Here is a 124,694-nt window from a genome sequence, read left to right on the forward strand (position 1 = left end):
AACTACTGAAGCCCGCGCACCTAGTGCCTGTGCTCCACAACAAGAGAAGCCACTGCAATGAGAAGCCCACGCACCACGATAAAGAGTAGCCTCGGGCTTCCCTGGTGGCACAGTGGTTGAGAGTCCGCCTGCCGATGCAGGGGACACGGGTTCGTGCCCCGGTCCGGGAAGATCCCACATGCCGCGGAGCGGCTGGGCCCGTGAGCCATGGCCGCTGAGCCTGCGCGTCCCGAGCCTGTGCTCTGCAATGGGAGAGGCCACAACAGTGAGAGGCCCGCATACCGCAAAAAAAAAAAGAGTAGCCTCCGCTCACCACAACTAAAGAAAGTCCGTATGCAGCAATGAAGATCCAACACAGCCAAAAATAAATAAAAAAAATAAAAAATAAATTTATTTTAAAAATACACTATTAGGTGTAGTATAGACAAGCCTTAGGTTGTGAGAAAATATTTGCAAAATATATCTGACAGGGACTTCCCTGGTGGTGCAGTGGTTAAGAATCCATCTGCCAATGCAAGGGACACGGGTTCGAGCCCTGGTTCAGGAAGATCTCGCATGCTGTGGAGCAACTAAGCCCGTGCGCCACAACTACTGAGCCTGAGTGCCACAACTACTGAGCCTGCGTGCCTAGAGCCCGTGCTCCACAGCAAGAGAAGCTACCACAATGAGAAGCCCATGCACCGCAACGAAGAGTAGCCCCAGCTCGCCGCAACTAGAGAAAGCCTGTGCGCAGCAACGAAGACCCAACGCAGCCAAAAATAAATAAATAAATTTTAAATATATATATATATATATCTGACAAAGGACTTGTATGCAGAATATATAAGGAATCCCTACAACTCAATAATAATAAATAAGAAGAACCCAATGTTTTAAATAGACAAAAGATTTAAATAAAAACTTCACAAAGGAAAATATACAGATGGCCAAGAAGCACATGAAAAACTGCTTAACGTCATTAATCATCAGGAAAATACAAAATAAAACCCACAACAAGACACCAATATACACCTACCAGAACAACTAAAATTAAAGAATGACAACATCAAATGTTGGCAAAGATGTGGAGCAATCAGAACTCTCATACATTGTTGGTAAGAATGTAAAACGGTACAACCACTTTGGATAAAGATCTGGTAGTTTCTTAAAACAAAAGCTACCTATGATTCCACTTCTAGCAATTCCACTTCTAGCTATTTACCTAAGAGAAAGGACAGTATATGTCCTCAAAAAGACTCATACAAGAATGTTCATAGCCACTTTATTCATAATCTCTAAAAACTAGAAACAGCTCCAGTGACTATCAACAGAAGAATAAATAATTCTTCTGGTATAATCATACAATGGGACATTACTTAGCAATAAAAAGGAATTAACTACCAATACATGCAACATCATGAATGAATCACCCATTATGCCAAGAGAAAAAAATTAGACACAGAAGAGTACATGTAGTATGATTTGATTTCTATGAAGTCCTAGAACAGGCAAAACTAATCTATGGTGAAAATATCGGAATAGTGGCTGCCTGGGTCGGGGGAGGAAGGGACTGACTAGGAAGGAGCATGGGGGACTTCCTGAGGTGATGGTAATGTACTATATCTTGATGGAGGTTTGAATTATATAGGTACAGGCACCTGTCAAAATTCACCTAATGTATAACTAAGATCCGTGCCTTTCTTGTATGTAAATTGTACCTGAACAAGATGAACAAATGTTGAACTTTAGTTAATTATATACCTCCTGAAGTGTTTAGGGGTAAAATATGTTAATGTCTGCAATTTTCTTTGAAATGGTTCAAAAATTCTTTTTGTTTTTTGTTTTTTTAGTTTTTAGTTTTTGTTTTTGTTTTGCCACACTGTGTGGCTTACAGGATCTTAGTTCCCTGACCAGGGATTGAACCCAGGCCTTTGGCAGTGAAAGCACTAACCACTGGACCTCCAGGGAATTTCCTCAAAGATTTTTTTAAATGGAGGTATAGGTGAATGGATGGGTGGGTAGGTGGCTGGATGGATGGATGGGGAAAGAAAGAGAGATGCATAGACATGTGATTAAGCAGAACAAAATCTTAATTGTAGAACCTCAGTGGTATGTATGTGAGTGCTCAAATGCAATTCTTTTTTGAATTTTCTGTATGTTTGAAATTTTTCATAATAAAACGTTTTGGAAAAAAGGGCAAAACAAACAAATCTTCATCAACACAGTCTGGGCTAATTTCTCTCCTTCTATGAGACCACTGAGACTATCCCATCAGGCCCCACACCCTTGTTCATATCACTCGCTGCAAGTCATTGTTGATCCATCATCACTCAGACGCTCATTCCAAGCTACCGGATCCCTCTCCTCCCCTTTCCAAAACCTCCCCCTGGGCTCTCTGGAGCTCCCACTCTACCTTTTCTGGAAATTTCCCCTACCTCCTGGCCCTAATGGAAACCAAGCTCTCCCCTGAGACACTGCCTCCCGCTCAAGAGGAAGCTATTTTTTCTCTCATATTCCAAGTACCTTAGAGCCGGGGGTGGGGCAGGTGTTTGTCTTACTCTCCACAGCTCCTTCAAAGTCATTTCTCTTCCTTCCTCCCTTAAAAACTCTAGTTCCGGGCTTCCCTGGTGGCGCAGTGGTTGAGAGTCCGCCTGCCGATGCAGGGGACACGGGTTCGTGCCCCGGTCCGGGAAGATTCCACATGCCGCGGAGCGGCTGGGCCCGTGAGCCATGGCCGCTGAGCCTGCGCGTCCGGAGCCTGTGCTCCGCAACGGGAGAGGCCACAACAGTGAGAGGCCCGCATACCGCAAAAAAAAAAAAAAAAAACCCTCTAGATCCTTCGAAGTCTGCACCAACTGGCTAAACCTCTGTTCTTCTCCCCAGTGCGTCCACTTGCCTCCTGACCAACCTCCTAATTCACTGGGAACTTTCGCTCCAGGCACGGTCCACACGTCACTCCCACACCCCGTCGATATTCTTGTGACCTCGCCGTCCACAGGGATGACTTTTCAAGACGCTGGCCTCTCAGTTACTTGACCTCCGCACCTCCAAAGCTATTTGCCTTCACACCATCTCAGCCACCCATTGCCCTAGAACATGCTAGACTTTGTCCCACCCTCAGATAATATCCCCCTTCCCTCCAGCTCTCTCTCTCACTGCACCAGTGCTCCAACATCTCCGATCCAATCACCCCAACATTCTTCCCCACAGCCTCCTTTCTTATTTCCTTCCTTTCTTCCCACCAAAATATCCTGTCTCCTTTTCCTGCTTTAGTTTTCCCTGTAGCATTTACTACCTTCTAACATCAATAAAACCTACGTATTCATTTTATTAGTTGACTCCACCCAGGAGAATGTATGCTCCATGAGGTGGTGGTGTCTGTTTAATCACTGCTGTAACCTAGAACAGTGCTACGGCATGCAGTAGGTGCTCAACAAATGCTTGTAAAAAGAAAGGAAAAAATAAAGAAATAAAGAGGGCCAAGGGGGAGACAGCTTCAATTAGAAAATAGAAGCGATCCCTCAGGAGCACCCTCACCTTCCCACGTCCCCATCCGTACCATGTTCTCCTACTCCTCGTGACAAGTGGAAGAGGGTCCCTGCTCCTCTCCAAGACCATTCGCTCCACATGGGCTCCAGATGCCGTCTCTTCTCACCTTCTCAAGAACTGGACTCCTGAGCTATTCTACCCCCTCTGCCACCTGTAAATTCTCCTTCTGAATGAGATTATTTCACTTGCCTCTACTGTCTCCCATCTTTTCAAATTCATCTCTTGACCTCATATGCGCATCCAACTACTGTGCCATTCATCTCTTTGCTCCTTCTGCCTCAGTCCCCATTCATTCTCAACCTGCTTCAGCAGCCATCTCAGCCCAGGAAGTGAAGCTTGGGATGGGAAATCATGTGCCAGGACAAAACGGAAAAACATAAAAGAGCCTGGGTTCCCAGTGACGCTGAGGAAAGATGGTACCAACCCTGGACTACCCACCTCCAGGCTTCTTTTTTTTTTGGCTGTGTTGGGGTTCATTGCTGCCCATGGGCTTTCTCTAGTAGCGGCGAGCGGGGGCTACTCTTCATTGCAGTGCGCGGGCTTCTCATTGCGGTGGCTTCTCTTGTTGCGGAGCACGGGCTGTAGGCACGCGGGCTTCAGTAGTTGCAGCACGCAACCTCAGTAGCTGTGGCTCACGGGCTTAGTTTCTCTGCAGCATGTGGGATCTTCCCGGACCAGGGCTCGAACCCATGTCCCCTGCATTGGCAGGCGGATTCTTAACCACTGCGCCACCAGGGAAGTCCCTCCAGGCTTCTATTTAGCGTGAGTGAAATAAATTCTGTCTTGTTTAAGCCATTGGTATTTTGGGTTTTTATCTTGTATCAACAAAGTGAATCCTAAATGATAGGTCTTATCTCTCCTATGATTCTGCGAAAAATGGAAGGCAATATTTCTTTTCTTCAAAGTGCTTTGCAGAACATAGATTCTAAATAAATGCTTCCTGGGGTAAATGAGATCTGGAAAATTAGGCAGAGGCATCAAAACAGAGGACCACGTGGAGCACCAGCCTAGGGTTTGCAACCAGGTTTCCTCTGCTAGGTCCACAAGTTTGTGGTCAAGGAGGGGTTGAGCGAGGCAAGGGAAAACATACTGAGGAAGTGAGAGAGGCTGAAGGTAATGAATGATTCATACTTGGTTTCGTTCTGTTTGTGTCTAAGCTGATGAACTTTATCAGTCAGAGGGTGCGATGAAGTTCCACTTCTAGGTTTCTTTTCTTTCTGTAACAGCTTTATTGAGAAATAATTCGCATACCGTCCTCTTCACGTGTTTAGAGTGTACAACTCAGTGGATTTCAGTATATTCACAGACTTGTGCAACCATCACCACAGTCCATTTTAGGACATCTTCATCACCTCAAAAAGAAACCCCATACCCTTTAGCAGTTGTTCCCCATTCCTCCACCCCACCCCAACCCTAAGCAACAACGAATCTATTTTCTGTCTCTATAGATGTGTTTATTCTGGAAATTTCATGTAAATGGGATCATACAACATGTGACATTTTGTGTCTGGTCCCTTCCCTTAGCATAATGTTTTCAAGGTTCATCCACCTTGTAGCATCAATCAGGACTTCATTCCTTTTTATTGCTGAATAATATTCCATTGTAAAGTCCATTGCATGGATATGCCACATTTTATTTATTCATTCATTAGTTGACGGACATTGGGTTGTTTCCACTTTGGGGTTATTATGAATAATACTTCTATGAACATTCATTCGAGTTTTTGTGTGAATGTATGTTTTTAATTCTCTCGGGTACATACCTAGAAGTGGAATTGCTGGATCATATGGTAACCCTGTGTTTAACCTTTTGAGGAACTCACCCCTCTGGCCTACAGCTGCTTGTGCTTGTACTGCCCCCAGTCAGAGGTCTGTCGGGGCCTCCATTAGGGTTAGATGAGTTTTCAGTTGTTTTCCAAAGTGTCTGTGCCACCTATGTTCCCACCAGAAGTGTATTTCTCCACACCCTCACCAATAGTTGTTATTATCTATTGTTGTTGTTGTTAGTATCCTAATGGGTGAGAAGTAGCATCTCATTATGGCTTTGATTTGCATTTATTTCCCTTAAGACTATGATGTGAGCAGATTTTCATGTGTTTACTGACCATTTGTATATCTTTTGGGGGGAAATGTCTATTCAGATCATTTGCCTATTTTTTTCTCCCATTCTATGGGTTGTCTTTCACTTTCTTGATGGTATTTTTTAAAGCACAAAAGTTTTTAATTTTGATGAAGTCCAATTTATCTATTTTTTTCTTTTGTTGCTCGTGCTTTTGTGCCATATTTAAGAAACCAGTGCCTAAGCTGGGGTCACGAAGATTTAACCCTGTACAATGTTCTAAGAGTTTTACAGTGTTAGCTCTTACATTTAGGCCTTTGATCCATTTTTAATTCATTCTTATATATTGTGTGAGGTAGGGATCCAACTTCATTCTTTTATATGTGGATATCCATTTGTTCCAGCACCACTTATTGAAATTCTTTCCCCATTGAATTGCTTTATCCATGCCAGAAATCAATTGACCATAAATGAGAGGGTTTATTTCTGGACTCTCGATTCTATTCCATTGATCTCTATATCTATCTTTATGCCAGTACCACACTGTCTTTATTATGTAGCTTTGTAGTAAGTTTTGAAATTCGGAAGGGCAAGTTCTTCAACATTGTTCTTTTTCTAAATAGTTTTGACTTCGGAATCCCTTGAATATTCATATGAATTTTAGACTCAATTTCTGGAAATAAGACAGCTGAGACTTCAATAAGAACTGCATTGAATCTAAAAAGTAAATTTATCATCTCAACAGTATTAAGTCTTCTACTCCACAAATGTGGGATATCTTTTCATTTATTAAAGAAGCTAGATCTTCTTTAACATCTTTCAGCAATGTTTTGTAGTTTTCAGGAGTATAAAGTTTCACTTCTTTTGTTAAATTTATTCCTAAGTATTTTATTCTTTTTTATGCTATTGTAAATGGAATTATTTTCTTTATTTTCCCATTGTTCGTTACAAGTGTATAGAAGTACAACTGATTTTTGTATTCTGAAATCTTTTTGTACTTGCTTATTAGTTCTAATAGTTATTTAGTGGATTCCTTAGGATTTTCTATATAAAAGATCACGGTATCTGAGAATATAGATATTTTACTCCTTCTTTTCCAACATGGATGCCTTTTATTTCATTTTCTTCCCTAATTGCCCTGGCTAGAACCTCCAATTCTATGGGGTGTTTTTTTTTCAAATATAGTTAATTTATCTATTTATTTTATTGATGGATTTTATTTTTGGCTGCGTTGGGTCTTTGTTGCTGCGTGAGGGCTTTCTCTAGTTGCGGCTAGCGGGCTCTACTCTTCATTGCAGTGTGCAGGCTTCTCATTGCGGTGGCTTCTCTTGTTGCGGAGCACGGGCTTTAGGCGCACGAGCTTCAGTAGTTGCAGCACGCAGCCCCAGTAGTTGTGACTCTAGGGTTTAGTTGCTTTGTGGCATGTGGGATCCTCCCAGACCAGGGCTCAAACCCCTGTCCCCTGTATTGGCAGGCTATTCTTAACCACTGCGCCACCAGGGAAGTACCTCTCTGGGGGTTTTTTTAAACAGCTTTATTGAGGTATAATTGATATACAAAAAACGGCAGATATTTAATGCATACAATTTGGACACATTTGATGAATTCCATACACCCATGAAACCATCACTACAGTCAAGGTAATAAATCTCCAAAAAGTTCCCTCTTGTCCCCTTGTTTTGTCTTGTTTTTTGTGGTGAGGACACTGAACATGAAAGAAATCTACCTTCTTAACAAAGATTTTAAGTGCACAATACAGTATTGTTAACTGTAGTCACCACGTTGTACAGCAGATCTCTAGAAATTAGTCATCTTGCATAACTGAAACTTTATGCTCATTGAACAACAGCTCCCTATTTTCCCCTCCCTCAGCCCCCTGGCAACCACCATTCTACACTTTGCTGAGTACAGTATTGAATAGAAAAGGCAAGAGTGATCATCCTTGTTTTGTTCCTAATCTTAGAGGGGAACCATTCAGTCTTTCACCGTTAAAAAACCTACTGTGGAGTTTTTGTAGGTGCCTTTTATCAAGTTGAGGAAGTTCTTTACTATTCCTAGCTTGAGTGTTTTTATCACAAAGAGGTGTTGGATTTTGTCAAATGCTTTTTCTGTATGCTTTGAGATAATCATATGGTTTAGGTCTTTAATTCTGTTGATGTGATATAGTATAAATAGATTTGGGGATGTTCAACCAACCTTGCACTTCTGGGGTAAATCCCACTTGGTCATGGTGTGTAATCCTTTTGATACATTGCTGGATTTGGTTTGCTAGTACTTGGTTGAGGATTTTTTCATGTATATTCATGATATATATGGGTCTGCAGTTTTCTCTTCTTGTGGTGTCTTTGCCTGGTTTTGTTAATAGGGCAATACTAGCCTCATAGAATGAGTTGGAAGTGTCTAGGTTTCTTTTTCACTCATGTTTTGGTCAAGCTTATCTCTTGATCTTTACAACATTCTGAGAAAAAAGCCAAGGCCTGGGAAGGTTTATCTGGGGTTCTCAGGTTGAGCATGCATCACGATCAACGGAGCTCGTTCAAAGCAGGGTCCTGGGTCCCGGCTCCATACACTCTTGACTCAGAAACTTTGCAGCGAGACTGGCGACCCTGTATTTCTAACAAGCGCTCCCCAAGAGATTCTGAGATGTCTCTCTCATTTCACTTTAAAAAACATTGGTAGACTTGCCCAAGCTGACCCAGTTAAGTAGCCTCAGAGGATGGCCTAAGAAAGTATTGTTTCTTCATATAGGAGTCTCAGAGGCTTCAGTGTGTTCATGTCCCTCATGAATATCTAAAGGGGAAGCTAAACTAAGCACTGTTTCCCAGACTTATTTGTCCACAAAATCTTTTATTTGTGGAGGACTGATGTTCCACAGAGCATACTCTGGGAAACACTGCCCCCAGAATCATTCAAACGTCCCTCTGAACTTTCATGGGGCTTTGTTCTAAGCACTCACCCCTTTGGCCTGCAGCTGCTTATATATGTGTGGCTGTGTCAGACATCTGTCCAGGCCTCAGTTAGGGTTGGATAAGTTAGGCATTTGCCTCAAGAGCAAAATTTCAGGAAGTGCCAAGGAACTCAATTATCGAGATAAATTATTATTTGGAGGATGGGTCAACCAGATAGCCCATCAGGCAGCCAGTGGGATAAAGGAGGGCATAATAGTGTAAAGGGAGCTTAATAATTACTGTGTGGGGGACCAAGAACCACGGTCTGTCCAGGTGGGGTCAAGCCCTGGAGCAGCGGGATGGTTGAGCCGGGTCTGTTGTTTGTCTCCCCCATGGACTGGGACCCTCTCCAGAGTAGGGGCGGGTCTTTCTCACCTCTGAACCCCCAGTCTGAATCCACAGTGCCTGGAGCACAGAGGGGTTCCACGCCCTCACAGGAATAATGCCACATTTTCTTACCTCCCAGCTCCTACTTGAGCCTCAAACCCAGTGCTGGACACAAGGAGACTCAGCTAATTCTTATTTTGAAGTGACTGAATGGATTTCCTCTAGAAAGCTTCCCCAGAGTATCTGAGCCGACTGCATGATGGCGCCTTGCTTTGGATGTGCTCCCAAATCTGAATTGGGAAGAGGGGGTGCTGGGTGCCAGAGCATTTCTGGGAAAAGTCTGTCCTTTCCCAAATACCCTTCCTCTCTGTGTCCAACAGCGCTTGACCTCAAATGTGAAAGCTCTAACATTCATAAAAGTTGGGCTGTTGGGCTGCCGCTAGATATTGGTGATTTGTGCAGTCATCATGGCCTGATTGGGCTCTGTGACTAGGAGGCCCTCAGCCCTGACCTTGGAAAAAAATCTGAAAGCCAAGAGTGGTTGCCCAGGGGTACCTTCCTGGGCCCACCCTTCAGGCTGGTTCCAGGGCATTTCCGTGCCTCAACCCTACCCATTCTTTGCCTCATTAAAACTGCTTTAGGGCCTTCTCTGGTGGCGCAGTGGTTAAGAATCTTCCTGCCAATGCAGGAGACACGGGCTTGAGGCCTGGTCTGGGAAGATCCCACATGCCGCGGAGCAGCTAAGCCGTGCGCCACAACTACTGAGCCTGCGCTCTAGAGCCTGCGAGCCACAACTACTGAAGCCCGTGTGCCACAACTACTGAAGCCCGCACACCTAGAGCCCACGCAGCAGCCCCCACAATGTGAAGCCCCTACACCGCAACGAACAGCTGCCCCCGCTAGCTGCAACTAGAGAAAAGCCCACGCGTAGCAACGAAGACCCAACGCAAGTAAAAATTAATTAATTTTTTAAAAAACAAAAAGCTGCTTTATAGGCCTAAAATCTCATCAATTAATTGGACAACAAGGAATAAGAACAGGGTTCCCTTTAAATAACTTATGTAAAAATTATTACGGTGGCTCCATATTGACCTGCTCAAGAGAGGAAACAGGTTCACTCTCTTAGGCAGCATCTAACTGTAAATAAGCCTCCAGCTGATTCTAGAAGATTCTCCTCTATGCCATAAAAAGCTGATTCCCCATGACCTCTACTTATCAACACCTCATAAGTTTACTATGGGTTGCTTCATAACCTCAAGGGTACAGTGATGTCTTCTGGGAACTAAGCTTTATAGTAACTCTATTGTGTTAAATAAGCTTCAGGGAGACTTCCCTAGTGGTGCAGTGGTTGGGAGTCCTCCTGCGAATGCAGGGAACACGGGTTCAAGCCCTGGTCCAGGAAGATCCCACATGCCGCGGAGCAACTAAGCCTGTGAGCCACAACTACTGAGCCCATGTGCCACAACTACTGAAGCCCACGTGCCTAGAGCCCGTGCTCCACAAGAAGAGAAGCCACCACAATGAGAATCCTGTGCACTGCGATGAAGAGTAGCCCCCCCAACGCAACTAGAGAAAGTCCATGTGCAGCAACGAAGACCCAACGCAGGCAAAAGTAAATAAATTTTAAAAATAAAATAAAATAAGAAATAATAATAATAAATAAATAAAAATTTCAGGAAGCAGGGCAAGCTAGAGTCCAGGGAATCTGTGTGGATGAGCAGGGTTTAGGATGGCTGGAAAGCTGGTTCTTAGGGATTGTGGAATTGGCCCTGGCTCTAGGATGATGGCTTTCAAAGGAATGTCATCTCAGAGAGGAGTTACTGAGACCCAGGTTGGGGGAAAGGGGGTGACTTGTCTATATTTACATGGTGGCAAAGCTGAGGTTAAGACGTGGGTCTCCAGACACCAGACCCTCTCTCTCCTTTCCCTTCCAACTCCCAGGGCCCAGCCGCTCTGCTCTAATCCCCTTCCTGCTAAGAAAGCAGAAAAGAATCTGACAGCTGACTGAGAGCATGTGTAGGAAAGAAATTCAGCCATTTTCTCTCCTCAATTCGTCCTCCGCATTTTAAGCCATTACTTTTTATTGTGCCATGAAAGTCTTTGCGCTGTGTCAAATACAAACTTCAGGCAGGTGGGAAGAAGGCAGTGTAGAGGTAGGAGGCCACCGAAGTCACACGTGGGGTATGGCAGCAGGTCTCACCCTTGGCTGCGTGATAGAATCGCCTGGGGCCATAGCAAAAGTCCCAATGTCCAGGCCACGCCCCAGATCAATTACATCAGAATCCTCTGGAGCTGAGCTCAGGCATTAGGATTTTTTTTTTAACTCCCCTTTGATTCCAACATACAGCCAAGTTTGGGAACCACAGCAGTAACGCCATTCTAAATCAGATGAAGCCAACGTCGGAGTGGAACAGCTGTGGTGGATGTTCACCATTGATGTAGACAAAGTCAGTGTGTCCTGGGCCCTCACCCTCACCCACCCCTGTCTCCAGAGAATCCCCATCATAGCAGCCTGCTCCGCTTGCATTTGTTCAGTGCGCGCTCTGCCCCAACAGGCGTTCTGCTAAGTGCTTTATGGGCGTTGCCTCACTTTCCCCACAGTTGCCCGGTGATCCGGATGCAATTATTACCCACACTTTGAAGATGATGAACCTGAGGCTGGCTGAGACGGCACCTGAGCCCAAGTCTGTGTGACTCCTAAGCTTATCTTCCCGTAAATAGTGGTTGAAGTCATTATTCTATGGATTAATACTATATGCTTAGACATAATAATGGCGTCAAGAAATATGTCCCGTGTGCCTCTTGAGGGCTGGGCACCGAGCTAGCGCTGGGCGTAGAGTGGCGAGCGGCACCGAACAAGTCCTGGCCCTCGGGGAGTTTATGGGCCAGCGGGGCAGATGCCCTCAATTTAAAGACTCCACGCCAACACTTATGCCCATAAACAGGTCATTCCAGATGCTGAAGGCTGTGAAGAAGGCCACCGGGAGGCTGGAACGGGGAGTAATGATGGGCCTGTGTCAACCGGAGGGACAGGAAGTGAGATGTGGAGAAGGGACCAGCTGGTTCCAGCGGGCAGGGGCACGGTCCTGCTGGGCTGGGGCAGGGTACAAGCCAGAGGGGCCCCTCAGGGTTTCAGGTAGAACAGTGGCAGGATCAGATCTGGGTCATTAAGAGACCACCCCCAGCAAATGGATTCCCCTTCCATTTCAAAACCGATCGGCTGGGTGACCTGTCCTCCCCACCCCTACCCTCTGCCTCCTCTGGCAAAGGAGGGGCAAGACCAGTGGTACCTCAGGCCACCAAGCCACGGAGTCCACGGGTAAAGGGCTGAGGAGCACATTTGTCATCCGGCCCCAGCTCAGATTCTTAGGAAATACCAAAATAACGAGAGACCAACGTGGCCTAATTCAGCTAGAAGAGCTGGGAGGCTTTAATTAGAAACATCACAGAAATAAAAACCTTAATCCAAACCAGCCCCACCAGATGGAAATTCAGTCTCTCTTTCAAGGTCTTTAAAAAGAGTTTGCTTTACACTACACAGTGATCAGTTTTTATACTTAAACAATATTTATGAACTGGGAGTTCTTCTTCATCCTGGGGCTAAGACTTCTTTACTGAAATCTAACATGAATACCAGCTTTTCAGTATATTTCTATTTGTGAAATTATGTATATTTGAAGATAAGAAATTATTGTCCAATAAAAAGTTAAAAAATTAAAGATGACTCTGGAGCTCTAACATAAAATAGTGGCCGTTTGGGCTTCCCTGGTGGCGCAGTGGTTGAGAGTCCGCCTGCCGATGCAGGCGACGCGGGTTCGTGCCCCGGTGTGGGAAGATCCCATGTGCCGCGGAGTGGCTGGGCCCGTGAACCATGGCCACTGAGCCTGCGCGTCCGGAGCCCGTGCTCCGCAACGGGAGAGGCCACAACAGTGAGAGGCTCGCGTACCGAAAAAAAAAAAAAAAAAAGTGGCCGTTCTCTTAAGCCACTTTCTCCCCTGGGTTCTGTATCCAGTAGGTGCCTAACTATGTTGCTACTAAGGACACAGTGCGTGAAGAGCAGCGGGAGCACAGAAAGGAGGGGGGAGGGGTGCGTCTGCAGCAGCACAGCAAGAAGCTGGTCCCGGCCCAGGCCCTGAGCAGGGCAAAGACAAAAGTCCAGATCCTCAGGGACCCCGTGGGGGACAGCAAGAGACATGTTACATCTATGAACCCCCTGTCAACACATCCCAGCAAGGTCCTGAGCCCTTCCACAGTCACTCCAATCCTTGACACCTCCTTGGTCACAAGAACCAACACACACACATACACACACTGGTTGCCGTGAACACCTTGGGGTGTCAGGTTTAACAGAGTCAACTGAGGTCAGGGTTGACAGATCTAAACTCTTGTCCCAGCTCTGTCCCTGCCAGCTGTGTGACCTTAGACAAGGTACCTAACCTCTCTGTTGGTCAGTATCATCTCTGGGGAAATGGGAGGAATAAACACATAAGACATTCTTCGTGGGGTTGTTGTGAAGACTGATGGGGTTATGGGGTGAAGGTTTGTGAGCTGGACCCACACGATTCATTAGATTCATTGTTACCTTGGGTCTGACTCTGAAGCAGAGGTCAAAGAGGGACAGACAAGAAAGGAGGGAGAAGTTAAAGAGGTTGGAACTCTGGGACTGTCCGCCAATCCCAAGGCCAGGCACCTTGCAGCTGCTGTGGTCTCCCCCTGGGCTCTGAAATTCACAGACACTGTGAAAACAGCAGGGGGGGGCCCTCTGAGCAGGTCCTGGGCAGACACTTTTCACAAGATCAGATGTTCTCATGGCCCCATTCTACAGAAGAGAAAACTGAGGCTCAGCGAGGTTCTATTTCTAGGCTGAGCCAGGCATTCCCCTCTAATGCCTGAGTGCTAATCCCTGTGTCATGGGGCCATGTGTGGGGAGCACAGCTTCTGCAGAACAGGAAAGCACAAGAAGCTTCCCCCAGGGAGCTGCCTTATCTTTTAGGCACGGGGCCCACAATACTTTCAGGGGCCCGTGCAAATGTTTTCATTTTAATTTACTTTAAAATCAAAAGATAAGTTGAATAAAATAATGAACATATAATCATGAATCCAGCTTGGATTCTATTCGTCTTTATACCGAGGCAGTTGTATCATATACTGTTTAGTATTTTTAATGAAGGAAGGGGCCCACAAAGGCAAAAGTCATAAGCGGCCCGGGTGCCCCATAATTATGTCCCCACCTGGGAGAGGAAGGTCAGGAGCTCCTCCTCCTGACACCCCACCTTCCCGCATGCTCCTGGTCCCTGGGGGCGCTCAGCAAGGCCAGGCCAGAGCAAGTCCAGCCTATTAAGCCCAGCCCCTCAGCGAGGCGGCGGGGTCCAAGCCACCCTGGCTCGTGCTGCCGAGTGCCAACCCCACACGCTGTCCCGCGTCCTGTCCCCAACACCATCACAGTGTCCTCCAGCCCAGGGCTGAGGAAGGGTGTGTTCCAATTCCTGGCAGAGCCCAGCTTCCTGTTTTTCTTCAAGTAGACGAGGTCAGGCTGCTGCTGGAAAGGGACACGGGGACCAGTTACGGGCCAGCAGATCCCGGCCGCGCTGATGGGCTCGGCAGCTGAGGGAGGAGGGGCCGGCAGGCAGGCACACTGGGCTCCAGGACCCAGAGGGGCCCTCTCTTCCTGACACCCCCTCGGACCCCCCACAGACCTCTGCGAGGCCTCCTCGTCCTCTCTGACTTCCTGGGCTTCAATTTGTTCATCTGCGAAACAGACAGGGAGGTTCTACAGTGCCTGCCCGCCTGCTAAGAGGATCCAAGTCAGGCTGAGATGGGAGCAGAAAGGGCTTTGTCAACCGTAAAGACCCCATTGGCCACCCTCACAGTAGGGCTAGTGACCAGGAGCTGCAGTGTAACAGCGTCTATTTATTGCCTCTCTGCCCCTTGTGGGGTCTGTCCCTGTGCAATTTCAGCTCCACAAAGACCCTATGAGGACGGACCAACTATTCCTATTTTCTGATGGAGGAAAGTGAGCCTAAGTGCCTCAACTCTGGCCCCAGGGGCAGGAAATGACCGACGTCAAGCCGTGCCCACACCACAGCCTCCCCACTCCTCACACAGCCGGCGTGGGCTGTGGGAGCTGAGAACTGGTAAATCCAGGTCTCCTTCTGGCTGGTAGATTTCAGGGCCCTGATCAAGGTGGCTGAGGAATTACGGGGTGGGGAAGCTAAGATGCTTCACTAGCCGGTGCCGACAGACACCAGGGATTTATATAGTCAGTTCAGCCTCAACCCGCCTGAATCCCCATCCATTCAACACTATTCATCGAGTGCCAGCTGTATGCCAGGTGCACGCCCTCCTCCTCACGGTGCCCTGTTGGGACTTCTGCACCCTCCCACCTCCAGGGAGTGGAGACAGACTCTGAGTTCAAATTCCAGCACTGCCACTTACAAGCCATAAGGCTTTGGGCAAGTTTCATAACCCATCTTTGCCTCCTCCCCTGTAAAATGGGGATGATAATCGTACTGACCTCACAGGGCTATTATGTGGATTAAGGAAGGCATCAATGTGTTAAATTCATGTCACATGTTGCATCAGCATCCTCCCTCCCTCCTTCCGTTTCAGCCTCCTTTCCTCGCTTGGCCTCACTTCTTTCTTCCACTTGCTCTGCCCACTGCTCTCTCTGGTTTACCCCTCCCTCATCTCTTCCAGGGCCTTTCCTGACATCAGGAGAGACATCCAGGAAAAGAAAACACAGGCCAAGAGTACACAAGGCCAAGGACAAGGTAGGATGCGGTCACATGAAAGAGCAGGGCTCCATGCTGCAAAGGGCCTTCCCTCCCACTGAGCCCTCTGGGGTCCAAGAGGAAGGATCCGTGGGATCGTTCGTGATGCTCTCAGCCAGCAGCTGAAGGTCTAGAAGGGAGGACAAGAGGTAGTTGGGTCACATGGAGACTGGCTTTACATCTGGGTGACCCTGAGTGTGTACAAGAAATGGGAGTGGAGGGGACAGGGCCTCCCATCTCCAGCAAAAGCAAACCCAAGGCAGGACTTGTTGGATGCTCAAGGATTTGTGAGATGCAGAAGACTAAAACAAGAGTTTAGTGGCCAGTACCATGGGTAGGCACTCAAGAAATATTTGTTGAATGGATAAATGACTCCATGTGGGAGTGGGGTAGGGTGTGTTGGAAACAGGAGCAGAAGGAAGGTGGGGACCAATAAGGGTACCAACAGCCACATCTGCCATGCAGAACGTGGACCAAGATGGCAGCTCACAGGGTAATACCAGTAGCTGACCCTGGAGAAGCACTTCCTGTGTGCCCCAAGCACTGTTTTAAATGTCTTACCCATAGTTCTATTATCATCACCTCTGTCTTACAGACAAGGTAACTGAGGCACAGAGAAATCAAGAAGCTGGTACTCTGACCTCAGTGGCCGTGTCGCTAACCATTGTGCTCTCCTGCCTCTCAATTTACTCTGGAGAGGGAATAGCCTCAAGTTTCAGGTAATGTGCTGACTTTCCAGATCAAGCATCGTGTTTGTGGCTTTCCTAGTTTGTTTAGTTCATATACTCTACTTGAGGCTCCTTCAGTTGTCTTATTTTTTTTGTTGTTCACATTGTTACCTGTCTTTTCAGCAGCTCCATACTGTTGGCCATTTTGGCTCAAAATCAGAACACTGTCAGCAGTTAGGAAAGAAGTGGAGATGGAGAGAGGGAATAGTCTGGAGCTCTGTTCTGGAGGTCACAGTCGAAGGACTTCCTGATAATTTGGATGCGGGGGTGAGAATAAAAATGACACCTTTCTCGCTGCAAGTCAAGTGATACAATGCATGTGAAGTGAATGATATAGTGCATGCAAACGCCACCAATGATCCCCTAAAGCAAAGGAAACAGATGAAGGAAAGGAGGAGAGCTAGCAATGAAGAGGTTGCAGACTGAACCAGCCCTGATGCTGTTCCTGTTGCCTGGAGCTTCACGCCATCCCGCACTGATACAGGGTTCCAGCTGAAACATCCAGCAGGCGCTCCTGGGTTACACCTATTGCCTGGACATGGTCGTCATCATGCCCCTGCGGCAGATGCTGTGAGGCACCATCCAAATCCCCAGCTGTTGGGCTGGCTACCCAAGCTGCCTTCAGCTGTCAGCCCTCTTTGGGCGTTGCCTCGGCTAACGAAAACAAACAGCCTCCCCGAGGTCACACCTCCTTCCAGAGGCCACAAGTATCCAGGGACTGCTCATTGTTATACAGGATGTTATACAAGCCAGGCCCCCCACCCCCGGCCCCAGCTGGAGATGCTACTGAAGGACCATCTTAGCTCTGGGCTCCCTGTGGGCTTAGCTGAGACCTTCACTCAGACTGTGTCACATCTCAACTTCTCCCTCTGCCCCGTCTGGCTTCTGTCCCTTCCTTTCCACATGTATTGACCCCAAAAGCACTCCTAATAATCTTTCTGCATGCAAATCCCACTCCCACCTCCCGTCGTCATCTTAAAATCTGCTTCCTGGGGAACTTAACCTGCAACAATCACTTTTACTCTCAATAGTGTCCTAGTTAGAATACTAAACGGCACGGTCACCCTAGCTCCATGAGACCTACCAGGTCACAGCACTTGGCACAGCTCATTGCAATGACTCATTTAGTGACACTAGACTGGGAGCCCCCTGAGGCAGGCAACGTGGAGGTCTCATTCCCAATCATGCAGAACCCAGTGCTTGTCACAGCAGTGCTGAATAAATATTGGTTGAATGGATGGATTAAGCACCTTATCTGAGAGTTTAGAGCCCAGGTGAGCTGGAGGGCCGGGGGGGAGGAGGAGGAGGAGGCTGCTCTGAGCCCCTAAAATGCCAAGTAGCAGAAAGACACAGGCGTCTACAACCATCCTCCCCAGTCTGCCTTTGCTTGTAGCTCCTCCTGGCTTTATTGCCTCCTCCCAACAACATCCCATCCCTGACTATAGTTCTTCTTGTTTATGGCTTCATTCATTTGTTCATTCATTCATGGAGGACCTGCGGAGCCCTCCCTGTGTGCCAGGCCCAGGGCAGGACACTGGGATATAGAGGTGAATGCAACCAGCCCTCTGTCTTCCAGGAGCTCACAGGTCAGAGGAAGAGACAGATGTGGGAAGGGCTCTTGTGATATAGTATGAGAAGGCGATAGTACACCAAGGCTACCCTTGATTTTTATTTTAGCAAGATTTCACTTGCACTAATGTTGGGCGGAGGGAGGAAAAAGGATCCTTGGGTTTGTCTGCAACCCCAGGAATGGCTCTGATCCCAGTTGTACCCATATCCCTAAGAACTGCCCCCGACCCCGACCCCGACACCACTGCTGCTCCACTCCCTCCCCCTCCCGCCTCCTCCTGAAATCCATCAGTCCTGCGGCCCAGGCCAGGTTAGGTGCCTTCCAAGATGACAAGTACCGAATCCTAAAAATGGCCCTGGGGTCATATCTCCCTTCCTGGGTAGAGGTCATGTTGTAAAGCTGGCCTTCTAGAGACAGTGGCCTCAGATTGGTGGCCTGCTCCAGACCAGGTGGGCAGAGAGCTAGATCCTGGGTGGGAAGAGAACCTGACTTGTAGACTTGCCCCACACCTTACACAGCAGGCAGCCACCCACCCTCATGGGTGAGGTTCTTGGGAGACCCAGGTCAGCTCCTGGAGGAAACCTGGAGCCGGTCTGCAGAGCGGGCAGTGCCCAGGAGAGCCGCCAGGCCAAGCTACCTCTCCACCCGCCCTCTCGCTTCCCATTCTCATCTCTTGTTAGTCAGAGGAGCGTTGGCAGCTGAGGGAAACACACACAAAGCAGAATTCCAGAAACTCCAGGCTGAGCAGACTCCTGGCTGTTTTCTCAGTTCCTTGTTGCTTTTCTTAAAGGTCTCTGGTGCCGGAGCTCAGCCCCATGACCTTCCAGGCAGAATCCTGGTTGATGGTCTCCGTGCCGCCTCCCTCCTTCCCCCACAATTACACTTCTCTTCAGAGGCTTCTGAGAATCCTAGAAGGTCACACTGCTGGAAAGGACCGTATATAGATAGCGAAAGAGGAAGCTGAGAGGCTCCAGCCTAAGGAGGCGGCCTCCATCTAGCTGGTTCCCACCTGCCAGGCTGCATCTCCCCAGGGTCCCCAGCCTCCAGAAATGCAGCCACTAATTAGGTACCAAGAGGTATGGAGCACTGGAACAATAACGCCTTCACACTTGAATGCCTGACCCTTTCCACAGGTGATGAAATAAAAAGGTGGAACAGAAAAGGGTACGGGGGTTGCTGATAACATACAAAGGCTGCGATGTGAAAGGAAAAGGCAGAGAGCTCCCCATCCCACCAAGCAGAACAGGGGGAGATGCAGAATTTTTCCAGAAGGATGAAGACTAGCTGGAAGGACTGCTAAATGGAATGTCTGAGAGCCAAGGGATGGGAAGATTGAGTAGAGGTAACTCCAGGCAAAACAGGATGATCTGAATTGCTTTGGAGTTTTTAGGAAGAGACGTTTCTAGCCTGTGATTCATCCTGTGATTCTGGTGATGCAACAGTTTTGGATAAGTGTATATAAGTGCATTAGAACCCCCTTCCCCTCCCCTATCCTCACTCCTCCCTCTTTGGGGCCACAGAGGGGAATTCTGGGTAGGAGGGACTCATCCTGCCTTCACATAAAATGTCTATGCATTTATTTATTCATTTCTTTCTTCAGCAAAGATTTTCAAGCACCTGGTCCAGACCCTGATAAAACCATTGTAATCAAGGTAGATGCAGTGTCTGCCCTCATGGAGTGTACAGTCCAAAGGGACAATTAAATGATTCCACAATAGTGTGGGGTAAAGTGCTATGTGGGCAGAAAAAAGTGAGAAAGCTAAAGAAGCACAGATGAGGGACCCCTCAGTGAGACCTGTGTGTGGGAGGAAGTCGTCTCCTCCCTCATGACAACGGCTTAATCAAATGACAATGCCTCAGACTCAGACTAATTGTCTCCGAGATCACACATCTAGTGACAGTCACCAACTGAATCTCATCTCTATAAACTGACTTTGAATCCTAACTCTGCCACTTTCTAGCGAAGTGTCCTTGGGTAAGTTACTCAACTTCTCTGTGCCTCAGTTTCCCCATTTGTTAAATCGGGATAATAAGAAACCTGCCTCATTGGGCTGTTTGGAAAAAGTAAACGTATTAGTACAGCAATTCTTGTTTTTTGAGGGTTTTTTTTTGTGGTATGCGGACCTCTCACTGTTGTGGCCTCTCCCACTGCGGAGCACAGGCTCTGGACACGCAGGCTCAGCGGCCATGGCTCACGGGCCCAGCCGCTCTGCGGCATGTGGGACACTACCGGACCGGGGCATGAACCCGTGTCCCCTGCATTGGCAGGCAGGCTCTCAACAACTGTGCCACCAGGGAAGCCCATTTCTTGTTTTTTTTTAATTTATTTTTTATTGAAGTATAGTTGAATTACAATGTGGTGTTAATTATTGCTGTACTGCAGGTGACTCGGTTATATATATTATATATATATTATATATAATATATATATATTCTTTTTCATATTCTTTTCCATTATGCCTTATCACAGGATATTGAATATAGTTCCCTGTGCTATACAGTAGGACCTTGTTGTTGTTTTTTAATTAATTTATTTTATTTTTGGCTGCGTTGGGTCTTTGCTGCTGCACGTGGGCTTTCTCCAGTTGCAGCGAGCAGGGGCTACTCTTCATTGCAGTGCGCGGGCTTCTCATTGCGGTGGCTTCTCTTGTTGCGGAGCACGGGCTCTAGGCGCACGAGCTTCAGTAGCTGTGGCACATGGGCTTAGTTGTTCCGTGGCATGTGGGATCTTTCCGGACCGGGGCTTGAACTCGTGTCCCCTGCAATGGCAGGCAGATTCTTAACCACTGCTCCACCAGGGAAGCCTGACCTTGTTGTTTATCCATTCTACATATACCAGTTTGCATCTGCTAACCCCAAACTCCCACTCCAACACTCTCCCACCCCCCTCCCCCTTGGCAACCACCAGTTTAATCACTATGTCCCTGATTCAGTACATGCTTTTAAAGTGTGGTCCAGGGACCCTTGGATGTCCTCAGGATTTTGTCTGGGGGTCCAAACTATTTTCATAGTAATAGTAAAATATTATTTACCTTCATCGCTCTCCAGTGTTTTCCAGAGACCATATGATGTATGACATCACAACAGATTGAATGCAGAAGATGTGTGAATCAAACTGTCTTTGATTGAACTAGATGTTACAGGGAATTGTAAAAATATTTTTTAAAAAAATGTCACCCTCTTCACTAAATATTTTTTATTTTGGAAAATAACAGTTATTTTTGCAAAAAATGTTATTTATACTGACATGCAATGGGTTTGTGATTAGTATTTCTAATGGATGCATAGTTTAACTTGTTCTCAATTTTAATTTCTAATACCTTAGATATTGATAAACATCCCAGCAGGGTGCTGGAGTCAGCTTGCCCTGGCTTGGGAGAGTTGATTGTGCACATCTCTCCCCATTTCACATTCAGTTATGTCAGGGGGAATCTTAAAATGGGTCACAGTGGAAGTATTTACACCATGGGAACTGGCAAATGTTACACATCAGAATTTTTCTCCCAGAGAACCAGTTATTAAGCATCACACCACCAGATATAATCCACAGAAATAAAAGCTCTTTGGGGGTTTTCAAGAATTTTTGAGGCAGCCAAAAAAGTTTGAGAACCACTGAGTTAAGTACTCACAAAATACTTAAATCAATGCCTAGTATGAGGTAGTTCCTCAGTAATTTTCAATAATTAATCTCCACCACATTTCAAAGTTCAAGGATTTAGTCATTAATGGAGGGCCTTATTTTTTGTTTTTCATTTTCCAAGTCCCCAGATGCTCCTTGCTCTCACCTGCAACCTCACCCCTGCATTCGACGGCGGCCCCTCTTAGCTCCCACCAGAAAGTTTCTCTGCTCCAGGGCCTTGAGGCACCATCCACCCTCTGACCATAGCCAGCAACCTCTGCCAGAGGCTTTCTACCACCTACTGGGCATAAAGAGCCCATTTGTGAAAGGTACTCTTGTTTACATTGGCAACAACCCAGCTAATTGTGTCTTTAGCTAACAAGCTGTGGGGATTGTCCAGAAGGTTCTGGCTTTGAGATCTCCTCAAAGGCCTACTTGGGTTTGGTTGTTTCATCATCTTATATTTGAAGAGCATTATTGAGCAAGCCTCAACCAGATTAAGAAAATCTGACTAAGGGTGCTGCATGAACGCCCCTGGCAGAGGCGTTTCCAAATATCTCCAGGGGCGGCAATAGAGGCTAGGGCGTCTGGGGAACCCAAGTGGAAGAGATTTTGTGAGAGAATGCAAATTGGAACAGTTCAACCAAAAAACAAAACAAAACAAAACCAAAAAACCCTTTCATGACCAGAAGCTCAGTGCAATTTAAGCATAAGAATTACCAAGCAAATAGTAAATGATAAACAAATAAGCTGCCTATGAAGAAATACGGATGCAAGTCCATTTCAACACCAAAGATGAGTGAGGATACAAAAATAAACACCAAATACAGTAGAAAGAGCCTCACCTTTTCTCCTTGCTTCGTTTCCATCAGTGATTTCCCCACCTCAGTCATTTGAATAACACCTTCGCGGGTTTTGCGGGTTTTTTCCACCTCTGAATTCCCACCTATGTTATTATTTACTCAGCATTCTTCTCTAAATTGACTCACCTAGTTTTTTAACTTAAATTATTTTGGAAGGAACCTTCATATTTTGATTGTAGATGGAAAATCTATGTAAAGCTATATCCAATAAAAACCAAACATTGTTATGAAACTCTAGCTAGGCTCTGGCCAAAGACTCTAATCGGAGACCAACACTCTGTCTTGAAGAGATTAGCAAGTATTAGAGAAAGATAATATTAAAGACATTTTGGCACTAGTGAGACTTTCTTACCCAAGTGAGATTCTTCCTGACATCATTAGAAGGATTGAAAGCAAGTGTGACCCACTTCTAGGAATCTATCCTGTAGCTTTCTCCACTATAGATTGTCAGCTCCATGATGCAAGGACTGGGCCTGTTGTGCTCACTACTCTGCACACACACACACACACACATACGCACACACACACACCGTGCCTAGAGCTGGCCTGGTGCATAGCAAGTGCTCAATAACATTTGTGGAATGCATGGATGAATTAATATGCAAAATGAAATAGGTACAAAGATATTTACTGCAACAATTCTTATAGTAGGAAATGGGTTGGAAACAGGTAACTCCATCAATAGGGGACCAGGTAAATTACATACCAGACACACAATGGGGTAGAATGAAGCATGTACGATGTGGAACTCACTGATATGTAAAGTGAAATAAAGTACAGAGCTGTTGTGTATAGCATGCTTCCGTTACTTTTTTTTTATATATATAAATTTATTTATTTTTGGCTGTGTTGGGTCTTTGTTGATGCGCACGGGTTTTCTCTAGTTGCAGCGAGCGGGGGCCACTCTTTGTTGCGGCGGGCAGGCTTCTCATTGCGGTGGCTTCTCTTGTTGCGGAGCACGGGCTCTAGGCACGTGGGCTTCAGTAGTTCTGGCACGCAGGCTCATTGGTTGTGGCTCGCGGGCTCTAAAGCACAGGCTCAGTAGCTGTGATGCACGGGCTTAGCTGCGTCTTAGCTGGATCTTCCCGGACAAGGGCTCAAACCCGTGTCCCCTGCATTGGCAGGCGGATTCTTAACCACTGCACCACCAGGGAAGTCCACTTGCGTTACTTTTTAAAAAAGAGGCTACCTGAATTTATGTGTTTGTAGATGCACGAAACACGTCTGGAAAAATACACAAGAAACTATATTTTTGAATGGTTGCTTCAAAAGAGGGAAACCTGGGGCCAGAGGTGGGAGAAGCACACTCTTGAAATTTGTACAAAGTGCACACATCCACTATTCAAGGAATAGACAAACCTGGAGGACTGGAGGTTTGAAAAATGAACTGGAGGACTTCCCCAGTGGCACAGTGGTTAAGAATCTGCCTGCCAATGCAGGGGACACGGGTTCAAGCCCTGGTCCAGGAAAATCCCACATGGCGAGGAGCAACTAAGCCCACGAGCCACAACTACTGAGCCTGCGCTCTAAAGCCCTCTAGCCGCAGCTACTGAGTCCACGTGCCGCAACTACTGAAGGAACCGTCAGGGACTCAAAGCCCATCTAGCTTTCTGCTCTGCCATCAGAGGATGAAGTTTCCATGCTTATGCTCAAATACTGGCTGCTATACCTCCTGGCAGTGGGTCTACATTCTAGACTAAAGAAGGATAATAAGACAAAGGACAAAAGACAAAGGGTGTGTGCCAGCTGGGTTGGTCCCCTTTAGGAAGTTTTCCCAGAAGCCCCACCCAGAGACTTCCACGTACTTCTCACTGGCCAGAATTTTGTCACATAGCCATCCTAGCTTCAAGGGAGTCCAGGAAGCATTTAAAAAGGAGCAGGTCACCAATACGAACAAAATTAGAATTTCAATCTTAAAGAAGGAGAGGCAGGATAACTCAGGAGTGAAAGATATTATTTTAAACTGATAGTAGTTATTAGTAGGCATAGTTTATCCACCCTGGTAGATATGGGAAGGGAAGGCAGGGAAGGTGTATTTTATTCATTTTTCTATCTTTCACACTTCTAGCATAGAGTTGAAATTGAACAAGGGACATATTTGGGGGAACCGTGGGGGAATAAGGTTAGATACCTAAGACGGAGCCTGGGAAGCCACTAGGAACAGGTTTGAAGTGGTGGACAATATGAGGAACCACAACAGGTTCCTGATCTGAGGAATGTTTTTTGAGCCAATTCAGTTCAACACACATTTAGTGAATACTAACTCCTCATACGGTGATGAAAAGCTGCCCTTAAGGTGCTGTCTGTTAAGAGAGATGAGGCAGACAATCACCTGGGAAATATGGTGTGTGGAGAGGAAGCATTTCATCGGGGCCTTGAGGGATGGGTGTGATTTGACAGGCAGAGGCAGGAGAAGACGCATTGCAGTCTGCAGGACGGCCTGTGGTCTGGACGCACAAGACGTGGCGTGGTTTGGGGCGATGGTAAGGGTGTCTGCCAGGAAGTTGTGAAAATTAAGAGCCAAAAAGGTAAGTGGGGGCTGGACTGTGAGGACCTTGAGAGCCAGAGAACAAGCATGTACTTTACCAGTAGGCAATGGGCAGGCACTGAAAATTTTGAGCAAGGGAGTGTCAGACAGACAGTAGGAAGGATCGGAATGGAAATGACAGAAGCAAGAGGAAACGGTGGAACATCACAGGGGCACTGGCAGAAAGAGGAGCCAAAGAGAGGCCACAGACTCAAAGGGCGTTATGCAGGCAGAATCTGTGTGGCTCGGGGTGAGTCGGCGAGAGAAGGCGATGACACTCCCGGGGACGGTGGTGACGTCACTAACAGAAGGAGATGGGCGAGGCACAGGTTTGGGGGACTACGTAGAGGTAGAGATGACAGGCGACTGGCTAGAAGGTGGAAATGCTCTACGGGCCCCTGGAAATTCCGGTCTGGAGCTCAGGATCGAGGTCAGAGCTGAAGGTGTTAATTTGGAAGTGAACAGTCAAGAAGGACAATTGATGGGACCAGATGTACCTCAGCTACAATATGTCCAAAGCCGATACTCCTCTTCTTCCCAGAACCTGTCTCCTCCTATGGGTCCTGACCTCAGCAGTATCAGCCCAGACTCACCGCTCCCACCCTTGGTCCACACCCTACCAGCTGACTTCTTTTCTCAATTCTGAATCTCTCCATATTCTGCTAGACTGTCCTGGCTCCCCATCCCCTTGCACTGCCCGAGTCCAGCCCCCACTGTCTCTCACCTGGTTTACTACAAAGCCCTCCGACTAGCCTCCTAGTTTGTAACGTGTTCCACCACCACCCCGACCCTTTCACACTGCAGACAGAGAAGCGTCTCTAAAAATGTGCTCTACGGACTTGAGGACACGGGGTGGGGGGGGTGGGGGCGGGGGGGGGGAGGGAAGCTGGGACGAAGTGAGAGAGTAGCAACAACACATTTACACTACCAAGTGTAAAATGGATGGCTCGTGGGAAGCTGCTGCATTGCACAGGGAGATCAGCTCGGTGCTCTGTGACCACCTAGAGGGGTGGGATAGGGAGGGTGGGAGGGAGGCTCAAGAGGGAGGAGATATGGGGATATATGTATACACATAGCTGATTCACTTTGTTGTACAGCAGAAACTAACACATCATTGTAAAGCAATTATACTCCAATAAAGATGAAAAAAGAAAAAAAAATTTTAAATCAAATTGTGTTCTAGAAATGTTGTCTTTTCCCCAGCCCAGCCTACTAAGTATATAAGGCCCTCTGCAATCCAGATCAAAGCCTGCGGGGCCAGCCTGAGGCTCTCTCTCTCCCCGCATCCCTTGCATTCCACACCCAAGTCCACAATGTGCCTTGACAGGCCCCTTGTCTGCCTGTGCACATGTTATTCCTTCCACCTGAATGTTCTTCCCGCCTCATTCACCTGGCTCACTGCTAGCGTACCTGGCAGCAATCGGCTCAAGGGTCACCTCCTCCAGGAAGCCTTCTTTGATCTCTTCTATGTGTTCTTACCTCACCCAGGACTTCCTACTACCGTCCACATTGTATTGCAACATTGTCCATCTCCTCTTGGAGGGCGGGCCTCATGACTCATTCATCTCTCACTGTCACCAGGGGCCAACTCAAGTGTCTGGCACACACCAGGTGCTCAATTAATGTTTGTGGAATGATTAAGTGAAGTTAGGAATGGATGAGAACTCCAAAGGAGAAAGTGCAGAGAAGTGGGGGGCTTGGGACTGAAACTTGGGATGTGCCTCAGTCTTTAAGAATGGGAGAAAGAGGAAATGCCAGGGAACTAAGATCCCACAAGCCGCGCAGCACGGCCGAAAAAACAAAAAAAAAGAACTGGAGAAAGAAACAGAGACAGAAAGTACAGTATCCATGAAGCCTCAGGAAGAGAATGGGCAAAAAAAATACCACTGACCTTCTTACTGTCTCCATACTTTTGCCTTTTCCAGAATGTCATATAGTTGGAATCATACAGTATGGAATCTTTTCATATTGTCCTCTTTCCCTTAGTAATACGCATAGAAGTCTTTTAAGTAATATGCATTTAAGTCATTTCATGTCGGATAGCTCATTCCGTTTTAGCGCTGAATAGTATTTCATTGGTTGGATGTATCACAATTTATTTATTTATTACTATGGAGATAGTAAAAATATCAGTGGCTGCCAGGGTTTGGGGTGGTGGGGTGGGAGGAGGGAGGAATGAACATGCAGAGCACAGAGGATTTTTAGGGCAGTGAAAATACTCTGTATGGTATTATAATAATGAATACATGTCATCATACACTTGTCCAAACCCATAGACTGTATTATAGACCATACAACAGCAAAAGTGAACCCTAATATAAACAGTGGACTTTGGGTGATTACAACGTGTCAGTGTAGGTTCATCGACTGTAACAAAGGTACCACTCTGGTGTGTGATGCTGATAGTGGGGAGGCTGTGCGTGTGCGGGGGCAGGGGGTAGATAGCAAATCTCTGCACCTTCTGCTCAATTTTGCTGGGAACCTCATGCTCTAAAAAAATTAGTCTTTTTAAAATGTCAGTTATTGCTCGGAACGTTTTCTCCTCCAATTCCCCTTCACCTTGCAGGTCTCAGCTTAGTTCCTCAGGGAAGCCTTCTCTGAGCCCCCTCCACTAAGTCAGTCGCCCCCTCATCCTCTCCCATCCCATCCTGGTGGTGGTCCTGGGCTGTTGCCCTCCCATCTGGTCCTCACCTTCTTTGCTCTGCACTGCAGGTGACTGACCCCTGCAGGCTCCGGACCAATGAGAGGCTCTGGCAGGAGACCAGAGGGTGGAACGTGGAAGGAGAGGAGAATCTTCATCCCGCTCAGTCCTGAGTGGTATCTATGGAAGTGGATTGTATCTCCTCTGTGGTTCCAACTTCTTCCAAGTGACCCTGGCCCCCCCGCCACTGATTACACTGTTTTCCCCCCAACCCAGGACTAATAGTGGATTCCTGGTTACCTTGCCATCTCCTCCTGGGTTTCTCAGCTCTTCCAACCTCTGTGTAACCAATTCCTTGTGTGAAATTCCATGTTTAAAAACTCGGAATGAGTTCTGTTTCCCTGGTTGGGCCCTGCATGATACAGTACACTCTGTCCATCCTCTCAACATCCTCATCACCTGGAATGATTTCGGTCCTCATCTGTAGTCACCTTTCAAGGTCTGTCCACCCTTGGGAAGGGTGTTCCCTAAGGGCAGGGCAGGGACTGGTCTGGAGGTCCCGCACTCCCTCCCCAGGGCCTGACACAGTAGGTGCCCGGAGCATCACATCTGTAGCTGGCTGCATATGGGAGCTAAGACAAGGTCATCTGACTCAGAGGCGGTTAGTGGGGTATCCATGGAGAGAAGGGATAGTGGGCAAAAAACAGACCGCCGGGGTTACACACAAGTGGGAGATGAAGCAGACACCAGGAGTACCAAGAAGTTTGGGAGTTGAGAGGGGAAAGTCGAGACAGGGGAAGGGTTTTTTTTTCTTTACCCGTCTGTTTTTTGGCTGGGGAGACTCGATAATATTTGGAGGTTGAGAAGAAAAAGGTAAAGGTGAGGAATTGAAAGGCAAGAGATGTGGAGACACTGGGGCTAGAACACATGACCTAAGTGGTCTCTTAGGAGGATGAAATCCACCAGAAGGGTTGAGAATGACGTTGAGAGGAGACTGGAGGCAGGGAGGTGAGCTAGCAGGGGATAACCCATCAGGAAGTGAGAAGAATTTGAGTCAAGCCTTAACCCAGGGCTCCCTAAGAAGCCTAAGAGGGCTCCAAGGTCAGGAGGGGTCTCAGGTACGCCCAGGAGATGACCTCTTGGTAAGGTCAATTTTGCCCAGTGTTCCAGAGACCCCCACCCAGGCAGCTCCGTCCTTTGTGGAGATGAACACGTCTCTCCTCAGCCACGTCACCGGGGCTCCTCCTCTTGTCCCATAGCTCTGTGGCTCGCCATGCCCCCTTCCATCTCCTCCTGTTAAGCAGAATTAGTGAGAGTCAATCAGGATCTAGAACCTGCATGCAATGGTGCGCTGGTAAATGCTGAACAACCAGCTGGCGGGTAGGTAGGCCTGGTTTATATTGTTTGCTAATTTCTATGGTGTAAATACTCCCAACATGTCTGATTTCAAGCAACATGAGTTCCTGGCGGCAGGATAGGAAGAGAGCCCCAGCACACCACTGCCTGAACCCATTCCCTCTCCTGCCTCCCTAGTCCCACCAATACCTCTGGACTGGGTGGCAGCAACGGGGCAGGTCCAAGCCCGGGAGGGCAGCAACAGCACTACAGCTGCAGCCTCGGCCAGGTCCCTGATGGAGAAAGAAAGCTGCTTCTCCTTCAGGAACATCCATTCCCACCCCCCAGTCGTCTCTGATCTCAGCCTCACATCCGAGTTCTTTTCAAGCATAACTTCAGGATCTCCCAGGAAAGTGGGGCCTAAGACCCACGGACACAGAGATGATTCACTAGCTACTTTCCCACTAGACATTGCTGGACACCATGAACTGCGCTGACCAAGGCAATAAAAACCAGAATATAATTGCCTTTCTTCCAAAGCAAACAGAAAAGGAGAAATGATCCAAGAATGGCATTCTCTCACTGATGCACAGAATTCACTCACTCTTCATCACTCTTCTACAGAAGTGATTGGGCAATTTGCTCCTTGAAGCCCACAGTCTCTTTGCAGAGTCCTGCATGCAGGAGAGCAGGGGCTCTGGGTCACACCTGGTTTAAATCCCAGATCTTCTATTACAGTGAAGTGACCTTGGGCAAGTCACTTTTCTCTGAGTCTCAGTTTCCTCATCTGTGAAGTGGGGATGACAATAATAGTTATTATTCTGTGAGGTTAGACTGCAAAGGTTCTCAACTGGGGGCACTTTTGCTCCCTTTGGGACACCTGTCAATGTCTGAAGACATTTTTTTTCTTGTCACAACTGGGTGTAGGAGGGTGGTGTTACTGGCATCAAGTGGGCAGAGGGCAGGAATGCTCTTAAACATCGTATAATATATATGATAGCCTCCCCACAACAAAGAACTATCCAATCCAAAATGTCAGTGGTGCCAGGTTGGGAAACCCTAGACAGGAGTGAATATTTAGCGAGGTTATTATGCATACAAAGCACTTAGAAACATCTGGTTTATTTTTTATAAGCTCTCAAAAAACAGAAGCTACTATTCTTTGTGGAAGAGCATAGTCTTGCCCTTCCATTGCCGGACTTCAACCATGGGAGTGGGATGCAGAAATCCTTGAGTGCTGAGAACCCAGCTCACTGCTCCAGGTGTGAGTCATCCCATAAATACCAACTTATTTTATTTAAAGCAGAGCTGAGGCTGCACAACTGACTCAGGGCTAGAAGCCTTCCCAGGTTGTCGTGACTCAACTAGCTGGGCTGGAAGGAACTAATTTTACCCTGAAGCTCTCCTTCCAGAAGATGCCAGCATTTCAAGGCTCAGAAGTGCTCAGTGCTCACTTGCAGTGAGTATCATGTTGTTTCTTATCTCACCTCACACACAGTTGGGCTTGGAAAGGCCTGGGGAAAGTAGCTGAAACCAGGAGTCCCAAATCTTGTCCTCACTAGTCTGTAGAGGTTTGTTCCTCTCCTGCAACCTGATGTGAAATTCCTTCTTGGGAGTTGCAACTTTGGGTCAACAGGTTCACTCTCTCCCAGTAATACACATTAGTATTAGTGGATAGATTTAAAGACAGATAATATTGATAGGGTGGGTGGGTCATCGCAGGGACCGAGAGAAGTGTCGAGGGAAGCTGGGTAAAGTACATGGGCACTGGGTGTCGTAAAGAAGGAATGGTGAAAGAGGGAGAAGGCAAAGGCAGGCCAGGGAATGTCTGCAGACTCTGGCCCTGTGCCCACATCTTTCCTGAGAAGCGGTGTGCCCAGAGGCAAACAGGTGGTGGAAGAGGCAAGCCCTGCATCCAGGCTTGCTGATACTGACCTGTAACCCACCATCTGGCCAAGCTCTACCTCTCCCTGAGTCACAGAAATGAAAACCCTGTGGTTGGAAGCAGCTTTAAGGGCCCCCAGCTTCTTTCTTACCCATCATTTCCCACGTCAGTCAGTAGCAGAGCCAGTTTATGCAACAGAGACTGTCCAGCTCCAAAGTATGGGCTCTATCTGGACCATGACCGCAAACACTTTAGTGGCCAGGCAAATGACATAGGTTAAGTGGTTGGGTGTAAGACAACGGGGGCTGGGGCTGTGAGGAACTGCAGGCTCTGCTCGAAGGCATTCAAATTCAATTGAAAAAAAACATTGGGCCAGCCAAACAAAACTTATCTATAGCCTGAGTGAGTGGGTGAGGCCTCTAGATGGTTGTTTTCTGCCTAAATGGTCTTCCGTATCCCCTGACAACCAAGATGTCTGTTGGATGCAGATCTCCAGAAACAGACTTCAAGCTATGAACCACTGTCTGCAAAGTGGTCCTGAGCAGGTCTTTGCTCCAACACTTCCAGAGATTGGGTGATCCTTACTTCCCCAGACAGCCTTGAATGGGGCCTGCTTACCCGTACCATTAGAGCCACTTACCACACCTGCCTGTTGTAGACCACTTATTGGGGTGGGGTGCCCAGGTAGGGGCATATCTTTTATTTTGCAAACTTTTTTTAAGCGTGGAAATATTTTCTTTATTATGAATAAAATACAAGCTCACTGTGGTAACGCTGGAAAATATGGAAAAGCAAAAGTTAGAAAAGAAAAAATATCCATACCTCCCTTAAGCACCTCCCCTACCCCTTCCCCAACGCCCACCCCCACCCACCATTCAGAGAAAAGCATTGTTGACACCTTGGTGCATATCCAGACTCCAAGTCCTTTTTTTAAATAAGTAAAGCTCTAATCTTCTTTCTGGCTCCATAACCTGTAAACCCAGCGAGGAGATGCTTCACGCAGCGCTCACACCACGTTGCTTCTCTGGCTGTGGAAAGGGATTGCACCACGCCAGCCGCACGCTCTCACCAGACCTGGGTTTCAACACACAGGTCTGACCTGCGTAGGCCTTTAGCCCCCCAACCTCCTCGAGGGCAGGCACTAGAACCTATCTTATCCTCAGAGCCTCTACAGCACCAGGCTCACAGCCAGTGCTCAATATAAGTGTTTCTAAATACACACCCCTGCCCCGCCCCGCTCCCTCCACAACCAACACACCTGCCTCAGCCGCTACGGCCCGGAGCAAAGAGGAAACACAACCAAAGCCTGGAGAGAGAGCACGCCTCGCCGTCTCCTAGGTAACCAGGTCCTAGGTTGGGGAGGGGGGCCCACGCATGCGCACGCTCACCCTTCCTTCCCGTAACCTCCAGAAGAAAGCAACCCTGAAGACTGCCAGAAGCCGAGCGCGCATGTGTAGTTACACCAACACCCCTACCGCCTCCGCCTTCTGTCGATCCGTCAGCCCAGCAATCTGTTCTCTATAAACACTGTCCGGAAATAGTGCCCATTCCTGGAAACGAGGCCTTGTTAACCAATCGTTGCTTGGGGCAGTAGGACCGAACTGGCTGGGACGCGCTGTCTCATTGGTTAGATTGGAGGAGTGGGCGGGGCCAAGGGTCTAGGTGAGGCCAAAGCAAGGAGGCGCGAAGCGAGGCAAATTTGCTGCCGCCGGCGGAGGCGTGGCCCCGGGGATGGCCGGGAAGGCGGTGAGGGGGCGGGGTCCGAGGCGGGGCGGGGCGGGGCGACCGTGGGCCCTGAGAGCAGCGGTCGGCGACCGGCGGCGGGAGATCGTGGACGAGCGGAGCGTGACACTCGCTGGTGGGGGAGATCGGCGCTTGGCCGGTAGGTGACCTGAGCGAGTCCCGGGGCGAGGGGCAGAGGGGATGGGTCGCTTCTCAACCCGGGGCCGGGCTGCGGCCTGGCCCGCCGCCCCGGAATGGTGGGGGTCAGCGACGCGGCCGGGGGACCCACTCGCGCGGGGGCCCTCGGCCCTGGCGGCCGGCCGCCGGCGCTCCCTCACGCACGCTGCCGGGGCCACGGTCTCACGCCGTGCTCAACCAGCACACCCGCAGGCCACACGCTCGGCCGAAGCGCGCGCAGGGACGCCTTGCTTCCCCTTCTCCAACATCCTTGTTCCTCCGCGCCAAGCTGCCCCACCGCCGGGCCTGCCCCTCCTGCTCTGTTCCCTGGATGCCCCCCAGGATGAGGGCTCACCTCGGCACCGGGCGGAAGGTGCCTAACGCCCAGGTGCGCCGGGTCCGTGAGCCCTACCACCTGTCCGGGCAGTGAAAACCTCAGGCCTTTCCTGGGAAGTTCTGGGGTCACACCCCGAGCCTGGGAGAAGAGGCAGAACCTGCCCTTGCCACCCAGCGGGGCAGTGCAGGCTACTCGCAGCATATCCTCTTTCTCTCCCTGACCCCTCTGTAGTTCTTCTGTCCACTCCACTCAGGACTTTATCTGTCGGCTCAGATAAAATATCCCATCTTGGAAGCCCATCGTGGCCCTGGCATCCTGCAGCCACCGGGCACCAGGCAGAAGGAGGCCACTTGTGAGGCACAGAGAGCCCCACCTGCCCGGGAACCTCCTCGGTGCTGGGTAACTTCAGAAAAAGCCGATTTTTCCTAATTGAAGTTAAAATATTGCTCTCAGTCCTAAGGGTGGACTAGGGGATGAATGGAGAAAAGAGACAAATCAGTGCTGTAAATGGTAAAATTATTATTTTTTAACTGGGGGACAGTGAGTACCTGTCCCTTGATTAAGAACTTGAAAAGCAGATGAAGCTAAATGATGAGAGGTGGGGCCTAATACAAAATAGAAGTCTGAAGTTTATTCCAGGAAAAATGTTGAAAACCCCTTGACTAGAAACATGGTCTTTCTGAAAGATGAGAGGGAGATAGTATCTTAACATTAATGATGTGTTTTTTACTTAGTATCTTCATACCTGTAACCTCCTTTTTCCTTCAGATGTCTGTGTGATAAGATAGTATTGTCCTGCTTTAGAGGTGAGGCACCTGAGGCAGGTGTGTGTTTATTGGGGGCGGGGGTGTAAATAGATATTGCCTAATGCCTCATAGCTAGGACTCAGGGTGAAGACTTGAACCTGAGCCACTGGGGTCTTTCCCAGGCTCCTTGCCCTGGACCAGGACCACATTATGGGACTTAAGATGCAGGACAGAGGGAGAAGTGTTCGCTGGGGTATTTATGCTTTTAACATGAGAGAACAGGTGCTTGTCTTACAAAGTGTTTGGATTTACTCTTGCTGTTGTTTAAGTGATGTCAAAGTCAGTTCCTTTGGTGCAGCAATGCCAGACATGTGAGATTTTGAGACACCTTGAGGACATCCTCGTTTATTTTGAAGGGTGTGGTGAACTTCTCAGAAGGCCTCAAAGTAAAAGTACTAGTCTCTGACTTTAATTTTAGAAATATATACCCAGGTATATGTTCCAGCACTTTTGTGAAATCAGACAGCGGTAAGCCGCCAAGCTTTAGGTCGCCTTCTGACTGTTTTCAGAGTATAAGGAGCAGTTAGCTCTGAAGGGGGTTTTTCGCCCCTGGTATTGTCAGTTAGAGTTTGTGGGAGCGGCACCACAGAGACCCTGCCAAATGAGCCTTCATCTATTAAACAAAAATGTCTGGTTGGCCATTTCGCCTCAACAGACGGAGGTTTGGTTCCTCATTTTGGTTCTCCTGTTGAACACTGACTCCATTGTGATCTGCTTGGAGTGTTTGTATATCACTTAATGTTGAGAAGCAGGCCTGCCCTGATTGGTTGTCCAACTCCAGGCAGCTGTTGTGATTTTGTTTGGTGCGTGGTAACAGTTCACCCGGACCAGGGTCTGGTGAGAGACCTGTAGATACGTGAAAGAGGTAAAGCCCGATCCAGGGCTGTTTTCCTCATTGTTGGCACCCTCTTAAGAGTGTCCTATCACTTTGGCCTGCAAAGTCACTTTTAATTTCCTATTTTTTTCCTGTCTCTATGGGCAGCACATGAGCTTTCCTAACAGGCCTGCCTGCCTTGATGAAGAGCTGAGAGATTCATGTTGGTTGACCTGATACATGTTTTTTTCTGGGAGAGTAATTAAGAAATCTTAAAACCAAATTCAGTCCTAAATCAAAAGTGTAAGTCAGCTTGATACACACATAGGCAGCATCTTTTGTACCAATGGCTTCCATCATCTCAGAGGTGTTTTTTTTTTTTTCCTGGCAAAAGGTTAAAATGCAACTAAAATTCTGCTTTCATGATTAATAAGTCACTACCGCAGTTGTGTCTGATGCTTCCTGTTTGCCCCATTTTAGTATTTCAGTTAAACTGGAAACATCTGAGCCTTATGGGCACTTTTGATGGCACCAGCGTGAAATTGGCGGGAAGGGGGACAGTTCCCTGTCAGTGGATTTAGGGAGCTTTAAGGATAAGCCAGCCTCTCTGGCCGCCGCATGCCTGAGATCCTTCAGCAGGGAAAGGAACGGGGGTTGAGCACCTTCAAGGACTAGGTGAGCGTTTAGAGTGATGCACGTGTGAAGGCTTTGCATTTGCTTGGTGATGCTGACTGAAATGTTGCAAGCAGTAGATTAGAAATGGAAGGCCAAACATAGGGCAGATCGTGCGGTAGAACACTTCAGTTGAGCTGAGCGAGACACTGAAGTATGTTGCATTTGAGGTCTTCAGTTCTGGCCTTGTCTTACTGCCTGAGTGACAATGCAGAGAAAAGTCACTTTTTCTCAGAAGCCTGTGCACCCTTCTTTGTACTCTATCAGTAGTTTAAAAGATCCCCTTCCTGTGGTTGCCAAGGTGGGGGGGCGGGATCGGATTGGGAGTTTGGGGTGAGCAGATGCAAGCTATTACATATAGAATGGATAAACAACAAGGTCCCATTGTATAGCACAGGGAACTATATTCAATATCCTGTGATAAACCATAATGGAAAAGAATATGAAAAAGAATATATATATGTATAACTGAATCGCTTTTCTATACACCAGAAATTAACACATTGTAAATCAACTACACTTGAATTAAAAAAAAAAACTAAGATCCCCTGCTATTTTATACCCTTTAATCTCTTATCCTCCTGACATAAATCCCTTGAAATTGTATGGCATCCAGAGTAATGGTACTTAGTGGCTATTTTCTGTATTTTCTCACAATACTCCCGTAAAGAGAGGCAGAGACAAAGATCAGGAATGTGAGGCCTAGTAAGGAAATAAAGGGGATGAGATTACTCAGGAAATCAGTGTCATGCCTAGAAGCTAAACCCACGTTTCTTGATATCTAGTTCACTGCCTCTTCTACTAACTTACTCATGAAAGGGTAAGTTGTTTTCTTTTTTTTTTTTTTTCCAAAACAGGTCAGTTTTGAATATAACTAAACCAGGGTAGCTGCTTTATTTATCTATTTATGTTAACAAGTATTAATTAATAAGTGTTAACAATTAATTATTAGTTGATATTGATTGTCCATAATAATTATTATTAACAAAAGTCTAAAAGATGAATAGAGCATCCTCTGGGCGAGTCTGCTTATCCCCATTTTACAGATACAGAAATTAAAGCAGAGTGGTCAAGTGATTTGCCAGGAGCGGTAGAGCAAGTCCACGGCATCTTCGTATCCAACTTGGGGGTTTAGGCTGTTGGGTCAGGTCCAGGTCTGCCACTGTCTGCCTGTGTGACCTCAGGCAAATCACTTCTCTTCTCTAAGCATTGGGTGCCTCGTCTGTAAATACTTCGTGGTGTTGTTTTCAGTAGAAAAGGAGAGAATGTATGTAAAGTGCTGAGCTTGGTGCCTGGCACAGAATAAGTCATAGGACACAATGGCTATAACTGCTGATGGTGGTTGTAGTAGTAATCGCAGTACTAGTAGTTGCCGATTAACACTTTGACTAGACCTGTTTTCTGTAAGATGACGTCAGGAAGGGTCACACTGCCTGATAAGGGCAGTCATTTTCTCAGCAGGACCTCCTGGGGGACATTTCTTCTGTCTAGAGGGTTAAGCTGTCAGGTTTTCCTGCCCTTACCACCCTCCAAACGAGTTTAAAAAAGCTCTGGCTCTGCCTGGTCAGAGTTGGCGAACCTAACCCTTGGCCACCCTCAGCCCTCCCAGGACTCTGAGCAAGAGGCAGAGCTGAGCCTCTCTAGGGCCGTCCTGTGTCCCCGTGCAGCGAAGTCCTAGCCTTAACTCTGGAGGGGAACAAAAGGAAAACACTGTGTAGAATATAAGTCAGCAAGGACTCATTCTTCTCTGTTTGGGAGACCAGGAGGGAAACCTGGGTTCTGTGGGGCAAGGTTCCCACCACCATGTGGCAGCCTCAGCTCACTACGCTTTGTCGACTTATTGCCAGTCTGGGGGCCCTGGATCCGCAGTCAGGGACTTGCAGATTTCCCTTTAAATCACCCAAGAAAAAACCAGTTTCACATTATATTTTAAATTCTTTTTTTTCCCCTTCTTAATACAAAACAAAAATACAGGCTCCCACCAGACTGACGTTGCCTTTAAATAACATTTTGTTTTCTCTTGGGGAAGCTGCCTTCGTGGCCAAAGAGTCATTTCTAAAGTGAACTTAGTTTTTAGAAAAAATAGATTACCGGATGTCAAGCCTCGTGTGGAGCTCAGTTCAGATGAAAATGAAACCAGCAGATCTGGAGTGGCAGCTCCACACTTCACTTCAGGCTGGAGGTGAGAGGCAGAGTGTGTCTGGGCCCAGCTCGGTAACTGGTCGGCCCCACAGGGTGCATTTGATAGGCGCCTTAGTCATTTTCCAGGCAGCTTTGCTTAGGTGAGCAGAGCACTTTCTCTGGAAGGTGAGTCACCCTTGCAGGGGTGTAGGTGACAGGCGATTTATTCCCCAGCTCAGTCGCAGAGGAAGTCTTGAACAGACCTTGTTGAGAAGCCCTCTGCCAAAGATCATGTTCATTTCGGTCCAAGGGCTTTGGAGGCAGGGGTAAGGAAGCAAACCGAAGGCTCCCAGGGCTTGTGGACTGACAGAGAGATGGATCCCCCGGCAGGAGGCTCATGTGGACCCGGCACAGAGCCCAGATCAGCAGTGTCACTGCACTCTTGAGTCCAGCCACCTTGAGGGTGGAAAATAGCCCACTTGCAGTGAGAGTCAACAAAGAAGCAGGAGGGGAGCTTTGGCTCTAGGGAGCTGGGAAACCCCTTGGCAAAAAGCAGAGAGATACATACCATACTTTGGTGTAAAAGGCCTTTTGGGGAACCCTTTTCTACCTGCTTTCCTTTTCGCCACCTGAGTTGGAGGCTCTGAAGAGTTCCAGTGATTAGGAAGGCTAGATTCAACCCTGGCTTTCAGGAGACTTTGGAATTCTGAGCCTGCCATACTTCTGGAGCCAGTGTTTGGACTCAGAAAGAAGGCACAGGGCTTCCCTGGTGGCACAGCGGTTTAGAATCCACCTGCCAATGCAGGGAACACGGGTTCGAGCCCTGGTCTGGGAAGATCCCACATGCCACGGAGCAACTAAGCCCGTGTGCCACAACTACTGAGCCTGTGCTCTAGAGTCTGCGAGCCACAACTACTGAGCCCATGTGCCACAACTACTGAAGCCCACACGCCTAAAGCCCGTGCTCCGCAACAAGAGAAGCCACTGCAATGAGAAGCCCCGCGCACCACAACGAAGAGTAGCCCCCACTCACCACAACTAGAGAAAAGCCTACGCGCAGCAATGAAGACCCAACACAGCCAAAAATAAAATAAATATATTTATTTAAAAAGAAAAGAAAGAGGGCTTCCCTGGTGGCGCAGTGGTTGAGAGTCCGCCTGCCGATGCAGGGGACATGGGTTCGTGCCCCGGTCCGGGAAGATCGCACATGCCGCGGAGCGGCTGGGCCCTTGAGCCATGGCCGCTGAGCCTGCGCGTCCGGAGCCTGTGCTCCGCAACGGGAGAGGCCACAACAGTGAGAGGCCCGCGTACTGCAAAAAAAAAAAGAAAAGAAAAGAAAAGAAAAGAAAGAAGCGGCAGAGGGAACTCCTGAGCCATCTCTTCCACCTGGTTTCTGGGTGCTGTGCCTTCTGACCCTCTTACCACTAAAGCCGTGACCAGGTATCCTTCAAGGCAAAGAGTTTGTTCGGACTCTGTGTTCTAGACCAGTGCAGTTGGTGTTGAACTTGACTGCTGAGGGTCAAGGACCTCTCTAAGCAATGTCCAGATCACCCCACCAGGTGGGCTTGACTTCACTGAAGCCACAGGGAAGAGCTAGTATTACCTTGTTTCCTTTACCTGTTGCAGGCTCCCCTCCAGGCCCCCCTACCCACACCTCATCCATCTGGACTAGCCAGCAGTCACTTTGGGTGGGCATGGCTAAGTGACCTTAGGCCTGAACCACTCTGTCAAGAAAGAGCTCTTTGAGTTATAGCCTGGAAATGATCATAACCGTTTGTGTGCTCTGTTTTACAAACGAGAAAATGGTGACCCCAAGAAGCTGAGTTGCCCAAGGCCACACTGCTAGTTAATTGCAGAATCTGAACTAAAGTCCAGGCTCTTTGCATTGTGCTGTGCTGCTCCTTGAACAAAAGAACTACTCCTGGAGTAGGAATTGTATTTTTTAACTAGCTTCTATATATCCACACCCAATCCCATCACTCCCGGCCTTTCTTCAAGCTTTGCCAAACCTGGGGAGGGTGGAGCCAAAGCGGCAGCTGCTCTGAGTCTAAGAAAAAGTAAACGGAAATCTATTTGACACTCTCTTGTACCATGAGGTTCGTGTAACCAAAAGGAGGTGAAGGTTGATAAGAAAATACAATTCTGGGCAGGGTTACCCGGAAGTCTCAAAGGTTGCCTACACCTGTAGGTCACTGTCCTACCTCACCAGGCAGTATCGTACCCAAAGTGGGTCTTTAGTAGCTATGAATGATTGTTTGTAAGGCTACAAACCCACTGGGCACCAAGAAGCTCCTCTGCATCTTTCTCCTGTTGTGTTACCTGTGGTGTGCAGGTAGCCAGAAGACCCAGAATAGTTGGGCATCATTCCCTCGGGATCCGTCCAGCTCCTCTCAGTGAAGAGGCTCTTTCTTGTGGGCAAAGCTTGATGTTACATCTAGATGGTGGCCCCCATAAGTGCAAAGAGCTGTTGTATCTGAGATCCACCACCCACCTTCTGCTGACTGCGACATTTCCTTTTATCAGAACGGAATTAGTCCTGGTCAATACTAGGGATAGGTGGGAGGCTTGGGAGGAAGGGGGCTTTGCCAGCCTCAAATGAGGATGCTATTGCCAATTAAGATTAGAAATGGAGGTACTTCCCTGGTGGCACAGTGGTTAAGAATCCTCCTGCCAATGCAGGAGACACGGGTTCGAGCCCTAGTCCGGGAAGATCCCACATGCCGTGGAGCAACTAAGCCCATGCACCACAACTACTGAGCCTGCGCTCTAGAGCCCACGAGCCACAACTACTGAGCCCACGTGCCACAACTACTGAGCCCACGTGCCACAACTACTGAAGCCCGCACGCCTAGAGCCCGTGCTCCGCAACAAGAGAAGCCACCGCAATGAGAAGCCCGCCCACCGCAACGAAGAGTAGCCCCCGCTCACCACGACTAGAGAAAGCCCGCACACAGCAATGAAGACCCAGCGCAGCCAAAAATAAAACTTTTTAAAAATAATAATAAAAATATAAATAAAGAGTCTGCCTTCCAGAGATCATCTGCGAACATTCCCTGTCATACCACAGGTCCCAAACCTTTTCCTCCCTTCCTGGGGGAGGACAAGAATGTGACCCTGTGTTGAAAGGGACATGTCCTCAAGCTGCTCACTCAGGCCAGTCTGTCAAAGGATGTGTAGGGCAGCATCTGAAACGAGGCCATGATCAGGGTGCCACTGCTAAAGGGCAGAGCTGGACTGTGTACTTCCTTCCATTTACCCCTATATGTTGGAAGCCTTCTGTGGAAAGCCAAGTTGTTTGGGTTTCTTGTTTATTCTGAAGTTCCTCAAACTAGTTCCTCAATTTCAGGACCTGTCACTAATAACTACAATGAACTTGAAGCCTCTTCCCTTCCAAAGAGGCTGAGCCCGTCTTTCTCCATCTCCGAAAACAGGTAGACCCTGCTTGAAGCCAGTCCCACCTGTGAAAAGCAGAGTTACCAACCAACAGAGGAGGGAAGTGGTTGTGTTGCAGCAGGATTGACTATAGCCCAGGGAACTGCTCCTTGCTCAGAATCCAATCCGAAAAGTTAAATAAGGAAAAGTTTTTCACAAGCAGACCTTGCTTGCAATGATGACCTCAAGACTTGGCAAGATCCAGAAGTACATTTTGACTCATCAAAGAAAGCTGGTTGTGTTTGGCACGATTTTAGCGTTGAGGGCAGTGTTAACTGCACTATAATCTTTGGAAACTGATCGTTATTGAGCGGTACATGCTGCAGCCCCCACTTAATCAGAATATTCAGTTACACAAAATACCCCAACCTACAGATTTCAGTGATCCTGTGAAACTTTTGTATATAACATACATTAAAAATTCCTTGCTGTGTATTGTAGAAAATGAAGTGGTTGAGGTTTTTCTCAATACTACCCCGCCCCCCATTCTCCTGCGTAACTGCCTCTGTGGATCAGTGATGCCCCAGTGGCATCTTTTCTATATACTGTTGGCTCTCCTCATGCAAAGGATTTGAAAGTTGAATTGAAAATGTCGTTGTAATACTTTACTTTTAAAGTGTATACAATACCCTATATCAGGGCCTGGAGACAAAGTAATAACCGTGTTTATGAATTTAGTAACTGATGCTTGAGGCTTTGCTATTAAAAACAAAAACAAAAAACAGTAAAATAGGCTCAAGAAGCCTGGAGCCAGGCTTTATATATAAAATGAATGGTGAATTTGAACGTTTTCATACTGTTGGTCCCTGGGATGGGTCCAGCTGTGCTGGGCATGGGTGGGCTAAGGAACACAGGCCTGCCACATGCTTGGAGTCTCTGATCCCCATTGCCATTTTAAAGTTGCTTTTTCCAAAACAGAGGCTGGCTGTGTTTATGCTTCCTAACTGAGATGCTTCCTCCTGGGTCAGTCCCTGGGTTTCTCATTAACAAACCTTTGGCTTGTGGCAGCTTCTGCATTTGGGTCCCAATTTTTAAAGCTTGAATCGTTTGAAAGTGGATTCACTGTCATGGTTAAGAGTATGGACTTTGACATAAAAGAGTCCCACATGCAAATCCTGCTTTTCTGCCACTTCCTTGCAGTGTGACCATGGGAAAATTACTTGACCTACTGAGCGTCAATTTATTCCTCCATCTAAGGGGAATGATACTAGAGTTATTGTGAGGATTCAAGAAGTAATACACATGTAATACATAGCAAGCATTGCCTAATGTACCTAATACATAGCAAACAATAATAGCCGTCATTATTATTTTTATTATTATTGACAACCGGCATGTAATTCTGTGTATACATATAGCAGCAGGTTGTTGAAAACACCCAAAGATGTCCACAGGACAACTGATTTCGGCTCTAGGTGCCGAGGAGTTCTGGGTCCTTGTTAATTGTGCACTGGTGGGTCACTCTTGAGTCCATTCAGAGCTGAGGCACTGCCAGGAGAGAGAGGCTGGATGGCGTGTGCAGAATGCTCTTCAAAGAACAACCCCCTCAGGAATTCCCTGGCAGTCCAGTGGTTAGGGCTCTGTGCTTCCACTGCAGGGGACACAGGTTCAAGCCCTGGTCAGGGAACTAAGATCCCGCATGCAAGGCGAAGCCAAAAAAAACCCAAACAAACAAACAACACCCCTGTCATGGGTGGTCCTTTTCCTGCTGGCCGCTCCTGCCTCCCTGCTCTTGGGATGCTCCCCTCCTCCTTTGACTGTGCCCGTTCCAGACTTTCCTTCTAACGCTAGGGCTGCTGGCTGGTGGTTTCAACTCTGCACAGGCAAGGACTGTCAAACAACTGGCACTTCCAGTCCCGGAAAGGACTGCTCATCTTGTAACAGCTTCCCTCTCACTGGAGGTTCTGCTAATGTTTCTAGAGCATCCCCTGTGTGCCAGGCACCCTGCTGGGCATTTAAACATTGTTTCTTGTGTTTAATTGTCCTGTAAAATCCTGTTATGTACGTTTGAGGATCCTTATTTAACAGATGAGATACCTGAGTCTCAGATTAAGTTATCTGCCCATGGTTATACACCAGATTCAAACTCAGATCTTTTTTTTCCTTTTTTTGCTGTACGTGGGCCTCTCACTGTTGTGGCCTCTCCCGTTGCGGAGCACAGGCTCCGGACGCACAGGCTCAGCGGCCATGGCTCACGGGCCTAGCCGCTCCGCGGCATGTGAGATCCTCCCGGACCGGGGCACGAACCCGCGTCCCCTGCATCGGCAGGCGGACTCTCAACCACTGCGCCACCAGGGAAGCCCCCAAACTCAGATCTTTTGATGGCAAGACCATCCTGTTAAGTAGCTGGATGGCCATCCCTCAGGATCATTGAGTGCTATGTTGGAATAAATGACGTCCAGGGCCCTTCTGATCTCAAGGTCATTTTGAGATTCCTTGATCATCTATTTATCCATCCACCCATTTGCACCGACTAGATAAGCACCTTGAGGGCAAGGATAGTCTTTCTAGCAAATAACTAGTGTAGTGTTTGGTAACCACCTGTGCTTAAGTGATGGATGCTGCCTACTTCCCTGACACATAGAAACAGGAGAGAAGAAAGGGCCACTAACCCACTAAGAAAAGGGTTACCCAGGAATTCTGATCCCAGCAATTTACCACCTAGAGTTACTTGTAAGAGTGCACAAAGAGGGAATTCCCTGGTGGTCCAGTGTTTAGGACTCTGCATTTTCACTGCCGAGGGCATGGGTTCAGTCCCTGGTCAGGGAACTAAGATCCCACAAGCCGCAAGCTGTGCGGCACGGCTGAAAAAAAAAAAGAAAGAAAAGCGCACAAAGAAGTGAATAAAGGTGTTGTTTTGCAATATTACTTACAAGAATAAAAAATGGAAACAATTTGAAAATCCACCCATAGAAGAAAAAGTGAGAAAATGATAGTACATCTGTACCATAAAATCTTATGGAACCATTAAAAAGAATGAGATAGATCTACATACACTGAAATGGAACAGTATTCATAATTCATTGTTAAGTGAAAGAAGCACCGTATAGAATATTATGTATGTATAATCCTATGTTTATTTTAAAAATGGTCCCAGGGCTTCCCTGGTGGCGCAGTGGTTGAGAGTCCGCCTGCCGATGCAGGGGACGCGGGTTCGTGCCCCGGTCCGGGAAGATCCCACATGCCGCGGGGCGGCTGGGCCCGTGAGCCATGGCCGCTGAGCCTGCGCGTCCAGAGCCTGTGCTCCGCAACGGGAGAGGCCACAACAGTGAGAGGCCCGCGCGTACCGCAAAAAAAAAAAAAAAAAAGTCCCAAACTCTATGTTCGTATATGTACAGTAATGGAACTAGAGGGGTTTACACCAAACCTGTTTCTAACATTGCAGGGAGAAGGGAATGGTGCAGGGATTTTTTTTTAATATATACACTTTTTGTATTGTTTAATTTTTTATAATGAACAAGTATTATATTTGTACTTGAAAACAAAATAATTTTTTTTCTTTTTTTTTAAAAGAAAGAGCAGTGTCAGATATACAAGGAAGCAGTGTCAGATATACTAGCCTGAAACCCTTGCCTCTTTCAGGTTCCCCAGGTTGGGACCAGCCCTCAGATCCTACCCCTTGACATCAGCAGCCACCGAGGGGCCAGTGGTTTTCTCTCAGGTCCAGTTCTGCTGTTTCCCACTCTTTATGGGGCCACTTGTGCCCACGAGCATGTCTTACCCAACATCTTCACTGCTGCATACACTTGTCATTGGATGGTTATAAAGTAAAAGCAGGGAAGCACTGGCCATCAGAGTTGAGGACGGCTGGCACAGCGATCGCTGAGCACCTTCCTGCTTCTTGAGTCCCAACGGATGAAACTCACAGTCCCCCAGGGAAAACTAGAAAGAGAGTGAAAAGAAAACCAAAACCAGGAGGGACAAGCTTACCCATCTCCAGCTTCTGTTTTAGCGGCCCTGCTGCCAGAACTCACTGAACAGCCCCCAAGTTTCTGGCAAGGTTTCCTGTGTGTGTGGTGTGTGTGTGCGGGGTGAGGAAGCAGTCATCACGTATTTATGAAGCCCCAGTCACAGATGTGGACCAGACGCCTCCTAAGTTCTCATCCCATACCAAGAGACCTTATTTTAGTTATAGCTTGTTTTCACTGTAAAAGTAATACCTCGCAGAGAACATCTCTGGAGGGATATGTAAGAAACTGGTAATGGGGATCCCCTCAGAAGAATGAGGGAGTGGTGGGAGGGACTTATATTTCTCATTGTTTATCCTTTCTGTATTTTATTTTTACCATTTGGAAACATCTGTTGAAAAATGAAGACTGGGAAAAGTAGTACTTCCTCACTGTAAAAAATGTGGAAAAATTAGAAAAGTATAAAGAATATTACCACCACCAAGGGAGAACCATTGCTGCATGTCTGTGCTAGGTGTCTGCATTTTTATAAATGTTGATAAAATATACAGACACATGCTAGGTGGGATCATACCTTAGATATAATTCTGTATCCTTTTTCTGTTAACTTTGTATCCCATAAGCATTTTTCCATATAGTTAAATATTATTTGTAAGCATTTTTAATGGATGTACTATGACTTATTTAATAATTATCCTCCCCGTGTAATGAGACATTTTTGTTTCCGTGTTTTACTATTATAAAAATACACTGAACGTCTTTGTACATCTTTTCCCATATTTCTATCTGCTCCACACCTCCTAGGTTGCAATTATGGAGCTGTGCGCACAGGAAATGGCTGCCTTCCCTTGGTGTATGATTTATCACGTTTAGAGTTCTTTCACCTACATTATTTTATTTAACGAGTCAAGGGAGTGAGGGTGAGGAGAGTAAGGAGACCAGGTGCTATCAGCGGGGACTTCCTGGAGGTGGAAGGCCTGAGCTTCGCCTGGGAAGGACAAGCAGGATGTGCAGCACGGCCCACACAAGGACGAAGCACACACGGAGACCTGTAGATCTGAGTAGCCAGCGGGGTGTTGAGAGATCAGACTGGCCAGAGCCAAACCCTGTGTTTAGGGAAACAGTGGTAAGACAGATTATGGACCACAGAGTTGGGACCAGACCCATAAGCAGTGCACAGCCAACAGATGTCTTTGAGCTTGAGGTTATCTTAAGGACATCATGATTTAAGATTAGCGTGGCCTCATTGTGAGATGGGAGGGGTCAGGGAGAAGCTGGAAGTGGGTAAGGCCTGTGCTAATAGAATAGTGAGGTGACTTCGTGTCTTAAACATTTGAAAGGGCCTGTAGACAGCGGTGTTCCTGCACATGTGGGGCTGGTTAACCTTTTTTTTTTTTAATGTCTTTATTGGAGTATAATTGCTTTACAATGTTGTGTTAGTTTCTGCTGTATAACAAAGTGAATCAGCTATACATATACATGTATCCCCATATCTCCTCCCTCTTGTGTCTCCCTCCCACCCTCCCTATCCCACCCCTCTAGATGGTCACAGAGCATCGAGCTGATCTCCCTGTGCTGTGCGGCTGCTTCCCACTAGCTATCTGTTTTACATTTGGTAGTGTATATATGTCCATGCCACTCTCTCACTTCGTCCCAGCTTACCCTTCCCCCTCCCCGTGTCCTCAAGTCCATTCTCTACATCTGCGTCTTTATCCCTGTCCTGCCCCTAAGTTCATCAGAACCATTTTTTTTTTTTTTTTTTTTTTTTTTTTTGTGGTACGCGGGCCTCTCACTGTTGTGGTCTCTCCCGTTGAGGAGCACAGGCTCCAGACGCGCAGGCTCAGCGGCCATGGCTCACGGGCCCAGCCGCTCCGCGGCATGTGAGATCCTCCCGGACCGGGGCACGAACCCGTGTCCCCTGCATCGGCAGGCGGACTCTCAACCACTGCGCCAACAGGGAAGCCCCATTTTTTTTTTTTAGATTCCATATATATGTGTTAGCATATGATATTTGTTTTTCTCTTTCTGACTTACTTCACTCTGTATGACAGACAGAGCTGGTTACCCTTGATGTGTGGTGGGAATTAGGGATGGTCATAAATTTTATTCCATACATTTCATCTACCTGGCAGTTTGACCTATGGAACTGGCAGTGAGATTGAGTTTTGTGGGCGTGACAGGTTTCTTTTTTATAACTGACCTGTAAGATTTTAATGATTAATGTATTACATTCACATTTCATATCCTCTTTAATGGGAAATGCTTATGCAGAACTTGCTCTCCTGGGAAGCAGGCCTCAAGCTGGCGAGGAGGCAGGTGTTGAGATTCCTCCAGCTGCGTTTCACTCAGGGTGCTCCTTCTTCCGATGTCTGTTTCTAGGTCCCAGTGCTCACTCCCTTTCTCTGCCGAAGGGGAAATTAGCAAGCCTTCCAGAGGCCTGTAACTTGTGATTTTATCAGCCCAGGCTGGGCAGGTGGTGGAGAGTTCTGTCCCAATGGCAGGATTTTCATTTAATGCCCAGCATCCACCATCTGTCCTTACGCTGTAGGTTCCTCCATCTAGAACTCTGCCCCTGAATTAGACGCCTCTCGCTCTTCTGAGAATTTCACCCCTGGGGGTGTATCAGGACCAAGCACAATTCCATGATCTGGTACCTGAACTCCACAGGCAACCTCATCTCCTGCAGCTCTCGACAAGCTTTGCTCACCAACAACTTCAAGCTGTTTGTGATTCCTACATAGATTCACCCCTGTTCCTTAACTTTTGCCATCCCCTCTACTTGGAATACCCTCTCCTTTTTTCTTGGGAACTTCTCACTCACCCCTTGAGACTCAGCCCAGGTGTCACCTGCTTTAAGAAGCCTTTCCTGATCCCCACCAGGCTGGGCTAGCTGTCCCTCCATGTGTTCCCACTGCATCTGCTATGTGTCTGTGCTGTCATTTCATCTCTGTGTGGTAAGAGACTACTTGTCTCTTTCCCCAGTAGACTGTAAGCTCTTCAATGGGCTGCTGCATCTTCTCCCTCAGCGTACACCCAGTGCTCAGCAAAGCCCCTATACCCAGCAGACCAATACATGTTCAAAGAATTCTGTGTTATAAGATCCTGCAGTTCCCTGCAGTGTGACAGGACACTCCGAAGGCAAGACCTTACTCATCCAGAAAGCCTCAACCTGCCACAAGTCTCTGGATTTAGAGGCTCCTTGTTGCATGCATATAAGTGATTGTTATATCTTTTTGTCTTAAGTATTTGGTCTGATATTAACATTAAATGTTTTTGGTTAGTATTGGCCTGGCATATCTCTTTGCATCCTTTGTTCTCAATCTTTCTGTATAATTTTGTTTTGTCTCTTTTAGTTAGCATCCAGAGGGATCTTTTAAAATCCTGATTGTCTGACTTGAAAACTTAATGTTTTAAAGCGCTTTAAACTAATTTTTTTTTTTTTTTTTTTTTTTTTTTTTTTTTTTTGCGGTACGCGGGCCTCTCACTGTTGTGGCCTCTCCCATTGCGGAGCACAGGCTCCGGACGCACAGGCGCAGTGGCCATGGCTCACGGGCCCAGCTGCTCCGCGGCATGTGGGATCTTCCCGGACCGGGGCACAAACCCGTGTCCCCTGCATCGGCAGGCGGACTCTCAACCACTGCGCCACCAGGGAAGCCCTAAACTAATTTTTTTTTGAGATTTTAAAATTTCTTTATTTTTGCTATTTTCCCAAAGGCTTGTATAATGTAGAAACCATCCTATATATTTGATAGAAAAATATAAAACTACTGGATTGTTTACTATTTTTGACTTATAAAAATGATGACTTCATATTGTTCAATCTAAAAGTTTCCTCATTTAATCACATATAATTTTAGTCTGTTTGAGAAATACTTTCCATTGATTTGTTTGTTTCATCTATCTGTTCTTGGACATTTTCTATTTGGCGAAATGTTCATGGCTATCAAATGTAGTTTTTGTTTTTAGTGGTAAAATGAGCAAGTTATTTCTGTTTCTCTTTTACATTATAAAATAATTTTTTTAATGTAGACCATATGTGCTTATGTAGATTAAATTCTTTTTTTTTAATAGATCTTTATTGGAGTATAATTGCTTCACAATACTGTGTTAGTTTCTGTTTTACACCAAAGTGGATCAGCCATATGCATACATATGTCCCCATATCCCCTCCCTCTTGAGCCTCCCTCCCATCCTCCCTATCCCCCCCCTCTAGGTCATTGCAAAGCACCAAACTTATCTCCCTGTGCTGTGCTGCTGCTTCCCACTAGCTAACTATTTTACATTCGGCCGTGTATATATGTTGATGCTATTCTCACTTCGCTCCAGCTTCCCCCTTCCACGCCCTGTCCTCAGGTCCATTCTCTATGTCTACATCTTTATTCCTGCCCTGCAACTAGGTTCATCAGTTCATCACCATTTTCCTTTTTTTTTTAGACTCCACATATATGCGTTAGCATATGGTATTTGTTTTTCTCTTTCTGACTAACTTCACTCTGTGTGACAGACTCTAGGTCCATCCACCTCACTACAAATAACTCAATTTCGTTCCTTTTTATGGCTGAGTAATATTCCATTGTATGTATGTGCCACATCTTCTTTATGCATTCATCTGTCAGTGGACATTTAGGTTGGTTCCATGTCTAGGCTATTGTAAATAGTGCTGCAGTGAACATTGTTGTACATGTCTCTTTTTGAATTATGTTTTTCTCAGGGTGAAACTAATTTTTTTTACATTCAATTGTTAATTAAATTGACCAACATATCGTATCGATCCCTATGCCTACCGTTGTTTCTTGCATCCCATTTCTTCTCTGGTTTACTTTTCTGCTTGCCAAGGCACAGCCTTCAGTGCTTCTTTCCCTGAAGATAGTACCATCTTTCCTGGAACTCTTGTTGCTGTGTTTGTGTATTGTGTGGATTTTTTTTTAATTGTATTAAGAAAATGAAATGACCTGTTAAAACTAATCAAGTGAAAACTGGTAACATCCCAGGAACACGTACTGGAGTAACTCCACTAGAAGTCTGACCAATTTATTGGTGATCCAGCCCTTACTGATGAGACCCCTCATTTTTAGTTCTTGTCCTTCCTGCCTACACAGGCTAAGAAATTATTACCAACAGTGGGCAGATCCTGCGGGTAAAATAGGGGTAGTAATGTGCACATGGGTAGTAATATTGCTCAGTTCCCGAAGTTCCAGGTACCCTTGCCAACAACTTTTATCCTAGAAAGGAACTAAGGATCCTTGGGTCCCAGGGGAAAGGGCCAGGAGTGTCCTGCCTTTAGCCCTAACCCCATGTTAGATGTTCTAGTTGTATAAATTGGGCCTTATTAGTTTCTGCAGGCAGTTTACCTCTCAGAGCCTTAGTTTCTTCATCTGTAAAAATATTACCAACCTTGCAGTGTTGCTGTGAGGTTCATCAATAACATGGATAAAGCCCCTAGCACATGCCCAACACACAGAAGATGTTTAATGAATGGTAGTGACTGTGACAGTCCCTGGCACTTAGGAGACTGTCATTTAATACCTGTTGGGTGAATGCGGGAGCCTACCGGAAACGGTTTCATTGAGGAGATAGGTTATAAAGGATAGGTGAGATCTGGACAGATAGTAATAAAGGAAGAAGACACTCTTTACAGGGAACGGGATGAGCAGAGGAAAAGAATCAGGCTCACCCGTTGCTGCCCTGCTCAGGGAAGTGAAAGGAGCAGTGTGGCTGGAACAGAGGCTGAGGGTAGGGGCTTGGGGAGGATAGGCAGGGCAGAAAAGGGAGCTGGGATTGAGAACACATGGGGATCTCTGGGTCTGCCTGGCCAGATAGCCGTTTTGCCTGGCCAGGTTACTCTGCCCAGCGCTTGCCCTTGGTTCCCCTTCCTGCACGCCCCTTGTTCTTGATAGGCAGAGGCTGGCCCAATGTGGCCTAGTAGCCGGGCAAGCTGAAGGCTTAAAAGAGGAAGCGTCAGAATGAGATTGGTTTTCAACTAGTATCTTATTAAGGAAGTTGAGTTCCTCTACTTCTGTTATTTGTCCCCTCTGGGCATTCAGAGAAGGACAAGTTTTTATTTCCAGATGAAATATCATGAGAGGGATTTGCCCTGGTCTGCCCTGGCCCCTCAGTGGACATTTTCAAGATGGCCCTATATTTCTCTTTGATATACAGAGAATCAGGGCTGAAGGTGTTGAGTGCCTTAGGTAAGGCTTGACACCTTGGCTGTATGATGCTGAAACAAAGAAGTCCCATTGTCTCAGTGAGGGCGTTTATGAGCTTCTGTTGGCCAGGCAAGGTGATTGGCATTTCATGTACTCTACCTCCTTCAGCCCTCAATGCAGCTCTGAAGAAGCTATGAGAAGAAACTCAGTGGCCTGCTCAAGGTTTAGCATGAAGGCTGGGGAGGCAGCAGTGCACGTTCAGCCCCACTTCTGCAACTTGTCCCTGTGTGACTGTTCTGACAGGCTACTGAACTTCTCTAAAGCCTCCGTTTTCACATCTGAAATTGACATTAATAATGGCCGTGCTTAGTAGATATTGACAATTATCATTCTGAATTGGAGTCATCCAGCCCTCAAGTAATCCTGACAAATCAGTGGCATTTGGGAAACTAGAAGGAACCTCAAAAGGTTTCCTAGGCCACTAGTTTTCAGACTCTTTTTCTTGGAGACTAGGATTCTGGGGAGGTCTGTGGTGGATGAAGGGAAGCTGAGTATGTGTGGCCCTTGCCCACCTTCTTCAGCAGAGCAGCTGTTTCTAATGTGAATTACGTAGCAGTTGCACATTTCTTGCTCTTTTATATTGTGGGGGTTGAGGTGGATTTCATTTAATAAAAATGGTCCTGCTGCTTTTTAAAAATAGCTTCCAAGGCTTGACCTCATATCTCGTGGTTCCTAATCTAGTGTTTTTACTGACCTTACTAAAACAGGGAACTGAAATATGATACATTTTAGAAAGGTTGTCATCAAAATTTTAAACATTATTCTCGTACCTTCCAGTTAATCAAGCACTCATTTAGTCTAAACCCCATTCCTGTCCCAGAATCCTAGGAGCAGAAATTTTGCTGTCAGAGAAAGCATTGCTATCATAGCCTCAGACGAGAACTGTCTAATAGAACCTTCTGCGGTGATGGAAATGTCCTCTCTGTGCCCTGTCATATACGGTAGCTAGTGTAACTGAGGAACTGACTTTTAAATTTTATTTTAAATGAATTGATTTAAATGTAAATAACCATGTGGCTAGTGGCTGCCATGTTGGACAGCACAGCCTTACAGTATAGAGCGGGGGTCAGATGGCAGTCCCTGGCCTCTGGGCATGGGAATCATCCAGAGAACTTGTCAAAAGCACAGATCCTGGGCCTAGTGCCCAGTGGCTGATTCAGTAGACCTAGGGCGAGTGCATCTGAGGTGGTCATTCTAACTTGCACTCAGGTAGGAAGGCACTACATTAGTGAGCTTTCCCTCGGCGTAAAAATGTGGAGGCAGAGCAAGCATTTTGCCCTGGCCTTGATCTTCTGGGGAGACTAGAGCAACTTTCTGAGGAATGTCAGACCCTTGGAGGATATGATGAAAGCTATGGACCTCTTCCCTGGAAAAAAACAAAAATAGTGTCTAGGGCTCCCAGACCTCCTTGAACCCACATTAAGAACACCTCAACTTGGACAGAATATCTTTACTAGCTGGTGAGGGAGTTGAGCTTGAGCCCAGGGTTAATCTGGTACCATCCCGCTCATTCCTACCCCCGGATCCCTCCAGGGGGTCATAGAGGCACCACAGAAGAGAGAATAGGCAGTGTATGTGGATCAGGCCCTGAAAGAATACTGAATGAGTTCTGCCCCTTTCCTTTCCCCTTGTGTTTTCATAGCCTTGTGGGTGAGCTGAGAGGGTGTGGCTATTGTCACTGCTCATGTCCTCGGCTCTGATACAGAGAGCAGAGGGAAGAATGCATCTGGGGCCCGAGTGGAGCTGTGGAGAGAGTCCAGCTGAGTAATGGATCAGGATTTTGACTTGCCTTCAGAGGCAGAGACACAACGGGCTCCCACTTAGTCCTCACTTCCCACAAGCTGCAGGAGTGAGAGAGAAGGGGCAAAGCTGCGGGGCTCTGGGCTGGGGCAACGAGCCAGGGACCGAAGCCCAGAGCTGGGCAGGCCACCCAATCAGCAGCCCCAGGCTTAGTGCAGAACCCCATTTTTTGTAGATCAGAACCCATGTAGAAGTGGGGAAGAGTGAGGAAGCAAGCGTGTGTATGTGTCGGAGAGCTGCTGTCAGGCCAAAGTGTCCTGAAAATAGCCTCTTGAACTTGGAGACTGTCGGTGAGGGTCTGAGTCATGGTCATGTGGCACAGGAAAGCCAGACACAGGAGAAGCTGTACAGCTCCCGGGCCGAGATTTCGTGCCCCTGGGAGGTGAGGGTCAGCCCTGTTTTCCCCGTGCCCTTCACAGATTCAGCTGCCAGCTGCTGGGTTAGCTTCTCAGGCCGCCTTGTTCCTCTCTCTGCCTGATAGGCTGCCGGATGAGTCATCAGGGAACTACAGAGGAGGAGGCCCCAAGCTCAGCTGCCTCAGCCTCGGCTTCTCTGGGACAAGGGAGCCTGGAGTGCTCCTGGAAGGAGGATCAGGAGCCTACCTAGCCACCAAGGTGAAAGGGCAGCTTCTGGGGGAGGGGGTGCCCCACAGCCTGTCTGGAGGAGCTCCAGCTCAGGATGAGCCGTGTCAGGCAGGACAGGCCACTTGAGCCTGAGTGCAGCTCTGTAGACCTCTAAACATCTGGGTTTAAGATCTTGCCCTCGGAGCAAGATTGACTGCTGGCCTCATTTCTCTCACCGTCAGATGAAACTCTCTCTTCCTCCCCGGTGCTCAGCATCACCCTTTGATTCCGCCATGCAGCTGGCACTGGCTGTTTCGTCTATGCCCCACTCTGCTCTACACCGGCAACACCACCTCTCACCCTCAGAAGCCTTCTGCCTGGGGAGGACCACGACTTTCCTCCTTGTGTTTGCCTGCAGCCCAGGGGACTGGGGAGTGGGCAGCACAGCCCACTAGGTCTGGCCCCGCACTGCCCCACACAGGCTGGGTGATCTGGGGCAAGTCTCTGCCTAATTAAGCCTGCAATTCTTCAAATAAAAGTGAGAAGAGGGACTTCCCTGGTGGTCCAGCGGTTAAGTCTCCATGCTCTCAATGCAGGGTCAGGGAACTAGATCCCACATGCATGCCACAACTAAAGGAGCCCGCATGCTGCAACTAAGACCCAGTGCAGCCAAATAAACAAAAAAAATTTTTTTAATGAGGAGATTAAAGCAATGTCCCTATAGGCGCGCTTCTAATACTATTAGGTTTGAAGGCCTTGGGGTCTGTTTTTAAGATCTCATTTCCCTTATAAAGAGGCTGAGAGAGGTGGGCCCTACTCTAGGCCCTGGATCAAGTCCTTTTTGGAGATGGAAGGGGCTGTGGAGGTATGGGCTGGGATGACAGTATGGTTACAAGTGATACAGCCTGCCTTGCAGGGCTTTCACCTAATTGAAGTCAGAACACCCCTTAGACTTCTTAAGGTCATCAAGAAACAATGAGGCCACCCATTCAGCCTCCTGAGCATCGGGCCTGCAGGACCACACCCAGGCATCCAGGCTGAAAGCTGGAGCTGCTGAGTTCAAAGCTAGAAGGCCCTTGAAGACACCCGCCACACCCACACCCCAGTCAAGCTGACTCAGCCTTTCGTAGCCACTGTGGTGAGGCAGACGCAGTAGAAAGGAGGTTTCAGCCTAGTGTTTCCCAGCATCCCACTGTCTCTTGTAAGCTTCCAGCCTGATCCGGCAGAAGGTCAGAGGTGTTGGAGGGTCGGCTTCCCACGGTCTGCCTTTCTCGCGCAAGAGCAGATGGAGGAGTGATCCGGGATGAATGGCTACCGCAGGGAAGACCGCATCTGTTAGTAACAGCCTTAGGACCAGGCTGCCATCAGAGAGCACTTATTAAAGGCCTGTCTGCAGCTGATGCCTTCTCAGGCTTTGTCTCAAGCAAGTCACGATCCAGAAGGGCCCTGCCCTTGGGAGTCCACGCCCCAGTCTTTAAAAAGGCTCCCAAATGGTAACAACCTCAGGGTGGTGCCATTCTCTTCCGTGACAACCGTAGCCCACGTGCTGCTTGCACAGATTGTCACAACAGTGGGCTCTCTCTCCCCTCTGGCTCTACGGGAACGCAGAGCTGGTAGAGATGGAGCCCAGAGAGAGGTGACGTCTTGCGCTTTGTCCTCATATTTCTAGAGGTGTCGGTTGGTGTCCAGGGCTCTAATATAAATTCCACTACTAATGTTGCCTGAAAGAAAACTGATACTTAGGAGAGGTTTTCAGCAAATGAGTTTGGACATTACAGAAGGAAGCATGTCAGTTCCTTCTGGAGAGCCGCAAACAGATGCATCTCGTGAAAGGAGCCAAGTGCTGGTACTGCCATTTGCTTGCTGGTTTTTCAATTTACAAGATTTCATTTATGTGTATGCATGTAATGTTTATATAAATATACACACAAATCTCTCTCTATATATATACAAACACACACATCTGGATGCCTATGTACACACACGTGTGCACACACACGTATACATACATGTATCTACCTCTAGCTAGGGAACAAAACAAAACCTTGGTTCTCTCCACTTGGAGAAGAGCCATCATGGATGGTGCAGGCATGTCCTCTACGAAGCAAGGCTTCTGCGGAATCAGTGATGTGACTGATGGTTTTGGAGTATAGGATCCACCACCCTGTTCTGGGGAAGCAAAGTTCACCACAAAACAAACAACAGAAAAAGATTCAGAAAGAACCAACCCAGATGTTGGTCCACATCTCTCCTGGAGGAGGCGGGCTGGAGTTCCCCTTGTGGGGTGGAGAGAGGGGCCATTTACTGTGGAGGGGCCAGTAGGACTGGGGGGCTCACCCCACGTGGAACAATGGTGAGGTTGCCATTTGGAACATTTGGAGGGATAGCTATGTGTGGCATGAGGAAGTAGAGACCCTTTGCCCCCTGCTTTTCTCCTCCCACCCAAGCCTGACACCTGGGCGCCTCGGGGTCTGGGGGTGACCTGCTCTGTGTGTGGTCTCTCACAGGGTGAGCGTGAGCCTGGGAGATGGCAGTGATGGAAATGGCCTGCCCAGGCGCCCCCGGCTCCGCAGTCGGACAGCAGAAGGAGTTCGCCAAAGCCAAGGAGAAGACACAGGCAACGGAGACGAAGCAGAGCTCCGTCCACAAGCTCGAGGCCGTGGAGAAGAGCCCCATGTTCTGCGGGAAGTGGGAGATCCTGAACGACGTGATCACCAAAGGCACAGCCAAGGAAGGCTCCGAGGGCGGGCCGGCTGCCATCTCCATCATCGCCCAGGCCGAATGTAAGGGGCCCTGGGCTGGGAGTGTTGGCAGAGAGGGCAGGTGGGGAGCCTGCAGTGGGTGCAGCGCTTGTGCAAGGGTGGTTGGGCACCGATGGGGCTGGACTCGGGGTCCCCCTGTGGAAGAGGGAAGTCAAGGTGACCACCATAGAAGACTTGCAAGACACACCTGGGAATTAAGCCAAGGATCAGTGTGAAGTGGGAGCTCGAACAGTGCAGGGGAGTGAAGCCCAAGAAGGGAGAAGTGGCAGACAGAGGCCTTGCTCATGACCAGAGCAGGGGAAGGGAGCTGGGAGACAGGAATGCTTGGGCTCCAAGGTCCTGGGCCCTCTCTGCAGGGCCATCAGGCAGGCCTTCTGCTGGGACCTTGGGCAGCCTGAGCATCTCTGGAGAGGCCCAGGCAGGAAAGGCCAGGTGTCCCGGAAAGCCTCTCTGGGCCCTGGGCCCTGGGCCCTTCACCTCCTTCACGCCGGTGCTTGCCGCCCCCCAACCCCCGCAAAGAATGAACGCCTGCCCTTGGGCCTGCAAGGCCGATGCAGGGTCTGCGGGGCTTCCCGGGCTGATCCTTTCTGCTTCCACTCACAATACCTCAAGATGGCTTGGAGCAGTGGCTGCCACCGGAGCCTGAGAAACTCCCAGGGGCGTGGGGAGGGCCAGGAATCCCCTCTCTACCCGACACCTACTCTCCACCCCAGGAGGTTTCCTTGGGTGGAGCCTGGCGAGACCTACAGCTCATAATGGTATTTTCTCACATACACACATCCTTCCCCTCATCTTCCGCTTCCTTCTGGCTGGCCTTTGACGAGAGATGAGAGAATAAAAATTAAAGTGGAGTGAGTGACATGGTAATGGTAGTACTGCACACGCGTGCGCGCACACACGCGTTATTTGTAATAGTGTATATTTGTTGAGCTGTTACCGTGTGCCAGGCACTGAGTTGAGTGTTTTATATAGATCATCTCACACCTCACAGTACGTGAAGTGAGGTGGGCACCCTGTGATCCCATATTGTAGGCACGCCCTGTGCCTTTGACCCTCAGGCTGGGAGGGAGGGGTGAGGCTGCCAGTGAGAGGAGGTGAGCCGCCAGGCAGAAGGGGTCTGGGAAGGAGGAGTGGCCGGGAGGGTATCTGCAAAGTGCCTCTCCTCTAAGTGCCTCTCCCCTGTTCTTTCTCTCTCCTTTCTGCTCATCCAACCCCTTTGCCTTTACTTAAAAGGTGAGAATAGCCAAGAGTTCAGCCCCACCTTCTCAGAACGGATCTTCATCGCTGGCTCGAAACAGTACAGGTAAGGTCAGCTTGAGTGGGGTGGCAGGGAGCTGCCGCGGGGGCGTCCCCACCCCAGCTGCTTGCCCAGGCCGCTCGCAAGTGACCCCTGGCTCCTTCCTTCAGCACCTGTGGTTTGGCTCCTGGAACCCACCCAGGCTTCCTCGCTGAGCTGCTCTCGCAGCCAAATAAGCTTTTCAAAAGCTTTTCCCAGCATGTGGGTGACTGCCTCTGGGTCACATCAGGGTCACATCAGCTTGACGTTTTATTTTTATTCTCCTCCTCGGAGTCCTTGCTGCTCCCCTTCGGTTCCCATCAGTAGGGAGGATGCTGGGAACAGGAGGCACTTTGCCGCTGGTGCGTGACCACGAGTGCAGGCCCAGAGAAGCCGCTCTAACTCGGGGAGAAACCTGCTGTGTCTTTCCTTCTGTGAGACACACCCAAGGAGGGATGAGGGCTTGGAAACAGGCAGGGACAGACTTGCAGCTCGGTGGCCCTGTAGAAAGGAGGCCAAGTGAGGCTCGGCCTGTTCCCAGCCTCCCCAGCCCCAAAGAAGGTTTTTGGCAGCTGGAGGTTGAACCTGGAAACAGTTCCTCCCCTACCACCAGGTGGACTTCTTTATCGTTGGAATTTGGGAACTGCTAGCAGGAAAGTGACCAACCTCAGCTGCCCCTGCTTTGGAGGCAACAGAAGCCAACTCAGAGCCGAGAATGCCTGCCATGGGCTGTGGCCCTCTGAGCCACATGCCCCGCTGCCGGGACCTCTCAAGGGCAAGCCCCCCTTGGAGAGCAGGGAGAGAACCATGTCTCCCCCTCCACCCAGAAGAGCGGTGTGCACTCTCACTTTAGTAAAACCACTGTTGATCGGAAGCTTGCTGTGGGGCCCGACACCGAGGCAGGCTTTTTAAATGAGCTATTTCATTTAAACCCCATCTTCGCCCTGCCCGGCAGGAAATGCCACCTCCATTTTATCAGTGAGGAGCCTAAAGGTCTTTGGGGCTTAGGAACTTTCCCACGTTCACACAAGTCCTGACCAAGCTGGGATTTGACCTCGGGTCTGTATGACTCCAGCCGCAGCTACCTGAGCCGTTCTGTCTCCCTGCCCCCTCACACTCAGAATGCGTGTCTGTGTCCCCTTGCTGACAGCCAGTCCGAGAGTCTTGATCAAATCCCCAACAATGTGGCCCACTCGACCGAGGGCAAAATGGCCCGCGTGTGTTGGAAGGGGAAGCGTCGCAGCAAAGCCCGGAGGAAACGCAAGAAGAAGAGCTCCAAGTCCCTGGCTCAGGCAGGAGTGGCCTTGGCCAGACCCCTCCCTAGAACCCCTGAGCAGGAGAGCTGCACGGTCCCGGTTCAGGTGAGACCCGCCCCTAAGCCCAGACCCCTGTGCCGGGTGCCCCCTGGGCTCATGGGCCTTCGGAACAGCACCTGTGCCTTGGCCCCAGCCCCATGTCCTAACAGCTGTGTTTCCCCCGCAGGAGGATGAGTCTCCGCTAGGCACCCCGTATGTTAGAAACACCCCCCAGTTCTCGAAGCCTCTGAAGGAGCCAGGCCTTGGCCATCTCTGGTTTAAGAAACTCGGGGAGGGCCTGCGGCCAGCGCTGCCTCGACCGGAACTCCACAAACTGATCAGCCCCCTGCAGTGCCTAAACCACGTGTGGAAACTCCACCACCCCCAGGACGTAGGCCCCCTGCCCCAGCCCGCGCACCCCTTCCCCTACAGCAGACGGCCCCACCCCTTCCCGTTCCACCCTCTCCAGCCCTGGAAACCTCACCCCTTAGAGTCCTTCTTCCTAGGCAAACTGGCAAACTGTGTAGACAGGCAGCAGCCCCTGCCCGGCCCTCCCCTGGGCAGACTGGCCTGTGTAGACGGCCAGAAGCCCCTGCCTGGCCCACATGTGAAGCCCAGCTGCCCGTCGCATGGCTCGAGTGACAAGCTGTCCATGGAGGAGTACCTCGTGCACGCTCTGCAAGGCAGCGTGAGCTCCGGCCAGGCCCGCAGCCTGGCCAGCCTGGCCAAGACCTGGTTGGTGGGGGGCTCCAAGCCTCGGGAGCCCAGCCCTGAAACCGAGGACAGTGAGGGGGTCCTGCTTATTGAGGCGAGTAGTCCCCAAACACACGTACACCTACCACCGCCTCCACCTCCAGGGCCGTCCACCTTCACTACCCCCCTTCCCTTCCCCTTTTCCTCTAGTTCTCTTCCTGGGTCACTGTGTAATGTTATGTGATTTTCCCAAACTTAGATTTCTGGGTGTTATCCCGTCCATCTCTGACACACTGTCCCTTGTCCCCCGCCCCTCTTCACTTCCTTCCCTTTCCTCTACCACTTAGCTCCTGAGGCACTTTTTCTCATGGTCAAGGCGGTTGACAATTCCGTTCCTGTCCCACAATCACAAGTCTGGGGAGGAGGTTTCCTCATCGCAAGGGTCGGCTTGCCTCCGCCCGTGAAGCTCCCCCTTGCCTTCGCCTGACTCCTGCAACCCCCTCTCTGGGTCCGTCCCCACACCCCGACCCCGAGCCCTGCCTCAGACCTGCTGGTGTTCTTGGATGCGAGGGCTCAGCCCAGCAGCCTGGCAAGGGCCACCAGTTGGAGAGCCTTCCTCACTGTAACCCTTCGTCCCTCCACTGCCCTGGCCACTGAAACCGGCCTCTGTCTCCCGCCAACCCCAGAAACTCAAGCCGGTGGATTATGAGTACCGAGAGGACATCCACTGGGCCACGCGCCAGCCCTGCCTGGGCAGAGGCTCCTTCGGAGAGGTCCACAGGATGGAGGACAAGCAAACCGGCTTCCAGTGTGCCGTCAAAAAGGTATGCCGGGCTCCGGGGCTGAGGAGGGAAGGCGGACAGGAGGCCTGTCGCGTTCCCTCTGCTTCCTTTCAGGGTTAGCACAGGGAGGCCGTGGGTCTGACTCTTTAACGGCGTCTGGCTATCCTGGCTGCCCTGGGTCAGCTGGAGCTGGAAGGGGACAGTCCAGGTCATGTGTCCCCGCCTGGGTGCCACACTTGGTGTGCGTGTATGTGAGGGAGCATGAGAGTGTGCGCACAGCCTGGGCCACTCCTGATGCCAGGCCCCTAGAGCACATCAAAACCTGGAAGATGGTTGGATTGTCATGAAATTCATGTTGAGCTGAAACCCCTCAACTACATAGTGGACCAGAAGGTAATAGCAAGAGCATAGCCTCCACCTAACAGGTGCTTCCCGACGGAGGCCGTGCACCTTGGGAGTCAGATCTGACTTGAGTTTGGGCTCTGCCTCCTGTCGGCCGGAGGTACTAGGTCCTGCGAGATGGACATGAGGAAACGAGACTTAGCAAGAAGCCCCAGGCTTGTCCGACTGTAGAGTTTGGCTTTGAACCTCTCTTCGGGAAGGGACGGGGAGGAAGACTCATGCTTCTAGGATTTTGATTAGAGGCAGAGGCCTGAGTCACCTCTCCCACTCCCTCGTCTCACTGATGTTAGAACTGGAGACCAGAGAGGGTCTGCACCTTGCCCACAGCTGCACAGCTGGGCCTGGAACTGAGGCCTCCTTCTGTCAGATCACACTGCCCAGGCCTAGCAGTCCTTGAGGGTGTCAGTCGTGCTCTCCTTCAGATACCATTTCTCCTCCTCTCCTCTCCTCTCACCTTGACTAGAAGCCACCTTGTCCTTGACCCCAACTCAGCCTGAGGGCTAGCACCAAGGACTTCCTAAGGTAGAAATCAGAAACATTTCCATGGGCCATTTCCTTGGCCCTTGGGCAGCGTGAAATAAGCTAATTCAAAGATGGACCTTGCTTTCAAATGGCTTTTGTCAAGGACACTCTGATCCCCAAAAGGAAAGGGACCAAACAGCCAGCCCAGGCAGGTGCATCCCACTCAGGCCCCACGCAGAGTAGGCACTGCTGCCGCCACTGTCTTGGGTGCCTGTGACTTTAAGGGGCGATGGTACAGATTGTGTTGTGAGTAAACCTGGCTTCCCTGGCTTGTGTGTGACCAGGTGTTAGAGTTCTAAAGTTTGGGCCTCGGGGTGATGGGATGAGAGAGGGGACTATCCGTAGGTATTACCCCAAGCTTCAGACCTACTGTGTCAAATAAGCCAGCTCCACCCCTGCCCACCCCCACCGGCCAAAACACGTGCTTAGTTCTTGCCAGCACGGGTCATCATCTTTCGCTGGGATGCCAAGGCCACGTGCCTGACCTCCTCAGCTGCAGTCCCCTCCCCAGGCCACCGGAGAAGGCTCAGCTGTTCCTCCTGAGAGGCGGGTGGGAGGAGGGCAAGAGAGTGTGAAGTGTCCTGGAGAGGAGCGCCCATGCTGGGGAGCTTAGTCACCAGGCTCCTCAGCTGTTCCCCTGCTGAGGTTCTCAGAGTCCCAGGCAACAAGGTAAACAACCCTAATATAGTAGAAGAGGACAGAGACTCCATTTCTCACCTCCCCAAGGCAGTCGGACAAGCTCCAGGCACAAGGCACGGACTTGCCACCCCCAGAGCTGCTGCCCCAGGCCCCCAGAGCCAGCCCTTCTCAGAGCTCCGCCTCCCCCATCCAGGATCTTAGCGGGGCTGGCTTTTGGCAGCTCACACAGCTGCCTTTGGTCGGGCAGACCACCCCTCCTTTCTCTCCAGGGCAGCGGGGTAGGGGAGGCAGTAGTGTCCTTTAGCGATTTCAGCTGGAAGATCTCAGAAACAGTTCCCTGCTAGCGGGTAGGGGTGGAGGGTGGGGACCAAGGATCAGAGGTCAAGCCGCACAGGGGGTCAGAGCAAGTCTGCACACCCTCTGACGCTCCCTAGGGAGGATCCAGCATGTGGAGTATCCTGTGGTGACATCAGCACCCCATTGGCCCTCCTTCTAGAACATTCATGGCCCCAGGTCAGATGTTGATTGGTCACAAGTCCAGGGCTTAATGTAGGGTTTGGGGGTGGGGGTGGGGGTGGGGTTAGGGTTTTGTTTGAGCTTACTTTTAATTTCAAATTAATTGAGGCTCATTGTAAAAGAATGATACCGAAAAAGCAGAAGTCCCTCTGTTGCCCAGTCCCCTTCTGAGGTAACCAGCCTTTGACATAAATCTTTTTTAGACTTGTTGCGCATATATAAACATGTAGTTTTTCTTTGATTGAAATGAGATGGCACTCATTTGTTGTTCTGTACCATGTTTTCTCATGTAATAGTGTATCATGGATAGATTTCCTTATCGGTACATATACATCTGTCCAGTGCTTTGTTGTTTTTTTTTTTTTGCGGTACGCGGGCCTCTCACCGTTGTGGCCTCTCCCGTTGCGGAGCACAGGCTCCGGACGCGCAGGCTCAGCGGCCATGGCTCACGGGCCCAGCCGCTTCGCAGCATGTGGGATCCTCCGGGACCGGGGCATGAACCCGCGTCCCCTGCATCGGCAGGCAGACTCTCAACCACTACGCCACCAGGGAAGCCCTGTCCAGTGCTTTTTAACAGCCAGTGTGTAAGTTCTTAACCTAGTCAGTGAAGTCTTAAGACTTATGAAGTCATAAGATCCATGAATTCCTGGAACTTTATTCTAAAGTGTGTATGTGTGTGGCAAGTGTGGACACACACACATTTTTTATTTATTAGATTTTCAAAGGGGTCTGTGGCTCAAAGAGGGTTAAGAACTGTGCGTTTGAGAACATCTGGCTCGAGCATGGAGTTCTGGGAGCCTCCTTTTGCCTCTGCCCTGATCTGGGGTAGTGTGGCCTTGGCCAAGTCCAGCCAGCTGTTGGTACCAAGCACCTGTTCTGTGCCAGACGCTGTGCCAGGGAGACAGAGGTGTGGAGTCCACACGCCTGACCTGAAGGAGCTCAGATTGTAATGGGGGGTGGACACTTACATGGTGTAACGGTGGTAGAAGCAGCCATCAGCCGGGGACATGGTAAAGTCAGCCGGGACAAGTGTTGAGAAGGAAATCAGAACAAGGACCGAGGGGAGAATATCTCGATGGTGATGGCGAAATAAGGCGGAAAGCTAGGTGCCAAATACTGTGTGAGTCACCTTCACATATTTATGTTCCTGGGATCTTTAAAAGAACTTATTAGAGTTGCTGTTACTCCCTTTTTTACCGATGAAATAAAATGGATACGAATACTAAAGAAAACAAGAGGGAAAGTTTCAAGAAGGAAAAAGCGATCCGCAGTGTAAAGCGTGCAGGCAGTTAAGCAGAGGGAAGGGGCTTGTGGATTTGGCAGTTAGGTGATTGCTGACCATGTTTCCACCTGGGTAGGCGCGTGCCTGAACGTAGGTAAAAACGTCCCAGATGTAAAAGCTAATATACCTGGAAGGGCCTTCAGCGAGGTGGGGTAGCTGGGAGCTCTGGAGTCAGGCTTCCCCCACCAAAATCCCAGCTTTGCTACTTTATATCCAGTGACCTTGAGCAGATTACTGGTCCAGTCTTCAGCTTCCTTGTCTGTAAAATGAGATGATATCACCGCCTAAGCTATCGTAAGATGTAAACGACTAATGCTTATGAAGTGCTGAGCACAGTACCTGGCACGTGTTAAGTGGGCATTAAATATTAGTCCTCATTAATTAACATCCTCATCAGAGTCCAGCCTTCACTTGACAGACACAGACACTGAAGTCCAGGGAGGAGAGGTGGCCGGACGGGCAGCTGGCCTGGACCAGGAGGCCGTCATTTCTCCCTTGGGACCGCCCTTTCAGCCTGCTCTCCCTGGGGCTGGCCCAGACTTCTAACGCGCCTTGTGTTTTGAAGTGTCCCTTCCAACCCCCTCTGATCTGGGTGGTTGGGAAGGGTTTTAATATTCCTGGGACACTCCAGAGGACTTACGGATTTCTTCACAGTTAAAGCCGAGGCTCCCAGACTTCCTTGGTTCACAACCCTTAATGTCTCAGTCATTTTTTCAAGGTGCTCCAGGCCAAAACAAGTACTGACCAGTTCCATTTATTAAATAATTGGGTCAAATAATAAGTCTTTATCCTAATAACCTAGTAGCCATTTGAATAACAACACACATAAACTGAGAGATAAATTTTGCTCTTAAACAAGCGTTATTTACTAACGGGATGCATGCCTTGTTGGGCAGGCACAGCTTCTCCAACTCAGAAATCACTGGACACTGTCACTTTCATCTCCTGCTCCACATTATCCCCCTGAAGTACCTTTCTGTCACAACAGCCTCCAAAAACCTAGCTTCATAAAGATATATCATCAAAAGAATGCAGTTCGATCGTTGAAACTGAACTGTCTCACGCTAGTAGTTTGTGTGGTGTCCCCAGATGTCATTCGTTGCTGTTTCCCTCAAATGCAGAATACCCTGTAGCCCCCTTCCAAGTTCTCTGCGGTGCCCCAGGGCGCTTCACCCCACAGTTCGGGAACAGTAGGGTTAAAGACGTTTGCTAATACCAGTCCGGTTGGTGAATTAGTTCCAACTCAGGTTCAGAGCTGGAAACACTGACAGGGAGTCAAAGTTCATGTGAGTTGATTAACCAAACCAGATATTCTGCAAGTAACCAGAAGAGGGACATTTTCCACTGATAGGCTAAAGTCCAAAAGCTGCACAAGTCCGCAGGTCTCGGAAGAAAACTGCCAGAGGCCCTGACTGACGGCTTCCAGGCTGGTTTTGTTACCACTCGTGCCCCCTGGTGGCGCTTCTCAGGGCTGACATGAGAACCAGCTGCAGCCGGAAAGGACAAGTCTGTGTTAGCAAGTGTAAGCATTTAGTAAGCTGCTCTTATTTGAGCTGGAGGGAGGAGGCGGGGAACTGGCATTTCCTGAGCACCCACTAGTTGCCAGGCCTGGTGCTGGTTATCACCCCTCCAGACCCCCACTCGACCCTGGAGCAGATGCCACTGTCCCCACCGTTCACATTTGGAGGCACATAGCTTGGGGGAAGTGATCTACCTCTGGAAATGGCCGGGCCAGGGTCTCAGCCCAGGATGTTTGTATCCAAGGCCTATTTCTTCCCTCCATGTCATGCTGGTCCCTGCAGAAAGGAGTGGGTGGTCCCTGGCCTGCCAGGCCCCTGTAAGAGGGGCCTTGGCCAAACCCCTCCCCACAGGAGAATCCTCTCCTATGCCCAGATTCTGGGGAAACAGCTGCAAACAGAGTAAACAAGCACTACCCCATCCACATGGACATTTTAGCCCTCAGGGGAAAAGGCAAATAATTATGAGCAAATAATAAGTGCTGAGAAGGATGCTGAGGGTCCAGGGGCACTGACAGAGGCAGAATCTTGGCCGCATCAACTCTGGCTACAGAAGCCCAGCATCTTAGGAGTAGAAGTGGATGTTGATACAGAAAATGTCCCATGACCTAGAAACTGTCCAGACATTTGGGCTGGGGAAAAGAAAGTTCTGTGTTTGGCAGATCTCTGAGGGTGGGCAGCATGCCAGGGGCCTGGATAAGGATTGTAGTTTTTGTGACTATATTTCCATAGGCATCAGCACTGAAGAACTTTAATCAAGTGCTAGGCGTTGACTCCGACCCCCAGGGGGCACAGTTTAGTCTCTAAGGGTCCAGTAGGCCCACTAGGGCCCCTGCCTGGCCTCAGAATCGTCACCGGGAACATCAGCGGCCTCTGTGCAGGGAGCTTCAAGGGTCCTGACAGGATGCCAGGGAAACAGCCCTGGTCCGTCACCCTGATTCACACCCACCTCTGGGCCCTTCCAGGTGCGAGTTGAAGTGTTTCGGGCTGAGGAGTTGATGGCATGTGCGGGATTGACCTCACCCAGAATCGTCCCTTTGTATGGAGCTGTGAAGGAAGGTCCTTGGGTCAACATCTTCATGGAGCTTCTAGAAGGTAAGGAGCCAGCCGCCGCTCCTTCTCCCTCCACATTCAGAGCCAAGGGTTTCCCCGAGTCTTGCCCAGGTTGACCCTCGTCCCCAGTCAGTCCGGTTTTTTGTTTTGTTTTTTTGCGGTACGTGAGCCTCTCACTGTCGTGGCCTCTCCCGCTGCGGAGCACAGGCTCCGGATGCGCAGGCTTAGCGGCCATGGCTCATGGGCCCAGCCGCTCCGCGGCATGTGGGATCCTCCCGGACCGGGGCACGAACCCGCGTCCCCTGCATCGGCAGGCGGACTCCCAACCACTGCGCCACCAGGGAAGCCCAGTCAATCCGTTTTTACTCTCTTGACCCTGTGACATGAGCAAGAAAGGCCTGCTTTCTACCACCTGCCCTTCGGAGGCCCTTGCCCTTGGCTGGCTTGCAGGCCTGGAAAAGCCCCATGTAAAGACTAGCCATTGGTCTCCTAGGTGGCTCGCTGGGCCAGCTCATAAAGCAGAGGGGCTGCCTGCCGGAGGACCGGGCCCTTTATTACCTGGGCCAGGCTCTGGAAGGGCTGGAATACCTCCATACCCGAAGGATTCTACACGGAGATGTGAAAGGTAAGGCTCAGGGCGCCTGTGGCCCTGGTCCCCGTGGGGCTCCTTCCTCACCCCACCCTGCCTGGTTTCCTCCCAGGTCTTCTGGGCCTGCTCCAGTAGGAAGGGGAAGTGTGTTCTCCCAGCCCTCAGCCTGGCACTGTAGTTTCCAGTGGGCGATGCCCACAGAGAACAGCAGATCAAGCTCCTACCGCACTGGTGACCACTGGGGAAGGGTGGGGACAGCAGAGCTGAGTGGCACTGTCCCCTCACCCTCAGAGATCCTGCCTGCTGCCTGCCTCCAGGCTGAACTGATTCCCTCCTCCCTCCCTCCATGACTAATGAAACTAATCAGAAGCAGCAGGTGCCATGCAGGGTCAGCCAGAAAGTCGCCTCGCCGGAGGCGCAGATTGGGCTGGGGCCCTTGGTGACTCACCTGTTCCTCTTCTTCCCGGGGGTGGCCTGGCAGCCGACAATGTGCTCCTGTCCAGCGATGGGAGCCACGCAGCCCTCTGCGACTTTGGCCATGCTGTGTGCCTTCAACCCGATGGCCTGGGGAAGTCTTTGCTCACAGGTACGCCCCTCCCCGCCACCGCTCCCCACAATGATAATAGCCAGTAGCCTTTACTATGCATTAGCCATGTGCCTTCTGTACTTCCTTAATGGCAATCAGAGATGTGAGCACTTTAGGTCCACCAGGATGCTTCAGCCCCACAGCAGCCCTAGGTTATGAGGCTTTTGTTGTTAGGCTTAAATGCAATGATGCACATCAGGTGCGTGTTTCTGCTGTTCCTGTTATACAGGGAGGGGAACAGAAAGGCTGGGTGCCTCGCCCGAGGTCCCCAGGTCTCCTACCTCAGAGCCCCCAGAGCTCCACCCCTCTCGTCCAGCCTTTCCTGGGGAGCTGTGCTCCCAGCCTGCGACCTCAGCCCTCCTGTGTCTCTGAGAGCACAGTTTCTGAAAGCAAAATGGGAAGGCTGACCAAGGGGCTGGGGCTCAGTAGCTGAAGAAATCCCTGTTTTTAACTTACATTCTTCTGGTTATCAAAATAATCCATACCCACTGTAAAATATTTGGTGACTACAGTGTTAAGTGGTATGGAAGGGGAGGAAAAAAGAATTCTCACCATTCCTCTTGCCCAGAGAGATAATCATGAATATTTTAGATAATTCCCTCCAGGTCTTTTTTTTTCCGTACATAGTTATGGCCATTATAACACGATTTTGTGCCCTGCTTTTTTATTTATAGCATTAGCATAAAATTATTTCATTTTGACCAAAGGAAAAACAGTCTTTTAGAAGTGATTCTTTGTTGTTAAAGGACTGTTGGTAATTCTGAAGATGTAAATTGCACATGGACACCTGCCCTCCACTTTGAAATAACTCTACTGTTTTCTTCTTATTACAAAAATATCTTTTCTAATATCTTTTGCAGAAAGTCAAGCTAAGCAAAACTACAAACCGCTGGAAAAAAATACTGTTCACATCTGGCATCAATCTTTCTAGTCTTTTATGCATATAAGTTTTCTTTTTCCTTTTTGTTTTTTTTTTAACCTACATTTTAGGAACATCATACCACTAATCAGTCTCCTACAACCGAATTTCCAGTGTCTAGGCCCCTCCCCGCTTTTGGGAAAGCACTTTAAGGGTTTGGTCCACGGGCAGAGCCCGTGTTTTGGATGATATATTCTTTGTCCTAGTCCCCAGCACAATCCCCGACTTGGCCCAGCCCCAGCAAGTTTGATCTGGAGGCTCTATCTCTGTTGAAAGTACTCTGAGACAGTCAGGGTGTTTCAGGAATTGACTCGGGTGGTCATTGCCGAGGCTTCTGCCCGTCAGAGTTCACAGTTGCCTCTTGTGTCTCTCCTCACCTTCTCAGGGGACTACATCCCCGGGACAGAGACCCACATGGCGCCAGAGGTGGTGATGGGCAAGCCCTGTGACGCCAAGGTGGACGTCTGGAGCAGCTGCTGCATGATGCTGCACATGCTCAATGGCTGCCACCCTTGGACCCAGTACTTCCGAGGGCCGCTGTGCCTCAAGGTCCGTGACAGCGCCTGGGGCCGCCAGCAGGGCCGCGGGGCCCGGGCTGCAGGCTTGATGTGGCCTCCCGTTTGGGCCGCTCTTCAGTGGCAGATGGGAGCAAGCAGAGGCCTCATCATAAGTGTGGGATCCTGACTAAAATACTTGGCTACTGGAATCTGAGGGTCCAAGGGCAGATCCTAGGTGAGGGGTCTTCTTGGGTCCATGGTTCAGGGCTCTCTTGCGTGCACACCCCGGGCCACCTCTGCCTGCCTCCTGACAGGCTGGGCCTGGGGGTCATGGGTGCCTCACCCCCCGGCTCTGTGCTGTCCTACCTTTTCTTGGAACAGTTCCAGCCCTCACTCTAGACCAGGCCACTCTGGTCCTTGTGACCGACCCCAGCACAGCAGGGCAGGGGAGAGTGGGGAGGAGCAAGAACAGAAAGCCGGGGGCCAGGAAGTGACGGGGAGGCGGGCCTCATATGTTGCCTTTTGACCCCCAGATTGCCAGCGAGCCTCCGCCTGTGAGGGAGATCCCGCCCTCCTGTGCCCCCCTCACAGCCCAGGCCATCCAGGAAGGGCTCAGGAAAGAGCCTGTCCACCGAGCGTCTGCCGCAGAGCTGGGGGGGAAGGTCAGCCTGGCGCTGCAGCATGGTAAGAGCCCCATGCTGGCTGCAGGGGGCGAGAGAGGCGGCGGGGTCGTGTAGTGGCCAAGAGCAAGGTACTCAGCCTCTCAGAGCCTTGGTTCCCCCGTCTAGAGCATGGGCCTGACACCAACCTCAGGCTTGTTAGGGAGACTGAGGTCACGTGAGTCGAAGTGCTTAGTACTGTGCCTTGTACTGTGCTTAGTACTGTGTCTTGATGCAGAGGCTGTGCTCAGAGATGGGGCAAGGGGTTACAACGTATAAAGGGAGGCTTGAACTCAGTATCAGAGAATGTGAAATAAAGCCAGGTATCACTTTCTAGCCATTTGTGTGGGGAAAATCAGGAAGTTGGTGTCACGCCAAGTGTTGGTGGGGATGAGGGACCATCTCTCTGCTGGAGAGCACCTGGCAGCACTCCGGCAGACGTCTGCAGACCCGGGACCCAGCACCCCACTCCAGGGCGCACCGCCAAAGAAACTCTGCCCAGATCCATAAGGGGACACGCCTGCGGATGCACGCTGCAGTGTCGTTTGTGGGAGGGGAGTCGGGTGTCCCTCCCTGGGAGCTTGGAGAGGCCAAAGGTGGGGGTGGGGGGTGGAGGATGCTCCACGCAGCGCTCACAGCAATTAAAGCAACTCTGCTCACGGGGCAACCTGGCTGGATCTTCAAGCCGCAGTGCTGGCTGCAAAGAGGACCAACAGAGCAAGGCCTAGAACACAGTGCCTTTTCTGGAAATTAAAAATTGATAAATAGGGCTTCCCTGGTGGCGCAGTGGTTAAGAATCCGCCTGCCAATGCGGGGGACGTGGGTTTGAGCCCTGGTCCGGGAAGATCCCACATGCCGCGGAGCATCTAAGCCCGTGCGCCACAACTACTGAGCCCGCACTCTAGAGCCCGCGTGCCACAACTACTGAGCCTGCGCTCTAGAGCCTGCGAGCCACAACGGCTGAGCCCGCATGCCACACCTACTGAAGCCCACACGCCTAGAGCCCGTGCTCCGCAACAAGAGAAGCCACCGCAATGAGAAGCCCGCACACCGCAACGGAGCGTAGCCCCCGCTCGCCACAACTAGAGAAAAGGCCCACGCGCAGCAACAAAGACCCAATGCAGCCAAAAATAAAATAAATGTATTAAAAAAAATTGATAAATAAAAATAACACATGCTTTGCAAGAATTCGATCAAACTGAAAATGACATGTTGAACATAAGAGAACATCAGCCGGGGGCGGGGTAGGGGGTGGCAAGGGAGAGACAGTGGTTATGGGAACAAAAGGGAATAAGTAAAACAGAAGAGAGACCTTGCAGAGCCCCCTGACGCCAAACCTAGATGGTAGTTGTAATGGCCCCAGGGCTGAATTGCCTTCCACTCCAGAGGAATGGTGTCTTCAGGAAGCACTGACTATCGGGAAGGGAGGGGTAAGAGAGACGGAGGGTCAGCGAGGCCCATTCGCCTGGGAACTGTGAGTTGGCATTACCCCAGAGCTATTTTTAAATCTTCTCTTTACTATTAATATTAACAAAGTCCTTCTCTGGAGCCAATTCTGTAATTTTTAAATTTGCAGTTGTTACCTAGGAGGAAAATGGAATAAAAGAAATACTGTCGTAGTCCCATCATCAGGGCCATCTTACGGAAGAGGCCTCCTCTGGAGACCACACACTGCCCTCCGAAGTCATGTCCTGGCCGGGCAAAAGGCCACTCTCACTGCCCGCTTCTGGCCCTCTTCTGCTCAGGAAAGGCCACCTGGCCTGGCCCATTTCCACCTCACCACGTGTGCTCTCTGTTTTGTAGTGGGAGGTCTGAGGAGCCCTTGGAGGGGAGAGTACAAAGAACCAAGACATCCGCCGCCACTCCAAGCCCACCCACCGTCAAGCCAAGGGCACCCTCACCAGACCCTACGTGCCCCGCCAGTGGAGCTGTCGCCAGGGGAGCTCTCACCAGGGGACCCGGGGCCCCAGCCAGCTGAGGATGCAGCAGGCGGGGCCCCTAAGCTCCAGCCTCCTCCACCCCCAGAGCCCCCAGAGCAGAACAAGTCTCCCAGCCTGCACTGGGGCAAAGAAGAGTCCAGGACGTGGGAACCACTGGCTCTGTCCTCCCTGGATCCGGCCCCAGCCAAGAACTCCAGCTCACCAGAGCGGAAGGCAACCTTCCCCGAGCAAGAGCTGCAACAGCTGGAAATAGGTACGGGCAGCCACGGCACCCAGGTCCCTGAGCACTGGCCTGGGCCCTGCACCAAGGCCTGGGCTTCGTCCTCTTCCCCAGGGTCAGCAGTCTGTGCAGAAGAACGCCGACGGCACAGCCGGACCCTCCCAGTCTTTCACAAGCTCTTCTGCCTTTCTCTGCAGAATTATTTCTGAACAGCCTGTCGCAGCCGTTTTCTTTGGAGGAACAGGAGCAAATCCTGTCATGCCTCAGCGTCGACAGCCTCTCCCTGTCAGATGACAGTGAGAAGGTGAGTCGGCCGTGGGCCAGGAGCCGGGGCACAGGGCAGGTGGCTCTGTGTCCGGCCAGTGAAGGGGCCATGTGCAAGTAGTGGGTAAAGGGCAGGTGACAGGGGTGCCCGTTCCTTCTGGGAGGGGTCCTCACTGGGGCAGGGGTCCTGGTTTCTCAGAATGAGACGGTCCATCTCCAACACACCCGGGAATTAGGGACTGGTTTGGCTACTAGGATAGTGAGGGGAAAGGCTTGGCTTTGGTGCCCATAGAATTACTGTTCACCCTCCTCCAGCCCAAGGGCCCCTCAGGAGCTCAGCCCTGTGCTGAGCCCCAATGCTCAGGAGAGCCACGCTCCAGCCTAGGACATGGGCACTTCCTCGCCAAATCAGACCAAGGCCAGAGATGGTTCCCTGAGCCCGGGGGCCTGAGTCTGTGCCCACTTCTGTTTCAGAACCCGTCCAAGGCCTCTCAGAGCTCGCGGGACACCCTGAGTTCCGGCGTGCACTCGTGGGGCAGCCAGGCGGAGGCCCGCAGCTCCAGCTGGAACATGGTGCTGGCCCGGGGGCGGCCCACCGACACGCCGAGCTATTTCAACGGTACAGTCCCCTGATCCGCCTGGGACTGGGGAGTCTGAGAGTGGGGCACAGTGGGGAAGGGAGAGGAAGGCACCTGGCACCCAGAATCTGAGGTACCTGGCCATTAAGTTGGTTTAGAGTAAAGGCTCTGATCACCCAGAGCCTTTCCTCATGGGGCAGTCAAGGACCATTGCCCCTTGTGAGCAGTTGATAGAGTCCCAGAAGGCCTCTAGCTTGGGGCAGAGAGCAGTCTTTCCTGGCCTGGAGTCCCAAAGCTGAGCGATTAATGTCTTCTAAAGGGAAAAGGAAGAATGGGACCCCATGAGCGTTTTAATCAAGAGGTCAGCAATAGGGGCTTCCTTCGTGGTACAGTGGTTAAGAATCCGCCTGCCAGTGCAGGGGACACGGGTTTGAGCCCTGGTCCGGGAAGATCCCACATGCCACAGAGCAACAAAGCCCGTGCGCCACAACTACTGAGTCTGAGCTCTAGAGCCCGTGAGCCACAACTACTGAAGCCCATGCACCAAGAGCCCGTGCTCCGCAGCAAGAGAAGCCACCGCAATGAGAAGCCTGCGCACTGCAACGAAGAGTAGCCGCTGCTCTCCGCAACTAGAGAAAGCCCGTGCACAGCTACAAAGACCCAACGCAGCCAAAAATAAATAAATATTAAAAAAAAAAAACTCAGTAGTAGGTTTGCTGAGATCCTCCTCTGACATTTGAAGTCAGAAGATGAGAAGGACAACATATGTAGAACTCTGTTTTCAAGCATGGTTGCAGAGGTCATGTTGTGATTTTGATAGAATGAGGGTTTCATCAGCTTACGGTTCCCTGGGGACAGTGAGACTCATGGCATCAAGCCCCCATGCCTGGCCACAGGCCGCTCCACCTCAGGGACTTAAAATCTAATTTGCCCACAATCTAAGAGTCTTTGTTTCCAGTTCCTTTCTGCTTTCTAAGTTGAAATACTACTTCCCCACAGGAGCCAACCCTAGATATTTGCACTGTGCAGGCCAAATTCCTGGTGTTGACAGGAAATGGCCAGTAAGAGCTAGCAGGGGTATAACATTGCAGCCACTCCATCCTCCATGTCATCTCTGCAGCTTCCCCACAGCCACCCTGCTTCCCCCTACACAGGGCGCCTTAGGGAGCTAGCAGCCACTCCCCTGACGGTCACCTTACCTGCCTTCTAGGTGTGAAAGTCCAAATACAGTCTCTCAATGGCGAACACCTGCACATCCGGGAATTCCACCGGGTCAAGGTGGGAGACATCGCAACCGGCATCAGCAGCCAGGTAAGGGGGCAGGTACACGCTTAGGGGCAGAGCCCCAGAGCCCAGTGCACCTAGCCCAGTCCTCCAGGAAGGAGGCTTTTGAATAAGTAGAAATGGCACCAGAGGAAACAGCTGGCCCCAGATGTCTCCTGGGGCCCCAGGGCAAGGCTGGCCGTGGTGATTGAAGGGTCCTCAGGATCCACACTTGGGCCAGGAGAGGTTCTGCAAGTGTTCCAGAAGGAAAGGCAGCTGATACCTCAGGGCTGCCTACTCGGCTGGAGGGAGGTGTCTGCCAGCACGGCAGGAGGCCGTCAGCACCGCACTTCTAGGAACCTTCGGTGCCCCTTGCCACTCTCAGACCCATTCGTTTGCTCTGCCCGCAGATCCCAGCCTCAGCCTTCAGCTTGGTGACCAAGGACGGGCAGCCCGTGCGCTACGACATGGAGGTGCCGGACTCGGGCATCGACCTGCAGTGCACCCTGGCCCCTGACGGCAGCTTCGCCTGGAGCTGGAGGGTCAAGCATGGCCAGCTGGAGAACAGGCCCTAACCAGCCTTCCACCACTGGCTCCACTTGGCCAGAAGTGACCTTCCTTCTCGGTGCTCAGCGCTGCCCCCGAGACACAGGCTCAGCCTGCCTGCTCCCAGGGGCCTGCCAGCTTGTGGCTCAGCGGTGGGACCAGGGGCTGGCAGCAGTGAGGTGGGGCTAGCAGAACACCTCCCAGGATCTCCCACCTGTGTCCTTCCTGAGCCCACATGAGGAGGAGGAGGAGGAAGACAGGAGGCCTCTTCCCATGGGGAACAAAGAGGGTCTTCTCTGCCTGGGTCCTGACAAGCTGGCCTGACCCATTAGGATCAGTGACCACTTGCTGGCAGTCAGGGGAGAGTGGCTTCCGGCCCAGGTCCCAGAGAGGTGGGTGAGCCCCTCCCTCGGGTTCCAGGCAGGTATGAGCATCTAATGACCTACCCCCAGGCCCAGTACAGGACTGGGGCAGCAGGTGTGCCTACCCTTGGGTTAATGGAGGGGGCCCTCTGACGCCCTTGGCCGGCCTTGCCTGGCCATCAGGCCCCCTTCTATCTCTAGGTGTTTTTCAGACCAGGTCAGGGAGGGAGGAATGCCTGACACTGGGGGTCTCCCTGGGAGAAAACACCACACTTCTCAGGGAGCCGCAACCCAGGCCCTGAGCTGAGCTCAGCTTCAGCAAGGACCAGAGAAGGCGTTCGAGTGACGTGGTTCTCAGTCCCTAAGCACATGCCCCTTCGCTGCTGGCCACGAGTCTTCCCCGGAGCAGCAGGCCCCGAGCCCCAACCGCAGGCCCAGCACCGCCCCTGCGCAGCTGGCACTCAGCTCCCTCATCTGTAGTAGCGAAGGGCGACATGAGACCTACCTGACGGGAACCGTCTGAGGACAGAGCACGATAGACTCGAGAGAAGGCGGCAGATGCAGGTGCTACTGTTACCCAGGCCACGGCTCTCAACAGCCTCACGTGAGCTTCCCGAGACACTCACTGGTCCTGCTGCCCCTGGTCTTGGGGGCACTGCCAGCTGCACTTTGCACTCTGATGACCTCAAGCACTTTCATGGCTGCCCTCCAGGAGGGCAGGCCAGCGGTTCTGCATGAGCACAAGCAGGCCAGGAGATGGGGTGAAGGGACTCAGCTCTTGACCCTTCTCCATGCATGTGACCCCTCAAACCTCCTTCAGGTTTCTTTAAGGTGAGCACCCCCTACCATCACCCCAACCCAGCCTCTTCTTTCCGGGGGAGCTGATCAGCACTCATGTAGCATTAATCAACTGTGAATTGTTGTGGGGTGAAGGGATGTCCCCTGAGGTTCCATCTGGGGAGAAGCTCATCCCCACATTTTGCCAAGGTGGCCTCTGCCCAGCTCTCCACATTGAGCCATGCTGCTCCCCAGGGAGAGACCCCCGGCCCCCCCATGCATGAAGAACTGCAGCCTTGGTCCTGCAGAGTTGAGACGGTAGAGAACTCCTCGTGGGCAATAAAGTTTGAGGTAATAAGTGTGTTTGGGCCACGGTTGTCTCCACTCGCGCCTGCCTGTGTGCTGAACCTCACATCCTGACAGCAGCCTCCTTGCGCCTTCTTGCTGGGACCTTGTCCAGTCTTGCCCCGTAGGCAAGGACTGTTCTCAGCCCTTGAATGGGGCTGCTTTTCCCACCACTCCTCCCGGTTGGTGCTTCCAGTTCCGCCTCTGAGCTATCCATTCAGACCAGTTAGGCAAGATGCCCCACCCGGTGACAGCAGGGAAGTCCCTGGCAGAACACTGCCAGGCTGAGGGGAGGAGGAGGAGGGTGTCGAGCCTGGGCACTGACCCAGCAGGGTTAGGTGGGGGCAGACCACATGCCCAGAACAAAGACATCCCCCCCCCCCGCCACTCCTCTGTCCCTGAGGCCTGGCTTCCTGGGAACTGAACTGGGAGTGAGCCTGCACTCCCAGCCCTTCCAGCCACCCAAGTGTCTGCAGGTGATCAGAGATGACTTTCCCAAAGTCGGTTCCCTGGTGATGGGAGAGGACCTGTCTGAGGATGGATGCCACCAGCGCACAGGGTGCCTTATCTAATCTGGCTCTGCACCCCAAAGCTGTGTCCCTGTGTGTGTGCACTGGACACACGTGCACAACTTGGGGTAAAGGTGGCAGGTTCAGCAGGTTCTTGGAGGGTCCTGGGCGCACAGAAGGGGCAGCGGCCTTGTGCCAGTGTGCCCAGGGCAGGTGCAAAGTTCAGCCTAGCAGACCCCAGGCTTACAGGTCGCCGCCCTCCACCAATCTGGGCCTGCTGCAGAGAGCAGGGCCGCCCCATGTCTCCAGGAGAGGGGCATCCGGCTGGCTGCGGGGCGAGGTGGGGCAGCCCACTCCGGAAGATGCCCCCCAACCGCCAAGCCCACCCACTCGCCGGGATCGTGAGCGCTGTTCCCTGCCCGCAGCGGTCGCGGCAGGGATGTCACAGAGGCGGCGACATCACAGACGCCGGCGCCCCCGGCATCTCCACCGCCCTCCACAGCCCGCCACCAAGGAGCGCACTGGAGGCGGAGGCGTTAGCAGCCACCAGCCCGCTCCCCGCCTCTCAGACAGAGCCTCGGTCAGCATGGGGGTGACAGGTGGGAGCGGGCGGGCGCGCGGCGAGGCGGGGCCGGGCGCGGAGGGACGGCCGGGGCGGGGCCGGGCGGGAAAAGTTAAAGTGAGGGGCGGGGCGCCGGGGGCGGGGATTGGCCGGGGCCCCTGCCTGGCGCCTGAAAGGAAGGTCGACCCCAGCCAAAACCCTCACGATCCCAGCGAGGATGAGGGGCGGTGCTACCCTGACCACCACACCCACCCAGCGTTGGCCCTGCGCGGTGCACAAGCGTGTGTGTACACACGTGCACACCGAGGGGTGGAGGCTGCAGACCCGGCGGGTTCTTGGAGGGCTTCAGGGTACCCAGAAAGAGCAGTGGCCCTGTGCCCAGAAACGACACATGAATTATCCCAAACTGCCGAGAACCACCCCCAAATCAAATCAAGTTGTTCCTGGTTGATGCTTGGAGCTTGTGCAAGGAAAAGCAATCTGCTTCAACAGATGTTTACTGAGCGCATCCGTTGTGCTTTGCACTCTTCTCCGTACCAACAAGCAAAGATGTTTGCCCCTCAGGGCCCTGGATCTCCCAGGTTTCTAATAATGGGGGCTCAGATCCCCCCCTCCCCCGAAATGGAAGATTTCTTCTCAAGACCTTCTCTCCCAGGAGGACATAGGCCAGCCTTCAAAATGTGCCAAGAACCAACTACCAGAGAGCAGCTTCCCCCCCACCCCCCACCCCACCCCACCCCCACCACCCCCCCCCCCCCGTCCCAAATGCCTAAGGCAAACAAATTGATGCAAACAACTTAAATCACTCCTGCAACATTTACTGCAACCCCTTCAGGACTTACTCTTTTTTTCTTTTTTCGTTCTTTTTTTAATCTCAGCAGAGAACAGTATTTTATTTTATAAATTTATTTATAAATCTACTTATAAATTTATTTATTTATTTATGGCTACGTTGGATCTTCATTGCTGTGCGCGGGCTTTCAGCGAGCAGGAGCTACTCTTCGTTGGGGCGCGCGGGCTTCTCATTGCGGTGGCTTCTCTTTGTTGTGGAGCACGGGCTCTAGATGCGTGGGCTTCAGTAGTTGTGGCACGCGAGCTCAGTAGTTATGGCTCACGGTCTCAGTTGCTCCGCGGCATGTGGGATCTTCCCAGACCAGGGCTCAAACCCGTGTCCCCTGCACTGGCAGGCAGATTCTTAACCACTGCACCACCAAGGAAGTCCTATTTTAGTTTTTAATTGTATAGTTGATTTACAATGTCATATTAGTTTCAGGTGTACAGCACAGTAATTGTTATATATTTTTTTTCAGGTCCTTTTCCCTTATAGGCTATTACAAAATGTTGAGTATACTTCCCTGTGCTATACAGTGAGTCCTTGTTGGTTATCTATTTTAATATATAGTAGTGTGTATATGTTATCCCTACCCCCCGCCCCCGCTTTCCCTTTGGTAACCATAAGTTTGTTTTCCGTGCCTGTGAGTCTCTTTCTAGTTTGTAAATAAGTTTGTTTGTATCTTTTTTTTTTTAGATTCTACATATAAGCAATATCATATGATATTTGTCTTTCTTTGTCTCTCTTATTTCACTTAGTATGATAATCTCTAGGTCCATCCATGTTGCGCAAGTGGCATTATTTCAGCATTTTTAATGGCTGAGTAATATTCCATTGTGTGTGTGTGTATATATATATATATATATATATATATATATACACCACATCTTCTTTATCCATTCATCTGTCCATGGATATTTAGGTTGCTTCCATGCGTTGGCTATTGTAAATAGTGCTGCAATGAACATTGAGGTGCATGTATCTTTTTGAATTAGAGTTTTCTCCAGATATATGCCCAGGAGTGGGATTGCAGGATCATATGGTAACTCTATTTTTAGTTTTTTAAGGGACCTCCATACTGTTCTCCATAGTGAGAACATTCCCACCAACAGTATAGGACAGTTTCTTTTTCTCCACACCCTCGCTAGCATTTATTATTTGTAAGGGCTTAGCATTGTGCTAGGCCCTGAGTCTGATGAGTTAACTAAAAATTAAAAGGTAGGTTGGATAGCTAGGATTATCACTGAGACGACGACAATGGAGATTTGGGCTGTCAGGCATGAGCAGGATTTTGTCAGGAGAGAGACTTTCTGAGTATCAGAAATAGCATGTGCAAAGGCACTGGGACACAAAAGACCCTGCCATGCTCCAGGGTGTCTTGGGCTTGGGGCAAGGCAAGGAACTGGATGCCAGGAGATGAAAAAAGAAGGCAGAGGTCAGACCATGCAGGATCTTTGAGGCCACCCTAGAGTCTAGACGTGAGCAGAGGCAGGGGTGATGCAGCAGGCTCACTCTGCAGTCATTGAGATGCCCAGTGGGGATGGGGGTGGGGGCACATGGTTCAGTGGTCCATCTAGAGGCCTAAAGAAATTTCAGACAGCACAATGGTTAGCACCACAGGGTTTGGAGCCAGTCCGACTTGTGTTCAGGTCATGGTACTGCTCTTAAGAGCTGTGTGACTTGTGCAAGCTTCCTCATCTGTAAGAGGAGAGTCGCGGCCACCTGTGCATAGAGTGGCTCTGAGGATCGAATGTGTGCAAAGCACTCAGAGCTGAGTTTTGAGGGGTAGTGAGTCCTGGGTTTGTGTTGACTTTGGTGTCAGAAGAGAAGGTCAGCAACAGCGGTGGTGGGAAGGCCAGAAGCTGGGGAAGTGAGAGGGTCACAAATGACCCAGGTCTCTAATTGGGGTGATAGGATGAAGGATGAATCAGGCAGAGGTTATCGAGAGATGAGAGATTGGAGAGGAAGACAGGTCAGACATGCAGAACCGTGTTGGCCAGGCTAGAGTCTGGACACCAGGGTGTGAAGTTGAGGTCAGAAATGGGGGATACACCGCAGGGTTTGGCAGGGTGAGAGGGATAAGGAAACCGTATTTTTGCACAGACCTTTGCTAAGCATCCACATTATATCTGACTCTCTGTGTAGAGGATCAGAGATTCAAAGTGAGAAACCCACGCACCCGACCCACCTCTAACTGAGGGTCAGAAAGAAGCTGTGTGCTTAGATAGAAGTCTGCAGGGGTGAGGTGGGGTGGGGGCAACTGGACGAGGAGTCCCTAGCTCAGCACCTCGAGGTAGAATCTGGAAGGTCTTCACGAAGAGGCGAATCCTGAGCAACGTCACAATAGGAAACAGGGGAATTCCAGGCTTTGACAAGGAATCCGTAGTGTTTTGGACAAGGTGAAGTTGAGGGCCCCTGAAGGAGAAATGTGTAATCAGTGATTGCAGTTTGAGTCTAGAACTCAGGAGAAGTGAGAGTAAGAAATAGAGACTGGAGGGTCTCCTGCAGTCACAGCCACAGGCTTGAAAGCTCCAAGGGGGCAGGGACTGTGTATGTTCATCACTATCTCCTCCGCCCATAGCACAGTGCCTGGCCAGTACCTGGGGCTCAACATTTTCTTTTAACTTTATCATAGAAATATATGCATGTGGTTAAATAGGACTGAAGAGCTTATTCAGTGATGAGAAACAAGAATCCCCTATACCACACACCCCCAGCCTCACTCCTCAGAGCAACCACTCTTGTTTCACGTGAACAGTTTTTCTGCCTAGTTACCTTCTTATCTCTCTACAAGCTCACAGGCTTTTTCTTGGTTTATCAGCTCTAGACATTACCACTTTCTTGCTCTAATGGCGCCACCCTCCCCCATCCTCCCAACTTCAATTGTTTTTAGATATGCTGATAACTTTTGTAAATTTAATATACTTATATCTTTATTTTTTTCATCAACTTTAGAGAATATCTTTTGACACCACACATAGTAAGATGAAGTTTGTAGTGACCCTACCTTTCCCTTCAGCTTTCCTCCCTGCCTTACACCTCCCAAAGCCTCTAACCTGTATTTCTGGTTTTTTTAATATCAAGGTTGGTAACATTCATATTGTCCCATAACCATAATTATGTTTTCCAAATTTTGTTTATATATTGATTCTAAAAGTTGAAAGTTAATAAACAGGATTTACCTTATTGTGACTACATAACAACTGTTCACTGCAGGGCCAGAAAAGTTACCACAACTACCTTTTCTTTCTCATACAGCTTTTTGTTTTTCCTGGAGTTTTTAGTGGCCTTTTCCTTGTACTCTTTGCTTTTATTATAGTCTTTGTTTTCTTCAACCTCTACATCTAGCCAACTACCTTGTCAGGTCTTCTTTATTTCAGAGACCTACTGCCCAGGATCCTCTATTCTCCTGCACAAATGTGTACTGGTTGTAGGCCTCTATACAGTTAACATCTGGGACTTAGCTTCTTTCTGGGGGTGGACACACTATTTCATTCCTGACTCTGTTGTTTTACACCTTTATTTTGCTTTAGCACATCCTCAAATAACTTCCCCCCCCCAAAAAAAAAAAGAGGAGGTAAATTTTCTGAGTTTTCCATGACTGAATTGATAGTTGGGCTGGATATAGAATTCTAGGTTAAAAACCATTTTCCTCAGAAATTTTAAAGACAAGCTTTGTTGCTAACTCTGCTGCCAGTATGATTCTCCTCCCCTTGTAGGTGACTTGTTTTTCCACTTAGAAACATTTAGGAATCCTTTGTTCTTGGTGCAATGAACTTTTACAACAAAGATCTTTTGACATCTGTAGTGCTGGGCATTCAGTAAACACTTTTAAGCCAATGACATCCTTCAGCTCAGGGAAATATTGATTTCTCTTTTCTTCTCCATGTTCTCCATTCTTTCTGAATCCCCTTTCTATAACCCAGAATTAGATTTCCTTTTAACTTTATTTTATTTATTTATTTTTGGCTGCATTGGGTCTTCATTGCTGCACGTGGGCTTTCTCTAGGTGCGATCAGTGGGGGGCTGCTCTTCATTGTGGTGTGCGGGCTTCTCATTGCAGTGGCTTCTCTTGTGGTGAAGCACAGGCTCTAGGTGCGTGGGCTTCAGTAGTTGTGGCTCACAGGCTCTAGAGCGCAGGCTCAGTAGTTGTGGCACACGGGCTTAGTTGCTCTGCAGCATGTGGGATCTTCCCAGACCAGGGCTCAAGCCCGTGTCCCCTGCATTTGCAGGCAGATTCCTAACCATTGCACCACCAGGGAAGCCCCAGATTTCCTTTTGATCCTTTTTTCTCACATTGTCTTGATATTTTGGTTCTACTTTCTAGGAATATTCTCTGTATTTTATTTTCCAATTCTATTTGCCAAAAAGCTCTTTCTTTTCTGAATTCTTTTTAAATAGTATCCTGTTCTTGTTTTCTGGATGCAATATATATTGTTGAATATCTTCATTTCTGAATCTCTGAAGATGATCAGAATTTTTCAGTTTCCTTCAGTTTCTCAAATTACCTCTCGTACTCTGGAGTGCTTTTTTCTCTTGGTCTGTCACTCCTATGTTAGCAGTTTTCTCAAATGCCTGGTGATGCTTGGTTGTTCATGTGTAATAGTGAAATCATAAAAAGCTGATTGGGAACCTATGACTTCAGGAGCCTATTACCTGGCAGATGTCACTTTAGGGTGACCAGACAGGGATCCGACATATCTCTGGCTGGTTCAAGAAGACCAACAGGGCTTCCCTGGTGGCTCAGTGGTTGAGAGTCTGCCTGCCGATGCAGGGGACACGGGTTCGTGCCCCAGTCCAGGAAGATCCCACATGCCGCGGAGCAGCTAGGCCCGTGAGCCATGGCCGCTAAGCCTGCACATCCGGAGCCTGTACTCCGCAACGGGAGAGGCCACAACAGTGAGAGGCCTGCGTACCACAAAAAAAAAAAAAAAAAAAAAAGAAAACCAACAAAATTGATAAATCTCCAGACAAAATGAACAAGAAAAAAAGAAAGACAAAAATTACTAGCATGAGGGATGAAAGAGGTGACATCACTACAGATTCTTTAGATATGAAAAAGATAACAAGGGAATATTAGGAAAAAATTGTGCCAATAAATTTGACAACTTAGGTGAAATGGATAAATTCCTTTAAAAAAACGTTACAAACTCCAAAAGCTGACTCAAGAAGAATAGATATTCTGGGGATGGATAGTGTTGGTTGCATAACAATGTGAATGTACTTAATGCCACTGAACTGTAAACTTAAAAATAGTTTTAAAAGGGCAATTTATGCTATGTATATTTTACCACAATAAAAAAGAAGAAATAGATAGGCTAAATAGCCCTGTATCTATTTTTGAAAGTTGAATTTGTAATTAAAAATCTTCACACAAGGAAACTCCAAGCCCAGGTCCACAAGCTTCATTTGTGATTTCTACCAAAAATAAGAAGAAATAATATCAATTTTACACAATCTGTTTCAGAAAATTGAAGAGGGGATACTTCTCAACTCATTCTATGAGGCCAGCGTATCAAAACCTAACAAAGACATAATAAGAAAAGAAAATTACACACCAATATACCTCGTGAACATGTATGTGAAAATCCTTTTTGAAAGCTAGCAAATCAAATTCAACGATGTATAAAAAGATAATACATCATGATCAAATGAGATTTGTCCCAGGAATGCAAGATTGAGTTAACATCTAAAAAAATCAATTTAGGGCTTCCCTGGTGGCACAGTGGTTAAGAATCCGCCTGCCAATGCAGGGGACATGGATTTGAGCCCTGGTCCGGGAAGACCCCACATGCCGCGGAGCAACTCAGCCCATGCGCCACAACTACTGAGCCCACGTGCCACAACTACTGAAGCCCGCACGCCTAGAGCCTGTGCTCCGCAACAAGAGAAGCCACTGCAATGAGAAGCCCACGCACCACAACGAAGAGTAGCCCCCACTCACCGCAACTAGAGAAAGCCCACATGCGGCAATGAAGACCCAACACAGCCATAAATAAATAAATAAATAAATAAATGTTTTAATCTATTTATTTCACCATAAACAAATTATAAAAGAATTATTAACAGAATAATATGTAACATATGTTAACATAATATATGCTATATATAACTTACATAATATATTAACAGAATATAAAAGAAAAACCATATGATAATCTCAATAAATTCAGAAAAAGCATCAGATAAAATCCAACATCCCTTCCTATTTAAAAATTAAGTAAACTAGGAATAGAAGGGAACTTCCTCAACCTGATAAAGGGCATCTATGAGAAAAATTATAACATTGTACTTCATGGTGAAATACTGAATGCTTTCCCCCTAAGCTCAGGAGCAAAGCAAGGATGTCCACTCTCAATTCTCTTCAACATTTTACTGGAGATTATTCTCAGTGCAATAAGGCAAGAGAAGGAAATTAGAGACATCCAGGTTGGGAATGAAGAAGTAAGACTGTTGAGTCACGAACATTATTGTTTACATAGAAAACCCTATGGAATCTAAAAAAAGTTACTAGAACTAATAAGATTTTAGGATGGTTACAGGATACGAGATCAATACATTTCTATATAATAGCAACCCAAAATTGGACATTGAAATGATTTCACGCACTACAGAATGTCACTTGAATCCCTAATAGAACATCCCCAAGTTGGGTACAGAGGCCCCAAGTTGAATCAACCTCAGACTTTTGCTTCCATCCCCCAGTGCTGCAATGAGGTTTACACCATAATAATTTCTCCCCTTCTATCCATATCCAGTTGCTGTTTATGGAAGGGTTAAGGCTGAAGGTGTTGATTAAATTTCCCAGGGAAACTTTGTAAAGCAAGCAAAAGAAGGCTCTGACGTCAGAAGCCTGAGGAACAGCAGCATTTGGGGCAGGTAGAATTGCAGAGGAAGCGAGACGTGGGGAGAAAGCCAAGGGATGGTCGAAGGAAGCATGGTGGTCAAGGAGGTGATGGGTTCCGAAGAGACCACTGAGCCCACCACTGTGAGCCTGTCCCTGGTGTACTCTTAGCCCAGCACTCTGGATCCCAGGCCCAGGCTGAACATGGAGGAAGCCAAATCCCAGGAACAACACCAGCCATTCAAGGACACTCTCCAGCCTCTACATCTCTAGGGAGAGGCCACAGCACATTCTAATCCTTCTGGTCTAATCCTGGGAGCAATTCTTCTCAGCCAGAGCCAAGGCTGTCACTTCCTGCCACACTCCAGGCTCGTAGGGATTCAGCTTGCCCATTGCCATGATGGCCCCACCAACAACTTCTATCCAGTACGCTAGGGAGCAGAGAATGGGACAGCCTGGTGGCTCCTATCCCCAAAAGGTGAAAAAGAAGCTTCTGCAATAAAAGATACAAGCTTCCAGGAAGGGGACTGGGGCGGGGTGGGGGGGCTCCCCCAGGGAGTCAGTCTCTCCTGCAGAGGATGACTGGAGCTCATAAATAACCAGATGGGTGTCAGCATCACCTCAAATTAAGCACCTGGGGTGAGAACTCTGGCCCAGAGTTGGAGATGGATGACCCCAGGGTGTGATGGTGTGAGAAGCCAGGGGAAGAGAGGACAGATTTCAGGGCAGGAGAGGCCAGGGTTAGAGTGAGTGGCAAATCTGAAGCCTGGCCAGAGAGAGTGGAGAAAGGAGGCAGAGGGGCAGGAATGGAGAAAGGTGAAGTTCATCTGGGGTGTGATGAGGAACCCCACACAGTTGTAGGCTCCAGGGTAGGACGGCATGCGGGACAGGGGAGTAAAGAGTTTCTTGAGTGAAATCTGCATCAGGTCCTGACTTCCTGAATGATCAGCTGAGGGACTTTGGGCAAATGAACCTCTTCTCATTTTTTGTGTTGATTCAATGAACTGAAGCATATAAAGTGCTCCTCACAATACCTGGGCTAGAAGCCCTCAATGAACGGGAAGTGACCGCGGTTAGTATTCGCCCTAATGGAGGACAGTGATGGATCACGGAAGGTGGAGGGAGCAGACGTGGAGGAGGGGACGGCACATGGGCTTAGGTGAGGGACAGGGAGGGAGGGGGTGGCTGGAGCAGCACCTTCAGTCCGGACTCCAGAACCCCTCAGGGACTGTCCCCGCCTGCAGCTCCCCTGCCCTCACCTCCTTCTCCCTGCCAGGTGCCAACGGATTTCCCTGCTGTGACAAGGAGTCGGTGGACATTGTGGATACACAGTGAGAACTAGTCCCCCCCATCATCGTAGGACCTCTCCCCAACCCTCCAAGATCACCAGCCCTCACCAGCTGCCATGGCTGTGAGGTTTTCATGTGTACCCACCCAAGATCTTCCTCTATCTTGCCCGTTTCCAAAATCTCCCCAAGGGCAGTATCCAGGCCAAAAGGCAGCAGGGGGTGGGGGTCATATCCTCCTCTGCTTCTGCCCCCAGCCCCTGATGTTGGAGGAGGACTGAGGGGTGGTGGGGCGCACCCAAGACATGGATGGGACCTGACCCCTTAGAGCTGCCTTTCTCTGAGGACAGCTGTCCAAGGGAAGGGTGGGCAGTTGCCTAAGGAAGGAGAGGGGTCACAGTGGCTGAGCACTGAAGGGGACGGCCAAGATGATGGCAAAATACCAACAGGAACCAAGGGCACCCTCCATACGCACCCCTGCATTTCAGATCTGCCAAGCTGAGAGCGGGCAGGTCCCGGAGAGGGCGTTGCTCTGGGCTTTTCTTTCTGTGGGGAGCCGCTTTCAAGGGCACTGGCTCACTGGGATGCTGGATTAAAATGAAGATTCCTGGGCCTCACCTCCAACCAACTGTATCCCTCTTTTGCGGGTGGCAGGGGGCAACTTGGCCAGCTCTCTAGGCACTTCCAGAACTCACTGAAGTTTGAGAGTGAGTCTGGAATTTTTGGTGGGAGTGGGCACAGACAGGGGAGTGAGCTGAGGGCATCTTGCCAGCTCGGGTCTTAAGGGCTCCAGACACCGTCCCCTGAAGCCACCCCACGGAGCCCTGTCACCCACTCTGTCTCCTTCTGTCTTAGGGGTGGCATAAACCAAAACCAGTTCCAGTCAGTACAAGAGGAAGATGACATGGAGGTAACAATGGGCAGCGTCACATCTTATGGGGAGGTGGGGGTCCAGGGGCAGGGCTCTTTGGGGCATGTCTTCTCTAAAGCCCGACCAGCCCCTACCCTGGACAATTCTGGGACCCTGGCACCAATGTCAGCACGAGCACGCACACCCGCCCTCACCAGCTGCCCACACCGCCTCCCTGCCCTAGGCAGGTCACTTGGAAGAGGCAAGTGTGGGAAAGGAAGTGAGAAGAAGCACGAGGGGGGCAGGGCAGGGAATGGGTGTCGGGGAGGACTTTGGGGGGCAGGCGCCTCCTCAGCTTTCTGTTGAAACCTTTCAGCTGGAGAAAGAATTGCTAGAGCTGGAGTCCCTAGACAAAGAGGTCCCGCGCCTAGACCCAGAACTGGAGCCGGAACGGAAGCCCAAGCCTTTCCCGCAGCCAGAGATGCGCCCGGTTGTCATGCTCCAGCCCGAGGCCAAGCTGGACACAGAGCCCAAGATGAAGGTGGTTAACTTGGAACCCTTCAGTGAAGACCCTGAGCCGCAGGGGTATAAGACAGAGTCACTCCACCCCTACATGGAGGGGCTAATGCAGCAGGACATCAGCCAATGGAGTATGAGGTCAATCTCCAGCTACCCGAGTACCACAGAGGAGGACCCGCTATCCACCGACCACCGCTCCATCTGTGTGCAGACCTCCAAACACTTCTTCTGGGCAGACAAGTTCGTCCAGGCCTCAGAACACAGCCTGCAACAGGCGATCAGCATGCAGCCCATCAAGGAGAGCACAAAAGAGACCGCCTGCCACCCAGACCAGCCGTCGGCCCCCAAGGACACTGTGTGCTCCGAGAAGCAGAGCCAGGCCCCCAGTGCCCAGCCAGCTCTTCCAGACGAAGTCTCCCAGCAGCCTCCAAGCCCCCAGCCGTCCGCCTCCACACAAACCATCGGCCTGGCAGAGCTGATCGACTTCGCATCTTCCCTGGCCATGGCCTCCTCCAGCAGGATGGACTTGCCCAATTTGGGGCATGTGATCAAAGCCCCACTCCAGATGGACATGACGCTTTCCACAGAGCCCACTGTGGATCACACTGCCCAGCCCACTGTGGACGAGCCAGAGCAGGAAAACCTCCCTCAGGATGCGCTGGAGAAGCCACCAGAGGAACCACGAGAAACCAGGGAGCCGCACGATGCTTCGAAGCAGGAAGACAAGCACTTCCCTCACCCTTACCTTGATTTCAGCAAGCTAGGGTTCAAGAAGGCCACCATTGAAGGGGAGGTGAAGTTTCTCCAGCCCCCAAACATGTCCCCTCAGCCGCAAGGAGCCGGGAAAGAGTAAGTGAGGCTGGCCCAAAGCTCCCCCGGGAGGGGGCTGTGCTATGATGTGCAGGTGGCCCCATTCCTCACACAGCCAGGTGGGGGTGGGGACAGTGGAATGAGGGACTGGCTGGGGGATGGGTGGGCTGTGATGTCTCAACCTCAAGACCTCAACCTGCTTCAGGGCAGGGACAAGGACCTGGGTTCAAAGAGGGAACTAGAATGTCGTCCTAGCGTTAGGGGGCTTCTCACCCAGAGCACAGACAGCCTCACCCTCACTGGAAATGCTCAGGCTAGTATCTTCCCTACTGAGAACCCGATGGCCCCAGCTCTGGGCCCAGGACACCTCCATCAAGCCAGGAATGAGGAAACGGGGTTCCCCAGCACCCCGTGCTTCCTGGTGTTGAATGAACACCACAGAACACCAGCCGCCCACCCGCATGGCAGGAGGAGGCCCTCTTAGCCCCAGGGCCTTCCTCCGAGAGGCCTCTGGGCTCACCCCTCTCTTTTGACCTTCCCACCAAGGCCCAAGTGACCCTCTCTCTCTCTCTTTTGCGTTGCAGTTCGGGAGGGGGTCCATTATTGCTGAAAATCCATTTTAAGCTGTCGTCCCCCACTTCCCCAGAGAAGACTAGACAAAACCAGTAAAGCCTACGGTGCTGGCCCCCGGCTCAGACATTTTGTGCAAATGCTCCTGGACCAGTGAACTCCTCTGGCTGCGGCATCCTGGTCTCGAGTTTTTTAGGGACGCCACCCCCACTGTAGCTACCCCAGCAGCCCCTGCCCCCTGGGGGCTCTGCCAGCCCTGTTTTGTGCCTGCTCACTCCCCATGGGTGGTCCCACTTCCCCTGCACCCAGCCGGACCTCCCAGCCAGCAGCAGACTCGTGACTAGGGGAGGCCTCAGTGGTGCCCTTTCTGAGGCTTCTGTTTCTTAGATGTAAAAGGGGGGCACGTTGGGATCGCCTGAGGCGAGAGCCTGCTGGGGGTGGGGCTGGGCAGGTGAGACGGCTTCTGGAAGGAGTTCTTCCTGCTTCTCTCCATGGGGAAGGCCTGGCATGGGAAAGGGGTGGTGTCCAGGGCTTGAAGGAGGGCAAGAATGAAGCTAAAGGATTGGTCCTCCAGGGGCCGCCGCCTTGAGTCCGAGGTACCTCCAGCGTAGGGGAGAGCCCATGTGTAATGATGCACTTCTGCATGCAACCCAGACACACACACACACACACACACACACACACACACACCCCAGCAGCTGACCAGCATGTTACACACATGGTCAGCATGACACAGCCACATGCAGATCGAGGAAGCATGTTCCACACGTGCTGTGCACACAGGCACACACACAGGACCTGTGACTCACACACATGCACACAAACGCACAAGCCTCCCCACGGCAGGGGAGGACAGGCAATGTGGAGAAGCTTCTGGAAGAGGAGAGGGCAGCAAAGGAGGGAAGAGAACTTGGAGTGCGGGGATGGACATGGGCAGGAAGAGGGAAGTTGGGGAGGAAGAGAAGGGGAGGCAGCATCGAGGCTTGGGACCTGGTGAGCCTGAGACCTACCCTGGGCCAAGGCTCCCGATGCAGTGAAATCTCCACCTTGCAGGTCCTCAGAATCCTGCCCCACCTTGAGACGGGGCTGAGGAGGGAGGTGCCCAGGGCCTGGGAGAATGGGATTAGGAAGGGGTGAGCAGTTAAGAATGGGCCAGGGCCAGAGAAGGGGGCAGGAGGCTGGAAGGAAGGATGAAGAGACCCAGAGGTGAGTGTCTGGCTGTTGGGATGCATCTTCCCAAAGTATTTTGTTAATGTGGTTTGTGGGTTTGCGTCGTTTGGAGGAAGGGTCCCTGCCCTCCCGGGGGTCCTGGGGTAAGGTGGGCCACAGCCCCAACTTGGCTAGATCCCACCCTCCCACGCCTTGACTTGGGGCCTCTGGGGCCTGCTTCTCCCCTGGGCCTCAGCCATCCTGTTAGCTTCCAAGTGGAGTCACAAATTTACGTGCCTTAAGGGAGGCAGAAACACAAAAGACGAAAACTGCAGGTTCCCCAGCAGAGAGGCGCAGGCCAGTGGGAGGGAGAAGGGCACCCCTGCCAAAAGTTGTTAAGATCCACCCGGAAGCCAGCTTGGGGACTGTGGACCTGGGACACTGGACCGGCCTCCGAGCCTGTGACTGCCCTTCAGGCAGCAGAGCATGGAAGACCAAGATATCACCATCGGCAAAGAGAACGTCCAGGTGACGTGGGCAGGGGGAAGGTCCGCCACTCCTCCAAGCTACTGCCCCCGGAATCCCCCAGGGAGAGGACTGTGGCTGCAGGCTGGCGGGGGCGGCGCGGGTCCTGGGAGGGGAAGCTGTGCACCCACAGGTCTGGTCTCAGGTCCCCTGGAGTCGGGCACTCAAGTGGGCTGGGCCCTTCGGCCCTGTCTTCTCCCCGCCTCCAAGGCCTCCACAGAAGCCTCAAAGACTGCTCACGTGAGACCCAGGAGAGGAGCAGGCCGGGAGGACGCAGGGGAGGAGGCTGCAGCAGCGCGTACCCTGCTGACCCAGACAGAAGCAGCAGCGGCCACAGCCACGGGCTGAGCAGCCCTCCCAGGCGGCGAGGGAGTTCAAGGGCCTTGCGGCCACCCGTACAATACAGACAGGCCCAAGCGCTGGGTCTGAGAAGTGAGAACAGGGACTGAGGCCAGGCCTGGGGTGCTGGGTTTGGGGAAAGGCCTGCCTGGCCCTGGCATCTCTCTGCAGCAGGTACAAAAGCCTTTCCAGCCTCCTTCCCACGAGGCAGCTTTGCAGACAAGAATCTGCTACCCCTGACACCCGGGCAGCTGGCAGGTGAGGGCCTCAGGGCTGGGAGCAGGGAGGAAAACTAGGGGGTGCTCGGAGCAGAATACAATGGAGTTGCCTGCCCAGAGGCTGGGGACACAGTGAGAAACCAGTGATTGTATTGTAACCTCTCCATGCCGGCCTAATTTGCTCATTTCTGCAATCCCAGGGCTTGTTGCTCTGTGTGTGTGTGTGTGTGTGTGTGAAGGAGGGAAGGAGGGATGGGATTGGTGGATAGCAAGGTATTTGGATGGTGGATGGATGGATGGATGGTGGATGGACGAACAGGATGAAAGGAAGAAGGGAAACTGGGAGAAAGGATGGAAAACAAGAATCTGAGGTCCCTGCCCCGCTGGGGTTTGGAGCTGTGGGAGTAGGGGTAGAAGGAATCATTTCTACATTTGGGGGACCCAATGTCCCTGCAAAGATCATGCCCTGATACTGGCAGGGGCCCCTCAAAGCAGAATCATTCTATTCATCATCAATAATTTGCAGTGCCTCTAGGTCTATCCACCTCATTACAAATAGCTCAATTTCGTTTCTTTTTATGGCTGAGTAATATTCCATTGTAGACCCAGAGTCTGTCATACAGAGTGAAGTAAGTCAGAACGAGAAAGACAAATACCGTATGCTAACACATATATATGGAATTTAAGAAAAAAAATGTCATGAAGAACCTAGGGGTAAGACAGGAATAAAGACACAGACCTACTGGAGAAAGGACTTGAGGATATGGGGAGGGGGAAGGGTGAGCTGTGACAGGGCGAGAGAGAGGCATGGACATATATACACTAACAAACGTAAGATAGATAGCTAGTGGGAAGCAGCCGCATGGCACAGGGATATCGGTTAGGTGCTTTGTGACCGCCTGGAGGGGTGGGATAGGGAGGGAGGGAGGGAGACGCAAGAGGGAAGAGATATGGGAACATATGTATACGTATAACTGATTCACTTTGTTATAAAGCAGAAACTAACACACCATTGTAAAGCAATTATACCCCAATAAAGATGTTAAAATAATAATAATAATAATTTGCAGTGCCTACTACAGGCCAGGTGCCAGCAGGGCTCCTGGAGCCTCTCGGCATCGTAGCTCCAGAGCCAGACTGCCCGAGTCCAAAGCCCAGCAGTGCCCCTACTGGTGGTGTGGCCTTGGACATGAGTTATTTTGTTGTTTGTTTCTGTTGTTGTTTGGGTTTTTTTTCATAGGATCACTAGAATGATTTAATATTTATAGATCCTTAGAATTGCAACAGATATACAGTAACATAGGGGTTAGCAAGCTACAAGTCTTGGACCAGGTCCAGCATTTGGCCTCTTTTTGTACTGCCTGTGAACTGAGAATGGTCATTACATGTTTTTTATGTTACATATATTTTATCTATTTATTTTTTAACATCTTTATTGGAGTATAATTGCTTTACAATGTTGTGTTAGTTTCTGCTGTACAACAAAGTGAATCAGCTATATATATGTACATATAAAAAATATGGAACGCTTCATGAATTTGCGTGTCATCCTTGCACAGGGGCCATGCTAATCTTCTCTGTATCATTCCAATTTTAGTATATGTGCTGCCGAAGTGAGCATGTTGTCGTTGTTTTTAAAATATTTATTTATTTATCTGGCTGCACCGGGTCTTAGTCGCGGCACGCGGGATCTTCGTTGCCACGTACGGGAATCTTCATTGCAGCATGCGGGATCTTTAGCTGCGGCATGCAGGATCTAGTTCCCTGACCAGAGATCGAACCTGGGCCCTGAGTTCAATTTTTGGACATGAGAATTGAATGGACACTTAACAAGTGCCAACACACAGCAGCCACTGTTCTCCATTAAGTTACAATGCACAGGGGGTTGGTGAACCCAAGTCCTCAGTCCCATCTGAGCTAGAGTGGGTGAATCTCAGGGTTCCTGTGCCTGTGGTTCACCTTGCCCACCTGCCCCCCTCCCCACCCTCAGCATTCCAGGATGTCTTCAAACTGTTCAGCTCCAGCCCGACAGGCACCACGGACACGCGCAGCAGAAAGCTGCCCAGTGCCATGTGGGTGTCCAGCTAAGCCCGCAGGAGATGTGTGAGGTTCTACGGCAGGCAGACTTGGATGGTGGGTGACCCTGTCCCTGCCCGCCTGTCCTCTCCCACCTCTAGCCCTGAAGAACGCCTCCCTTGCCCACAAAATCCTGGGCCTGGTCCTATTCTAAATTTCCCTCTTCCAGGAAGCCTGCCCTGATCAACATGCCTATCCCGGAGCCCCTAAACATTCCTGTTGTGATAATCATCCTGACTTGGGGCTCCCAAGGGCAAGGGCTATTTCTCCCCCACTCAACCTGGGACAACGCTTGGCCAGAGGCAGGACTGGATGCTCTATGCCTCGAACTGCTGGCAAGCCCCTAACGCGTACGCAGAGTAGGGCTTTGGCGGGGTGGGCACCTTCGGCACCCCCTCCTCTCTCTCTTCCCAGGTGATGGAACCGTAAGCTTCAAAGACTTCCTGGTTGTCCTCACTGACAGCCACCGACTCGCTCAGTGCTTGGGTGAGGGGCAAGGCTGGTGGGGCAGGAGTGGACCTGGCCAGGGGGAGGCTCTTCCTTACCTGTCCGCATGTTCTCTGGCCCTAGGCAAGGTGAGGAACAGCGGGGTCTGTGATCCCCAGGGCTTGCAAACGCTCTTCTTAGAGATGCTGTTCAAGCTGAGTCTGGGCTTTGTGCCCTTCAAGTCGGTACAGGAGGTGATGAGGTGGGCACAACTGGACCCAGCTTCAGGGCCCAAGATGGGGGGAGCAGACTCTGCCCCTGCAGGAGTCCCCAGATGTCCCTGGCCCAGAGACGGGAGCCCTGAATTCTGGGTCAGTTTCCTGGGTCCCAACTTGCCCCCAGACCAAAGTGGCTTTCTGTCCTGCTTTGGTTTCCCCACCGGTGAGATGGAGAGGACTGGGGGAGGCGCTGTCTGAGGCGGCTACCCACTTTCCTCCTTCAAGCCACTACTCCAAGAAGCAGCGGTCTCTGCGGCTGAGCTCGAACGGGAAGGGCGGGTCCGGCGGCCACGGCCGCACCTCGCGCTCTCAGGCGGGCCTCGCGATCTTCCGCCAGGCCGCGCACCTTAGCGGCCTTTCCAGTGCCGAGCTGGCGTGCTCGCTGCACGGACTGCACAAAGCGGGTGCGCCCCAGGCTGGGCGGGGACCTGCGGGACTGGGGACTCTTTCTCGGGACCCGCTCTCAGAACTGGCCGCTCCTTTTCCTCCTACCGGCTTCCTCGCCCCAGGTGCGCGCAGCGCCTACTCCCAGATACCTAACCTGAACGGGCGGACGCAGTCAGAATTCCACACGCGGAACCGAACCCGGCGCCCAGACGTCCGACTTCCCAAGTCCTACCAGCCCAGCCAACCCAAGCACCGCCCCAACCGTGGGCGGCTCGGCCAAGGTGAAAGACGAAAGAGGCAGGGCCAGCGGGCGGGGCCGGGTCCTGCAGATAAGGGGCGGGCCGTGTGAGGGGCGGGGCAGACAGACGGGGAGGGGCGGGGCAGGCGAAGAGTGGAAGAACTCCAAGAAATTGGGACCTGACTGGCGGAGATGCAATAAATCACTCAAGGGCGCGACTAAGGATACGGCGGGGCATAAGAAAACGAGGCCGGGGACCCAGGTAGGAGGCGGGACTGACGGAAATGGGGCGGGGCCGGCAGAAAGGTGGACTGAGGTGGCGCTAACCCTGCGTCTCTAACCCGAGCAGCAGGCTTGACCCTCTGCACGCCCCCTCCGAGCTTCCGCAGGGTTCGTGGGCCAGACGCTAGGGTATACGCGCCCTTCGAAGCTGGCTCCCTCCCCCCCAACTCTAGTGCAGAAGCAGCCCTTCTCCCCCTCTCCAGCCTGTTTGCAGAGACCTGCTATGAAGAACTTGTACAAGTAAAGCGTTTGCTGAGCGAAAACACATTGCGCCTGGTGGGGGCGGGCACGGAGCGGACGCGGATCTTTTGCAAACGTCTTTATTAATCTTGTATAAAAATAAGGTCCACGGGGAGTCCCCGGAGTTGGGGCGGGGTGGGGGGGGTGGAGGGGGCGCGAGGTTGCACTTAATAAGTTACAGGCCAGGCTCCGGCTGAGGCTAAGTACGGCTATTGGGGGAAAAGGGGTGCTGCAAGCAGCATTTGGGGGGAGGGGCCAGAGATGCTGCCCCCAGTGGCCAGATGAGGGTGCACCCGCCTATCTGAGGTGGGCGCATGGTGTGGACCTCGGCGGAGGAGACTGCCCCGCCCAGCAGAGCTGAGGACCACCTTCCTTGAGTCCTGGCTTGCCACCCTCCCTGCACCCCCTCCCAGCCTCCCGGTCCATCTGCAGAAATAGTGGCTACAGGGAGAGGTCGGAGGTGACCTGAACGGGGGGTCCGGGGGGGCGCCGACGAGCGCTGCGACGGCCTGTGTCTGTGCGGATGTAGGGCTGGTTCCGCAGATCTGGTGGCGGAGAGGAGAGACATTTACCTTTTCAGGAGTCTGCCCAGGGTTGGGACACCACTCCAGGGCACAGGCCTCACCCCTCTAGGGACACAGGTTGTGTGCACGTGGGAGGGAGCCTGTTTGTTTATCAGACCTCCCTCCAACACAGCCCAGCCATGCATGGTCCAGGGGAGGGCAGCATGACTCAGTCCCCCCAAGGACCCCCAGGGCTGTGGGCAGCCACTGGGATCAGAGGCCAGGCCGCTGGGTACCTGGGGGCTAGAGGGGGATCTCCTCTCCCAGGCTGGCCTCACAGAGGAGCCTGGACGTCCTCTTGCCGGTGCGAGCAGTGAAGGGCACCGTCTTGAGCACTGAGGGTTGGAAGGGAGGAGGGAAGAGAAAGGGAAAAGGAAAAAAAGAAAAGTAGCAAAGAGGCAGTGAGGCAGCCAGACCCCCAGGGTTGGGCGGCAGATGGAGGACAGCATAGGACAGACCAAGGACGGGACAGGCCCCACCAAGTCCTCACCTGTGATGATATCTTCAATGGCCCCATCACGGTCACTCTCGTAGATGAGTGGCTCCTTCTGCTGCTTCCGTTTCAGCTCAGAGATGAGGTCCATCTGTTGCCGCCGGATCTTGGGTGGGGACTGGGGAGGAGGGCGAGGGTATATAGCTCCAACTCCAGGATCCCCTTCCCCCACTGTGCCACTAAACCCTAGACCATCTGCCTGGTCCCCCATGGTAAGAGGAGCTGGCTTGAGGAAAAGGAACCCATTTCCACCCCAGGCTACTGGGGCATCCTAGCCTTGGGCAGAGTCAGTCCATAAAAATAAGGGTGTGCAGGAGGGCCAGATCTTTGGGGTGAGGATACCAAGCATCATTGGATCCCAGTACCAAGCGCAGGGGCAGCTGCCTACCTTGGGTGCAGGGGGCTCCCCTTTTTCCGGGGTGTCGGTGCCCGCCTCCTGGGCGGCTGCTGCTTTCTTCCACTGTTCCACCTCCTGCTCGGCTCTCTGAGGGGCCAAGGCAGGTCTGCGTAAGGGGAGTCCTCCCTTCCCTATCCCGCCCCCCAGCAGAAATAACCCCTACCACTCCCACTGCCCAGGTGGAGAGGCTGCAATGCCCTGCCGGGGTCCCAGCCTGCCCACCAAACACACATACCTTGTAGGCTTTGATGAAGCGACTGAAGAGGGAAAAGAACGTGGAGGGGGACGTGGTCTTGGGGTTCTCTCCGAAGTACTCCACCACAGACTCGTAGGCTTCCTGCGGGCACAGCCTGTCAGCCCCACCAGCACAGACCCCTCGGAGCCTGACCACTGCTCTGTACCCCCTTAAGACACTGGCCACTTCGTCTCTCCTCCTCCAGGCAGACGGATGCTCCCTCCTGCCCCATCCCCCCAAGGCGTCCCTGCTGTGGTCACAGCGCTCCAAGCCTTGGCTACACAACCCCACCTAGGTAGTCCTTCACCCCCCACCCCAGCTTCCCCACCTCCCGGGCCGGGTCAGCCCCAGCCCACCTGAGCCGTCTTGCTGTCTGCCAGCAGCTTATCCATGATGGGCGAGTTGGCCCTCAGGAACTCCTTGAGCACTGCGCAGTCATCCTGCCGCACAAACTCCCGCTGGGTCAACTCCAGGCCTCGCTGCAGGGAGCGCACGTCGGCCAGCACGCTGTCCAGGGACACTGAGTGGGAGGTGGGGCAGTAGAGAAGCAGGGACTCAGAGAGGCAGCATTCCCGTCCAGTTACCTCCTGTGGTCCCGTTGCTTTCTCCCAACCTGTATCCGTCCCCAGGGCTGAGCCCCTCCCCCCACCCATACCTGAGCCTGCCTTGTCCAGAAAGTGCAGGTCGCTGTGGAAACCTGTGAGCTGTGGGTACTTCTCAGCAATGACCTTCACCAGGTAGTGCAGCAGCGTCTGCTTGCGGTCAGTCGACTTCATCTCCAGCAGCTGCAGCGAGGACCTTCTGTAAGCCCCAGGCCACCAGCCATCCCCCAGCCCCCGGGCCAGGGGAACCCCTCCTTGCCCCGCCCCCTCACCGCATCCAGACTCTGGAGCCGGAAGCCATAGGCTGCCCCACGCCTGCTGCTGTTCATGTAGTTGCCGAAAGCCAGGACGATCTGCAAGAGGCGGGGTGGGGGTGGCAGGGAGAGCTCAGCCAGGTGCTGGGGCTGAGGAAACCCCCTGAAGTGTAAATTGCACAAGGAGAAAAGGTGGTAAAGAGCAAGCCCTGCACTCAGCATGGATGCCTCAGGTCCATGACGCACGCATATGCGTGTCTGACACGTGTGCACAGCCAACACCATGGCACACCCAATTTTGTCACCTGTCACCTTACCCCAAACTGTGCTGCCAACACCTCCTCCAAGGCTGTGGGGTCACCATCCCCCTCACAGCCATATCTGTTGGTTCCCCGACAACACGATGCTCTGCTAATGAACCCTCAGGCAGGGTGTGAGGTGCGCTGTTGTAACATGGCCCCCATCCCCACCTTAGCTTTGCCCTTCTGAGCCTGGATGTTAGAAGTGGGAACCTTATAGTTGTTGCATCCCAGGGACTTAGGGCAGGGCCTGGGTCTCCCTCTCACACAACCCAGAACAGGCAAGGCATCATGGGTTGGCCCCGCCTCCTAGACCCTTGCCCTAGGCTCTCACCTCCAGGATCTGGCGGAGTTTGTCCGAGGACTTGATGGACATTGAGGCTGCAATGATGGCATTCAGTTGCTGGGGGTGGGATGGGGGAGGCATGGTAAGTTGGGGCGAGAGTGGGGGGAAGCCTATAGGAGGCTCAAGTACTCCCAGATGCCCTCTTGGAGACCAGGCTGCAAGCTGCCTCCTCCCCAATCCCAGCCCAGGCCGCATCGCCCTGCTAGCCCGCGCACACCGGCATGAGCAGCTGGGCAGTGTCTGGGAAGTTGCCCAGGAAGGTGAGCGTGTTCATGCGCTCGGGCAGGCGGGGGATGCGGCTGAAGCGCAGCATGAAACGGTCCTCCTCTGACAGCTCCTCTATGGGTCGCTGCTCCCGCTCGAAACGGGCAATGAGGCTATGTTCATACTCTGTGGGCAGGAAGCGGGTCAGCAACTCCAGGAAGTCCAGGCCAAGGGTCTGTAGGTCGTACCTGTGAGGGGAGGGGCCGGTATCACTCCACACTCACCAGTTCTTGAGAGCAGGACCACTCCTACCCCCTTACTTGATTGAATAAATGAACTTAACTATTTGCTATTGCCAACAGCTTCAGGGAATAAGAGGTAACAGTCAAGGGATGCTGGGACCTAGGAAGCCCGGAGTCCCAATCATACATCAGTGGCGGCGTCCAGGCTGTAAATGCTTGGGCCTCAGTGTAAGGAGGCAAGAAGGCAAAAGGAACATCTCCATCCGGGCACGGACTCACAGTATGACCTCAGTTTTCTTAACTGAAAATGGGAACACAGTTCCCTGCCCTACTCTCCGACCAGCCCTGGTATGAAACTCGATGGACTCTGTTCCATAGTTGGGGCTCTTTTACTATCTGCCTAACAACCCCGGCCTAGCAGAGGGGCTGCGCTACCTCTAAGCCTGGGGCAGAGGTACTCACGTCTCGATGGCCTGGCAGATGCGGTCCGCCCCCAGGTTGCCCTTGCGCAAGGTGATGGCCAGGTTCTTGGCCCGGTTGGCCTCGATTAGCGTGGCTTTGCTGGGGGCCTTCTGGGATGCCTTACTCTTGAGGGTGCTAAGGTCTACATTGGGGCCTTGGGACTTTGTCTTGAACTGCTGCTCAAAGTCACTCATGTCCAGCTCCTGAGGGTGCAGAAAGAGGAGGTGGGGCTGGGCGGGGCCGGGGGCTGGTGCGTTCCTGGCTGAGCGCCGTGCTTGGAGCTAGAGCCATCTATCCAGCCCTGACCAGGCCACCAGCAGAGAAACAAACCAGTACGCAGCCTGACCATGCACCTTGATGGGGGATACAGGCGAAGCACATGGAGCACCAAGGAGGGGCAGGAACAGCACCCCATCCAGGGGACCCAGACTCCAAGCCGCTTCAGCTGAAGCAAGAGCCAAATTGGCCAGGGTTAAAAAGAGGAAAGGGAAGGGCATTCCAGGCAGAGGAACAGCATGAACAATGGCCTGGAGGCAACAGAACACAACCTTTCGGAAAACTGAAAGTGTAATTAGAAGGGCTGAGGCCCTGGTTGTCTGTGGGAAGGTGGTGGGAGAGGGGCCTGAAAGCAGGAGAGAGGCCAGACTTAGGGGAGGGATGAGCCCCTCTGCAGGCATGGAGGGAAAGCCTCCAAGGGAGTCAGGACACACTGCCTACGAGATGCACTAGTCCAGTTTAGTTTGACCCCCATTCTTGGGCCTCCATAAAATGGGGTAGAGGAGGTGACCACCCCCAGTGCCCAGCATGATCCAGGCAGGACCCCCCCCTTCTCTGGTGCCCACACTGGCAGCAAGGCAGGACCACTCACCTGCAGCACCTTCTCGTCATTGAGCTCAGTGAAGACAGTGCCTGTGATCTGATTGGGTTTCAGGGCCACCCAGTTTAAGAGGGGCATTCTGAACTTGGTCTGGATGGGTTTCTTGGCCATCATTCCTGGGACAGAGAGGGAGTGGTCACTGGGGCAGTAGTGGGTGCCATGGCTGGAAGGAACCGGGGCCCAGGCCCAGTGAGGACACACAGAGAAGACTGGAGGCAGTAGGAGGCCCACAGACAGAGGGTCCTGGAGGATACTGAAGCCAGAGTACCCCCCACCGCACCCCCGCCTCGTCCCCATGCCCTGGGCAGTCTACTCACCCGGGCCCATCTCTGAGCCAGGCCCTCCAAGAGCAGCAGAGGGACCTCCCGCAGGCGGTGGGGGCGGTGGAGGCACCGAACCGTCAGCGCCCGGAGGCAGCGGTGGCGGCGGGGGTGGGGGCGGCTGGTCTCCCGGCAGCGGCGGCGGGGGCGGGGGCTCCGGACTGCCTGGGAGGGGCGGGGCCGGTGGGGGCGCCAGGGGCGTGGCATCCTGCTGGGAGGGGAGACCAGGTAGTGGGGGCGGCAGCGGCGGCGGTGGGGTTGCTGCTCCGGGAACCGGCTCTGCTGCAGGTGGGAGTTCTGAGCCCAGCGAGAACAGAGGAGGGGGCGGGGAGAAGGGCGTGTCAATTTCTTAGGTTGAGGGGTCATGTCTCCGCCTCCCCGCCCTACACATGCGCACTGGGCTCATTGCGACCCACCCGCACCTGCCTGAGCCACGCCCACAATCCAAACCTACCCCTCCCACCTCTCCCCGCCTGAGATGTCCCCAGGCTCCTCATGCACGTCCCGGTTCTGCCATTCCTACCCCACCCGGCTTGAAGCCCCTGCACACCTGGGCTGGGGGAGCCGATGGGCACCCTCGGAGTCGGGGCATCGCTGCCGCTCGGAGTTGCCACAGCGACTGGGAGGATCTCGATGGAGACGGCATCCCCGGGCCCCCTCAGGATACGGATCAACCCCTTTTCCTCCAGCTCCTCCACCTTCAGCTCTAGCGCTGAGGGCCGCGCCGGGGCAGGGGCAGGCACTTTCTCAGGCTCAGAGGGACCTCTGGAGGTGCCCATGGGGGTCGATTCACTGAAGCGCTCCTGCGAGCCGCCGGTGGGGGGTTAGTAACCACCGGCAAGCCTGGCACAGAGCCCCCATTTTCTTGCCGGGGTGGAGGGAGGTGTCAAGCCTAGAAGCCCCAAATGGTCTGTTCTTGGAAGTCCGTCCCACCCCTGGCCCGGCCCACCCACCCCCCAACCCCCCGTCCCCCCAACCTCACCCGCAGGGTCTCCAACTCCTTTCGGGTCTGGCTTAGCTGCTTTTCCAGTTCTGCTATCTTGGCCATGGATTCGTTCTCCGCGTCCCGAAGCCGCTCTGTCAGCTGTGGCACCAGCACATGGTGAGCTCCCACCCGCAGCCGGGCATTGGCATGGGCACCGAGGGGGCGGCACCAGGCATGCCTGCCTGGAGGGCTAGGGGAGGCTTCCGGATGTGCTTAGCCCTGGGGTGCCGCGGGGCAGCCGAGCCTGGCACTTGAACCCAAGTAGGTGAGGTACTGAGAGCACTGAAGTGCTCTCAGGAGGGGAAACCAAGGCACCACCGATGAGGGAGGGAGCTGGCAGGGGCCCCAGGCACCCAATTCCACCCAAACCAGGGCCTGGGGTCCGAGCACCTGGAGAAGAGGAGACCTGCCTTCCTCAGAGGTCCAGCCCAGTGGAGGAGCTCAATGAATATTCATTCATGGAGAAAGGCACCCAAAGGATTCAGGTGAAACTCAGGGGCCCCCAGCTCACGCCTAGAACCAGTGGCCGATATCCGTGGGGGCTCTGTGGGCCTACTCTGTGCTGGGCCAAGTTCAGGAGCAGCTCTCACCAGGGCCACCTGCTCCTGCAGCTCCTCCACGTGCTCCAGCACAGCATTCTTGGTCTCAGTGTCCTCCAGCAGCGCACCCACATCAAAAACATTGTCCAAGTAGGCCTGAATCTGCACCTGCAGCTTGTCACTCTCCGTGAGCCGAAGCCTCTGTCCCCAGATGGAAGGCTCAGGTTGAGGCCTGGTGTGAGGGATCTTTCCAGTACCCCCATCACCACCAGAGCCCAGACAAAGGGGCCTGAGCCCTAGCCCACTTCTGTTTCTTTATTTTTTATTGAGATATAATTCATATACCATAAAATTCACTATTTTAAAGCGTACAATTCAGTAGTTTTTAGTATATTCACAAGGTTGTGCAAACCATCACCACTATCTAATTTCAGAACATTTTCATCACCCCAAAAAGACACCCTGTACCTGTTAGCAGTCACTCCCCATCCTCTCCTCTCCCAGCCCCTGGCAACCACCAATCTTTCTGTCTCTACGGACTTACCTATTCCGGACATTTCGTATAAAGGAAGCGTACAATATATGGCCTCTGTGTCTGGCTTCTTTCACTGAGCATAATAGCGTAATGTTTTCAAGGCCCATCCACGTTCTACCATGTATCACTACTTTGCTCCTTTTCGTGGCTGAATAATATTCCATTGAATGGACATATCACCCTAGCCTGCTTTTCACCTTTTGTGGATCCTGGCTTTCAAAAATCCAATCCCGAAGGCCCTGCTCCTCTGGGACGCCTCACAAAGAAATCAGAAGAACGCTACAACCTCTCTGCTCAGGCTGAGCCACGAAGTACCAAGCCCCTCTGCCCATCTTCCCCAGAGCGAGGAACTCCCCCACGACCCAGCCCCATACAGCATGAGCCAGCTCCTGCTCTGGCCCAGTATCTCTGTGCTCCCCAGTGTAGGCCTATCTGAGTCTGGTGCTCCCAGAGCCAGACCGAGGGCCACCTAGAGCCCGTTCTAGCACCTGCGACAACAGCTCCATGGTCTGAGTGCCTATTTTGCGGCAGGCACTATACAGTTACAGTCTTTATTATTTCTATGATTCTCCTATCTTACAGATGGGAAAAGCGAGGCTTAGCGAGAAGAGACCTATCTAAGGTCACATGAGCTAGGAAGTGGCAGAGTCAGGATTTGAACCTTGAACCCAGGTCTGCCTGACCCCGGCATCTGTGCTAACCACTGAGCCATACTCTGCAGCAAGCAAGTGGTTAAGTCCTGGGGGGAGTGCAGGGCTCACCTCCAAGTACAGGTCCAGGCCCAGGTGGGTGAACTCATATTGCAGGAAGACGCGGAAGTTCATGTTCTCCACCGAATGTACCACAATGTTGATGAATTGCATGCAGGCCACCTGGGAGGCGGGGCAGTGAGCAGGTCTATGATCCTCTTGGTGGGGGGTTCTCAGTGACTTCCACCCCCCCCAGTTTAACCCCAAGTCCCCCACCCTTGCCACATTTCTCACCCCACTAATCCAGCTTTGTCCCACCCATATCTCTCCCACGTACCCTCCTCCCAGCCTCCCCCTCACTGACATCCGCCCCTCCCCCACCAACCACTCAGTCCTCATATCTGCAGGAGCTGAGCCCAGATCCCAGATACCCAGGCTCCTAACTGCTCCTGGCACCCTAGGGTGACCTGGCCCAGGCTGGGCTCCTGAGCTCACCATGAAGTCAATGTTGCTGTCCTCGTTCCGGAAATATTCCATCAGCTTTTCAAAGCGGTGCTGCTCCCCACATACCTGGGTAGGAGGAATGGCTGTCACTGAGGTCCCAGTGACACACCTCCTAAGCTATCTTCCAGCTGCCCCCTTTATGCCTCTGTGAGCGCCTCTCAAGTTAAATCTAAGTCGGGCCATGTCACTCTTCTGCTCAAAACCTCAATTCCCTCTTGATCTCTCACAGCCCTCCCCAACACTGACCCATTCTGGCCACACTGGCGTCCTGGCACATTCCTACCTCAGGGCCTTTGCACCTGCTGTTCCACCTGCCTGATGTGCCCTTACTCAAGACAGCCACCACATCAATCCCTCACTTCCCTCACAACTTTGCTCAAATCTTACCTTCTCAATGAGGCTTCCTAACCACCCGGCAACCAGTTCCCCCTCCCCTGACAGCTTCCCTGACTTTTTTCCCCAGAGCATTTACGATTTCTTCATAGACTGTGTAATTTGCTTATTTATTATATCGCTGATTATCTGTCTTCTACTGCCTTCTTTGTTTCTTTTGTTCACTAATGTATCCCAAGTGCCCACTCTGTGCCTGACACATTGTAGCCCCTTGATGAATATTCATTAAAGGGATGCATTGATCCTGTGCTGCCTTATGCATCATATTCTCATGCAGCTACTTCTTGCGAGCCTGTTAACCAGAGTCAGCAACTCCGAGATGTGTGGATCAAGGCCAGTTTGGGCAGAGGTTCAGCAGATCCCCATAGCTGTCCCTGTCGCCCCAGGCAGTGCCCCTGCGTGACCCTGTACCTTCCCTTCAGATGAGGAAACTCCCCAAATACCCACCCAGCGTCCCTAGCTGTCCCCAGCAGAAGCCACAATTGGCAGCAACAGGGCTCCAAGCACCACTAGAGGGCAGGTACATGTTTGGGTGGGGGCTCCATTACCTCCTTGAAGTTGTCAAAGGCGGAAAGGATGATATCGTGTCCTCCCCGAACCAGGCACACTGCCGCCAGCAGCTCCAGCACCAGAGCCTTGGTTCTGGGGAGAGAAGGGGCAGGCTGTCCCTTGCGAACAGGCAGGCCCCACAGCAAAGGTGGATGTGGGCTTGGCTAGGGGGGAGGACAGGGGAGCTGATGGGGTGGGAATGAGCCTGGGTAGTGGTCCTGAGAACTGAGGGGACAGAGTAGGCAAGGGGTGAAGTAGGAGGAGAAACTAGACATGGAGAAAGGTTAGGGGCCTGGAAATCACCTAGGGTTCTTGTTGTTGAGGCTCAGAGCAATCTCATTGACACAGGCTGGGTGGTTCATGACGAGGCTGAAGCCAGACTGGGGAGAAAGGAGAGGTCAGCTCCTCCAGGCAGACCCCCAGGGTTCTTTTTTTTTTTTTTTTGGCTACGTGAACCCAGGCCCCCGGCAGTGAGAGCGTGGATTCCTAACCACTGGACCACCAGCGAATTCCCAGGAAGTTCTTTATATCCAACCACGACCTCCTGGGTGGCAGCCAAAGCCTGGTCCCTCTTTTTAAATACCTTTGTCTGGGACTTCCCTGGTGGCGCAGTGGTTAAGAATCCGCCTGCCAAGGCAGGGGACACGGGTGTGATCCTCAGTCCAGGAAGATCCCACATGCCGCAGAGCAACTAAGCCCGTGCGCCACAACTACTGAGCCTGAGCTCTAGAGCCCACGAGCCACAACTACTGAAGCCCGCGCACCTAGAACCCGTGCTCCGCAGCAAGAGAAACTACGGCAGTGAGAAGCCCACGCACTGCGACGAACAGTAGCCCCGCTCGCCACAACTAGAGAAAGCCTGCACGCAGCAACAAAGACCCAACACAGCCAATAATTAATTAATTAATTAATTTAAAAATAATAATAAATAAATAAATGCTGTTGCTCAAAAGCCAGTGTCAAGACTCAGTACCTTGGACAAAGTGAGTCCTTTAAGGCCAGCTGAGTGAGGGAGGAACGGCTTCACCAATCACCCCTCCAAATGAAATAACCCAGAGGCTGCTCTCCCTGGTGTGCAGCCTTTCTTAGTGGGGTGCCTAAGCCCCCACGTGAGGCATAGCCATGCCCCCAGCCATGTCCAGGGTATTCTAAGGGACCTGACCAGGAAGGTGCAGAAATCTGGGCTTCCCCTCAAGACTCATCAGCCTCAAGACCCTGCACTAACAGCCCAGATCCCCAGGGTTCTCCAGTGGGGACAGGGTGGGGGACAGTTGGTCCCAGAACCTCGGCAGCTTAGGCAGCCCCCAGGGAGGACAGTCAGTGTCAATGCCCCGGGCCCACTGACCAACCTGGTAGTTCATGATGGCACGCAGACACATGATGCAGATGTGGACGTCATCCTTCTGGCTGATGATGCGGGAATTCCTCAGGGCCTTCCTGCTATGGGCCGGAGTCAGCCTGGGCAGGTGGGGAGGAGGCAGCAGGGGTCAGAGTCCCAAACCCAGCTTCCTATTCCCCCCTATCACTCAGATGGCCACTGGAGTAAGAGGGGGCACATCTGGAAACGTCTGCTTCCCGTCCACCCAACCAGAGAGGCCAGCTGAGGGCCGGAAGTCTTCCTCAGTTCTTAGGCCTGGGGCCTGGCATTTCCGGGGGGGAGGTGAAGAGGCGGGGGTCAGGGAAGCAAAGACCCCCTAACAGCGACTTGGTATTAAAAAGGGTTGCTGGGGCTTCCCTGGTGGCGCAGTGGTTGAGAGTCCGCCTGCCGATGCAGGGGACACGGGTTCGTGCCCCGGTCCGGGAGGATCCCACATGCCGCGGAGCGGCTGGGCCCGTGGGCCATGGCCGCTGAGCCTGCGCGTCCGGAGCCTGTGCTCCGCAACGGGAGAGGCCACAACAGTGAGAGGCCCGAATACGGCAAAAAAAAAAAAAAAAAAAAGTTGCTGTGTTGTGGGGATGGAGAGCTTATAGAGGGAAAAGACCGCCAAAGCTTGTGAACGGCCATGAAAATACTCTCCACAAGGTGGCGCTCACAGCCACGTGAGTTTACCTTGCACCTTGACAATTCAGACAGCCATGGTCAAATCCCAGCTCACTGATTACTAGGCATGCATGTTACTTAATCTCCCCGGGCCTCAGTTTCCTCTTTTGTAAAATAGGAATGGTAATAACAGTACCTTCCTGATAGGGTTGTTGGGACTATGAAATGAGCTTAGAACAGCGCCTGGCACATAGTAAGTGCTCTATGAATGGTTTTGCTGATTTTTTGCTAAAAGAAACATGATTTTTTCCATTGTCGCAGAACCACCAGTCAATACTGGAAGGCCCCACTCCTCGCTCTTCCTGCCACATCTCCCTTTTCCCGTCATTGCTCAAACGTGCCTCTGACTCTTTGCTTGTGCTGTTCCTTCTGCCTGGAATGCCCTTCCCTGTTCCCACCACTGCTTCTAAAGCCTGTATCCATCTGCAAGACACAGTTCCAATGTCATCTCTTCTGGGAAGCCTTCCTGGTGCCCCAGGCAGTGGCCACCTCCCTACTCAGAGTTCCCAGTCATACTTCCATGACAACCTGTCACACACCGTCTCCTACTAGATGGAAGGCTCCCAAGGGCAGGGTAATCTGTCACCTGAGAATCTACCACCATGCCTGGTACATAGTAAATGCTTAAAAAAATGTTTGTTGAATGAATGAATGAATGAACAAAGAAATATATTGTGAGAGTTTAGAACTTAAGATGAAGTTGGTTTCCTAGACCCAGAGTGGGAAGGAAGGTACCTGGGGTCCACATGAGGCTCCAGGGCCATCTCCTTCCCTCTCCCCACCTCCCAGCAGGATGTCATTAGTTAGGGTGGGCTGACGTATCCGAAGCAGCTGAATCCAGGGGTGTCACCTGAGTTGAACACCTCACCCAACCCCACCACCACCCTGGAAGCTGACCAGGCATGCACCTGCCCCTAGGTGGCTACGTACCGGGGAGAAGGGGGGCATCTGGAGTCCGCACGGGAGAAAACAGGGGGTTAGATGATACAAAAGGGGTCCCACCGACCCTGAAACCACCCCTCTTATCTCAGATCCCACTGAGGTTCCAGCCTCTAGGTGCACTCCAGAGGCCTCTTAACACACACATTTCCCGAGCCCTGGGTGAGGCCCTTACTCTGATCCCCGATGCCAGGCTACCCCTCTCACCACCCCCAGGGCCCTGGTGGAGCAGGCTGGGTACAGCCGTCCAGGGGTGAATTCTCCATTCACCCCGCCACCTGCCACCCCGCCAGGGGGCCCACATACTTGATGGTCAGGTGGCGGCTCTTGGGCTGTGGCAGCAAGGATGAGGGCGGGCCCTTGCTGAGATCTTCCACCGACTGCTCCAGCGGCTTGCTCTTCTCAGAGCCCGGGGCCCCATTGTCTGTGCTCTCCATGTAGTACCTGTGGGGGTTAGACTGGGGATGGAGGCCAACACTGCAGGGCACCTCAGAGGGGGTGGGGGGAACCCAGGGAGAGACAGAGCTGCAGGAGAGACTGGGGGCGGGCGGAGGAGGCTGTGTTCTTGGCGCTGTGCTGGGCCTAGCAGGTCCCAGCTGGCCACCGCAGGCCACCTCCCTCCCCGTCCACGGCAGGCCGTCAGGAAGGGGCCTTGCTCAAGCCAACTGCAGGGCTCCAGGGTGGACCCAGGCTAAGTTGCCTGGAAGCGGCCCGAGGAGTGGGCGAGGCGCAGGAAGGCACGGACTCTGGGGGTGGGCACCAGGGCAGGGCCAGGCTTACGTGACAGAGCACTGCACGAAGGCCAGGTACTCGAGCAGCACATCCAGGCCACGGTTCTCCTCGTTGAGGAACTCCTGCACCCACCTGCAGGGCACAGGGCTCCCTGAGTGCCGCCCAGGAAGGAGGTCCTGCCCAGTGTTGGCACAGAACGGGCACAGCAAGGGCCCCTGGGCTGCCCTTTCCCAGGAAGACAACAGCCTTGCAAGACCCAGTGACGCCAGGCGATGATGGTAGAGGCCTCGGGCAGGACCCACAGCCCAGCCATGCCTCAAGGGGCAGGCAGAGGGTGGGCAAGAGAGGACACCCAGCCTGGAGGGGGCCCATAGGCACAGCCTCTGGGGTGGATGGGGGGATAAAAAGGGGAACCCAGGGGCTGCCTGCTGCCAGAGCTCTCCCCCTCCCCCGATCTCCCCAGGGAAACCTGAGCCCTTGCTCACCCAATGTGGTTGGTCCTCAGGGAGGTCTCCAACTCCCGTAGCACCTGGGTGGACTCCTGGACTCTCCTCTTAAACTGGGAGCCAAGAACAGGGGAGTCTGGTGGGTGGAGCGCAGGCCTCAGCCCACAGTGCCTGCCCACCCCGACAGCTGGCCTTTCACACTCGGCAGTCTAGACCACCTCCACACACCTGCCCAGCAGAATAAGCATACTCAGGCCACACATACGCCCCCCCATACAGACACACAGGGTGCGCAGCACGGCCACGCACAGACACGAAAGAGGCACACACGTCTCTAGACACAGACACACAACGCACGCGCGCACACACACACACCCATATATGAGGACAAAGGGTACACACACATTCAAACATGAACACCCTGGGTACACACACACGTGCATATCCATACACAAGTACAGTGGGTACACAGACATAAGACACTCACATATCCACACACAGACACATGGGGTACACACACACACACACACCCCCCTATACAAAGACTCAAGGATACACATACATCCATATGTGGACACAAAAGGATGTACGTAATACACACACGCACATCCATGCCTATGCACACACACTACACAAGTACACACAAGTGTACACATCTGAGTACAACTAGGAGCTGCAGAGGAACCCGTGAAAGTGCACGCCCAGGGCACTCTCAGTCCCCTGTGAAAACGCACACACACGCGTCCACGCACCCACAGAAGCCTGCAGAAAAGTCTATACACACAGTTACTCCAGCTGCCCAGAGCTTGGAAAGTGCAGGGGGAAAGGGACAGAGAAAAAGCGGGCGACATATACCCCTAAGTTGGACATCCAATCTGCTGCTACCTTGCGGCTGACCCCACCGATTTCCAGGTAGCTCTTCAGCTTCTGGATATAGGCTTCAGGGGGGTTCTTGACCTGAAACCGCTCCTACGGAGATGGAATAGGATGTATAAGGGGCAAATGGCCAACCCTTGTCCCAGAGTCCCTTTGTCAGCTCCGACCCAAGGTCCCAGGCTGCCTTAAGACCCCCCTGAATACCAAAGGCATAAACCCAAACATTCGGCCTGCCACTTGAAAAGACCCCAGTCCCCGGCCAGGCCGTCCCTTGGTTTATGGCCACAGGCCTAGAGCAGCCTGGATGGAGTGTGGAGGGGTCAGTCCAACTATACACCCCACCCTGGAGGGGGAGACTCAGGCAGGCCAGTGAGTGGCACCCTCCCAGCCCTGTGCCCTCCCTGGGCCACATCCCAGCCCAGATGTGGGGGTACCAGGAGGAAGAACACTCTGGAAGGGCCTTATGAAGCGCCCAGCTCCTAGCAGGATGGGGGCCCCTCCCGCAGGGCTCCGCCCCAGTCGTCGTGTTCACCTGTGTGTGTGAGTGCACACGCGCGAGCACGTGACCTGTGCTCAACAAAACAATCCTTAACTCCCCCACCCCATCCAGGGCTCCAGGAGCCACTCACACAAGAGGCAGGGGCCCCACTAGAGGGCCTCCACCCAAAGGAGCTCCCACCCTTCCCAGTCCAGACCCCTCAGATATGCCCAGCCACCCCCCTCAACCTCCCACTTCTCCCAGGCCTCTGTGAGCTCAACCTGAGATGCCGGGCCAAAGGGGCAGGGACCCCTACCCCAGCCCCAAAGCCTCCGGAGGCAGCTCCCCACCCTCTCCCCATAGCCCTGCCCTCACCCCCCAGACTCCCGCCCTGCCAGCTCATCCCATCCTGGTCCACTAGCAGAAGCCGAAGGCCCAGCCCTGGCTCCCAGGAGAGGCTCCCTGCTCCCCAAATCCCCACCCCCAGCCTCCAGGGCCACAGGCCCACCTCCCTCCCTCTCTGAATCACTGTGGCAGCCAGGCCCCTCCCTGCCACAGCAGGCGTCCTCCCTGCTACCTCAGACAGCAGCCCCACAGCTGAAGGGGCCGGGGCAGCCAAGAGAGCCACGAAGGTGGCAAGCCCAGGCAGCGACTGAGAACCAGGAGACGGGGCCTCTAGTCCCTGCTCTGCCACTGGGGAGCTGGCTGACTTGGGGAACAGCTCCTCTGGATCCAAGGTCAAAGGAGGACAGGAATTCCTGACCCTCCTCGCCACCTCCCATGGGGTGGAATGAAGATGTCCAGCCCTAGGGCTGTCCCTCTCTTCCCCAGCCCAGAGCTGGAGGGTGGACAGAGCCTGCCCCGGGAAGCTCAGCAAGGAGGATGGGGACACGGCCCCGGCTGCCCCGGCCAGTACCCTGGACCAGCCCCCGTCAGCTCTTCAGAAGGCAGACCCAGCCCTGCTCGTGACTCATAAGGTCCCTGGGGAGGCCCAGGCCCAACACAGGGGGATTCCAGAGTCCTGCACATGCCCTCAGCACCCTCCCCAGATGTTACACTGGCCTCTGGGCAGGGTCTTAGCCCTGCGGCAGCGTGGCAGTGTCCCCTCTCCTGCCAGCCCCAGCCTGGCCAGGACAGGGAGCCCCGATGACGGAATGGGCCTGTGCCCACCTGGTCACAGATGAGCTCCCACTTCTTCTCGTTGTCATACTGGCTCAGCAGCTGGACCTTGTCCGGGGGCAAGTTCATGCAGTTCTGGGGAGAAAGACGACAAGATAAAGATGCTGAGTCTGGGGCCCTAACCCGAGGGGGAGAGGACCATGGGCGTTGTCAGGGGACCCACTAGAGGCCAGCTCCCTAGTAGGCCTGTCATTCACATGAGTCCCGTCACCACCTCACCCCCGGAAATAAGTAGCATTAGACAACGAGAACATCGAGGCCCAGAGATGGAGCACCCTTCCGAAGGCCCAGCAGCTAGAAAGTGACACTGGGATTTGAATCCAAATGCCTGACTCCAGGGCCTGGGCTCCGTCACCCCTAAATCGCCCCCCCCCCGGGCACAACGGGCACGGAGGCAGGAGCGTGGGTTCGCAGCCTAACTTCCTGGGACCTCAGGCACCTCTGGGCTCGTTTCCCCACATGTGATAAGGGGGTACCATCTCTTCTCCCATCTGCATGGGAAGCTAACAGGGACCGTCTCTGGCCAGGCCCAAGTGTGGCCAGGCGTGGACTGTGCCCCGTTCCCACATGCCACCAAACAACAAGTGTACGTGGTCCCAGCCCAGGGCACCAGTGTCTCACAAACACCACAAAGCCTCTGCAAGGACAGCAGCCAGCAGCCCCCGGCCCTCTCCAGCCCCCTCCCACTTGGTCACTTCAGGACAGACCGAGGGAGGTGACGTCAGATGGGCAGGGAGTTCCAAGCAGGTGCATGGTGGCTGCAGGGCCCAGGTGGATTCCAGGGGAAGGTCACCCAGTTACAGGAACCAGGGAGAGCAGCCAGCACGCTGGGTCTGTGGTGCTGGTGGCCCAGGCTGGGACTCCCCTCAAGAGCTAAGAAAGGTCAGCACTGCTCTGCCTGGGTCCTCCTCCCCCAGCCACAGATGACAAGGGTACAATGTGCCGGCCGAACTTCTCCCCACAGGACAGGCTTAGTGTCTCTCCTGGTGCTACGGAATCACCAGGTGCCACCAGCGCTAGGAGCTCCCTGGACCCCCAGGACTTGGCATGTCTCCCTAAGAGAACCAGCAGATGACGCCCGTTCACCCCGATTCAGTAAACCCCAGGTTTATTGAGGGTCTACTATATGTCAGGCTCCAAAAGACAGTTCTGGCCCTCGAGGAGCTTAGTCTGTACTGGGGATGTGGGAGCCCCAGGGAGCCCCAACCCAGGGTAGAAGAGGCCCCTGTCACCAGCTCTGATGGCTCAGACTACACATCCTCAGTCACATGGCCCTGAGAGGAGGCCACAGCTGGAGCAGAGAAGGGGCCACACCCACCCAAGGCTTCTCAGCCAGCTTCCCCTCCCGGGTGCTAAGCCTAATTCGGGGTCTCTGGCCAGACCTCACCCCGAAAATTACTGCCTTAGGTCGGCCCCAGACAACAGGAAGCTTGGTACCCTCTGCCCCGGTTGCCCAAGCTTTCCGGCCAGGGCCCCACTTGAGAGGTGAAACTGCCCATCCACCAGGCCCTCCCGCCCCGGGCCGGCTGGGCATGGCGATACGTCATTCCTCTCCCCCGTTGCGAAAGTGAGCCCAGATTGAGGAAACCGCCTGCGGTCTCATCGGCTGCCCTCCCCCAACCTGCCAACAGACAGGACAGCTCCTGCCCCATGGGAGGGACTGCCCAGGAAGCGGCCCTGGAGCCCAGAGAAGGATGTACCTGGCCAGGGAGGCCTCCCTGGGGCCATTCTCTGTCTCTGTCTCACTCTCTTTCTCCCTGGTCCCTCCAGATCCATCCCCACCCTACAGAGACCCAGGGTGGGGCAGGGCCGAGGTGGGGGTGGGGGCCAAGGCTGAGGGGGGTGGAGGAAGCAGAGAGAGAAGGCAGGCGATGCCACCGCGGCCAGCACGGAGGAGGAGGTGGGTGGGGGGAAGGAGGGCGCAGAGGAGTGCACGGAGGAGGAGGAGGTGGTGGCGGGGGAAGGAGGGCGCAGAGGAGTGAGGGGGAGGGCTCCGCAGCTGAGCCTTAGAGGGGATCGCCGCTTCCTGACGTGGGTCCTTCTGGGCTCTCACCCACCCTGGGGACTTGCTGGCTCCAGGAATGGCCCCAGTGGCGCTTCTAGAGACAGCAACTAATCATCATAATGACTCCAACGACTGCGGTGCCAGCTTTGCCCGAAGGCTTACCAGCCCTGCTCACACATGGCAGCCTTCCACCCTCACCACCATTACTGGCACTGCTATTAGTCCCATCCCACAGGTGCAGCACAGATTAGTCTAGTCACCTGCCCAAGGTCACGAACCCAGTAAGAGGGGAGCCAGGCTGACTTTGAGCCCTGAGCCAACCCAGAACCAGCGCCCAGGTCCACTCCCCCAGTTCAGCCCGCGGTTATTACTGGGGAGGGGGAGGTCTCTGTTGGGCCAGCGCCCCGTCCCAGCAGTGGTGGAGGGCCGGGCACCCCTTTGCCCCTTCCCCACCTGGGCCTCCTCAGGCCCCCGGGCCTACATGCCAGCCTGCCAGACGGGCTAAATTTAGGCTCGGAAATCAGAAATAGCTCTGACAGCGCTGAGCACTAATTAGCAGCTGTTCCTCGGCTGTGCCCACAGAGGAGACGGGTACCCGAGGAAGCAGGAGAGGGACCAGCAATGCCACTCACTCAGAGTGGGGTGAGGCCATCCTGGAAACAGTGACAGACCCCCAGACTCGGGGCCCTTAGCAAGGAGGCAGGGGACTGGGAGACTGGGGACTGGGAGACAAGCAGAAGGTTGGCTGATGGCCCTCAGATGGGACAGGGAAGGACCAGGAAGTCCAGGTGTGCGTGGAGGGGGGTTGGGGGGGGCGCGTGCGGGGGGGGGGGAACACCCGCCTCCTGTGGGGGTGGGCGGCTGTGATGTGGAGGAACCCAAGCGGGATTCAGGGGACCCAGGCTCTGGGCCCACCTAGCCTGACTGCTTCTTTGTCTCCTTGAGCCTCAACTTCCTCCTCCATAAAATGGGCACACTTCCCTCCTACCTCAGACTCACAGGGCTCCCGGGAACCCTTCAGTGAGAAGCTGTGTGGGGTTTTTTTGTTCGTTTGTTTTTGTTTTTTTTAACATCTTTATTGGAGTATAATTGCTTTACAATGGTGTGTTAGCTTCTGCTATATAACAAAGTGAATCAGCTATACATATGCATATATCTCCATATCTCCTCCCTCTTGCATCTCCCTCCCACCCTCCCTATCCCATGCCTCTAGGTGGACACAAACCACCGAGCTGATCTCCCTGTGCTATGCGGCTGCTTCCCACTAGCTAGCTATTTTACATTTGGTAGTGTATATATGTCCATGCCACTCTCTCACTTCATCCCAGCTTACCTTTCCCCCTCCCTGTGTACTCAAGTTCATTCTCTATGTCTGTGTCTTTATTCCTGTCCTGCCCCTAGGTTAGAAGCTGTGTTTTGACGTAATAATACTCTTCAGGGACGTACCACTATGAAGAGGCATGTCACAGGTTGGGGGGGGTCAGGGGAGTCCACTGAAGACCCCAAGGTGAGGGCTGTGTGGCGGACAGAAGTTGGTGAAAACATTCGGAGAAGCGGACCTGTCTCCAAGGCTTGGCCAGAAATGAACTGAGCCTCCAGCTTCCACCCGCTGCTGCCCTTCACACTTTTCGAAGAGGGAGATAGGGTTCACCTCTCAGGGTGTGGCCAAGAGAAGGAGCTGTTTCCCTGCTCCTCCTATTAGAATGGGTGGGGATCATTCCCCTGCTTCCCTGCCCCCTCTCTGTGTGTCAGAAGGGCCTCCAGCCCTGCACACCCAAGGCCAGCCCCTTGCAAGCGGCCCCCCATCCCGACACTGACATGTGGGCAGGTGTCCCTGGAGACTGAAGGGGCTCCAGCTACATGTGGACACAGTCACACCCTCCAGTTTCACTTTTAGTTTGAGCTGAGACTACGTCCCAGCCCACCCGCCCACCCTCTCCCTAGGAAGCCCAGCCCTTCAAGCCCCAGGATGCCCTTGAACTTAGGCACCAGCCCATCTCAGACCAGCCCCACAGGCATTCCACAGCCTGATGGATCCAGAAGCCAGCCCTGTCCCCCGGCCCCACTTCCCCATCCATCTCCCCTGCCCACCTCTACATGGCTTCAAGCTTGGTTTTAGAGCTCTCAGGGCATCTCCAAAAACAATCAGCGTTATCCTCTTTTAAAAATTCTGGTATATGGATTTTCTAGGGCTCTTATAAGCAATCCCAGGCTTAGATGAGGGTGTGGGGTAACCCGGCCCTAGTGTGCTAAGAACCCCAAAAAGTTAACAGCTTCTCCCGTCAGGGTTGAAGGGTCCCCATGGCAGGAACAAGGGCAAGCAGGGTAGGAGTCAGGGCAGCAGGCACTGCCCTTATAATCCAGGCTGGTAGGAGAATAACGACAGTAACAATAATTAATATTCCCCCGAATATTCAATCCATGCTAGATGCCATGTTAAGGGCTTTACATCTATTAACTCATTTAAATCTCAACAACAAGCCTACACAGTAGACACTATTATAATCCCCTTGCCACAAACGGGAAACTGAGGCACAGAGCCATTAAGCTGCTTGCCCAAGGTGACCTAGCTGGCAAGCTGGTAAGAAGACTCAGTTTCCTCGGAAGAAGGAGCGCTCAGAGCAATGAGAAACATGGGTCCCGGCCTCCCAGGGGTCTTCTGCAGACAGCCTGGCCCCCGCGCCTGTCTGAGGAACCGGGAACAGCCCCGTTTCCTGCCACCCAGCACCCTACATTTCCTGTTGTTGCCCACACTGAGCTCTTACTCACTGGGGAACCCCCCTCACCAGCACACCCTCTCTCTGAGGGAAGTGGAGGCCTCCCCACCCCTCCCCATGTGCACACAGCTACCGTTAGTGCCACCGCTGCCCCTCCCTCCAGGAGAGGTGGGCCCTCCCTCTCGTGGTTTCCGGCCACCAGGCAGTTTTCATCTAGGCCCCTCTGTGGCCTACGTGCTTGATGGCAGGGAGGGCAGCCTGACCTGGGACTGCTGAAGACTAAAGACGGCACCCTTGGTTGGTCTTGGAAACGGAGGTGGGGGGAGGGAAGAGGCAGGGTCTGAGCTCCTTCACCTCGAAGGGCCCCAAGATGAAGAGGACCAGATCAGCCTCAACATCATCCTGTCCTCACAGTGGACAGTGTTAACTGAGCACTTGTTCTGTGTCAGGCATTGTGCTAAGCGCTCTATTTAATCCCCTCAACTCTAGTTAATCCCTTCAACAATCCTAGCAGGCTGGCATATACCCTTTTCTTTTTGGGGGCTGCACTGCACGGCCCACGGGATCTTAATTCCCCAACCAGGGATGGAACCTACGCCCCCCGCATTGGAAGTGTGGAGTGTTAACCACTGGACCGCCAGGGAAGTCCCTGGCATATACCATTTTTATTATCTTTTTACACGGGAGGAAAACTGAAGCTCGGAGAAGGTGGGTAACTCGTTCAAGGTCACACAGGTAGTAAGTGGCAAAGACAAAACTCAACTGCCAAACTTCATGACCCCGAAGCCCAGGAAGCTACTCAGCCTCTCCTGTGAGTAACCCATGCCCTTCTCAGAGGCAGGGAGGGCTGAGCCACCTCCCGGGGCTCCATGTTCCCAGGAAAACCTTAGAGGTGGCCCAAGAGCAGCCCCACCTGTTCCTGCCCGTCTCCCCCAGCTCTTTGCCAACTGGTCCCAGATGTCACTGTGAGTCATGCTGCCACATCCCTGTGTTTCCAGGGGCAGCACGTGCCAGCGCTGCCTGCTGGGAATGGCACCCCACGGCCTCTGCCCAGCCCAGCCTCTGACACGGGGCCACAGTCCCACTGGGATCCTCCATGTGAGGCCCCAGAGACGGGAGGCACGGGGCCTAAGCGACCCACAGCTCCATCTGCCCCACCCCAGAGGAGGGAGCTGCCTGAGCGGGCAGCGCCTCGGTCACAGCCTACAGAATGGAGACGCCCCCCTCTGCCCTTCACCCCCAGTCCCAGCCCCAGCGGGGAAGGAGCCCCCCGAAGAGCAGGACTCCCAGCACCCACACCCTGCCGGGGACTGCCCTGACCTCCCCACGCAGCCTGGCCACATGCTAAGGGCACCCCAGGCCGCCAGGCCCCATCAGGCAAATTCCTCTCCTCTTGAATGGCGGCATCACTTGGCCTCGATCACATCACGGCGCCTTCCCTTGATCCCTTTGCCCCTGAGTTACAGGCGCCTCCCTGCCCAGACACATCGGGGGTGTCCTAGGCCAAGCCGTAAGCCTGGCAGTTCTAACAGGGCTGGAAGGAGTGCCCTGCCACCCCAAACCCTGACCCCTGCAGGGGAAGGCCTGAAGAGGCTGGAAGACGCCCAGCGCTCAGCGTGGCGTAGGAGAGGCGAGAGCACAGAGCTCGGTGCGCAGGTTTTCCCACCATCGCGGCAGGCAGCCGTCACTCCTCCACTGTTGCTAAGGCAGCAGGTGGAAACCCTGGATCAACCTGCTCTTCCTCCGCACCACCATTTAAGCAAGGGCACCCCTCTCTCTCAGAGCCTCCCCAGAAAAGTAGCTCGCACCACCCATTCTTGCATGGGAAAAAGGCTGCCCAGGGGGAAAGGGAGAAGAGCACCCTCATCTCCTGTCTGGCAGTGGGCCTCGGTCGGGATACCCCTAACCCATAAGAGGAGTTCCACAACCAGAAGCCAAGGAGTGGTTTTAGATTTCAGGATCCTACCACCCACCAGGGATGAAAGGGCTGAGCTCCAGTGAAAGGAAGAGGTTCCCTGGGGCCATGTGACTAGATCCCAAGGGGAGGGCTATGCTTCCCCCTTCCAGACTGGGGGATCCCTGGGTGGGGGGCCCACCACTCAGCAGTCTGAGGCTCTTCTCCTTTTATTAATTTTTTTCCCTAAGGATTTTATATTTATTTATTTATTTGGCTGCGTTGGGTCTTCGTTGCTGCGCACGGGCTTTCTCTAGTTGTGGCGAGCGGGAGCTACCCTTTCTTTCATTTTCTTTCATTGCAGTGCGCGGGCTTCTCATTGCGGTGGCTTCTCTTGCTGCAGAGCACGGGCTCTAGGCGCTCGGGCTTCAGTAGCTGTGGCTCGCGGGCTCTAGAGCGCAGGCTCAGTAGTTGTGGCGCACGGACTTAGCTGCGCGGCATGTGGGATCTTCCTGGACCAGGGCTCGAATCCGTGTCCCCTGCATTGGCAGGCGGATTCTTAACCACTGCGCCACCAGGGAAGCCCTCTTCTTTAGACATTCACTGAGGACAGGGCTCAGCTCTGGCCCAGGAGGCAGTGCTCAGATGGAGGCTCTCCCTGTAATCCCCGTCACTGGGACTATAGTTTTAGCCAAATCTGCATCCACCCCCCACCTCCCCCACCCCACCCCCCGCCAGCCTCAGGCAGGGGCCAAGGGTATAGTCCCAGGGCACGGTGGTGAGGAGTGCGGAACGAGGTTCTTAGCCAAGTGACCTTGGGTTGGGTGCCTTCTGTGAGTACAGGACATGGGACAGGCTGACCCATCACCAGGAAGAAGGAGGAGGTGTAAACACACTAGGGTTCCTTGGGGAGGGGGGCGGTGAACCCCAGTGGGCGCTGCTGCCCTAGATTTCTGCCTAGCCACCACCGCTTTCTCCACCGGGACACCTTCGGACCCCTCTCTGGGCCTTCACCCTCCATGCCCCGGTTCTCAGGGACTCCCAGCGGCACTTAGCGTCAGACTCAGCCAATCGGAGCTAAGGCCAAAACACACGCAAGCGCGGCAGTCAAGTCCTACACAGGCATCAGAACCTCACCACTTGACTTTTGGATTTTCCGGTGGTCTGAATTACTCACCCAGCTCCTCCCCCTTAGGTGTGTGTAACAGAGAACGGACTGGGACCTGGACTTCACCCTGAGAGCCCATCCCCCCCGTCCATAGACACACACTTAGGGGGAAAGTCAGGCTGGCCAAGGTCCAGGGATCCACCACCAACTCAGGCTCCCCAGATGGCCCCCAGAAACCGTCTATCTCATTCTTCCCCCTCCCCCTTCTGCTCCGCTCAACTCAGCTTTGTGAAGACATGGATTTGGGGAAAGGGAAGCTCGTGGAGACGTGGGGTATTTGGGGACTAGCCTGATGTGAGGTGTCCCTCAGTGTCCCTCCCTCTCCCCGAATCAAACAAGGTGCCTTCACGGGGACAGCTCAGACCCCGCCCCACCCTACAGCTCCTTCAAATCCCTCCCAGCCTTTCTCCTGGGAGGGGGCATCAGACAAGACTTCCTGGAACTGGGAGGAGGGGCCACACAGGGGATCTGGCAAGTAGGGCCTCAAGGCAGGCCAGGGGAGGGGAAATGATGTCAAGGAGGTGGAGAAGACGAAGAATCAACAGGGCCACCAGCCTGCGTGGCTCTGCTGCCTGCCTCTACCTCGGGCCCCCACCCTCAGACCTGCAGTGCTAGCCTGCTCGGACTTGGAAGTGCCTCTGGGGAAAAGCACGGCCTTATTTGCCTGTCACCCAGGGTCTGGCAAGGGAGCTGACAGCAGACAGGCCACCAGGCAATTAGTTAGGGAAGGAGCCTGGGACAGGGTTGAGATAGGGAGAGGGAAGTGAGAATGAGTGGCCATTTCCCCTCCCTTCTTTTACCAGGTCTTAGAGAACCTGGCTTTGCTCTGGAGCCCCTACCCACCAAATCCATCCCAACTGCCTCCAGGCTCAGTGGATGGCTCCCTCCCCGGTGGCCTAGTCCCCAAGCCCCCCAATCCCCTGGAGCAGGTGACAGTGAGGGAGAGGGGCTTCCAGACTTTTGCTCCACCCCAAGCCAGAGTGACCAACCCATCCTGACCCCGCCCTTCCTAACCTTCATCCCTCCAGGGGGTGTGTGGGGACGCACAAGATAAGGACCCACAGACAAGCTCTCCCGGACATGCAGTGAGGGAGAAACACAGACACTCCCAACTGAATGATCTGACAACCCAGCTCCCAGCAGCTCAGGCACCAGCGGATCAGGATCAAACACCTCTACTCAGTTTCCAGCTCCTAGGAGGTTAAAATATAACCCCTTATGTCTTTGACCCTGAGACACAAGTAGATGCTATTGCACCCTGTGGCTGGGCCTGCATGCAGTGGGGAAGGGGGTGCTCCGGGACACCTCCCCACCCGCGTGCTGCGCTCCCAACTTCCTCACAGGACATTTTTGTTTAGACCTTTAGACCCAGAAGCGCTGTGGGAGGGGGTATCTTGGGGAGGGAGACTGGACGGTTGCAGAAGAAAGTTTTGGGGGGAGAGTGCTAAGTCACTCTTTAAGAAACCACTGTCACTCCCACCCCCTGGAGGGGCCGCCACCAAGCTGCCGGAGATCTCCAAGCGGTACCTGAGCCCCCGGGGGCGGGGACGCGTGGCGAGCCCCTGCCGCCCCCCGCCCGCGCCCCGCGCACAGCGGGCCACACTCACCAGGACCCGGTTAAACCTCTCCTCCAGCTCTCCGGCCGCGGGCATCGGCTGCTTGGGCACCGCGGGATGCTTGGGGGACAGCGCTGCGGGGCTCGCGGGCTGCTCCGCGCTGCCGGCCGCGTTGCCCATGGTGGTCCCCACCCAGTCGGCCAGACGCCTCCAGCCTCGGAAATCCAGCTTTCCCGGGGAGGGCGGATGAGGCTCCCGGCCTGGGGGGCGAGGAGGGCAGCGGCTCTCGGCGGCGGCGGGGGCTCGGCGACGCGGGCGCTCGGCTCAGCGGCGCGCAAGGGCCGGGGTGCGGCGTCCCATCGGGGCGGCCCCGTCCGAGGAGCCGGGCGGCGAGCTGCGGGGTCGGGGGAGGAAGTCAGGCTGCAGGCCGCCGGGGCCAGAGGGCTGGGCCGGGGGCAGGAAGCTGCGGCACGGGCTCCCCCCTCGGCGATCTTCTAACTTCTGCTGTCGCTCCCTGTGCGCGCAAACCGCATTTCGCCTCCGCCGCCGCTACGCACCCAGCCCCAGGGGGGTGGGCTGGAGGGAGGGGGAGGGCGCGGGGCGCCTGCCGGGGTTCGGCCGCAGCCATGGCGTGACGGAGAGGGGGCTACCGACCCTCTTCACCTGCCGCAGAGGGGGCGGCCGGCGCCGCTTCACCTGCCGCAGCGGGAGCAACCGAGGCGAGGCAGAGGCGGCGGCGCGCTCGGCCGCGCCTCGGGGTCCTAGAACCGCAGGCCCCCGCTCGCTAGGAGCCGGGCGACTGGCGGGGTCTGGGTGAAGGGGGTCACGGCCTGGGGGACTGAGGGGGCAATCATCGGAGTCGAGGACTGCCACCACTTATGAGAGTGGCTTGGAGACCCATGACGGTGCGGCGTTGGGACGCAAGGGCTGCGTCCCCCTCTCGGGTTCCCGCCGGAGAAGGTGGGAACCCCCTTCCAGGCCCCCCACCCCTTGTTTCTCCCCTCCTCTGTTTAGCCCAGGACCGAGCTGAAGACCACAGAGAACCATCTGCAAATAAGAATCCCAAAGCAGGGCGGGGGGCGCAGATCCAGGCCAGCGGAGACCCCCGTGACCTGTCCACTCTGGACCAACTCTGCGCCTGCGCCGGCATCCCCAGTGCTTTTAGAATGGGGGCGCCCAAGGAAAAAGGCAGGCTGCGAAAATCTGGGGGCCACCAAGGCGGTCTCAAGGAGAAGCGCGGGTATTGGGGAACGGGAGGATTAAAGCCAGCATCCACGCTGGGAAAGGAGCAGGAACCGCAGAGGGGGAAAAAATCTTGAAGCTGTCACCTCCAGAGACCTACGGTGGCCTCTCGCTTGCCTTGACGTATAACAATCTCTGATGTCTGGCAATTACAGAAATACTTCCAGAGGTCTTCTTTCATTCATCCTGACAATGACCAGGGAAGGTAGGTATTGATATCCTCATTTTAGAGGGGGAAATTGAGGCTCAGAGTGGTTAAGTGACTTGCCGAAGGGCACACAGCTAATAAAGGGCAGAAACAGGCCTCCTTTCTCTCCACCTCCAAAATCTACAATGCCTTGGAGCTGCTGCCCCTTCCTCCCTTTGGCCCTCTCATTGAGGATGGACCGGAGGATGAGAGAGTATTGCGGTGAGGCGGGGTGAGGGGGGGGTTGGAACCCCAGGTCTGGGCACAATCTCCAGCCTGAATTTGAGGCTTTTCTCTTTCAGTTGCTCTTCCCACTCCCATCTATTATTATTATTTTTTTAGTATTATTATTTTTTTTTGCGGTACGCGGGCCTCTCACTGTTGTGGCCTCTCCCGTTGTGGAACACAGGCTCCGGATGCGCAGGCTCCGCGGCCATGGCTCATGGGCCCAGCCTCTCGGCAGCATGTGGGATCTTCCCGGACCGGGGCATGAACCCGTTTCCCCTGCATCGGCAGGTGGACTCTCAACCACTGCGCCACCAGGGAAGCCCCCATCTATTATAATTTGTGGGGATCCCCAGTTGGTCGTTCCTTGCACCATCAAGGCATTGAGGACCGGGGGCCCAGTAATGAGCCCTGGATTTTCTCTAGGCCAGGCAGGGGCCATAAATATCCCCTCCACTATAGCTTCCTCTTCCTTCTGCCCTCCCTCTCAAATTCAGAACCACCGAAGTTTAAGCAGGAGCTGGGAATTTATCTAATCTTAAGGAAGGCCCTGGAATGAGCCAGTCCCTTCCCCCAGGCTGACCTGATTTAAGCCTTTCTTCTGCCAAGGTCACCAGCACCTCTGGTGGGTGAGAGATGTCATCACTTATTTCATGTCCCAGGCAGGGACCCACAAAGTAAGACAAAGCAGAATATTCCTTGGGTATGCTGAGAAGGTGGTCCATTCTGCGCCCACTGCCCTCACCTCCAGCCTAGAGCAGGCCACAGCCTTGCCCTTGGATTCTTGCCCTTGAGATTAGCTAAGACCTCTCTCTCTCTCCCTTTCTTTCTTTCCTTTCTTTCTTTCTTTTTTATTTAAAGAATTTAGTCCCTGTTCTCCTCAATGACTATCTCTTTCCATTTAACAAGGCTTTACTTAGGACTAGCTCTGTGCCCAGGACTGTGCTCACTCCTGAAGATTCTGTGGCAGATGAGAAGACTCTCTGTCCCTGGGACACACTCTAAACACATCTGGGAGAGTGACTGGGAGAGTCAACCTGTGGTGCCAGGTGTTCATGCTTACTCTTGCTTAGAACTACTTCTTTGAATGGGTAGGACAAGAGTGGGAGTTGTGCCCCACAGCTGAAAATCCCAGGGGGGTGAGGAGCCTCTAATGACTTAATAGCTGCCAGCCTGCACCCTCGGTCCCTGGGGTTGCTCAGGCCATTGCCAACCACTGCCCACCCAAGGCCTGATGGAAATAAGCCTGGGCTAAGTAGGACCCGTTGTGTGGAAAATGATCAGCCCAACAAGCCTACATTATCTCTCTCTCATGCTGATCAGAACTGTAAGGTACAAAGAAAGGGGGGCGGAGTAATTTTAATCAATTATTACCTAATAGATTTGGTTGGCTTGGCAGGAAGTGTCTTTCCAATCCTGGTCCACAGAGGAGGAAATCCTAGAAGGGATGCTTGAGGTTTGGGACCAATACTTTGGTGGGTCTGTGCTTCCCCCTGCTGGGCACAGGTGGTATGACAGCCAAGACAGGGCGAGGCCTTCAGAGGTGATAGAGATGGAATCACAGCATGGGTGACATTTCTGAATTGCTGTCGCCTTGTCACCTCCGATGCAATGATTGTGCAGTCACTGGGCACACTCGGAGCTCAGGTGACTGAGCAGGTTTGCCCAGGAATATCCTCCCTCCCCATCCCTGCTCACCGTTACTCAGTTGGTGCCTCTTTTTTTTTTTTAAAAGGTAATACATGTGTACAGTTTAAAAGAAAAACAATTTTAATGTATCTTTCCAGAGATATTTTGGATATATACAAACAGTATTGTGTGTGTGTGTGTGCATGTTTGACACAAATGATAGTACACATTCCACACTGCATGACACCTTGCTATTTTCACTTAATAATATATCTGCCTCCACAAAATCTAGTCTTCCAGCATATGGAATGTGTCACAATTTATTATTTTTTTCAATAAGTTTTTAACATATTTATTAGAGTATAGTTGCTTTACAATGTTGTGTTAGCTTCTGCTGTATAACAAAGTGAATCAGCTGTATATATACATGCATCACCGTATCTCCTCCCTCTTGCATCTCCCTCCCACCCCTCTAGGGGGTCACAAAGCACCGAGCTGATCTCCCTGTGTTATGCGGCTGCTTCCCACTAGCTATCTGTTTTACATTTGGTGAGGTATGTATGTCCATGCCACTCTCTCACTTCGTCCCAGCTTACCCTTCCCCCTCCCCGTGTCCTCAAGTCCATTCTCTACATCTGCGTCTTTATTCCTGTCCTGCCCCTAGGTTCATCAGAACCTTTTTCTTTTAGATTCCATATATATGTGTTAGCATACGGTATTTGTTTTTCTCTTTCTGACCTACTTCACTCCATATGACAGACCCTAGGTCCACCCACCTCACTACAAATAACTCAATTTTGTTTCTTTTCATGGCTGAGTAATATTCCATTGTATATATGTGCCACATCTTCTTTATCCATTCATCTGTCGATGGACACTTAGGTTGCTTGTGTCCCAATTTATTTTGCTATTCTCTACCTAGTGGACATTTAGGGCATGTCAGCCTTTTGTTACTATAAACAATGGCTCCTTCAGGAAATATCTTGGTACATATAATTGTTTTGCACTTATGTGTGTATCTGTAAGACAAATTTATAGATATGACATTGCTGGGTCAAAGGTTATGTGCTTTTAAATTTCAGATAGGTTTTCACTGGAATTTGGATAGATTTGGAATTGACTTCCAAAAAGTTTGCACCAATTTGCAACCTCCAGCAATGGATGAGATCACCTGTTTCAACCACCCTAACTAACAGGATATTTTCAGGCCTTTTGGGTTTTGACGAGGCCTCTTTGAAAGTCTTTGTCACAAGGCAGGTGATGATCTTTCTCCTTCTTCAAGACAGAAACTGTGTCTTTTCTGAACC

General features: G+C 52.1%; 3 protein-coding genes, 1 long non-coding RNA gene, 1 other non-coding gene and 1 pseudogene across 12 annotated transcripts; 3 read left to right on the forward strand and 3 right to left on the reverse strand.

The window, feature by feature from the left end:
• Positions 1-25,926: 25,926 nt before the first annotated feature.
• On the reverse strand, positions 25,927-32,320 carry LOC115848306 (uncharacterized). Of its 3 annotated transcripts, XR_009560464.1 has the most exons (5): positions 32,059-32,320; positions 31,441-31,574; positions 29,520-29,702; positions 29,126-29,208; positions 25,927-28,873 (listed from the first exon to the last, which is right to left on the reverse strand). It is a non-coding gene; the product is annotated as an uncharacterized lncRNA (long non-coding RNA). The 3 variants fall into 3 exon arrangements; XR_009560462.1 differs by lacking the exon at positions 29,126-29,208; XR_009560463.1 differs by lacking the exon at positions 29,126-29,208 and having other exon boundaries at positions 32,189-32,268.
• Positions 32,321-32,572: 252 nt separating this feature from the next.
• MAP3K14 (mitogen-activated protein kinase kinase kinase 14) lies at positions 32,573-75,645 on the forward strand. Of its 3 annotated transcripts, XM_030848967.2 has the most exons (17): positions 32,593-32,682; positions 53,280-53,412; positions 55,869-56,144; positions 57,357-57,426; positions 58,550-58,760; positions 58,882-59,502; positions 60,074-60,211; positions 66,013-66,142; positions 66,594-66,725; positions 67,171-67,275; positions 68,580-68,743; positions 69,225-69,375; positions 71,154-71,543; positions 71,708-71,814; positions 72,249-72,393; positions 73,563-73,663; positions 74,026-75,645. In XM_030848967.2, exons 3-17 carry the CDS (start codon positions 55,889-55,891, stop codon positions 74,188-74,190), a joined length of 2,886 nt encoding a protein of 961 aa, XP_030704827.1. In that variant the 5' UTR covers positions 32,593-32,682; positions 53,280-53,412; positions 55,869-55,888; the 3' UTR covers positions 74,191-75,645. The 3 variants fall into 3 exon arrangements, with proteins under 3 accessions (XP_030704828.1, XP_069900611.1, XP_030704827.1); XM_030848968.2 differs by lacking the exon at positions 53,280-53,412 and having other exon boundaries at positions 32,573-32,682; XM_070044510.1 differs by lacking the exon at positions 53,280-53,412 and having other exon boundaries at positions 32,573-32,682; positions 58,882-59,085.
• Positions 75,646-76,516: 871 nt separating this feature from the next.
• SPATA32 (spermatogenesis associated 32) lies at positions 76,517-88,526 on the forward strand. The gene is made up of 6 exons (XM_060291231.1): positions 76,517-76,555; positions 76,657-76,753; positions 85,669-85,723; positions 86,534-86,588; positions 86,905-87,896; positions 88,442-88,526. The coding sequence occupies exons 1-6, from the start codon at positions 76,517-76,519 to the stop codon at positions 88,524-88,526; spliced, it is 1,323 nt and encodes a 440-aa protein (XP_060147214.1).
• Positions 88,527-89,350: 824 nt separating this feature from the next.
• LOC132594325 (uncharacterized) lies at positions 89,351-94,589 on the forward strand (annotated as a pseudogene).
• On the reverse strand, positions 92,173-92,279 carry LOC115848351 (U6 spliceosomal RNA). Its single transcript, XR_004037654.1, has one exon. It is a non-coding gene; the product is annotated as a U6 spliceosomal RNA (small nuclear RNA).
• An 80-nt stretch (positions 94,590-94,669) lies between the features above and the next one.
• FMNL1 (formin like 1) lies at positions 94,670-120,934 on the reverse strand. Of its 4 annotated transcripts, XM_060290766.2 has the most exons (28): positions 120,156-120,934; positions 110,756-110,839; positions 109,087-109,200; positions 108,271-108,344; positions 107,834-107,917; positions 107,360-107,497; positions 107,045-107,062; positions 105,423-105,531; positions 104,377-104,453; positions 104,073-104,166; positions 103,123-103,197; positions 102,700-102,810; positions 101,455-101,604; positions 100,862-100,963; positions 100,430-100,682; positions 99,877-100,176; positions 99,551-99,675; positions 98,683-98,885; positions 97,992-98,226; positions 97,763-97,831; positions 97,148-97,228; positions 96,929-97,058; positions 96,630-96,793; positions 96,274-96,375; positions 96,030-96,125; positions 95,639-95,759; positions 95,385-95,483; positions 94,670-95,130 (listed from the first exon to the last, which is right to left on the reverse strand). In XM_060290766.2, the coding sequence occupies exons 1-27, from the start codon at positions 120,282-120,284 to the stop codon at positions 95,392-95,394; spliced, it is 3,330 nt and encodes a 1,109-aa protein (XP_060146749.1). In that variant the 5' UTR covers positions 120,285-120,934; the 3' UTR covers positions 94,670-95,130; positions 95,385-95,391. The 4 variants fall into 4 exon arrangements, with proteins under 4 accessions (XP_060146749.1, XP_060146751.1, XP_060146748.1 ...); XM_060290768.2 differs by lacking the exon at positions 107,045-107,062; XM_060290765.2 differs by lacking the exon at positions 95,385-95,483.
• Between the last annotated feature and the right edge of the window lie 3,760 nt (positions 120,935-124,694).

This window comes from Globicephala melas, chromosome 20 (genome assembly GCF_963455315.2).
Source record: "Globicephala melas chromosome 20, mGloMel1.2, whole genome shotgun sequence".
Classification (NCBI taxonomy): Eukaryota; Metazoa; Chordata; class Mammalia; order Artiodactyla; family Delphinidae; genus Globicephala; species Globicephala melas.

Excerpts from the sequence above, each read along its gene's own strand:
- MAP3K14 (XM_030848968.2), top strand. The coding sequence starts at position 55,889 with ATGGCAGTGATGGAAATGGCCTGCCCAGGCGCCCCCGGCTCCGCAGTC. Across the intron at positions 60,212-66,012 it reads TCCAGTGTGCCGTCAAAAAG|GTGCGAGTTGAAGTGTTTCG; the intron begins GTATGCCGGGCT and ends GGGCCCTTCCAG. Across the intron at positions 72,394-73,562 it reads CACGCCGAGCTATTTCAACG|GTGTGAAAGTCCAAATACAG; the intron begins GTACAGTCCCCT and ends CCTGCCTTCTAG.
- SPATA32 (XM_060291231.1), top strand. The coding sequence starts at position 76,517 with ATGCCCCCCAACCGCCAAGCCCACCCACTCGCCGGGATC. Across the intron at positions 76,754-85,668 it reads GGTCAGCATGGGGGTGACAG|GTGCCAACGGATTTCCCTGC; the intron begins GTGGGAGCGGGC and ends TCTCCCTGCCAG. Across the intron at positions 87,897-88,441 it reads CCGCAAGGAGCCGGGAAAGA|TTCGGGAGGGGGTCCATTAT; the intron begins GTAAGTGAGGCT and ends TTTGCGTTGCAG.
- FMNL1 (XM_060290765.2), bottom strand. The coding sequence starts at position 120,284 with ATGGGCAACGCGGCCGGCAGCGCGGAGCAGCCCGCGAGCCCCGCAGCG. Across the intron at positions 101,605-102,699 it reads GCCTGGACCTGTACTTGGAG|AGGCTTCGGCTCACGGAGAG; the intron begins GTGAGCCCTGCA and ends ATCTGGGGACAG. Across the intron at positions 98,886-99,550 it reads ATGACGAGAAGGTGCTGCAG|GAGCTGGACATGAGTGACTT; the intron begins GTGAGTGGTCCT and ends CTGCACCCTCAG.